Source organism: Ursus americanus, chromosome 21, assembly GCF_024610735.1.
Source record: "Ursus americanus isolate L20-20 chromosome 21, mUrsAme1.1.p, whole genome shotgun sequence".
In the NCBI taxonomy this organism is placed as follows: Eukaryota; Metazoa; Chordata; class Mammalia; order Carnivora; family Ursidae; genus Ursus; species Ursus americanus.
Genome location: NC_142147.1, coordinates 8,173,811 through 8,316,649, shown reverse-complemented (window position 1 = coordinate 8,316,649; position 142,839 = coordinate 8,173,811). Strand labels below are relative to the sequence as shown.

Genomic DNA, 142,839 nt, shown 5'->3' with positions numbered 1-142,839 from the left:
TGTCAATAAATAAATAAATCTTTAAAAACAAATCAGTAAGTAAGCTCTACGCCCAGTGTGGGGCTTGAACTCACGTCCCCGAGATCAAGAGCTGGATGCTCCACTGACTGATCCAGCCAGGCACCCTGAACCAACCGTCTTAATTTATCCAAAGAAAGGGTACATGCCACGGAATTCAAATAATTCAAATAATTCTACTTCTGGGAGTTTATCTGAAGGAAACTGCATGGGAGTGCATAAAAATGTTACTAATTCGGGCACCTGGATGGCTCAGTTGGTTAAGTGATCAAGTCTCGGTTTCGGCTCAGGTCATGATCTCATGGTCATAAGATCCAACCCTGCATAGGGCTCTCTGCTCAGCAGGGAGTCTGCTTGAAGATTCTCTCCCTCTGCCACTACCCCACTCATGCTCTCCTGTGCATACTCTCTCTCGAATAAATATGTAAATCTTTTTAAAAAATGTTACGAATTCTTCCATTCAACATTTACTGAGTGCCTGCTATGGGCTAAGCCTTGCAGGAGATGCTAGGGATCCAGGAAAGAACTAGACACACTCCCTTGCCCTCCTGGAGTTTAAGTTCTGGTGGAGAATATACGACATACGTAGCATGGAAACTGGAAACAACTATATGACCAACAGGGCATTGTATCATGATGCATCCATAAAATGGAACAATGTATAATTAGACAAAACAGAAGTCCCCCCCCCCTTTTAAATGGGACTCCGACATGGGGCCTGAACTCATGAGCCTGAGATCAAGACCTGAGCTAAAATCAAGATTCGGACACCCAACCGACTGTGCCCCCAACACAGACCTTAATTGAGACAGTACAGGTAAAAAGCCCAAGACCTTACACGCGGTTCATGTCCAATAAATGGTGGCTCTTAAAAGCCTAGTGTTGGGTCAAAGAAGCACGTTTGAAAACTCCTTAGAATCTTTTCTAAGAAGTAAATGAGTATGTGCAAGATAATATAAGACATCTTTGGCTGGTGAGACTCTAAATGGTTTCATTAATATTTTGTTACTGTTATTCTTGGGTCAAAAGTTCTGTCAAAATTTTGATCATAAGATTCTCACTTTAACTTCGTTTTTAGGCATTTAATTTTTTGTAATTCCTTGATATGTTGGTAGAACGTTAATGCTATTTTTTTCAGTGTTATTGAGGTATAATTTATATACAGTAAAATGCCCAAACCTTGTGTACAGTTTTATGAGTTTTAACAAATACATACGTCCACTGCCTGGGTGGCTTGGCTGGTCATGTGTCCAATTCTTGATTTTGGCTCAGGTCATAATTTCAGGGTCATGAGATTGAGCCCCACCTTGGGCTGTGTGTGGAGTCGGCTTGAGATTCGCCTCCCCCTGCTCGTGTACTAACTAAAAATCTTCACACACACACACACCCACATAGCAACCACCCACATCAGGCTACAGAACATCACCACCACCCACAAAGTTCCTCCACGCGCCTTTCTGGACAATGGCAGACCCACTCCTTACATAGATATAACCACTTCCCATAAATTCTGCCTGTCTCTGGTCTTTATTTTTTTCAAAGATTTTATTTATTCATTTGAGAGAGAGAGAGAGAGAGAGAGAGACATGGAGAGAGCGCACACAGGGCGAGTGAGAGGGAGAAGCAGACTCCTTGCTGAGCAGGCAGCCCAATGCAGGACTCGATCCCAAGACTCCAGGATCGTGACCTGAGCTTAAGGCAGAAGCTTAACCAACTGAGCCACCCAGGTGCCCCATCTGGTTTTTAAACGAATGGAATCATAGAGTACGTGTTCTTTTGCATCTACTTCTTTCACTCAATGTGTTTCTGAGATTCATCCATGTTACTATGTTCCAGTAGTTTGTACCATCTTATATTGTTATTACGATATAAAATATATAGCATTCCACGGTATGAACAGACCACTATTGGTTTTAATCTATTTTAAAATACATGAATAAGACATTAATCTCATTATTAAAAAATCAAATACGGGGTGCCTGGCTGGCTCAGTCGGTGAAGCATGACTCTTCACCTCGGGGTTGTGACTTTAAGCCCTATGTTGGGTATAGGATTACTGAAAAAATGAGCAAATAATTTAAATTTTTTTCAAGTATAGGTAAGCTAAAATCCTTCTTTCCATCTATCTCAAATTCTAGCCCTCTTACAGAAGAAACCAGTGTTAGCATGAATTCTTCCAGATTGTGTTCTACGGATTTACATTCACATATATAAATTAAAAAAAAATCTGATGTTTCTGAGCCATTTGGATCAGTCGGCTGAGTGTCCAACTCTTGGTTTTGGCTCGGATCATGATCTTGGGGTCGTGACATCAAGCCGTGTCAAGCTCTGTGCCCAGCAGGGGTCCGCTTGAGATTCTCTCTCCCTCTCTGGCCCTCCTCCCCATTCTCTCCCTAAAATAAATAAATAAATCTTAAAAAAATAGCTGGTGTTTCTAATGTGCTAAAATATCTGAAGGTAAAACATACCACTTAGGACTTGTTTCAAAATAATCTGATGGAGGAAGGTGGACAGGGGTACACATGAAATAAGAACGGCCGTGAGCCATTGTTGACACTGACCAATGGGTACACAGTTCATTATACTCTTCAGTTTTTGTGTGGAAATTGTAATAATTAAAACTTTTTTATGGATAAAGATGATGTGATACACACACACACACACACACACACACACACACGCTGGAATATTATTTAGCCACAAAATAGAATGAACTACATAGATGCAGCTAGACAGTATAATGCTAAATGAAACAGAGAAAGACAAATACCGTATAATTTCACTCATATGTGCAATTTAAGAAAAAACAAAAACGACCAAAGGAAAAAAAAAAAGACAAATCAAGAAACAGACTCTTAGGGGCGCCTGGGTGGCTCAGTTATTAAGCATCTGCCTGCGGCTCAGGGCGTGATCCCGGAGTTCTGGGATCGAGCCCCATGTCAGGCTCTTCCGCTGGGAGCCTGCTTCTTCCTCTCCCACTCCCCTTGCTTGTGTTCCCTCTCTCGCTGTCTCTCTCTCTCTCAAATGAATAAAATCTTTTAAAAAAAAATTAAAAAAAAAATAAAGACTCTTAATTATGGAGAACAAACTGATGGTTACCAGAGGGGAGGTGGAGGAGGGAGGTGAAATAGGTGATAGGGATTAAGGGGTACACTTGTCATGATGAGCACAGGGTGAGGTATGGAAGTGCTGAATCACTACATGGTATACCTGAAACTAACAGAACATTGTATATTAACAATACTGGAACTAAAGAGAAAAAAACTAGAGGGGAAAAAACTTAAAAAAAAAAAAAAAGATACCAAACTGAGTGTATTGTTTGGTAATTTACTTCTTGCACCTAACATGATGCCTCAGAGATCCCTCTATGTTCACAATTACAGACCTTCTCATGGTTTCCTATGAGGTGGCTGTACCACAGCCTATCTTACCATTCCGCTTGTTGAGAAACACAAAACTGGTTTCCATTTTTTCCCTACTGCAAAGGATGTTGCAATGAACGACCTCGTACCTGCCTCCTTGTGTGCATGTCATGGTCACCACCGAGGGTAGACGGAGAGAAGTAGAATGGTTAGGTCATGAGGCAGGCCAATTTTACATTTTATAGGACTGATGAAAACTGCCCTCCAACATGGCTATCCCAGCGTACATTCTCAACGAGCAGCGCACAGCTGCGTCTACTTCACAACACCGGACTTTTCATTTCTGCCAATGCGACAGGTAGGTAGGACAAATGAAAACTCAGTTTTAGGGGTGCCTGAGTGGCTCGGTCGGTTAAGCATTTGTGCTCAGGTCATGATCCCAGGCTCCCGGGGTCAAGCTCCCCTGGTCAGCAGGGAGTCTGCTTCTCCCTTTCCTCCCAGCTCACGCTCTCTTGCTATCTCTCTCTCTCGCGCAAATAAATAAATAAAATCTAAAAAAAAAAAAAAAAGAAAAAGAAAAAGAAAACTCAGTTTTACTGTGCATTTCCCCAATTACAAATGAGGCTATTGGTACTCCCACTTCTGTGATATGACTTAACTTTTCTCACATTTCAAATGTACTATTTACCTTTTTAATTGATTTTTAATAGGTATTTAAATATTTTGTATTCTACCCTCTATTAGATATCTTACAAATACTTTCTTCTTCTTTTTACTTTTTTCAGTAACCTCTACACCCAACATGGGGCTCAAACTCACAACCCAAGATCAAGAGTCATATGCTCTTCTTACCAAGCCAGCCAGGTGCCCCACAAATACTTTCTTTTTATCACTGCTCATTTTCTTGCCTTTTGCTGTATAAAATTTTCAAATGTTAGTGCAATTAAAGGTATCCAACCTCTTCCATGATGGCATTTTTGTTTTGGGTCTTAAAAAGGAGTTTTTCTACACAAGGTCATAAAGATATTCCTCTCTGGGGCATCTGGGTGGCACAGTGAGTTAAACATCCGACTCTTGATTTCGGCTCAAGTCATGATCTGGAGCCCTATGATGGGCTCCACACTGAGCAGCGAGTCCGCTTGGGTTTCTCTCTCCCTCTACCCTTCCCCCACCTCGTGTGTGTGTGTTTTATTATTTATTACTTATTATTCTAATTAATAAATCTTAAAAAAAACAAAAAACATTCACGTGTATTTTCTTCTAATGCTTTAATTATGGAATGGGTATGCCTTTTTAAATATATTTAAGACTTTATCTGGAATTTAGTCTTTTTAACTGATGCAAAGCGGAGATCTAAATTCATTCTTTTTCCAAATGAAAAGCCAATTGTCTCAACACGACTAGCCCATTTCTTCCCTTTTGACTTGAAATACTATTCTTATCCTCTAATTTTTAAAAAATCGAGGTGCTTGTCTTTATTCTCTTCACTGATCTAGGGGCTTTCCTGGCTTAATATCTTTTTTTTTTTTTTTGCTCTTTATTTTAATTTTCTATACTGGGCAAATATTATTTAATAGTATTTTTAACTTGAGAGTAAAAATACCTTTATAAATAAAATAAGCAAATTAAATCTGTGTCATACTTTACATCAATACATAATTAATTTTCAAAAATACAGTCGGTTTATATGTTCACAATCTGTCAACTAACTTGAGATCTAATTTAAAATCCTACATACAGGGCCCTGGGTGGCTCAGTCAGTTAAGCGTCTGCCTTCAGCTCAAGTCATGATCCCCGGGTCCTGGGATCAAGTCCTGCATGAGGCTCTCTGCTTAGCCGAGAATCTGCTTCTCCCTCTGCCCACTCCCCCCTCTGCTTGTGTTCTCTCTCTCAAAAATAAATAAATAGTAAAAAAAAAAAAAAAATCCCACATACAGAATATCATTAGATATATAATAGTTTAACTGTTTTACACCCAATAAGCCATTTTTGGCCAATAATGACCCCACTGTATATTAAATCTAACACGGCTTCAATCATAAAACACATCATGACTTTATGTCCTTAAGAAAGATTAAACTGGGGGCACCTGGCTGGCTCAGTGGTAGAGCATGTGACTCTTTATCTCAGGGTCATAAGTTCAACACCACATTACCATAGAGATTAAAAAAAAAAAAAAAGATGATACTGTCAACTCTTCCAGTTGAACTGTACAATACTACAGATTATTAGATGCACCTTAATTTCTGAGATGTAAACATGGGTCTTAGGATCAATACTATAAGGAATATTTCCACTATTAATCCATGTAGACAATATTTTTTTAAGACTTTTATTTACTTAAGGAAGAGCGAGCACAAGCAGAGTGAGGGGCAGAGGGAGCAGCAGACTCCCCGCTGAGCAGGGAGCCCGATGTGCTTGATCCCAGAACTCCGGGATCATGACCTGAGCCAAAGGCAGACGCTTAACTGACTGAGCCCCCCAGGCGCCCCATGCAGACAATTTATTAATATCTGATTTAAGTCAAAGCATTTCAATCCTTTCACGCACATTTATAATTTTCTTACGTAAACAATACTTACATCATCACAAGACATATTATATTCTGCTAATACAGTTCGACATCGAGCAGCTATACTGAAAAAGTGTGGTCAAAGGAAAATTTATATGAGAATAAGCTTTTAAAACAACACCTAGATGATAAAGAAGGTGCTTTAATTTCATTCAGAGAATAAAAGTCAATTCTGGTAAAGGATACATTGATGGTGCAACGACCCTCTTGTGTATTCCAGCAAAGAACAAGCCTATTAGAGTGATACAGCTAATGGTGAAAAATGGGTGATTCCATAATGATGTGAAGAAGGACACCTGGAAAAGAAGAGTTCGAAATATAAAAATGTTCAGAATCTCAGGACAATACTAATTCTAACCTCCCCACTTACGCATAAATATACGTTAACATTTTAATAATCTGAAATATGAGAATTTGAAGGATTTAAAATAACTATTTTTGTTTTACTGTGGCATAAAAATAAATGTATCTTTCATATCTTTAATGTAGCAAGATAATATAGCAATATTCCCTCCATTCATTCCAAAGACCTGAACCATTAAAAATTCATTCTGATAATCAAAAACCATCCTACCAAAATTTTTAATGAACCCTTCCTGCTAAGAAGCAATTTAAAAAGCACAAGATTGGGGGCGCCTGACTGGCTCAGTTGGTACAGCATGTCTCTTGATCTCAGGGTTGTGAGTTCAAGCCCCAAACTGGGCGTAAAAATTACATACGTACATACATAAAAGCACAAGACTGTAAGTTCCACACCAGTAGAGATACTGTCTTGTGCATACTGTTCACTTGGTATCTGAAATAGTGCTTGGCAAACAGAGGTGCTCAATCAATACTGCTGAATGAGTGAAGATAAGGTCTTGATCGGAAGTCAATGAGAACACAAGTCAAAAGTGATCTAGTTACTTTCCCTGTTAAAAAGCTTCCTTGTAAGAGTGGGGTAGACTCTGCCATTCATAGCCTGGTCCCAGTCTAGCCAGCTCCTGCTGCACCCGCACACACGCTACCGCATTCCTACTCTTCTCTTCTACGTGGTCTCATTAAGACGCAGCTCCAGTATCATACCGCCGCCCCCCCATGGAAGCAAAAAAAGTTGGGTTTTGAAGCTACTGAGATTTATAAATGGCCAGAGGACACTCAAGCAGGAAAAGATGATTAGTAGCTACCTATAAAGAACAAGAGTTTAGGGGCACCTGGCTGGCTCAGTCAGAAGAGTGTGTGAGTCTTGATCTTGGGGTTTTGAGTTTGAACCCCACATGGGGTATAAAGATTTAGATAAAAGTTAAAAAAAAAAAAAAGAGGGGGGAGAGCGCCTGGGTGGCTCAGTCAGCTGAGCGTCCGAGTCTTAGTTTCAGCTCAGGTCATATTCTCAGGGTTGTGAGATCAAGTCTCGTGTTGCACTCAGCTGGGAGTCTGTTTGAGATTCTCTCTCTTCCTCTCCTTCTGCCCCCTCCCCCACCCCGGTCGTGCTCACTTTCTCTAATAAAGAAATAAATCTTAAAAAAAAAAAAAGAAAAGAAAAAAAAGAATGAGTGTTTAGGAGAAACAAAGAGCTAATTTCATGTCTGGGCATAATCAGATGATAGCAGGAAACAAGACAATGTGAGTATGTAGAGACAAGAGTCCAGGATCCAGGATTGAACAACAGTGGGCACTTAAGCTAGACTACTGTGGAATAGCACTATAGACTGAACAAGGAAAGAAGATGTGTTTAGAGTCTGGAAAAAGAAATCAAATGGACTACGAACTAAATGGGAGAAACAGAATTAAGCCAAAGGCATCTACACTCCACTCTTATACCAACAGATGCATACATATTTCAAGACCAAGAACTAAACTTACAAAAAGCACCAGGTAGCTGGCCTAGCATGCTATTGGTTAAATAAATTTGTCAAATGAAGAAACGAGAGGCTGAAAACATTAGGAGGGAAGAAGCTTCCAGAAGGATGAAATTCTGAAAAAAGGTTAATATTCCAGAGGAGTGTCTTCTTAAAACCTTCAAGGACAATTTGCACAGGGCAGCTAGATTTCATGTGGCCTGTACATGTAAACTCATATAGTGTCTTACGTGTTAATTTTAATTATATCAGTCAACACCAGCCTTCTTTCCTCCGTGGCAATAATCAACAGCATCTAAATACCGGTTTCCCCCTTTAGATCAGGCATTCATGTACTTTCCAGCTTGCTCTATTCATTCTCTCCTTGGATTCTTCCAGATAGTCATAGACTGGCTTTTGAGCCTGCAACTCCTGCTAGAGACAACTGCTGTTTAAAAACCCCCTATCAGCTTTGAGGTTATTAAATACTGAAATATAAAGAGCTAACCCTTAGGCTAATAGTTACATTCTCACCTAATTTAGAAAATTATATTAACTACAGAGTTTTGGGCCTATTTCAAATTACATTTAATTCTGTGTTTTATTAAGATCTCAACTAGCTGAAATCAGCTTATATTTTTCCCAATTAGAAGTCAGATTCATTTCCCAAGACAGACCTTTTCAATCTTGCCAGCCTCCTTACTCTTCCCCTGAAAATGAGCACCAAGCACAGCCTTAAGATCAGACTTTTATAAGTGAACACACAAGAGAGTTTCCTATCTGCCATAAAAACCCCTCTATTAACATAAAATTCCATCACCCACCTTCCTTACCTCCTATTCTTTTATATCTCCACCCCAATGGACAAAGTCAGGGAGTGTACATGCTAAATAAATCCCTAGCTGCCAGAATTGCCATTTGGACTGCTGACAAAAGCTTTGCTATTCAGGTTTTCTTCTGTATAACCTAATAGGTTATAAATAAAGCTACTGGAAGTAGTGTACCTAATTACAGTTTAAAAAGGGATGTGAGTTTGAGATTTGAGAAAATTACAACACCGTTATTACCTAAATAAAGCTGCACTGAGGCAAAAAAACTTCACTGAAAAATTGGAGACTACTGCTTCTCTAATAAAAAACCCTGTTGGAAATTAAGGCACAAGTTAGCAGAAAGAAGTAGAATTTTGAGAAACATGCTATCAGATTTGATCAAAAAGATGCTTCGAGAAATAACATTATGAAATCTTTTATTGCATTTGGTATAGGGATGTTCTTGTACAGTGCCCAATGGGAGATCTCTCAGTGTTTCCTATATTAAATTTCAGGAAGAAAATTTTTTTTAAAGATAAATGTGGAGAACAAAATCTTTGCTAGCTTATGGAAACTCATACACGTGTTCTTTTCACAGGGAAGGAAAACCATGGAACTGTGACTTTATTGATTAGGTAACTCAGAGACTAATTTGTAACCCAGTTCTAGCCAAGTGTGATAGCCCACATGGCCTTGTCTGTGACCTGGTTTCCTTCCTGTTTTTGACTATCTAGTCTAATCTTTTTTCCCCCCAATTTCTACTTTTTAAATTATTAATTTATTAATTTTTATTAATTTTTATGCCTTTATTATTAATTTATTCATTTTTTTTGCCTTTTTATCATGTTTCCTGCAAAATCATTTCAAATGTTTTGTGGGATGACAGAAGGTACTACCAAAGATAAGTCACAGAAGAAAATGGTTATTTTATAATTTTTAAAAGCTGGCACAGATGATACTAAATGAACAAACAAGAGACAATTTTTACACTGAACTATGTACTAATTGTGAATATGAAACAAAGAGATATATAAGAAGTTCAGAAATGAATGAAAAGTAGTGTAAGTGGGATATTTCTTAGGCTTTTTTCCCTGTAAAAGATACTTAATCTACAACGGACAACCAAAGTTTTTCTTTAGCAAATTAATATAAGGCATAATGTTTAACGTAACGATCACTATCACTACTAGTAATAATAGATAGCATTTGATTAATACTTTACAATGAACAAAGCACTGCTACGTTATCTCATTTAATCCATTAAAGACTTTAAATCAAAACTTCTACCTTTTGTGTCTCGGGATCTATTAACCAGTTCCAGGCACCAGTAGCTGTACAGACAGATACCACTATAAGAAGCACTGATGAAAGATAAACACGAAATTAGTAAGGAAATAAGCTGTTAATAAATTTATACTAATACCACCAGTTCCTAATCAATGACAGCCTAAGGATACAGCACTATATTAAATGGAAAATGCACTTGACAGAGGAACTAAGAAATTTGCTGTATGACCTTGAGGAATTCCCTTAAGTACTATGAACCTTAGTAATTGAGGATGACATTGTCCCATCGTTACTTTAGACAGACCTTACCAAAATAAATGAAATTAAAAGCAGTAGGAACTTTCAATGTGCTCTGTGATTTTGCAGATCTTGTAAATTCAAATTAAAAAACAAAAAACACCTCTCATTTTCTACTGTAAACAAACCTGAACAATGACTCCTTTATGAATGCACTGAGAATCCTGACCAGAGGATTTTGCCTCACAGACAACTGCCTGCTTTTGAATTAAACGCTTTTGAATTAAACAACGGCTGGTGTCAGGAATATGGAGCACACCGATCAGTATTAGGTTTTCTTCAGAGTCTTAAGGGAAGACCAGGGCGGGAATTACTGATGGTAGAACTCAGAAAAGTTTTTCTCCCCACTAAGCTAGAATTATTTTAGGAATTCTAAATAGATCCTAAACAAACTGAAAGTTTTAAAACATAGTCTTAGTTTCATACTGAAACATATAGTTTCAGTTTTAAAACACAAAGATCAAGATTCACAGAGCAAAGAAACGTAAAACTTTATCAAAATTACGTTCTCAGCTCAGAACAGATTAAACTCAATTTCTCATAATCTATATCTTCAATAAGAAATACATCATACTACGTAGATTTTTCTTTTGAAAAATGAAGCAAAAGCAAAATCAAGCCCACTGGCAGGGACCTCATACCCATACTTTTGATTAGTACATTAACCAAGCTGATGTCATTTATATTTAAGCACTGAGACCATGAATCACAGAAAAAGTAAAGTACATGCACTGTATTATAAGATACCACAGCATCATATACATCTTAAAAGATTTTCAAGTAGCAGTGAAGTAAGTTTTTAGGGGTAATCTCTCCCTTAAACCAAAGAACCTGAGAATATCATTACTTGTAAATTCTGACCAACCAGAACTCTCACAGCATATAAGTAAACTTTGCAGACAGATCTAATAAAAGTATTATGAAAAATCTTGACACAGAAAAAGACTCCTAACTTCAACAGGGCTCTCTGCTCCCACAAACTGAATTACACCTTGAAATAAAACATGTTTTCAACATGTGCCATCATACCTCCCTCTTGGCAGGAATTAAATTTCAGCAATACACATCCAAGAAACTAAGACTGGTCCCAACAGAAGTTAGCAAAGCATTTTGCTTGCTGAGGTCATCACTTGTGTATTTATCTGCATTTCCTAAGTATTTTCACGGGGCAATCACCACCATTCTCTCAAATCGTATTTTGTAGTAGTCATGACATTTTGAAGAGACAGTTATAATGTGAATTTATTAGGATAGGCTGCAAAGCAACACAATCATACTCTGCTAAAATCGACCAAGGGTAATTTCAAAACCTTTGCACGTATATGTTAAATATGATTTTCCTCGACAAAACGTTATTTCTATAGTTTGTAGGCAAACTGTAAAACTGCTTAAAAAACCTCCTGAAATTATTTTGTGTTACCAACATTGTAATATTTAATAAAAAGGGCATGTATTTTAATGGAAAAATGAAAATCCATCCACATGAAATACTGTTCTTTTATCATGGCCAGTTCCTTTTCTGAAAGATTTCTTTGGTTGGGATGCCTAGCTGCCTCAGTCGGTACAGCCTGCGACTCTTGATCTCAGGGGTGTAAGTTCGAGCCCCACACTGGGTGCAGAGATTAAATTTTTTTTTTCTTTAGAATGCATTGTTTACAAAGTTAAATAAATTTAAAAACTGTCAAAACAAAAAGAAAGTTTACGGTTTAGGAAAGCATTTGTTAGTAAAAAATTTTACACAAAAGCAAACCATTGCCAGGCAGGGATGAAAGTACCAATTGTCAGTTTATTTTCCTTTAAAGAAACATTCAAGAACTTACTTCTCCAACGTCCAGTGGCAGGTTGCAAACAATGAATATATTCTGTAAGTCTCCTCTCAAAAGCCTTGAGATCTAGGTAAAAAGATTTCAATTTTCCAATTAGCCACTCTTACTAGTTTGCATCTGTTAAGATGAAATTTTAGATTCTCTAACTGCTTCAGGTCTTACACACAAACTTACATGTATCACTGCACTGTTTACTTCGTTTACTATGACAGCTTTAAGCACTTGACAAAAACATTAGGTTTCTTTAATTCCAATTTCACATATAAGGAAACTGGCTGGTTCACTTTTAGAAGCTTCGTAAAATGGTATGTGGAAAATCAGCAGCAGCCTCAGCCGGCGCCAAAAGCTAGAATTTTGGGGGTTGCAAATAAAAGGATCAAAATCAGGTCGAGTTTTAATTCTGTTGGAACCAAGAACTTTCTATTAGAACAACGTATTTCCTAACATCAGTCTTCCAGGTCTATTTGACCGCAGTGACCCGATTCCGATTTCTAGCCCTTATGTTTAATTAATGGCTACGCTATCCGTCTGGTATTGCTGGATTTCTGATTCGGCTAACGGGTGGGTGTGGAAAGACACTCCCCTTTCCTCCCACAGAATGGGTTACAGGTGATCTTCGGGGCACTCTCTGAGCTCAAGCTCGGAGACCTTTTATACGCGGCATCCAAGGTGCTCCCGACTGAGCAAGGTGGGCTATCATTCAACGGTCGCGTCTTTTAAACTTTAAAAGAAGCTCAAGAGGCACTCCCTTGCTGTGGCCGTTACCAGAAACCACAGCAGAAATTACGGATACAACTCCCGGGGTCATCAAAATAAAATTAAGTGAATTAGCATACACAAAGCGCAAAATGCAAAATGCTTCCTAATGAATAAAAAAACAAAAGTAGCCCAGGCGAGGGGCTCCTGGTCTGAGCTGGGGGGATGGGAGAGCTGACGCAACGTCCCCCAGCACCCGCGGAGACCACGCGCGCCAAAACCAGCGTCCGGCCGCCCCTCGGCCCAGCCCCCGCGGCCCCGGCGGTCCCAGCCCCTTCAGTCCATCCTTCGTGGCCTCCTCTCCCCGGGGCGGGGTCTCCGCGACTCCAGCCCTTCCAGAGCCCCGCCGGCTTCCGGGAGAAGCCCGGGACGTGCCCGGGCAACCCAGGAGGCCCACTCTACCTTCCGCCTGCTCCAGCGAGTTCATGTCGGGCGGCAGCTCCGGTCACCGCCGCGGCCCCGTCCGCATCGCAGCTCCGCGGCCCCCGCCCGGCCCGCAACGCCAACTCCCACCTCTAACCGCTTCCCTCCGCCCCTTCCCGTCGCACCGCCCCTTGCCTACACTCGCTACGTTCATTGGGCATCTCTGCCAGACCCCACAACTAAGACGGTTTTCTATTGGTTAGCTCCTGCACGGGCCTCGGGGGCCTAGCGTTGGACGGTCTGCCGGAGGGACCAAGAACTGCTATCGGCCGGGCTGGTGTAACGCTGGCGCCGCCTCCTGTCCCGGGGAGGAACTGCAGCCTCCCCGAGCCCGTTAACTCATAAGTATATTCTTAGTTTCCTGCCTGGTTCTTTCATTCCTCAAGTATTTATTGAACGTCCTTTCCTTCCGGGCAGTGTTCTGGTCGCTGACGAGGAGTACAGAAATGAAGGCGCTAACTCTCCCCTCTAGGACTCAACGGGGTACAGAACTAATTAGAACCCAAATAATGGATTTAGATTACAGTACCTCTTTCTTTGATAACCCAACTCCTTAAGTCGGCATTTCTCCTTTGGTTATTTTTTTTTCTCACGTTACTCAATTTCCCCCAAAGTTACCAACTTTCATGAATCATAAAGAAGGCAAACAAAGCATGCGCCCCAGGACCTAGAACTTAAAAAAAATCTGTAAGGTATTCACTACGTTTCTATTTAGTTAAAATGCTTCTTGCTCATTTCCTTATGGTCATTCATTCAAGAACTATTTATTGCATGATGTTCTAGGCACTGTATTTTATCAGGATACAGTTATGAGCAAGATAGAGGAGACCATGCAAATAAGTAATGCAACTTGGAACCTTGTGATCCTGAGTTGGGAGTCTGGTTCATGACACCTTTTATAGTTCAGAAGTGCTGTAGCTCTTTAAACCCCACAACAACAGCTCTGAGTCCAAGAATGTCTATCAAACCCATTTCAGAGATGAGTTTACAGATGAGGCAGGTGAATTGATCAACTCTAACCCTGTAGCTGGAGTTATTATTGACCTTTCTCTCTTCTTCCGCAAGGTACATCGGATCACTTAGCAAATCTTGTTGGCTCTGCCCTCAACGTATATTTAAATTTGAAGCACATCTCACTCACTACTTCCACTACAGACACTCTGCTCCAAACCATTATATAACCTGGGTTTGCTTCCATGATCTCCAGCTGTTCCCCTGCTTACACCCTTGTCCCAAGCAGTGGTTTATAAAATACTGAAACATCACATTATTCTTGTGTTCAGAACCTTCCCATGGCTCCATACCTTTTCCAGGGCTATACTTCTAAAATGATTTTGATAAGTTACATGTCTCCTCATACACTTTTATTTTTTTAAGATTTTATTTATTTATTTATTTTAAGTAGGCTCTACACCCAGTGTGGGGCTCAAAATCATGACCCCAAGCTCTACCGACTGAGCCAGCCAGACACCCCATCTTCATACACTTCTTTTTAAAGATTTTATTTATTTATTTGAGAGAGAAATGGAGAGAGCACAAGGTAGGCAGAGGGAGAGACAGAAACAAACTCCCCTGCTGAGCAGGGAGCCCAGACGTGGGGCTCAATCCCAGGACCCTGAGATTATGACCTGAGCGAAAGGCAGACGCTTAACCAACTGAGCCACCCAGGCGCCCCTCATACATTTTTATTTACTTAAAAAAAGTTGGGGTGCCTGGGTGTCTCAGTCTGTCTTTAATCCCCATCACCCATTGAACCCATTCCCCCGGTGCACCTTCCCTACATCAACCCTCAGTTTGGTCTCTACCATTAAGAGTCCCTCATGGATGGCTCCCCTCAGTTTTTTCCCCTTTCCCTCTGTTCGTCTGTTTTGTTTCTTAAATTCCACATATGAGTGAAATCACATGGTATTTATCTTTCTCCAACTGACTTACTTCGCTTAACATAATACTCTCTAGCTCCATCCATGTTGCAAATGGCAAGAGTTCATTCTTTTTGATGGCTGAGTTATATTCCATTATATAACTATATCACTTCTTTATTCATTCATCCGTGGTGCTTGAAAGTTTTTATAATTGGTTATTTTCTTATATTCCTTTGTAATAAAATTATGTATCTAAATTACAAGTTTTTTAACTTAAATTTCTTGTGACTGATGGACGATATTTTAAAAAGTACTCTGGGGCTCCTGGCTGGCTCAGTGGGTAAGAGCATGCAAGTCTTAATCTCGGGGTCATGAGTTTAAGCCCCACATTGGGTGTAGACCTTACTTTAAAAAACAGTATTCTGGGGGTACCTGGGTGGCTCAGTCAGTTAGGTGTCCAACTCTTGGTTTGGTTCAGGTCATGATCTCATGTGTTGTGAGATCAAGCCAGGTATGGGGCTCAGTGCTTAGCGAAGAGTCTGCTTAAAGATTCTCTCCTTCTGCCCTTCCCCCATCATGTGAACTCTCTCTCAAATAAATAAATAATTCTTTAAAAAAAAAGTATTCTGGATCAAGTTATGTTATAAATTATCATTTGTAAAAAACCGGCCAAGGAAACGTAAGTATATTACAGATATCAACAAATGTTAACAAATAGAATAAAATTTGATTGGAAGTGCATTATTTATTAAATTAATTAATTGATTAGTTAATTTCTTGAGAGAGAGAGCGAGCATGAGCACGGGGAAGGGGAGGGGAAGAGGGAAAGGAAGACAGAAAATCTTAATCAGGCTCCATGCTCAGCACAGAATCTGACACAGGGCTCAGTCTCATGACCTTGAGATCATGACCTGAGCCGAAGTCAAGAGTTTAATGCTTAACCAACTGCATCACCCAGGTGCCCCCCAAATGTATTTTTAATAAGTATAATTTTATAAAAATTAGGTCATGAACATTACGTAGTGCTAGAATGACAATGTCCTATAGCGATTCTGTTCTTTTTTTTCCTGCTTTGTTGAGGTACAGCTGACAAATAAATGCTGTCTGTATTTATGTATTTATTTATTGATGTATTTATTATTTATTTTTTAAAGATTTTATTTATTTGAGAGCAAGCTATCGCGAGAGAATATGAGCTGGGGGAGGGATAGAGGGAGCAGGGAGTCCAACACAGGGCTCAATCCCAGGACCCCGGGATCATGACCTGAGCCGAAGACAGGCAGTTAACTGGCTGAGCCACCCAGGTGCCCCTACTGTCTATATTTGAAGTGTGCAGTGTGATGATTCGATGTACCTGTACGTTGTGGTACCTTGTGAAGTGATTGCTCCAATCAAGCTAATTCACTCACTTAAAATCTCATATTGTGTGTGTGAGATACGTTGTGTGTGTGTGTGTGTGTGTGTGTGTGTGTGTGTGTGTGTGTGATAACACTTTAGATTTATTCTCTCAGGGGCACCTGGGTGGCTCAGTCAGTCATGCACCTAACTCTTGATTTCAGCTCAGGTCATGATCTCAGGGTCGTGAGATCGAGCCCTGCATGAGTCTCTGCACTGAGTGTGCGCCTGCTTAAGATTCTCTCTCTCACCCTCTCCCTCTGCCCTTCCCAACCTGCACCCCATAATCGCACTCTCTTTCTCTCTCTAACAACAACAAAAAAAGTATCCTCTCAGAAATTTCTAGTATACAATACAGTGTTATTATTATTATTTTTTTGAGTAATAACCCAGTGTAGGGCTTGAACTCAGACCCTGAAATCAAGAGTCCCATGGTCTACTAACTGAGTCAGCCAGGAGCCCCCAAGAAAGAATTATTATTTAGAGTTACCACGGTCTACATCTGATCCCCAGGACTCATGCGTCTTATAACTGGACATTTGCACCCTATCATCAACACTGCTCCATTCCCCCCCACCTCCAGCCCCTGCTACTATTTAAGCAAATAACTGTCACTGAGGATGTGGAGAAATTGGAACCGTTGTTGGTGGGAACAGAAAATGGTTCAGTTGCTGTGGAAAACAGTATGGCAATTCCTCAAAAAATGACCCACAATTGAGGAGCCTGGGGGACTCAGTCAGTTAAGCATCTGACTCTTGATTTTGACTCAGGTCATGACCTCAGGGTCGTGGGACTGATACCCAGGTTGGGCTCCGTGTTCAGTACGGAGTCTGCTTGTCTCTCTCCTTCTGCTCCTCCCTCGCTCTCTCTCAAATAAATAAATAAAATCTTAAAAAAAAAAAAAAGGTTCATAACAGCCAAAAGGTAGAAACAACCCAGATGTCCATTGACAAATGAAAGAGTGAGCAAAATGCCATGTGTCTATATACATGGAATATTATTCAGCGTTAAAAAGGAAGGAAATTCTGACTTGTGCTATAACATGGATGAACTTTGATGACCTTAGACTAACTGAAATAACCCAATCACAAAAAGACAAACATCGGATGATTCCACTTACATGAGGAACCTAGAGTAGTCCAATTTATAGAGGCAGAAAGTATCCGGAGATGGGTAGAGTTGGTCATGGCACAACAGTGTCAATGTTCTCCATGCCACTGAACTGTATACTTTCAAATGGTTAAGATGATAATTTTATGTGTATTTTACCAAGATTTCAAAAATAAAAGGAGTGCCTGGCTGGCTCAGTTGGAAGAGCATACAACTCGATCTCGGGGTCATGAGTTAGAGCACCACGTTAGGCACAGAGATTACTTAAATACATAAAACTTAAAGAAAAAGTATGATAACTGATGTGGGAAACAGAGGCAGAAGAAAAATGATTACATTTCCTTACCACCCCACAGCCCATTGACAAGTCCTTAGAACAGGCAGAGGGACATTTCCTCCAGGAGCTCAGCTGCCTCAATGCTAACACTTTGCTAAGAGCAAAAGGCAATCGTAGCCTGACCACCCTGCCCACCCCCTGCCCAGGATCTAAGTTTACTTTAACATCTAAAAATTCTTTTGGAAACTTCCTTTATCTCTAGCCCCCCCCCCCCCCCCCGCCCCAAGATATATGTTAGCAATCATCCCAGGAGCATACGGCCCACTGATATACATCTGAAGGGTCTCATGACTAAGGTTTTCTTAGACGGTAATAAATGACCTTTTCCCAACAATAGCTAGCCCCCTCAAGGTCCTGCAAACCTTGCTTCCAAAATTCCTTAGAGACTTACACTATCCCTAACCCCCTCCTAACTTGAAAGTATATAATGGGCCATTCCTCACGACCCGAAGGTGCGGATCTTTCTGCCCCCAGGTCCTGTCCCTGTACTTTAATAAAACCACCTTTTTGCACCAAAGATGTCTCAAGAATTCTTTCTTTGCCATTGGCTTCGAATCCTAAAGTCTTTCGTACATCAGAATAACCTATCATCAAAAAGTATTTTTATTGCTCTCTCACTAAATTAGGTCCTTCTTAGGACTGTAGCAACTTCCTCTTTTGCAAAAGGATTTCTTACTCTGGCCTTAGACCCTCTCACCCTCTTAGACACTTGTTTCTGGAAAATGTATCAAAAAGATTTTAGCAAGAGTTATCAAATGAGAGCTAATTTTATGCAATCCTCTTCCACTTAGAGAGACAACTTACTTAATCCAACACACTCAAAAACAAGTGGGAAACATTGTAATGTTAGTAAATTTAAATACACCTTTGCTAATTTTTTTTTCTTTTTTTGCTAATAGTTTTTGAAAAGTAAAAAAGCTTTTATCTTATAACACACCTTAAATATATTTTCATCAGAAGCTGGAAGGAACTGGTTGAACTTAATTATAGACCTTCTTCACCATCTACTCTAATTGCCAAAATTGGTCTTCATTGTAAAACCAATCAGCGAAATCACACTTTGTTTCTATCAGAAACGTTACTTCCTTTTTCAGTGCAAATCCCTGAGAAAATTAACAGGAGCCAAAATTGCGTGTATCCAAAACAGTACTTCACTCTTCACAGAAATCTGTACAACATAAGAAAGCACAGAGTGTAGGATGGATTTAATGTGCCGTTTCAGGAAGCTTCCGAGGTGCCCCATTTCGAATAAGGGGTCCTGGGGGGCACCCGGCTGGCCCAATCAGTAGAGCGTGCGACTTTTGATCTCAGGGTTCTAGAGATTACTTTAAAAATAAAATCTTTAATAAAAAAAGAATAAGGTGCCCTGATTGTGTCCCCCCCCCCTTCTTTTCCAAGGCAGGGCCCCATTGTAATTCAGAGTGGCTGGAGATGGGCTTTTCTTTTGCAAAGTGAGCTTTCCGCGCAGGGGGATTGCCGGAGAGGAGAACCACAGTCTGTGAGGGAATGGGCATCCACGTTTTTGGAGCCTCCCTTCCTCGCTGTCTCAGTCTGGGGGCTAGGGGACCTCTCAGAGGACATGCACTAACTTCGATTCTCCCCCAAACCTGCTGTTTAACCCATCATCACCATTTTATTTTAATTAATTAATTAATTAATTAATTTAAAATTTCATTTATTTGACGGAGAGCACAAGCAGGGGGAGCAGAAGGCAAAGGGAGAGGGAGAAGCAGGCTCCCCCACAGAGCAGGGAGCCTGATGTGCGGCTCGATCCTAGGACTCTGGGATCATGACCTGAGCCACCCAGGCGCCCCCTTCACCATTTCTGTAAAAGGCCCAGCATCCACCGGGCATTTAGCAGGGAACCTGTGGGTTTTTGATTGCCTTCCTTTCCCCTCCCCCGACACTCCTTAAGTCCATCCATCAAGTCCCATCACTTTTTTTCCAAACTGTACCCCAAATTTTCTCACTTCTCACCTCCACTTCTGCCACCAAAGTCTGGGCCACCGTCACCCTTGCCTGGAAGATTGGAAGAGCCTCTCAACTGTCCTCTTCGCTCCTGCCTCCTGTCCAGCTAGTCTTCCAACAGACTGTAGCCAGAGGAGTCTCGTCCTTCCCTTATGTAAAATTTTCCATCGCTTTCCTTTGCACTTAGCAGAAATTTGAATAATGTTACTTACTAGGGTGACCCACTTGTGCTGGGACAAACCAGGACAACTGATCACTCTCATGGCTGGGCTTGGTGGGCTCTGACCATGACTGCCTCCCTGACTGCTTCTCACCAGACTTTCCTGCCACCTCTGTCCCCTCTCCCACTCCCTCACGTCTTCTCTCTTTGGCTTATTTGGCTCCAATCACGTGGGCTCTTTGTTGCTCCTTGAGAGGAACACATGTCTCAGGACCTTTGCACTTGCTATTCCTGCTCTGTGGAACTCTTTTGGCTTTGGCTTGCTCTTGCATGTTGGCTTTGGCTCAATGTTCCCTCCTCTTTAAGAGGCCTTGGATCACTCCAGCTTTTACCATGATTGTCAGGCCCCCGCCTCTTCCTATTTACTCTTTGTGGAATGTGAAGCTGTCTGTGCTTCATGTTTTTTTCCCACAAAATGGAGACAGGTCTTATCCCCAAAGGGCTGGAGTGGGGGATACCATGAGATACCCCTTGCTGGGGCCTCAGATCACTGCTGAAATATAGAAACTGCTTCATAGCAACCCGTGATTATTGCCCTATCTTGTGTTCTTCCTAGCACCCGGCAATGCTTGATACAATTACTTTATATACTTATTAATTTCATGTTTATTGTCTATCTTTAACTAGAATGCGGGCTGCATCCAGGTGAAGATCAGGTTTATGTCCTTTGGGGCTAGAAGAGTTGCCTGGCACAGACCAAAAAGCTCAAGACGCATTAAACGTGGATGAAGCTTGATGTTTGCTCACAACGTGAGTGTACCTAATGCCATTCAAGCATACACTTAAAAATGGCTAAAATGGTGTATTTTACCACAAAAAGGAAATGTGCACTAACGCCACATACTACATATTCGATAGCTTTGTCAGTTACCAAAAAAGAAAATGGAATGAAGCTAAGTCAGAGCATTTAGGAATGGTTAGCCCCTGGGGGGGGGGGGACAGTGGTTTCGGGTTGCAGTTTTCAGGCCCCCCCCCTTTTTTTTTTAGCATAACACTCCTTTTCATTATGCTCATCGGTATGCATGCCCTCCTGGGGAGGTGAGCGGAGGAGGGGACAGGAAATCCCAGGAGTCCTGCCTCCGAGATTGAATGCCCTGAGAAGAATCTGGCTTCCTTCATATAGTGCTTTTGGGGACCCCTCAGCAGGCTGAGCTCTACACACCGGTTTTGTCACTCTTCGATGGACAGAGTTTTTGCCGCGGATCAGTACCGTGCCACTTACCCGCTGCTGGATCTCAGGTGAGCGACCTGAGCTTCCTCTGCTTCTGTTTTCCCCTTTTAAATGTTAATAACAGTAAGAAAAGCTCTCTTACAGGACTGGTGTGAGGGCTGAGCACCATAAAGCATGCAACATGCTTAGAGAAGTCCCACCCTGTTCATAGTAAGTGTTATAGCTGTTAATATTTTTATTATCCGTCCAGTTACTTAAGCCAAAACTCTAGGAGTTGTTCATGACCTTTCTTTCCCTCATTTCCGGTGTTCAGAATGGATCTTAGAGCCATTCACTTTTTCTAAGTTTTCTCAAGTTTTGCCTTTCCTACCCGTCTTTAGCCTGCGGAGACATATTCAATGTCTCTTCAGTTCCGTGTGGTCTACCAGTTGTTCCAGTGCCATTTACTCATAGTTCATCCTCTTTCCTGTTGATCTGCCTGGATAGTGCTGTGCTCTAACAAGTTTCTGTGTCTGCAAGGGTCTGATTTTGGAGTCTGTTCCATTGGCCAGTCGTTACTGATTTTCCTTCCTCCTCATTCCTTATGGGCACCCCTTCAGCAAGTCTATCCTACCTCCAAAATGTTAGGTTTTTTTTCTCGTCGCCAATGAAATCAAGACCGCAAGGCAAACGTGGTTCAAGGGATGAACTTTATTGCAAGCACCCTCGGGCGAGGTTCCACGACTCAGGAAAGAGCGGTGAGTCGGGGAAGTCGCACCCAGGGCAAGGCAGCGAGGGTTTTTATTGGGTACTGCTGGGGTTGGGAAAGTCTGTCTTGGAGAGTCGAGGCAGGTCTTTATTGGGTACTGCTAGGGGGTGAGGAAAGTCAGTAGGACGGGTTTCGGTTTCCCACTTACGTTTTGGTTTAAATCTTGGTGGAGAGTCGGCCATCTTGGGTGTCTTGGCCCCTTTTTCTAGGCCAGCCCAACATTCGGACCTTTTGTTTTAGATAATGGTATCGGGGGCGTCGACTCCATTCTGGGTACTTCCTGCTGACGGTCGGGTCTTGTCATAGGGGTAGTTGGAAGTGGGCAGGCGAGAATAGGGCTGTAGGAGCAGTTGGTTGACTGACACCTGAGTTACCTCCCGCAAGCGTTCCTGTATGTACCGAATAAGGCAGGGGGCAACCGAGATTAGCAGGAGGATTAAGCAGAGGGGTCCCGCTAAAGGGAGAAGCCATGTTACCCATGTATGGGGGTCTAGGCCCCATATGGAGGTGTCTTGGCGCCTTGCTCGGATCCCGTCCTTGAGTTCCCGGATCTTGGAGGTGACTATACCCGACTGGTTGACAAAATAACAGCACTCCTCGTTTAGGTAGAGGCAGGTTCCTCTCTTTTCGGCGGTCAGGAGGTCCAAGGTGCGTCGGTTTTGTAGGGCAATGGCAGCCAAACTGGTGACCTGGGTCTGTAAGGCAGTAAGGGAGTCGGCGATCCGTTCCATGTCATCGTTGAGTGCTTGGGAGAGTTTATAGTAGAAATTTATTGACGTCCCAAGCCCAGCCGCTCTGGTAGCCACCCTGGTGGTTAAGCCCGCCCCTATCAGCAGGGGAAGGAATACAGCCCTTTTTTCTCGGCGCTGGGGGAATAGTATGGACAGGAGTTGGGAATGGGAGTAGATGTTGGTAGACGGGGATAGTAGGATAAATATACAGTCTAGGGAGTCATTAGTAGTCAGGCAGCGATAGATTCCCTTGGGGCATGACAGGAACACCCCCGAGGGAGTGCAGTAAGGAAGGGAGGAGGTGATGTTGTCGGTGTGAGGGGTGAGGGTGTCGATGGTGGAGGAAAGATTAAGGATTGGTATGGTCCCTCCAATGGGTCCGATGTGGACTGTCTTATTGTTGATGGTGGAACTGGGGAGGGGCCACCGGGTTGGAATGGGTATCCCCACAATGTTAGAGAGAGTAGAGAAGGGGAAACAGATCCAGCAGTCGCGGTCCTGACAGACGTTCTGCCACAGGTTATAGCTGGAGTTTAAAAAGGCCACTGTCAGTTGCTCAGTGGTGGGAACCTTCCGGATGCTGTCGAGATTGATTCCCTTGTAGGTGGGATAGGCCTGGGCTTGTAGTTGCTCATGTAACCCCCTGACTATTTGCCGGGTTTGGTTACGGCCGGCCTGGTCCTGGACCCCTCCTCCGTCGGAGAGTCCTATCTGGGCCAGATATGTCCAAGACCTTCCCCGTCTTGGGGTAAGTGTCGCAAGGGTGACTGTACCTTTCAGTGAGGTCAGACATCCAGAAGGTTCTTCCTGGGGCGTGGACAGATGTGCAGGTATATGGGGACTTTCCTGCATAGCATTTACTAGGCATATGGGTGAATGACTGGAAGTACCTTGTGTGTCCGCTGCCACGCATGCATTCACATTCTGTCGCTTGGGTCAGGGGGCTCAGGAGAACCAGAGGGAGGAGCCCGTACAACTGAAGTTTGGTAGGGCCCACCATCTGAGAGGTCCAGTCATTACCTGCAGGCGCCCGTTTCAGGTTGTTGATGTGTACCCACGCCTGGTGCCCCAGCAGTTTTGCCGCGGTTGGGGTGGTAAGGATGACAGTATGAGGCCCTGTCCATCGTGTCTGCAAGGAGCCTGGGTGCAGATTTCTGAGGAGGACCTGGTCCCCTGGGAATAGCCCTTGAGGGGGGGCTTCCTTATGGTCATGGTCATTCGGGGCAGGGATGACAGCATCAGCATGGGCCCTCAGGAGAGCCCGCAGGAGGGTAAGGTAAGGCAGGTAGGACAGGAGAGGTGGGGGAATGGCTGGGAGGTTATGGCTTATAAGGAGGGGTCGGCCGTACAGCAGCTCAAATGGGCTCAACCCCGAGGGTCTGCGAGGGGTTGCCCTAAGCCTGGTGAGGGCCAGGGGCAAGAGTGTGGGCCACGAAAGACGGGTTTCCAAGGTCAGTTTGGTGAGCTGTGCCTTGAGGAGCCCGTTGGCTTTTTCTACCTTACCCGACGATTGAGGGTGGTAGGGGATGTGGAGTTTCCAGGTGATGTTGAGACTCTCTGCCACCTGTTGGGTTATACTGGAGATGAAAGCAAGTCTGTTGTCTGACTGCAGAGTTCAAGGTAGTCCGAATCTCGGAATGATGTGCTCAGTGAGAATTGTGGCCACTGTATCCGCTGTCTCTTGGGCCGTGGGATATGCCTCGATCCAGCCTGTGAATGTATCGACCAGAGTTAACAGGTATCGGAAGGTTTTGTGGCGGGGCATTTGAGTGAAGTCCAGTTGCCAGTCTTCTCCTGGCTGACGGCCACAGAGTTGATGGTTGGGCCCTGGTCTGTGGATTCTGCCCTGTGCATTTACGGCCGAACAGGTTTTACAGGCTCTGTGAACTGTCTCAATTACCCGAGGTAGGGAAGGGTGGTGAAAAGAGGTTGCAGGACCTGGTGGAGGGCTTTTGGGCCAATGTGGAGAGACTGGTGAATGTCTGTGATTAGGGTGTGAGCTATGTTTTCCGGCAGGGCAATTTTATTCTGGATGTAGGTCCATCCCTTGTCTCCGGGTTTTCCCCCTAGGCCTTAGAGGGTTTGCACCTCCTTTTCAGAGTAAGAAGGCTGGTGGGGGGTGTTGAGGAAGAGGATCGGAGCCAAAGAGGTGTTCAGGGCCGTTTGCCGGGCCACTAAGTCCGCCCTGTTATTGCCTTGGGAGACGGGGTCCTTGGAGGTCTGGTGGCCGCGGCAGTGGACTACTGCTACCTCGGTGGGCAAGCTAAGGGCCTCGAGTAATTTGGCAATGAGAGGCCCGTTAACTATAGGAGTGCCCTTGGAGGTCAGGAACCCCCGCTTCTGCCAAAGGACGGGTGTGAGTTATCAGATAGGCGTACTTGGAGTCCGTGTATATAGTGACTCTCTGTCCCTTAGACAGGTGTAGCGCCCAGGTGAGAGCTATAAGCTCAGCCTTCTGGGAGGTGGTCCCGAAAGGAAGGGGAGCTGTTTCTATTACTGCCTCCGAGGTGACTTCAGCATAGGCGGCGCGTCTTTGGCCGTCCGAGGCCAGGAGGGAGCTGCCATCCATGAAGAGCACGCGGTCAGGGTTAGGCAACGGCTGATCAGAGAGCCCTGGGTGAGAGGGAGTGAGGTCCTCCAGGAGTTGCAGGTAGGAATGAATGGGTTTAGGGGTGAGCGAGGGTGCAGGCAACAAAGTAGCAGGATTTAAGCAAGGGGAGGCAGAGAGGGAAATTTGCGGATTTTCGACGAATAGCAGATGGTACAGTTGCAGGCGGGAGGGGGTTAACTGGGCCAGGGATCGGTGGCTGAGGAGATCCATGGTGGCTGAGGAGATCCATGAGTCGGTGGGGAGAGTAGACTACGAGGGGCTGTCCCAGAGTAAGTTTAAGGGCCTCCTTGGTCAGAGAGGCGGCGGCCGCCAGTGGTTGGAGGCAGGGCTGCCATCCTTGGGTGGTGGTGTCTAACTGTTTAGATAGGTAGGCCACGGCCCTGTATGTGGGCCCCGCTGGTTGGGCTAGGAGGCCAGTGGCTGGGCCGGAGCGCTCATCGATGAACAGGTGGAAGGGTTTAGAGTGGTCAGGTAGCTCCAGGACTGGTCCAGCGGTGAGGTAGTCCCCGCAGCTTGGAGAACAAGTGCCGGACTGAAGTGGGGTCAGTGAGAGGACCCTGGGGGGTCTCCTTGGCCGCTTGGTATAAAGGTCAGGCCAGGATCGAGAAATTTGGAATCCAATGTCTGAAAAAGCCTACAAGCCCAAGAAAGGAGAGAATTTCCTCCGCGGTTTGAGGAGGCTGGAGTTCCCAGAGAAGGTGGATGCAGTCCCCAGTAAGGGACTTAGAGGTGGGAGTCAGGAAGATACCCAGGTACGTGACTGAGGGGGTACACAGTTGGGCCTTTGAAGAGGTGACCCGGTACCCTTTGCCCCCCAGGAAATTGAGTAGGGTAGAGGTGTCTTCCTGGGATAAGGAGAGAGAGGGGCTGCAGAGGAGCAGATCATCCACATATTGTAGCAGGGTACTGGCCTTAAGGGCGCACTGCTGCAGGTCAGTGGCCAACGCCTGACCAAAAATATGGGGACTGTCTCGGAATCCCTGAGGCAGGACTGTCCAGGTCAGCTGCCCGGGGACATGTGTGTCCGGGTCCTCCCAGGTAAAGGCAAAGAGGAAGTCAGGAGTGCAGGAGGATAGTAAAGAAGGCATCCTTTAAGTCTAATACAGTAAAGTGAGAAGTGTTAGATGGGACATGAGACAATAGGGTATACGGGTTGGGGACCACTGGATGGAGCGGGACTACAGCCGTATTAATGAGCCCCAGGTCCTGCACCAGTCGGTAGGCCCCCGAGGATTTACGGACTGGCAGGATAGGGGTGTTACAGGGGGAGCTGATGGGGATCAGGAGCCCCTGCCGTCTCAGCTGGTCTATGATAGGCTTGAGACCCTGACGGTGAGTCAGGGAAATGGGAAACTGTGCTCGGGAGGGGAACTTGGAGTTATCTTTTAGCTGTATTTTAACAGGGGTATGGTGGGATGCAATGATGGGTTTAGATGTGTCCCAGACCTGGGGATCCACTGCAGGAAGGTTATCTGGGGTGGGGGTTGGATGGGCAGGAAGGAGGGGTAAGACGAGGTATTCTGAGGTCGAGGGGGAGGGAGAGAGACGAATGGTGGCCTGCAGTTTTTGGAGGATATCCCTTCCCAGTAGGGGGACCGGACAAGAGGGAATTACGAGGAACGAGTGGGAGAAGGGGAAACCATCCAGGCTGCAAGTAAGGGGAAGGGTCACCCTGGGAGAGGAGGAGGTCCCATCGATCCCCGTGACAGTGACCGGTGAGGTTCGCGTAGGTCCCGAGTAGGATGGCAGAACTGAGTAGGTAGCCCCCGTGTCCAGCAGAAAGGAGATGGACTTACCCGCTACCTGGAGCGTGACCCTGGGCTCGGCCTGAGTGAGAGGGGTGTCCGAGTCTGGGCTCCGTCAGTCGTCCTCCAACCCGAGTAGCTGGAAGGCCGGACTTACGGTCTCGGGGTTGCCCCCACGTAGAGGCACCGAGGATCCCCGGAGGTTAGGGCAGTCCGATTTCCAATGCCCCATCATGTGGCATTGAGGACACGGTCGGGTGGGCATCTTTGGGTTGGGACATTGATGAGCCCGGTGTCCCTCGGCTCCGCATTAGAAGCATGCCCCTGGTGGGGTACGGTTGGCTGCCCCCCTCTGCTGGCTCCCGGAGCCGGCCGGCCGCAGGGCCGCTACCAAGGCCTGGGTCTGCAGCTGAACCTTCTGCTGGAGCCTGGCCTGCCGTTTAAGCTCAGCCGCCTCCTCTCGGGAATTAAAGACCTTAAATGCCATTTTCACCAGGTCGGAAATGGGGGTCTGGGGGCCCTCCTCGGCCTTTTTAAATTTTTTCCGAATATCTGGTGCCGACTGGGAGATAAAGTGAGTGGCTAGGACCGTGGCCCCCGCCGGAGAGGCCGGGTCTAGACGGGTGAATTGGGTCAAGGCCTCGGTTAGCCGGCTAAGGAATACAGCGGGGTTCTCGTCAGGGGTCTGAAGGATTTCCCTGATCTTATCATAATTTACAGCTTTATTGGAGGCCGCCCTCATCCGGCGCTGAGGCACTGGATCATGCGGTCGCGGCGCCGGCGGCCATCTTGTCCGTTCTGATAGTCCAGCCTGGTTCCACGGCTGGGACCGCCTGAGCGCCGACCCGCATGGTGGCGTCAGCAAGATGAACCTGGTCGGCATGCTCTCGGGCGGCAGCCTGGATACGTTCCCTCCCCTCGGTAGTGAGGGTGGTGGTCTGGACAACATGTAAGTCGTGCCGGGTAAGGTCGTAGGCCTGGGCCAGATACTGGAATTCTTTGATGAAATTATCTGGGTTGGCGGAGAAAGAGCCCAGGCGCTTTTCGATTTGGGAGAGATCCTGCAGGGAGAAGGGAGCATGGACTCAGACGACCCCTTCGGCCCCGGGGACCTCCCTCAGGGGACAAACCAGGTCGGGGGAAGGATTCCAGAACCGGGTACGAGCGGAGATGGGAGGGGAAGAGAGAGTCAGGGGGTGAGCGGGGCTCAATGGCGGTGCCGAGGGGTAGAACTTCAGAAGCCGTTGGAGTAGCCAGAGCTGGGGACGGCTCTGGGGTCTGCGGGGGATTAGGGGATACAGGCGGCTGAGGAACGGGATGGTAAGGGGGAGGTGGAGGTACGAGGGGGGTCCTTACGGGGGGCCCCGAGAGGTTCTCAGGAGGTTCAGAGAGAGGAGAGAGAGAGGGTGGATCAGGGTCCTTGGGAGCAGTAGGCGGAAGGGTTGGAGGGGGAGAGCGGGCGAGGAGGACCTGAGAGGTCGAGCAGCGGGAGCATAGTGAAGGCTGAGAGCGTAAGGCCCAGAAAGCCTGGACACAGGGGACCTCGGACCATTTGCCTTGGCGTCTACAGAGGTTGTCAAGATCCTTGAGCACCTGATAATGGAAGGTGCCTTCGGGGGGCCATTGTGATTGGTTGTCCAATTGATATTGGGGCCAAGCGACAGTACAGTAATGTATGAGGCGTCGCCTTCGTAGGTCCTGATCCAATTTTAGGGTTCGAAGATTGGCCAGGAGACAGCCCAGGGGCATTTTAGGGTCGAATTTGGACTGGGAGGTTCCCATGGCCCCTTCGCCTATCAACCCAGGGCACGGAGGAAGGCGTCCCTTTGTCCCTGTGCTGAGTCGCGGTTCGGAGGGGAGGGTAGTTGCTGCGGAATGGGGACGTCTCCCGATTCCTCGGAGCTACGGGGGCCACCAGGTGGCCGGAGGGCGGGGGGACTCGTCCTGACGCGGCCGCGATTAGGACAGGGCGTCCCGGAGGAGGATCGGGACCAGGGAACACTCACCACAGCAAGTTCCAAGAGATGTTTGCAGAGGGAGAGAGGGGTCCCAGTCCGCTTGTGAGGAGGAGAGAGCCTCCGTGCCGAAGCAGGGGCTCGATCTCCTCCCGGGTTTCGGCACCAAATGTTAGGTTTTTCTCGTTGCCAATGAAATCAAGACCGCAAGGCAAATGTGGTTCAAGGGATGAACTTTATTGCAAGCACCCTCGGGCGAGGTTCCACGACTCAGGAAAGAGCGGTGAGTCGGGGAAGTCGCGCCCAGGGCAAGGCAGCGAGGGTTTTTATCGGGTACTGCTGGGGGGTGAGGAAAGTCGGTAGGACGGGTTTCGGTTTCCCGCCTAGGTTTTGGTTTAAATCTTGGCGGAGAGTCGGCCATCTTGGGTGTCTTGGCCCCCTTTTCCCGGCCAGCCCAACACAGAGTTTTTGCCGCGGATCAGTACCGTGCCACTTACCCGCTGCTGGATCTCAGGTAAGCGACCTGAGCTTCCTCTGCTTCTGTTTTCCCCTTTTAAATGTTAATAACAGTAAGAAAAGCTCTCTTACAGGACTGGTGTGAGGGCTGAGCACCATAAAGCATGCAACATGCTTAGAGAAGTCCCACCCTGTTCATAGTAAGTGTTATAGCTGTTAATATTTTTATTATCCGTCCAGTTACTTAAGCCAAAACTCTAGGAGTTGTTCATGCCCTTTCTTTCCCTCATTTCCGGTGTTCAGAATGGATCTTAGAGCCATTCACTTTTTCTGAGTTTTCTCAAGTTTTGCCTTTCCTACCCGTCTTTAGCCTGCAGAGACATAGTCAATGTCTCTTCAGTTCCGTGTGGTCTACCAGTTGTTCCAGTGCCATTTACTCATAGTTCATCCTCTTTCCTGTTGATCTGCCTGGATAGTGCTGTGCTCTAACAAGTTTCTGTGTCTGCAAGGGTCTGATTTTGGAGTCTGTCCATTGGCCAGTCGTTACTGATTTTCCTTCCTCCTCATTCCTTATGGGCACCCCATCAGCAAGTCCATCCTACCTCCAAAACACCTTTCAAATCTCTCTTCTCTGTGCATTGCCACACCGCCAACATTCCTCAGAGAGACAATCGCATTGGCTCGGATCTGCTTCCTACCCTCCCCCTTTCCCCGTGGAACTCCCCTACCTCTGGCCATTCTCCTTAGTGATGTAGTAGGAAAGATGTGAGGATTCGAAGCCGATGGCCAAGAGAGAATTCTTGAGACATCTTTGGTGCAAAAAGGTGGTTTTATTAAAGTACGGGGACAGGACCCGAGGGCAAAACGAGCTGCACTGGGGTCTTTGTGGAGTGGCCCATTATATACTTTCAAGTCGGGAGGGGGTTAGGGATAGCCTAAGTCTCTAAGGAACTTTGGAAGCAAGGTTTGCAGGACCTTGAGGGGGCTAGCTATTGTTAGGAAAAGATCATTTATTACCGTCTAATAAAACCTGAGTCACGAGACCCTTCAGCTGTATATCGGTGGGTCCTATGCTTGGGTGATGGTTGCCAACATATATCTTGGGGGGAGTAGAGATAAAGGAAGTTTCCAAAGGAATTTTTAGATGTTAAAGTAGACTTACAGGGTCTTGGGGGTAGGGCTAAGATTTCCTTTTGCCCTTAGCAGACTATCGATATCGAGGCAGTTGAGTCTAGAGGAATATCACTCTGCCCATTTCAAGGACTTGTCAATGGGCTGTGAGCAGTAAGGAAATTTAATAATTTTTCATCTGGCTTTGTTTCCCACATGACTTAGTGCAATGCAAGAGACCACTTTCCTCTTTTCAAATGACGTAATGTTTGATATGTACAAAAACATAGAAGGACTGCATGTGGAGGTTAAAAAGCATGACCACGGAACAATCTCTGTGAGCCCACCTCACTACCTAGGAAATGGAACAGTAGTAAATCCTTTGATGTCCTGAGTGTCCTCAACACTACTGGGAACTTGGTCTTTTTTAAAAAAATTGTTCTTTTAAAACTATTCCTTTGCTTTATTTTATCTATCTATCTATCCATCTATCCATCTATCTATCTATCTAATCTCTACACCCAACGTTGGGCTTGAACTCACAATTCTGAGATCAAGAGTTGCATGGTCTTCTGACTGACCCAGCCAGGCACTCCACCCATGCTTCCTTTTATAGTTTTGCCGTATATATGTTTATTACTAAGCAATTTATTGTTTGTTTTTGTTTGTAAATTTTACAAAAATAGTGTCATGTTGTGAATACTCCTCTGAGCATTGGTTGGCTTATTTACCAGTACTAATTCTAAGATCCATTTGTGTTGATGAATGTAGCTACTGGACAGTCATTTCTGTTGCTACTTAGTAATCCAATGTAGGATCCATTATTTATTTATTCCTATTACTACCGATAGACACTTTGGTTGCTACTCTGTCCTTTCTCTCTTATTCCTGTTATGAACAATGGTTGTACATGTCTCCCGATGCATTCCTATAGGGGTTTCTTCTGAGTAGTGGCCATCGTTTCCCCCCTTCTATTCTTCTCCATGTTTGTCGTGACCCAGTACACATAGACACATATATTTCTCCCGCTTTTGGTGATGCATCTTGGCATTTTCTATACTATCCTATTTCATTTTTTTTTTTTAAAGATTTTATTTATTTATTCGACAGAGATAGAGACAGCCAGTGAGAGAGGGAACACAAGCAGGGGGAGTGGGAGAGGAAGAAGCAGGCTCATAGCAGAGGAGCCTGATGTGGGGCTTGATCCCAGAACACCGGGATCACGCCCTGAGCCGAAGGCAGACGCTTAACCGCTGTGCCACCCAGGCGCCCCCTATTTCATTTTTTTAAAGATTTTATTTATTTATTTGAGAGAGAGAGAGAACAAGCAGGGGGAACGGCATATGGAGAGGGAGAAGCAGACTCCCCACTGAGCAGGGAGCCCAATGCTGGGCTCTATCCCAGGACCCTGGGATCATGACTTGTGCCTAAGGGAGATGCTTAACCCACTGAGCCACCCAGGCGGCCCAGAACCTGTGACTCTTGATCTCCAGGTTGTGAGTTGGATCATGAATTTGAGCCCCATGTTGGGCATAGAGCTTACTTTAAATCAGTCAGTCAGTCAAGCAAGCAAGCAAGCTAGCAAACAAGCCAGCAAGCAGGCAGATGAAGAGCATTTCCTTCTGAATGCTTAAAATTTTTTTAAAAAAAATTTAAAAAGCTGTTGATCCACAAAATGATTTACTGACCAACCAATCCAAAGTGTGGCAAATCTTCTAGTCTAGGAGACTCTGGCTGGCTCAGCCAGGAGAGCATACAACCCTTGATCTCAGAGTTTCGAGTTCAAGTACCACGTCCGGAGTACCGCTCACTTTAAAAAAAAAAAAAAAAGAAAAAGAAAAACCTATAGTCTATTTTGTTTTGTTTTTTTTTTTTTTTTTTTAGATTTTTATTTATTTATTAGACAGAGATAGAGACAGCCAGCGAGAGAGGGAACACAAGCAGGGGGAGTGGGAGAGGAAGAAGCAGGCTCATAGCAGAGGAGCCTGATGTGGGGCTCGATCCCATAACGCCGGGATCACGCCCTGAGCCGAAGGCAGACGCTTAACCGCTGTGCCACCCAGGCGCCCCAGGAAAAAGAAAAACCTATAGTCTATTTTGGATATGTAACTAGGAGAGAGATTGCTGGGTTATGGGGTGTGAGCATAGTCAACTTTATCAGATAGAACAAATTGCTCTCCAAAGTAGTTATAGTAATTGACCCCTCCCCAGCCCCATATTAGAATTGGTGTGTGTTCCACATCTTTACTTTGTATGTAAGACTTCCTAATTATGGCCAATCCAGTGGGTGTAAAATGATACCTTATTATGATTCATCTTTAGTGATATGCCTGTCCATATGTTTTGCCCTTTTACTTTTGGATTTTTTGTCTTTTTCTTAGTGACTTCTTAGAGTTGTTTATATGTTATTGATACTAATAGTGTGTTGGTAATATTTATTGTAAGTATCATCTCTCAGTTTATCTCTTTTTTTAAAAAAGATTTTTAAAAAATTTGTTAGAGAGCACGTGCGCTCAAGTGGGGGGGAGGGGCAGAGGGAGATGGAGAGAGAGAATCTTTTTTTTTTTTTAATAAAGATTTTATTTATTTATTTGACAGAGATAGAGACAGCCAGCGAGAGAGGGAACACAAGCAGGGGGAGTGGGAGAGGAAGAAGCAGGCTCATAGCGGAGGAGCCTGATGTGGGTCTTGATCCCTTACTGCCGGGATCACGTCCTGAGCTAAAGGCAGACGCTTAATGACTGCGCCACCCAGGCGCCCCAGAGAGAGAAAATCTTAAGCAGGCTCCATGCTCAGTGCAAAGCCTGCTGTAGGGCTGGATCTCATGACCCTGAGATCAAGACCGGAGCCTAAATCAAAAGTCAGAGGCTTAACCAGCTGAGTCACCCAGGCTCCCTGAATTAGTGTTTTTGTATTCTTTGGGTAAATACCCAGTAGAGTGATTGCTGGATTGTAGGTAGTTCTATATTTACCTTTTTTTTTTTTTTTTTTTTTTGAGGAACCTCCATATGTTTTCCACAGTGGCCACACCAAGGAATTACTAATTTTTAAAAAAAATTCTTCTCTTTTCTGAGCTCATAAAGATAGTCTCCAAAATTTTCTGCTAACCAAAATTTTGAAAATTTTAATCTTTAGCCTCCAGGAACTTATGAAATTTTTCTTTATTTCTGTACGGACTACCAGTTGTCCCAGCACCTTGTGGTAAATAACCTGTCCTTTCCCCGTTGATCTGCTCAGGTAAGGCTGTCATTTATCAGCCTCTAAATGTGTGGGTCCATTTCTGTGCTCTCCTCACTTCCCTTCATCAGGGGAAGACTGTTCCTGTCCAATACCTATTATACTATTGTAATAATGGAGTGTTTTGAGTAGTATTTCTTTTTTAAAGATTTCACTCATTTGAGAGAGAGAGAGAGCGAATGCGCCAGGGGAGGGGCAGAGGAAGAGGGAGAAGCCGATTTCCCACTGAGAGTAGAGCCCAACGCAGGGCTCAGTCCTAGGACCCTGAGATCATGACCAGAGCCAAAGTCAGGTGCTTAAGCGACTGAGTCACCCAGATGCCCTTGCTTTGAGTCTTCTTCATCCTTTGATCTTCCGTATCCACGTTAGACTCAGTTGGACAGGTTTTATGACACACTCTGTTGAGACTTTGGAATTGCACTGACTCTAGAAATCTTTTTTTTTTTAAGATTTTATTTATTCATTTGACAGAGAGAGAGAGCACAGCAGGGGGAGCAGCAGGCAGAGGGAGAGGGAGAAGCAGTCTTACGCTTAGCAGGGAGCCCAATTCAGGGCTTGATCCCAGGACCCTGAGACCATGACCCGAGCTAGGGCAGATGCTCAATGACTGAGCTACCCAGGCGCCCCCAGAAATCGTTCTGAAGACAGTTGCTACCGTAATGAGATTGACTATCCCATCAGTAGCACCATCTACCTCTCCAGTTTTTGATTGAAATATAATTGACATAGGGGCACCTGGGTGGCTCAGTCGGTTAAGCGTCTGCCTTCAGCTCAGGTCATGATCCCAGCATCCGGGGATCAAGCCCTGCATCGGGCTCCTTGCTCAGCAGGGACCCTGCTTCTCCCTCTCCCTCAGCCTGCTGCTCCCCCTGCTTGTGCTCTCTCCCTCCCTCTCTTGTTATTTCTGTCAAATAAATAAATAAAATCTTTAAAAAAAAAAGAAATATAATTGACATATAACACTATTAATTTTAGGAGTACAGCATCATGAATTTGATACATGTACATACTGTGAATGATTGCTACAATAACTTCAGTTAACATCTATTACACGTAGAGTTAACAAGTTCCGTTTTTCTTGTGATAAGAATTTTAAGGTTCATTCTCTCAGCAACTTTCAAATACACAAAACAGTATTATTAACTATAGTCACTATGCCATACATTCCATCCCCCGACTTATTTATCTTACAAGTACAAAAGCTTGTACTTTTTTGCTCTTCCTCTACTCCCTGTCTCTGGCAACCACCAAATCTGTTCTTTGGATGAATTTTTCACCAGGGGCAGAATTTCCTTCTTTTTTTGTGGCTGGATAATATTCCATTGTGTGTGTGTGTACAGTTGACCCTTTGAACAACATAGGTTTGAACTGCGTGCGTCTACTTACATGCAGATTTTTTTCAGTAAATATATTGGAAATTTTTTTGTAGATTTGTGACAGTTTGAAAAAACTCACAGACAAATCTCATAATCAAGAAATACCAAAAAAATTAAGAAAAAGTTAGGTATTATTGTAAGAATACAGACTGTTGTATACATGACACACGATATGTGTTAATTGACTGTTTATGTTATCGGTATAGTTTCTGGTCAACAGTAGGCTACCAGTAGTTAAGTTTTTGGGGTGTCAAAAGTTATACATGGATTTTGTTTAAGTTTATTTACTTAAGTAATCTCTACACCAACATGGGGCTCAAACTTTTTTAAGCTTATTTATTTATTTATTTACGGAAGTAATCTACACACAATCTATATAAAAGGCTTGAACTCATGACCCTGAGATCAAGATTCATATGCTCCTGGGATTGAGCCAGCCAGGCATTCCTGTATGTGAATGTTGGACTGTGTGGGGGATCAGTGTTCCTAACTCCCATGTTGTTCAGAAGTCAACTGCATACATTTTCTTTATCCGTTCATCCATCAGTGGACACTTACATTGTTGTCTGACTATTGTAAATGTTTTGCCTAGCGTAAATAATGCTGCAAGGAGCATGAGGTGCCGATATCTTCAAGACAGTGATTTCATTTCCTTCGGATAAATACCCAGAAGTGGAACTGCTAGATCACATGGTCGTTCTATTTATTTTTTAAAGATTTTAAAATTTATTTGAGTGAGGGAGAATGAAGGGGGATGGGGCACAGGGAGAGAGATAATCCCAAGCAGATTCCCTGCTGAGCACAGAGCCCCGTGTGGGGCTTGGTCCCATGACCCCAAGGTCATGAATAGAGCTGAAATCAAGAGTTGGATGCTCAACAGACTGAGCCACTAGGTGCCCCTGCTAGTTCTATTTCCAGTGTTTTTTTTATTTTTAAAGTAAGCTCTACACACTATGTAAGGCATGAACTCATGATCCCAAGAGTTGCATGGTCTACCAACTGAGCCAGCCAGGTCCCCCCACCCCCTTTTCTTAAGATTTTATTTATTTGAGAGAGAGACAGACATAGATAGAGCACGAGCAAGGAGGAGAGGGAGAAGCAGGCTCGGTGCCGAGCTGTGAGCCTGATGTAGGGCTTGATCCCAGGACCCCAGGATAGTGACCGGAACCAAAAGCAAATGCTTAACCAACTGAGCCACCCAGGTGCCCCTAGGTCCCCTATTTTTAATTTAAAAAATGTGTATATATTTTATTTATTTATTTTAGAGAGAAAGAATAGGAGTGGGGAGAAGGTAAGTGGCAGAGAGGGAGCGAGAGGGAAAGGGACAGAATCCCAAGCAGACTCCCTGCAAAGCTCAGAGTCCAACTTTCTCTCAGGGCTTGATCCCAATACCCTGAGATCATGACCTGAGTGGAAGCCCATAGTTGGAAGCCCGACTGAGACATCCAGATACCCCTCTGGGTTTTTTATTTTTATTTTTAATTTTTTAAAAAATTTATTCATTTGAGAGAGGGAGAGAGAGAGAGAAGGAGAGAGACAGAGCACCAGCAGGGGGAAGAGGCAGAAGGAGAGGGAGAAGCAGACTCCCCACTGAGCTGGGAGCCTGACACTGGGCTCGATTCCAGAACCTGGAGACCATGTCCCAAGCTGAAGGCAGACACTTAACCATCTGAGCCACCCAGGTGCCCCTTATTTTTAATATTTGAGGAACCTCCATGTCATCTTCCATAGGGGCTTCACCAATTTACATTCCCACCAGTAGTGCATATAGTTCCATTTTCCCCACATCTTTACTTGCTGTTTCCTGCCTTTTGATACTAGCCATTCTCACAGATGTGAGATGATATTTCATTGTGGTTTTGATTTGTATTACCCGGATGAGTGATGTGAAGCATCTTCTCATATACCTGTTGGCCATCTGTATGTCTCTTTGGAAAAATGTGTATTCAGATCCTCTATTTTTATTCTTATTTTCAATTTTTTAAAAGATTTTATTCATTTCTTTGAGAGAGAGAACACAAGCTGGGAGGAGAGGCAGAGGGAGAGAGAGAAGCAGACACTCCCCCCACCCCCATTGAGCAGGGAGCCTGATGACTTGGGGGCTGATTACAGGACCCTGGGATCACGACCTGAGCTGAAGGCAGATGCCCAACCAACTGAGCCACCCAGGCACCCCCCTTTACCTATTTTAAAAAAAATATTTATTTAAGCAATTTTTACACCCAGCATGGGGCCCTAACTCACGATCCTGAGATCGAGTTGCAGTCACATGCCCTGCATGCTCTTCCGACTGAGCCGGCCAGGTGCCCTGCTCTGCTTGCTTTTTTTTTTTTTTTTTAATGAAGTTGTTTCCATGCCCATCATGGAGCCCAACGTGGGGTTTGAACTCACGACCCTGAAATCATGACCTGAGCTGAGATCAAGAGTTGGATGTTTAACTGACTGAGCCACCCAGGCACCCCTCTATCTACTTTTTAACCAGTTTTTTTTCCCATTGAGTATTGTGAGTTCTTTATATATTTTGAATATTAACTCCTTATCAGATATATGATTTGCAAATATTTTCTCCCACTCCATAGGTTGCCTTTCCATTTTGTTGATGTTTTTCTTTGCCATACAGAAGCTTTTTAGTTTGATGTAGCCCCACTTGTTTCTTTTGGCTTTTGTTGCCTTTGCTTTTGGGACCAACTCCCAAAAAATCATTGCCAAGACTGAGGTCAAGGACCTTACTCCTTATGTTTTCTTCTAGGATTTTTATGGTTTCAATCTTAACATTCAAACCTTTAATCCATTTTGAGTTGATTTTTGCATGGTGTAAAATAGTGGTCTAGTTTCATTCTTTCGCGTGTGGCTGTCCAGTTTCCCCAACACCATTTCACGAAGAGGCTCTTCTTTCCCCATTGTACATTCTTGGTTCCTTTGTCATAAATTAATTGACCATATATGCATGGGTTTATTTCTGGGCTGTATTCTGCTAGCTCTTCATTTATTTAGATCTTCCTTAGAAGATCCTTCAATAATGATTTGTCTTTTCTCTGTAAGGTAGATTTAAGAGAGGGTTTTAAAAAATGTAAATTAGATCTTCTGCCTTCCCTGGTTGTAACTTGATTATGGCTTTCTGTTGCCCTTGAAATAAAGCCCAAGTATTTTACCTAAATACATACAACCTGGCCCCGTCTCTTTCTTCAGTTTTATCTTATAAAACTGTCACCCTCACCCAGAACTGGCCAGTGTCACAGGCTTCTGTTCTGTTCCTCTTGCTTACCTCAAGGAAGTTGCAGTAGTCAATGTTTCCCCTCTGCTTGGAAGGCTGCTCATTGCCCCTACTCTCCACCTGCTGCCTGGCTAGGATCCAGCTCAAATCTCTACTTCATACAGACCTTTTTTGAACATTGTACTCAAAATCATTCAGTTATGCCCTTTCATGGCCAGAGAGCGTGCCCTGTTGTTTTTCTTTCCAACTCTGTCGTCTTTAGCAGTTGCTTGGTTCATTTGTCTGTCTGTCTGTCTGATGTCTGGTTTCTTGAACAGCCTGCAAGCTCCCTGAGAGACCTGGGCTCCTCGGCTCACCGCGGCACCTGGTACACTGTTTACGACATAATACACATTCAGTAAATGTTTGTCAAAGGACCAAAGGACAGAAGAAAGGAAAGGAGAGAGGGTCTTCTATCCTCTAGCTTGGAAAGCCGAAACAAGGCCAAATAAGGGGCGCCAGGGGTAAAAGTGGGCTGGGTTTCAAGAAGGTGGTAGAGAGGGTGCCTGACCCACTCAGGGCGTGGCACATGTGACTCTCGATTGTGGGGTCCTGAGTTCGAGCTCCACGTTGGGTGTAGAGTTTACTTAAAAATAAGGTAGTGGAGTATAGGCCTTGATGGTTATAGGTTTTATTTATTTATTCATTTTTAAAGATTTTATTTATTCATTTGAGAGAGAGACAGAGAGAGCACACAAGCAGGGGGAGAGGCAGAGGGAGAGGGGGAAGCAGGCTCCCTGCTGAGCCAGCCAGGAGCCTGATGTGGGGCTCGATCCCAGGACCTGGAGATCATGACCCGAGCTGAAGGCAGATGCACACCATGTGAGCCACCCAGGTGCCCCTGGTTATAGGTTTTATTTTTTTTTTATTATTTTTTTTTAAGAAAAGGCTTTTTCTTCTTCTTCTTCTTCTTTTTTTTTTTAAGATTTTATTCATTTATTCGACAGAGATAGAGACAGCCAGCGAGAGAGGGAACACAAGCAGGGGGAGTGGGAGAGGAAGAAGCAGGCTCATAGAGGAAGAGCCTGATGTGGGGCTCGATCCCATAACGCCGGGATCACGCCCTGAGCCGAAGGCAGACGCTTAACCGCTGTGCCACCCAGGCGCCCCTATAGGTTTTATTTTTTATTTAAAGATTTTATTTATTTATTTGACAGAGAGAGAGCACGCACAAGTAGGGGGAGCAGCAGGCAGAGGGAGAGGGAGAAGCAGGCTCCCTGCTGAGCAAGGAGCCCAATGTGGGGCTCGATCCCAGGACCCTGAGATCATGACCTGAGCTGAAGGCAGAGCTTAACCGACTGAGCTGAAGGCAGAGCTTAACCGACTGAGCGACCCAAATCCCTTGGTATAGGTTTTAAAAATCACGTCATTTATGCAATACAGAATACATTATAGTTGTTAAAGCTTCAAATGATACAGAAATATAAGGAATATACATTTAAGTTTCTTTTCACCACCCCCTCTTCAAACCCACGCCCCATCTCCAGGGTAACCACTGTTTATTGCTAGTTTGGTAAATATCTTTATAGATCTTTTCTATCTACTTGTACATTTTTGCATATATACCAAATACATTTATACACATACAGATTTATTTTTCTTTTTTACAATCAGGGATAGAATCATCCTTCACTAGTTGTTGGGTGAAATGCTTTCTTCATTTAAAAATATGATATGGAAATCTTTCCATTTCAGTTCAGATAGATGTTTAACCAGCTCCCAATTGGTGGACATTTCGTCTGTTGAAATAGCTCGCTATTATAAACAGGGCTCAAGTGAATGTGCATTGTATTAGTCAGGGTTCCCTAGTCAGGGTTCCCCAGAGAAACAGAACCAATGAAATATGCATACAGACAGAGATTTCTTTTAGGGAATTGGCTCACGTGATTGTGGAGGCTGGCAAGTCCAAATTCTGCAGGGCAGGCGGTCAGGCAGGAGATCCAGGGAAGATGTGGCAGTAAGTCTGAAGGCCACCTGCTAGCGTTACTCCCTCCTGCTCAGGGAAAGCCAGGCTTTTTGTTTTATTCTGACCTTCCGCTGTAGGTATGGTGGAGGCCCCTCACATTGTGGAGGGCGTTTTGCTTTACTCAAAGCCCGCCAATTTTATTTATTTATTTTTAAAAGATTTTATTTATTTATTTCAGACAGAGAGAGAGCATGAGCGGGTGGGCAGGGAGGGGCAGAGGGAGAGGGAGAAGCAGACTCCCCACTGAGCAGGGAGCCTGACATGGGGCCCGATCCCAGGACCCTGGGATCACCACCCGAGCCGTAGGCAGACGCTTAACCGACTGAGCCACCCAGGTGCCCCAAAAAGCCCACCAATTTTTTTTTTTTTTTTAAAGATTTTATTTATTTATTTGACACAGAGCAGGAGTAGGGGGAGCAGCAAGCAGAGGGAGAGGGAGAGGGAGAAGCACGCTCCTTGCTGAACGGGGAGCCCATCGTGGGGCTCGATCCCAGGACTCTGGGATCATGACCTGAGCCAAAGGCAGACACTTAACTGACTGAGCCACCCAGGTGCCCCAAAAGCCCACCAATTTAAATGTTAATCTCATGTTTGATCAAGTATTTGGGTACCTTGGTCCAGTCAAGTTGACACGGAATATTAACTGTCACATTCATGAACATATATCATATATGTGTGTATATTTATACATATAAATATACATATATATCTTTATATATATCTCATAAATTTTTAAGAGGGGGGAGGGGCAGAGGGAGAGGGAAAGAGACAACCTTAAGCGGCCTCCATGCCCAGCGCATGAGCCCCGCGTGGGGCTCAGTTTCATGACCCCGAGATCATGACCTGAGCTGAAATCAAGAGTTGGGTGCATAACCAACTAAGCCACCCAGGCGCCCTGCCCCTTTTTCTTTTTTTTTTCTTTTAAAGATTTTATTTATTTACTTGAGAGAAAGAGAGAGACGGCCAGCGAGAGAGGGAACACAAGCAGGGGGAGTGGGAGAGGAAGAAGCAGGCTGCCAGCGGAGGAGCCTGATGTGAGGCTCGATCCCAGGACTCCAGGATCACGCCCTGAGCCGAAGGCAGACGCCCAATGACTGAGCCACCCAGGTGCCCCCCTTTTTCTTTTTTGTCAAAGATTTTAAGTAATCCTGACACCCCACGTGGGGCTGGAACTCAGAACCCCCAGATCAAGAGTCACACGTTCTAGAGCCTGAACCAGCCAGGTGCCCTCATACAAACTTCTACATGAATTAGATTCCTAGCAACGTAATTGCTGTTTCAAGGAATACGAACCAATCTAATGCTGATAGGTAGGTACTTCCTGCCACGTTAAGCTCCTAAGAAGTTACGGACTAAGCGATTGAAAGGAATCCCTTTGAAGTGCCCCCCATTCCCCCCTGCCCCTCCATACTCACAGGCAAAACTCCCAGGTATCTGCACTGGGCCCTAACTCTTTGTTTTTCTAGGTGGCGGTGCCCTACATTCTCGGGGAAGTAGGCCCCACTACAAAACATATTCTCTAGCCTGACCGCAACCCACATCCTGGACAGAGCCCCTTGAAAACCTGCCACCTCCCGGTCTCCCCTGCCAGGAATTGAGCTCCCTCCCCACACCCCCCACTGAGGGTGCAGCTGCAACCCTCTCACACCTTAAAAACCCAGCCTGACGGGAATTGGGGCTGACATTTCTCTCCACATCTGGCCGTCTCCTCCCTTGGAGAGTGAATAAACTGTCCTGCTTGTCGCTCTCTCTGCAGTTCTTTGCCACCCGCGTCACCAGCCAACCTAACAGATGCAGGCCCTCTCCAGTAGTATTGGAGGGTGAGTTCGGGCATGTGTGAGTCTGGTCCAGGGAAAATCACCTGGAGTATGTGTTCCTCCAAATCTCTGCCTTTTCTGCTTTGTCTGCTCTTCAGCTGAGCCAGCCAGGTGCCCTGATTACTATCTCTTATCACTTTTTACTGTGAGAGTCTAAAAAAGAAAGTTCGTAGTAAAGAGGATGGACATGGGTCTGATTAGTCTGCTCTTATTATGCTCCAGACAATTTTATTCCTGGTGAGAACTCTCTTCCTGGCTTGCAGACAGTTGCTTTATCTCTATGTCCTCACATGGCCTTTCTCTGGTGTGTGTGTGTGTGTGTGTGCGCGCGTGTGTGTGTGCACGCGTGCACGTGTGCAGCACTAAGCAGAAGATGGGTGGGTGGGGGCTAGGAGAGAGAGGGCGAGCTCTCTGATATCTCTTCTTATAAGGACACTAATCCTATAGGATCAGGGCCTCACCCTATGACCTCATTTAACGTAGTTACCTTCTTTCATGCCCCATCTCCAAATACAGCTACAATGGGGATTAGGCTTCACATATGAATTGGCCAGGACAAAGGGAGCACATTCAGCCCCCAGCACACATTGGAATATCATTCAGCCTTAAAATCGAAGAAAATTCTGACACATGCTACAATATGGATGAGTCTTAAAGATATTATTCTAAGTGAAATCAGCCAGTGATGAAAAGATAAATACTGTATGATTGCACTTAAATGAAATGCTTGGAGTATCAAATCCATACAGACAGAAAGTGGAATGGTGGTTGTCAGATGCTGCAGGGACAGGGGGAAATGGGGTCTTAGTGTTTAATGGGTACAGAGTTTCAGCTTTAGGAGAAGAAAAGTGTTCCGGGTGGTGGTGATGGTTGCACAACGGTGTGAATGGGCTTCACGGGCCAGAACTGTATACTTAAAATCTGTCGTACATTTTACATTATGTGTACTTTACTGTAATTAAAAATAATAATTAAAAAACCCATACTAAAAGCGTATAGATTCCCTTGTATTCAAAGTGCTGGAGGAATAGAAGGTTAAACTTATAAAAAGAAAAAAAAAAAAGCCTTTCAGATGAATTTGAAATAGTTCTACGAACATTTAGTTCAAGACTTTGAGATGTGTATCAATTTTTTTTAAAAGATTTTCTATTTTATTTATTATTATTTTTTAGAGATTTATTTATTTATTTTAGGGGGTGGTAGAAGGAGAGTCCTAAGCAGACTCTGCGCTGAGCACGGAGCCCAACGCGGGGCTCAATCTTAGGACCCCGAGATCACTACCAGAGCCAAAACCAAGAGTTGGACTCCTGTGCCACTCAGGTGCCCCTTTCAGATTTTATTTTATTTTTTAAAAGATTTTATTTATTTATTTGACAGAGAGAGAGCACAAGCAGGGGGAGCAGCAGGCAGAGGGAGAGGGAGAAGTAGACTCCCCATAGGGAGCCCGATGCGGGGCTCGATCCCAGGACCCCAGGATCATGATCTGAGCTGACGGCAGATACTTAACCCACTGAGCCACCCAGGCATCCCAAGATTTTATTTTTAAATGATCTCTGTATCCAACGTGGGACTCGAACTTGAAACCCAGAGATCAAGAGTCACAAGCTCAAACTGACTGAGCCAGCCAGGCACCCCTAGATCTGTATCATTTGGTTCATATGTTGGTTAGGTGCTTGGCTGCAAATATTGGATGGAAAAGTTACAGTAAAAAAGCCCTGTTGTCTTAAAAAATGAAATGGTCAGTGATTTTAGTAGCCAGAATGGGTTTATTTGGGGAATAAGTAAGGGAACTGTGATTCAGGACAAACAAAGCAGAAACCATAAGCTAGCCCAATAAATAAAGGAGAGATATGTTATTTTATGGAGAAGAAGGGGGAAGTTGGGAAGAGTATTTTGAGTGAAATTCATTGGAGAAACCCAAAAGTTCAGGGGAATGACGGTTCCTCATTGGTTGAATTGCTGGGGGAGTCCATTTCCTGTGGGAGAGGCAGTGCACATCTTTTTCCTTTGGTGGTTGATGATTCTTTCCTATAATTGACACTGAGTGTATGACTCCACCTTCTGACCTCCTGAATTTATTTTGGGGGAGGGGGAGGTCCCTTTTTTTTTTTTTTTAAGATTTTTTATTTATTTATTTGATGGAGAGAGAGACAGCCAGTGAGAGAGGGAACACAAGCAGGGGGAGTGGGAGAGGAAGAAGCAGGCTCCCAGCGGAGGAGCCTGATGTGGGGCCTGATTCCAGCACGCCGGGACCACGCCCTGAGCTGAAGGTAGACGCCTAATGACTGCGCCATCTAGGCGCCCCGGGAGGGGAGTCCCTTTATTAATTTTCACATTTCCTCCTTTTGATCCAGATCTTTCTCTGAAAGCATCACCGATCAAGAGTCATGTGTTCTTAATTCACTGGCCTTTTGTCTTTGGTGCCAGGAAGGGCCTTTTTGGGTGTTATGTCCCATGCTGGAGGGCAGTCGTGCAGGTTAGAAACTTACTGTCACCCAGGACGCCTGTGTGGCTCGGTTGTTGAGCGGCTGCCTTGGGCTCAGGGTATGATCCCAGCGTCCTGGGATCAAGACCCGCTTTGGGCTCCTTGCTCAGTGGGGAGCCTGTTGCTCCCCCTGCTTGTGTGCTCACTCGCTCGCTCTCTCTCAAATAAATAAATAAAATCCTTAAAAAAAAAAAAAAAGAAACCTGTTACCTTTGTGCAACAAGGAGGGATAGGAGGGAGAAGTCAGGCACTTACCATGTATTGTCCGTATTTATCAAGACCGTAAGCATTGGAGATAATCTTCTCGGGCACATCATTTTTACAAAAGTTTGACAGACAATAAGCACAGAATTAAACGTAACATGACAATTCCAAATCCTGTGATGGTTCTAAGCCAGGACCCAGTGGCTGAAGGTAACCAACTGAAAATCTTTCAGACACTTTCCCTGACTTAGAGGAGAAAAGTTTTCCCTCTGAGTCTGGGCAAACCCTAAGTCATCTGTGCCTCCTGGAAGTCCCTGTTGAAAGCAGCCACGGAGGCGGAACAGTGGGCACTGTAGGAGCACATCAAGAGGAGAGCGTGTAGCAAGCTACAGTGCAGGCATAAACAAGCAAGAGCTGACGAACTTTTTGCAAAACATCAGCGCTTCAAAGACATTTTAACAGTATTGTTAGCTCAAAACAACTGGAATCAAAGGTCTTATCAATAATCCAGCCAGGAAAGTTGTAAATTTAGAAATCGTGAATTTGGATAAGAACCTGGAATCAGGAAGCGCCTGGGTTGTTCAGGCAGTTAAGCGTCTTGCCTTTGGCTCAGGTCATGATCTCGAGGTCCTGGAATCAAGCCCTGTGTCTGGCTCCATGCTTAGTGGGGAGTCTGCTTCTCTCCTTCTCCCTCTGCCCCTCACCCTCCCCTCCTGCTCTCTCTGTTTCCATCAAATGAATAAATAAAATCTTAAAAAAAAAAAAAAGAACCCAGAATCAGCTGATAGTCCAGTTGAAAAAGCAGACTTTTTTGAATCCTGAACCTCGTAACCAGCCTGGTCTGGACGTTTTGGGAAAACTTACTGTCAGATGTCATCTCACCAGAGGTCTTTTTTTGGGGGGGGGGGGCGAGATTTTATTTTTTTCAAGTAATCTCTACACTCCACATGGGGCTCAAACCCAAAAACCCGAGATTAAGAGTTGCACAGTCCACTGACTGAGCCAGCTGGGGCCCATCATCAGATGTCTTTAATTCTGGGAAATCTTGACTTTTAGGTCACCAGATGGTGTGCAGGTCCAGTCAGGATCTGGTGCTTGCTTTAAATGTGTCATGCAAATCCCAGAGTCTAGTTCCTGGAATTTGGTGACATAGGATTGGTTAGCAGTACCTGATGGGGCCTTTCCAGTGAGGTTGAAGAGAGTCTTTTGGAGATGTCTTTTTAATAGATAAAAATCTTCAGGTTGCAAGGTCTGATGCTTTAAGATCTCCATCTTCTGAGCACGCACTGTAAAAAGATTGCTCTACCAAAGCTTTTTTTTTTAAAGTGGGCTCCATGACCCTGAGATCAAAAGTTGCATGCTCTAGGGGTGCCTGGGTGGCTCAGTTGGTTAAGCATCCGACTCTTGATCTCTGCTCAGGTCTTGATCTCAGGGGCATGAGTTCAAGCCCTGCATTGGGCTCCATGCCGGGCGTGAAGCCTACTAAAAAAAAAAAAAGTTTCATGCTCTACCAACTGAGCCAGCCAGGCACCCCAGCATGGTTATTTTTAATAGAAGCAATTAGGCCTTCACGCTATTGAAGTCTATTATATCAGCTGTGGCTCAAAGGAGGCAGGGACCAAATGCTTTGGGTGTCCTATGACTATCTCAAAGGATGAGACTCAGTGAGTTCCAAAAAAGGTGGATTTGAGATTTAGAAGGACCAACAGCAGTGCTTTTGGCCAAAGGTTTTTTTTTTTTTTTTTAAGATTTTGTGTATTTATTTGAGAGAGAGAGCACGCATGAGTTAGGGGAGGGGCAGAGGGAGAAGCAGACTCCCACTGAGCGGGGAGCTGAAGATGGGACTTGCTTGATCCTGGGACTCCGGGACCATGACCAGAGCCAAAGGCTGATGCTTAACCGACTGAGCCACGCAGGTGCCCCAAAAAGTATTTGGAGGATTTCTACAAATTTTGCCAATTGAATCTTAGTGGTGCCATTAGTGCATTCAAGTGGACTGGAGGATTAAGGGTGGCATGCACAATGAAAGAGTTGTAAAACTGGCCGAATAGCCCAGATTTATTGGAGCACCTGATGGATAAAATGGGTTTGCTGATAACGATGAAGTGCAAGAAGGGTTCCCCAGGTAAGGAATCTTCTTTAACAGGATTTTAGCCACAGAAGAAGCAGTTGCCCATTTACAGGTGAAAGCTTTAGACCAGTGAGAAAACATACAAACCATGACTGAAACATACTTATATCCATGAGATGGGAGGAGCTGTATGAAATTGATTCGCCAGACCTCGAATGGGCCATTGGCAGTTCAAAGTGTCTGGGTGCAACTGAGCAGGTTTCCTTGGATTGGACTTCGGACAGGTGGGATAAGAGAGGGAGGCACTTTTTGCAGCCTTATTAATATTTCTCCACCATTATGGGTTCAGGAATGCTATCATATTTTCAGTAGACCAGTGGTTTAATGAGCATACAGCAGTAAGTAGTGGGAATTTTAGAAACTCTGGAAGGGCTAGAACAGTATTTGGTCCAAAACCAGAGTCCTCTCTTTTTATTGAACCAATATTTATTAGATTTCCAATATTGTTTTTCCTTTTCTGGGGCCAATTGTTGAGTGTCTTTTGTCAATTTTTTCAAATTGTCATTTGAGAGACCATCCCTCTGGACCATGACAGAGGTTTGACTATTGGTTTCCTTGAGAGCAGAATTTTGGCTGGAAATAATCAGTGAGGTGGTTTCCTCTGGCCTCCAGGGAGTTGAGTCTGGAACACCACGGACAGTTAATAGCCGGGGCAGCTGTCGAAATTATGGCATCTAATAAATTTTGGATCTAGGAACCATTTTTTTTTTAAAGATTTTATTTCTTTATTTGACAGAGAGAGACAGCCAGGGAGAGAGGGAACACAAGCAGGGGGAGTGGGAGAGGAAGCAGCAGGCTCCCAGCGGAGGAGCCCCATGTGGGGCTCGATCCCAGGACCCTGGGATCACACCCTGAGCTGAAGGCAGACGCTTAACGACTGAGCCTCTCAGGCACCCCTAGGAACCATTTTAAATTTCATTCCCATTAGAGGTAAGGAAACCTCACTGTTTCCATGCCATTCCCAGGTCATGAGCTACCCCAAAGGGATATCAACTATCGGTATAAATGTCTGCGGTTTTACTTTTGTCTGAGGTACAAGCCTGAGTAAAGGCGTATCGCAGTCCATTGGGTGAAGTAGCCAAAGGCAAATGTATTGCCTCAGTGACATCAGACAGAGTTGCAATAGTATGCCCAGCACAAGAGTTAGCATTTTCATCCTTTAAGTAAGACCCATCAGGGGGCACCTGGCTGGCTCAGTCAGTGAAGCATGCAACTCTTGATCCCAGGGTTGTGAGTTCGAGCCCCATGTTGGGTGTAGGGATTAATTAAAAAAAAAAAAATCTTAAACAAAAAAGACCCATCAGTAACCCATGAAAAATCTGCAGTGACTAGAGGAGTTTTCTATAAATTGTCATGGGGAGGCAAAAGGTGATCAGTCAGTGTTAAGCAGTCATGAGGGGTCTCCTCTGTGAGGGCCGGGAGTAGAATAGAATAGCAGGGTGAAGGGTATTGCTGCAAGAAGAGTTATAGGAGGAGGAGTTAGTGAGAAGATGTCATGGGAGGTGAGGTGATTGGCTGCAAAGTGTTGAGTGACAAGAATTCAAGAGGGCTGGGGGCGCCTGGGTTGCACAGAGGTTAAGCGTCTGCCTTCGGCTCAGGGCGTGATCCCGGCGTTATGGGATCGAGCCCCACATCAGGCTCCTCCGCTATGAGCCTGCTTCTTCCTCTCCCACTCCCCCTGCTTGTGTTCCCCCTCTCGCTGGCTGTCTCTATCTCTGTCAGATACATAAATAAAATCTTAAAAAAAAAAAAAAGAATTCAAGAGGGCTTCTGCTGCAGGAGGCACAAGGATGGTTAAGAAGGTCCTGTGGCAATTTCTTCAGTCACCTTAACTAATAGGGCAGTGGCAGGAATGGTTCTAAGGCAAGGGAGATGTTCCTAAGCCCCAGGGTCCAGTTGTTTGGCCATAATGCCTTATGGATTGATGATGGTCTCCGCGTTTTGGGGTGAGCACTCCAAGGGCATGACCTTCCCTCTCACATATAAAAAGAAAATAGGAGCTAATAGGATGGCCAAGGGCAGGGGGCTTTATTTAGGCTTTTCTTTAAAGTCCCAAAAGCTATGTCATCCCGATCTTTCTAAATAATAGGGTCAGGTTTATTGTTTCTTAGTAAAGCACATAGAAGTTGAACCATAAGAAAAGTTTGGAATCCAGTTTTGACAGTAGCCAGCTGGTCCAAGAGAACCTAATTAGCCCTCAGTTTTAGGTTTGAGGAAGTTCGGGATGCCGTGAAATCTACCTGGTTCCAAATGTAACCCTTTGTCTGAGATCAGGTGCCCTAAGTATCAAACCTGAGTTTGAGCAAACTGCAATTTTTCTTTGGAGTCTTGATGTACTTTTAAGGCCATTTTTTTTTAATATATTATTTTTTAAAGATTTGTTTATTTATTTATTTATTTTTTTAAAGATTTTATTTATTTATTTGACAGAGATAGAGACAGCCAGCGAGAGAGGGAACACAAGCAAGGGGAGTGGGAGAGGAAGAAGCAGGCTCATAGCGGAGGAGCCTGATGGGGGGCTCGATCCCACAACGCCGGGATCACGCACTGAGCCGAAGGCAGACGCCTAACCACTGTGCCACCCAGGCGCCCCTAAAGATTTGTTTATTTTAGAGAGAGAGAGTGAGAACATGAGCAGGGGGAGGAGCAGAGGGAGAGGGAGAGAAGCAGACTCCCCACTGAGCGTGGAGCCCTTTGCAGGGCTCGATCCCAGCACCCTGAGATCATGACCTGAGCTGAAATCAAGAGTCGGATGCTTAACCAACTGAGCCTCCCGGGCACCCTAAAGCCAAAAGTTTTAACAGGTGGACTGTCCTCCTGTGAAGAGGTTTGAAAAGTGGAGCAGAGAAGCAGTCTATGCATTGTACAAAGTAGAGGCTGCAGAAAACTTTATATCATGCAAATTAGCTTGAAAGGTTTGTGAAAAGGAAGGGCTCTGAAACCTTGAGCCATCACTGTGCAGATGTATTGCTGTTCTTCCCAGCTGAAAACAAAAAGAGATCGACTATACTTATCAACTGGAATACTAAAAAAATGCCCCGTGTCATGTGATCAACGACAGCAGAAATTTTGCTTTTGTGGCAGTGGATATCAGTAGCAGATGGGAGGTGCCAAGGGATAACAATGTTATTTATTATTCGGAAGTCTTGGACAAAACATCATTCTCAGTTATTGGGTTTTCTCACGGGTAAAACGGGTGTTACAAGGGATGGTCGCGGGGAATAATGAGGCCCTGAATCTTGTAATCCTCTATTATGGGAATGATACCTTGAAGAACTTCTTTATTTATAGAGTATTGACTAGTTCTGGGGAGAGGTTTTGAGTGATCTATGGGAGATGCGCTGGGGATTCTGCCAATATCCATTGAAGATGTTGCCCGTCGAGAGGATCGTAGCTTATCCAGTTAAGGGCACAGGATCAGTGTCCCCCACTCAAGTATAGTGCTGTCAGAGATAGAGCAAATAAAAGATGTCGAAGCGTCCTTTAATTCATCTAGTTGGCTATTTTGATCACCACTGTCAATTTCTAGAATTATTTCCCCCTTTCGGGAGAAATTCCAGCATGATATTTTTCTAAGAAATCTCTGTCCAATAAAAATAGGGGGAGAGGAACTTAAGGAGAAAAGGGTGGGTATCTTAAGGGGCCTAAACAAAAGGGAATAAGTTCAGAAACAGGAACCTGTTGCGGATTATTAGAGACCCCCACTATTTGAGCCATTTTAGTACTCAGAGGCAGGGCCTGCTTTATAGCAGTGGGGTTGAGCACTGCCTGTGTAGCTCTGGTGTCAGTAAGGACAGAGAGAGATTCATTCCCAATCTGGAGAGTGTTTCCTTCAAGCTGAGTAGGAGGGAGGATTGGGAAGATCCTCGATAGTTCCTCGGAACCCCATCATCGGGAATTAGGAGGCCATTGGAAAGGCTGGCTGGAGGGCTGAAGGTGCCCTAAGTTGGTAACAATCTTTTTTCCAATGTTCTGGCTCCTTGCAGTAACAGCAGAGACCATGAGGTTTTGGGTTTTGTTTAGGGGCCTTCATTTGTCGGTGTTCAAAATTTAAGAATTTTAGTGGTCTTTCTTTTTGGTGACTCACCTAGCATGCAGGTGAGCTGGTTTGCCAAATTAATTCACTCTGGAGCAGACGCAGTTTCCCATTCAATCTTGTCCTTTCTTATTATTTTTTAAAGGTTTGATTTATTTATTTGAGACAGAGAGAAAGCACAAGCAAGAGGAGGAAGAGGGAGAAGCAGATTTCCCGCTGAGCAGGGAGCCTGATGTGGGGCTCATCCCCAGGACTCTGGGATCATGACCCAGGGTCATAAACCGGTTCCTCAGATTTTTGTGTGCAAGCCTGAATTTTGTTCTAGTCAACAGGCTTAGAGAAAGCTGCTGCAATTGCTCGGGGGAGGATTTCAGCATGTGTTTTTAGTATTTTGCCAAAAGTTAGGGGTTTGTTTTTCTAAATCCTGTTCGGCATGCTGCCATGGGCAACTTTCATTCAGTGTTTGGCTTGCTGTCACCAGCAAGCATGTGGGCTAAGTGATAGAAATCTGAGAAACCAGGTTGGTAAGTTTGAATAACTATGTTAAATTCTTCAGCAAACCTATGGGGGTCCTCAGTCACTTTAGGAAACTCTTTCTATGGCTCACAATCCGGCTTTAGTCCAGGGAACATAAGAAATTCGGGATTTATTTGGTCCCCTGGAAACCTTTTTGTCTTTTTCTAATTGTTTGTTTGCCTCACTTCGTCTAGAAATTGTATTCTGCAGAGAGGCGATTTTAGCTTCCTGATAACGTTTGGAAGCTTCAAAATACCAATCGAAATAGGCATCCCATTCAGCTTTGACAACTGTAAAGCCATGCCTGTCCAATTAGGTTTTGAGAAAAGTAAGTCCGGGGAGATTGAAAGTTTCCTATAATGGGCATTGGTGTTTGAAATTATTTTTGGTTAAGTCGGTCCATTTAGTTAGAAAATAGTTTCTATTTATTTATTTTTTAAAAGATTTTATTTATTTGAGAGAGAGAGAGCAAGCAGTGGGGAGGGGCAGAGAGAGAGGGAAGCAGACTCCCTGCTGAGCATGGAGTGGGATGCGGGGCTCGGTCCCAGGACCCTGGGATCATGACCTGAGCTGAAGGTAGATGCTTAACTGACTGAGCCACCCAGGCGCCCCAAAGATTTTATTTCTTAACTTGAGAGAGAGAGAGAGCACGAGCGCAGGGTGGGAGGAGCTAGAAGGACAAGCAGACTCCCTGCTGAGCAGAGTCTTGATCCGGGACCCTGGGATCATGACCCGAGCCAAAGGCAGACACCCAACTGACCTAGCCCCCCAGGCATCCCTTGTTTTAACTATTTTTAAGTGTACAATTCTGATGAATTAAGTACATTCACATAGTTGTGTAACCATGACCACCACCATCTCCAAAATACTTTCATCTTGCGAAACTAAAACTGTACCCATTCAACACTAACTTCCCCTCCCTCCAGTTCCTGGTGACCACCATTCTACTTTCTGTCTCCATGATTTTGACTTTTAAGTACCTCATGTCAGTGGCATCAAATGGTATTTTGCCCTTCTGTGAATACCTGATTTCACTTAACATTTGGTTCTCAGGGCTCATCCAGGTTGTCATGGGTGTGTCAGAATGTGTCAGCATTTCCTTCCCTTTGAAGGCTGAAAAATATTCCATGGTATGTATCTATCACATTTTGTTACCCATTCATTACCTTTTGACAATTGGACTGCCATCTGAAGATTCTTAGCTTCCTCTAGAAGCAAACAGCATGAGAAGAAAAACAGCTACTCCAAGGACATCAGACCGAGCAGATGAAATGAAGAGTACTTTCCAAATTCTGAATCAAACTCTCACCATATCTTTCTGGTTTTGCTCTTTAGATCTTCTTAGGCTTATTCTGGTCATGCTGCTCTTCACTCTCTGCCCATTTACCTTTATGTGAAGATGGAAAGAATTGCTTTCACATTAACCTTTTTTTTAGGTTTATCATTTTTTTTCTGGGTATATTATAGCTGGTTACAAATGGCTCATTCAATATCCAGTCCTTAGAGAAAACTGATCACTATGCATATTTCCATTTTGCTTTGTATGCTGGTCACTTTCCAATATTCCCCATTTCCTAGCCAAAACAGGTAAAACACCTTTTTGGAGACAAAAACAGGGGGGAATATGACTTTTTTGAAAGTTGATACAGTCATAGACCTAAAGAACACCAGCCTAATTCATTTTATGATGTGGTTTGTTGAAAAGGAAAATGTATTTGGGAAGACGGGACCCAACCTTGAGACCCAAGGTTGGCACTAGAGAGTGCAAGAGAAGTTATATTTAGGTTTCCCTGACAGGAAGAAAGTTCATTTATTTCATTTTTTAATTTTTAAAAAAGACTTTGCTTATTTATTTGAGAGAGGACACAAGCAAGGGGAGGGGGAGAAGGAGAGGGAGAAGCAGACTCCTTGCTGAACAGGTAGACAGCCCAACATGAAGCTCGATTCCATGACCCTTGCATGACCTGAGCCGAAGGCAGATGCTTAACTGACTGAGCCACACAGGTGCCCCCAGAAGGAAAGTTTAATTGGCAATGATCAGCCAATCCATGTGCCCTGCCTCTCCTATATCCCTGTTCTCTCTTTAGCTCAGAAGAAGGAACTCCTTATTTTCTAAATAATCCAAATGTGGAGGAATTTTTTTTTTTAAGATTTTATTTTTTCAGTAATCTCTTCATCTAGCATGGGGCTTGAACTCACAACCCCAAGATCAAGCGTCACATATTCTACCCACTGAGCCAGGCAGGCGCCCTCAAATGTGGAGGATTTAAGTTGGTCACATTCTTTGATATTCCTTACATCAAGAGATGGGGTCTGTTCCCCTTTCCTTGATTCTGGGTGCTCTTTGCTATTGCTTTGACCTGTAGAGTACAGGAGAAATGATTAAGATAAAGCTATAAACCAATAAATAATTGTTTGGCTTAGGAATTTGTTCAAACCTATTTTTCTGGACAGTTTGCAGAATGGGCTCTCACACTGGGAATCCCATTGGGATTGCTCATCCGGGATAACAAGTTGCCTGTCAAATAGCAGTTTACTTACTGAGACTTGCTTTAAGATCCTTGCCTTGCTGTGTTCACTAATCCTAAAATTTATGTCAAGACATTTGCCCAATCTCAAACAATCCCTGTTTTTAAGAATAATTCAAAATTTATAATTTATTTAGTACATAAATATAAAGGAAATTACATTTAACATTTCTTTAAAACTAGGAGAATGGGGGGCACCTGGGTGGCGCAGTCGTTAAGCGTCTGCCTTCGGCTCACGGTGTGATCCCAGCGTTCTGGGATCGAGTCCCACATCGGGCTCCTCCGCTGGGAGCCTGCTTCTTCCTCTCCCACTCCCCCTGCTGTGTTCCCTCTCTCGCTGGCTGTCTCTCTGTCAAATAAATAAATAAAATCTTAAAAAAAAAAAAAACAAAAAACCTAGGAGAATGGGGTGCCTGGGTGGCTCAGTCAGTTATGCGTCTGCTTTCGGCTCAGGTCCTGATCCCCGGGTCTTGGGGATCAAGTCGCACGTCTGGCTCCCTGCTCGGCGGAGAGTCTGCTTCTCCCTCTCCCTCTGCCCCTCCTCCCTGCTCATGTTCTCTCTCTCTCTCAAATAAATAAATAAAAATTAAAAAAATTAAATTAGGAGGTTGATTTTCATTAAAGCTGTATTATTATGGGGCGCCTGCATGGCCCGTTGGTTGGGCGACCAACTCTTGGTCTCTGCTCAGGTCTTGATCTCAGAGTTGTGGGTTTGAGTCCCACATTGGGCTCTGTGCTGGGTGTGGAACCTACTTTAAAAAAAAAGGCGGTGCGTCTGAGTGGCTCAGTTGGTTAAGCACCCGACTGCAGCTCAGGTCATGATCCCAGGGTCCTGGCATCCAGCCCCATATTGGGCTCCTTGCTCAGTGGGGAGCATGCTTCTCCCTCTCCCTCTGCCTGCAGCTCCCCCTGCTTGTGCTCTTTCTCTCTCTCTCTCTGAAATAAATAAATACAATCTTTTTTTTTTTTAAAAAAAAAGCCTATCTGACTAAAGAGGAAGTTCTATAGCCTTTTAAACTCAATCATTGCTAGCCAATAAACTAAAGGAAATAAAAATGTCCTTCTAAAATTCAGTCTTTCCACCTACTTTGTAACATCTTTCTTGCTTGTTAGGTCTTAGGGACTCCCAGGCACTTCTTGTCTTGAAAGACCTGCTTGAGCTACCCGAGCCCAGACCCCAACCCTACACATTTCCTTTCCTTGTCCCCCTATTCTGAAATACTACTGAGATTGTCAAGGTAGCATTCTTCATTACTGCAGGAAGTCTAACAAAGTTAGTTGTGCTTGGTCACAAGTTTTCCGGTTGTCATTTGAGGAGCTGCCAAACTACAAGGTAAGTGTTGCTTTGTGAAACTAGAGTTTTAGTTTAATGGGTGTGTGTATGTGCGTAGGTGTACTGGAAAGGGATTTAAATGTGTTGCATCTGTGGGTGGGGGTAACAGAGTTGGAAAGCCACTCATTTGTTGTCCTCTTCTAGAACGTAAGCTGATGGGCACAGGAATTTTGTCTTCGCTGCTTTATTCCCAGTGAGCCGTTTCTGGCACACATTTAAGTGTTTTGCTTGCTTTTTGTTTTTTTGTTTTGTTTTGTTTTTTGTTTTTTTAAAAGATTTTATTTATTTATGTGACAGAGAGACAGCCAGCAAGAGAGGGAACACCGCAGGGGAGTGGGAGAGGAAGAAGCAGGCTCCTAGCCGAGGAGCCTGATGTGGGACTCGATTCCGGGATGCCGGGATCACGTCCTGAGCCGAAGGCAGACGCTTAACAACTGAGCCACCCAGGCGCCCCTGCTTTTTGTGTTTTTGCACACATACTGGTTAAATGTAAGAATGAGTTAAAGAACGACGGTGTGATTGAAAACATGAAAGGCAAAGGAAAGGCGAGGGAGGGAAGGGCAAGGAGTGACGCGCAAGGAAGGGGAAGAGGAAAAGGAACGAAAAAGAAAACAGTCGGTTAAGAAGACAGGGTGTGCGCCTGCGCCTCCCAGCCCGCAGGGGCGCTGTGGGCGGCCCACGGGTGTGGTGGGCGGGGCCTGCTGGGGGCGGGGGTGCAGGCGCGCGGGGCTACTTGGGAGTGGAGAGGCTTGAGGAAAGGCCCGGGACGCTGCCTGAGAGAACCCTGGAAGAACGCCTTGGTCAGGCCAGGTAAGTGTCCTGGCCTCGCCTCCCTGCAGCCCCTGCACCCCTCACCACCTCACGGCTGGAGAGCTTGGGGAGGCTGAGGCTGGCCGGCGCCTGAGAACCTGCGTTCTGGCTCCTTGGGGGCCTCAGTTTCCCCATTTGAGAAGTGGGCAGGTGGGCCGGACGTGCTACCTTGGGATGAACCGGGAAGCCCCAGCAGCCTCTCCTGCCTCCTTTACAGCCTTCCTGGCCATCCTCTTGCCTTCCCGCCATGGCGTGTCCTCGTCACCTGCAGGTCGGTGCTCTGTGGCTCAGCTCTGCCCCGGCCTCCCTTTACCTCCTCGGGAGAGTCTTGCTAATGTGCCTTGGCCGTCTCCAGTTCCTTCTTTCCTCCAGTATTTACCGAGGCAGCGGATTTGGTGATGACACCAGGCTTCTGGAGTCAGACCCGTGTGTGAATGTGGGTGGACTGCTGACGAGCTGTGTGTCCCTGGGCAAGGTACCTTACCTCTCTATGCCCACTTTTCTCATCCCCCCCAAATGGGGTAATAATAGAACTTACCTTACAGAATCTTTTGATGGCTAAATGAGTTAATATGGATAAAGGTTTAGAACAGATATATTCTCCTGTTGGACCATTGCCAAAGTGCCTCCGCTTCCCTGCCTGTTAACCACACGGTTGTAATTTTGCTTCAGTGATTATTTAATAACTGTTTTGACTGTTTAATGTTTGATTAATTATCCCCAGGAGGGCAAGACCGTGCTCTTATCTGCTCACCCTGTATCCCGTGCGCCAAGCTCCATGCCTGAGTCGGGGAGTCTGAGGCCAGGGTTGGCTAGGCTTGGGAGTATAGGGGTGATCAAGAGGGTTGTGCCCTGTGATTGAAAGAGGCTTTTGAGCGAGTATGGCATGGTTGGGCCTTCTCTGGGGAGTTCAGTGACTGGGAAAAAATCAGTTAACGTCAGTATTACTCTTGAAAGAAGGGTGCCTGGCTGGCTCAGTGGGAGAAGTATGAGACTCTTGACCTTGGGGGTCTTGAGTTGGAGTTCCTCTTTGGGTGTAGAGATTAGTTAAATAAATAAACTAAAAAATATATATACAGCTCTTGAAGGAATTGAATCTTGAAAGTTCCAAACTGAGATTTATGGTTTTGTTTTGCTTTTGGTCATCTTTGTATTTCAGCTTTGCCCCAGTCCCAGGGGCAGTGGGGGCCAAGAGGCTCTCTGTTTTGCCATGGCTCTGCCATGATGGAGAAATGAGAGCAGACAAGAGGCTGATTGCAATTCAGTGTTGGCTTTCTAATTCTGCCCTTAGTTAAGTGTTGAGAATGCTTTTGCATTTGGGTGGGTAACCACTAGTTTCTAGGGTGAGGTTTTATTTTGCTAGTTTCCATGACAGGCTGACCTGTGGGGTGACCCTGTTCTCAAGCTCGTGGTGGAAAAATTTATTTTCTCCTTACACATTTGTAAATTGACAACTAAAATATATATTTTTAAAATTATACTTCTAAGGAGTTGCAAAGGATATCATGACCATCCTATCCTGTGGTTTTCATATGCATATTTTAATCCTATTTTGAGTAAAATCCAGGAATTGTAGATTTCACTGATTTAGTTTATGGAAGTTGTGTGGCAAAGCACCTATCTGGCCAAATTGACCCTCACTGTCCAACCCAGAAGTCTGAGTTCACTTTTTAAAAACAGCTTATTAAGTTATATAATTTATATACCACATAATTCACTTGTTTTAAATTTAATGATTTTTAGTAAATTTACATAATACCATTACCACAGTCAATTTTAGAGCATTTTTGTGACACCAGAAAGATGCCCCACACACCTTTTTAGTCACTTCACATTCTGCCCTGGGCAACCGGTGATCTTTCTGTTTCTATGAATTCACATTTTCTGGATATTTCATATAAATGGAATCATAATTATATTTGTTGGTTTGTAAGCTCCTTCGGAGCTTCTGGGTGTAATCTGAAACTGGTGGAGGGCAGAGAGAGACCAAAGAAAGAAGCAAGCCACTCCAGATTGGTAGGTGTCAGGTATAATAAGTAAAGGAACTTAAATAGAAGATGTGTCTTGGGTGGCTGCAAGATAAGTAGACTCTGCACCCTCCTGCCCAATCTGAACAGTTTCTATAGAGATCTTACTTAACCTGCGTTCAGTCATGTGTACTGTCCAGATGGTCTCAACGCCACATCACTGTCTCAAAGCTTTGTCCTTAGGTCAGCCTCTGGGAGTGGGAATGGCAAGCTGGATGCACAGTCCAAGGACAGGGAATGGGGAGGTAAGGAGCCTCCAATTTCTGGGAGCCTGCTCATAGGTCAGGTGGTGGTCATGTCCTCTCAGTGACCTCCTCCACCCATAATATGTAGCCTTTGTGTGACCGGCTTTCACTTGAGCGTACTGGTTTTGAGATTCATCCATGTTCTAGCATATCTGAGTACTTAATTCTTTTTTATTGCTGAATAGTATTTCATGGTATGGATATCCCACATTTTTTTTCTTTTTACCTGTTCACCAGTTGATGGACTTTTGAATTGTTTTCATCTTTTGGTTATTGTGAATAATGCTTCTATGAACATTCACACACAAGTCTGTGTGTGGACATGTGTTTCATTTTTCTTGGGTAGGTGGGTTGAATTGCTGTTTATGTTTAACTTTTTAAGAACCTGCTAAACTACTTTCCAAAGTGGCTGTGCCATTTTACATTCCCACCAGCAATGTATGAGGGTTCCAGTTTCTTCACATCTCACCAACACTTGTCCTTTTGATTATACCCATCCCAGTAAGTATGAAGTGCTATCTCATTGTGGTTTAAAAAACAAAACAAAACAAAACCAAGAATATAGTCAGTGGTGTTGCAATACGGCTGTATGGTGACAGACGGTAGCTACACTTGTGCTGAGCCCAGCAGAATGTATAGACCTGTGAGTCACTAGTCACTGTGTGGCTTACCTGAAACTAATGTAGTGTGTCATCTATACGTCAATTAAAAAAACTGTGGTAAAACACACATGACAAAATTGCTATCTTAACCATTTTTTAAAAAAGACATTCGTTTATTTTTAGAGAGAGAGAGAAAGAGTGCATGCATGGGGGGAGGGAGAGAGAATCTCAAACAGACTCCCTGCCGAGCATGGAGCCCCACACGGCGCTCTGAACCAAAATCAAGAGGCAGACACTCAACTGACTGAGCCACCCAGTTGCTTCCATCTTAACTGCTTTTGTGTATCCAGTTAAGTGGTGTTAAGTATATTCACCTTATTATGCAACCAATCTCCAGGACTTTTTGCAAAACTGAAACTCCTTGTACATTGAACAACTTCCTATTCTCCCTCCTCCTAACCTCAGGCAACCACCATTCTGCTTTCTGTTTCTATGTATTTGACTACTCTAGATACCTCATGTAAGTGGATTCATACAGTATTTGCCCTTTTGTAACTGGGTTTTTCCATCTAGTATAATGTCCTCAAGATTCATACGTGGTGTAGCATGTGTCAGAATTTCCTACCTTTTTAAGACTGAATAATATTCCACTGTGTGTATATACCACATTTTGTTTATTCACTCTTCCACTGATGGACGCTTGGATTGCTTGCACCTTTTGGCTATTGTGTGTGAATATGGGTGTACAAACATCTCTGGAGACCTTGCTTTCAGTTCTTTTGGGTATATACCCAGAAGTGGAATTACTGAATGATATGGTAATTCTGTTTTTAATTGTTTGAGGAACTGCCATTCTGTTTTCTATAGTGGCTGCACCATTTTACATGCCTACCAGTGTGCAATTCCTCCACACCTTTACCAGCATTTCTTATTTTCTGTTTTTTGATGGTGGTCATCCTTACGGATGTGATATCATTGTAGCTTTGATTTGCACTTTCCTGATGACTGATGTTGAGTACCTTTTCATGTATTTTGTGCCATGTGTACATCTTCTTTGAAGAAATGTCTACTCCAATCCTTTGCCCATTTTAGGGGCACCTGGGTAGTTCAGTTGGTTGAGTGTCCAACTCTTGGTTTTGGCTCAGGTCATGATCTCAGGATCTTGGGATTGACCCCCTAGTCGGGCTCCATGCTCAGGGTGGAGTCTGCTTGTCTCTTTCCCTCTGCTCCTCCCCCTTCTTGTTCTCTCTCTCTCTCTCAAACAAATAAATAAATAAAATAAAATAAAATTTAAAAAAAAAAACAAGAACAAATTTGCCCATTTTAAAATTGGGTTATTTTTCTTTTTATGATTGAATTGTAAGAGTGCAAGTACAAGTTCTTTATCAGATATAAGATTTACAAGTATTTTTTTAATGGTGTCTTTTCAAGTACAAAATTTTAAAGTTTTGATAAAATTAGCTTGTCAATGTTTTTAAGCTTTTTTTTTTTTTTTTTTTTTAAGACAGCAAAAGTCGAAGGGCAGAGGCAGAGGTCAAGGGAGAGAGAGAATCAAGCAGGCTCCACGCTGAGCACAGAGCCTGACATGGGACTTGATCTCACAACCCTGAAATCATGACCTGAGCTGAAATCTAAAGTCGGACGCTTAACCAACTAAGCCACCCAGGCCCACCTCCCCCCAACTTGTCAATTTTTTAATGCTTGTGCTTTTGGTGCAATATCCCAAGAAATCTTTCTCTAACCCAAGTAAGAGTTTAATACTTTTGACTCTTTCATTTAGGTCAGCAATCCATTTTTAGTTGATTATTGGTTATGGTGTAATCAAATATGATTAAAAAAATCAACCATCTCTAGGTTGAACATTCCACTCTTCCAGGATGGGCAGTGCTTAGAGCCATGCTGGGAATTGAATGAAATAAGTCTCTTTTCCCTTCAGTATCTCTTATTGAAATTGTTTGCATTCTTCTGCCTTCTACACTTAATCTCATTCTGAAGTTTTTACACTGGGGTAATACACTGGATCAAGTGAGATTCTGGGTGTTGGGCAGTTGGTCTTTCTTTTGTGCAGTGGGATATGGTGATTGAGTGAGAAGAGAAGGACGTTACAGGCCTTTCCTCAGCCTGTTAAATCAAGTCCATGTGGGAAGGAGCACTTATGGAATCAGGGGGCCTGAAATTATGTTCGGAGTATCCATCATGCTCATGCTCACGGTCCCCACAGAATGTCTTCCTATCCCCAGGTCCATGTACCCAATTTGAAGACTGCTGTTTAAAATTCATGTCAAGTGTTGGCACGGTTGGGGAGAAATTGAAACCCTCATGTATTGCTGGTGAAAATGTAAAATAATACAGCATATGTGGCAAACAGTCTGGCAGTTCCTCAAAAAGTTAAACATAATTACTGTTATCACCTAGCAATTCCACTCCTAAGTGTGTACCCAAGAGAACTGAATATGTGTTCACACAAAAATCTGTTACATAAATGTTCATAGCAGCATTGTTCATGATAACCAACAAGTGGAAATAACCTGAATGACCATCGACTGGTTAATGGATGAACATGTGGTCTATCCATACAGTGGAATAGTATTTAGCCATAAAGAGGAACAAATACTGATGCATCCCACAACATCCCAAAGCATGCTAAATGAAAGAAGCCATAGACATAAAAGAGGACATTCCATTTATATAATCAGATGTCTGAAATACGTAATTCCAAAGAGACTGGAAGTACATGATTGGTTGCCAGAGGCTGGGAGGAGGAGAGCATAGAGAGTGACTGCTGCTGGAATTCTTTTTGGTGGAGGGGCAGTGATGAGGATGTTCTGGAATTACGTAAGTGGCGATGGTTGTACAACTTTGTGAATGTACTAAAAAACACCATAAAATTTAACTTTAAAAGGGTGAATTTTATGGTGTGTGAATTGTCATTTAAAATAATGGAGGGGTGTCTGGGTGGCATAGTCATTTGAGCAGCTGATTCTTAATCTCAGCATTGTGGGGTCAAGCCCCATGTCAGGCTCCATGCTCCACGTGGAGTCTGCTTGAAATTCTCTCGCTGCCCCTCCCCCCCCACCTCTCAAATAAATAAATCTTTAAAAAAAATAATGGAAAAGTTCCTTATTTTGGTGCTTCTTTTTCCTCCTTATTTTAATGCTTTGTTCTCCCTTTTAGTCATAGACATCTCAGCATCTTTTCAGAGGTAGGCAATACACAAATCAATTCGTTAAGGAAAAGAAAACTATCCTTGCTGGCCCCAAATCCGGCCTTGGACAGTGTGTTTTGTGGTGGTTTGCCTTTGCCATGTCTCCTTATCAAGCATCACATGATTATAAAGGAAGACAGGACACCAAAGTGGAACTGAAATCAGTGAAATAAAGTTTGTTTCATTACAGCTTGCCACTGTACATTTTAGTTCATATTTACCTCTTTTCCTTTTCTCTAATCCGTGAGCCTTTTTGCCAGTGCTCCCTGCATCTTCCCTAGATGTTGTGTTGACTTAGACTTTTTCTTTAGCAGAGAAATAGAGTTGGGAGGGTATCTCAGGGTTGTGATTAGCTGGTCTTCATCGTTGTGTTTGATTGAAAAATTGATATGACTGGAGGTTGGAAGCAAGCATTGCTGCTCATAAATGTTTCACAGTGCTATTGATATTGTAAAATGGTTTTCTTGTTTAATCGTAACAAAAACACAATTTACTTTCCTAGGACTTAAGATGTCTTCAACGGCTAGGCTTCGCAAAAGACAATATGGAAGATCTTCAGTAGCTAAAAGGTAAAGTGAAATATTCTTTAAATATGTGTATTGGTTTTTAGATGTTCCCAGGTTAAAATAGCAAAATTAGATGAAGACATAAATGCAGATATCAGGATTTAATTTTAGCAGTTTTGCTGATCTTACTTTAATTTTAGTTTACATAATTTACAAAATGACATTTTTTCAGTCTTTTAAGAGCTAAAGAAATGCTTTCTTTAAACTTTTTATTTTGGAATATAGACGTATAGGAAGTACAGTAAATACTTTTTTTAAATATTCACACAACACTGAAATGCATAACACAAAAAAGTGCAAATCTTCTATAAGCCCACTCCTGAGCATTTGCCACTGTTAAGAGCTTAGTATGTACTCTTCATGCTTTTTGTTATATTGCTAGAGAAACTTGTGAACAAACTAACTTCTTAATTTTTGCATGTTTGTGGGTAGTCTGCAAACTTAATGGTATACTCAGCATTTTACCTCTGCAATCATCAAAACAGTTACCATCAGATGTTTGTACTTTTTTTCCCCCTGCACTGTTGTTTTTAGACATTACTTATAGACTTTGTGGCCTTTGCTCAGAGCCTTGTTACTCCCAGAGAGCTGGGGTTGGGCCCCTGGGACCCCACTGTGGCTTGCTTCTCAAACTTAGGGATGCCTAAGAATCAACTGAAGAGCCTGTTAAAATGCAGATTCCCATGCCCCAAACCTGCTGGATTTTGAAGTCTTGGGCCCAGGGGAATGCACACTTAACTACGCAGCTCAGATGACTCCTGCTCTAGGTGTTGGAACCACTTTAAGAATCTTGCATCTGCAAATTGTTGGTCCCAGTTATCTGAGAAACTTTGCAACCTGCTAAGCCTAGCTACACCTGGCACCCATAGCTGGTTGTGTTTGGTTGGAGTCAGGGTGCCTGTAGGTAAAGCCAGTGTGCGTACTACTGTAGGTCTGTGTACACACACCAGTCTCTTAGTATGGTCCCCATTATAGCCCTAGTGGCCAGCTTAACTGCCTGCCTGATAGAGAGCAGGCACTCCTCGCATAGCTGCTAGTTGGTGTTGAGTGATTGAATGAACGTGTATTTGCTTTCCACTCCCATAGCACATTTGAAGTGGTGAATAAGTAGCAGTCATAGACTATAGCCTTATACCAAAGGAAAGTAGGGGGAAAATGTAAAAGGCAGACAGAAACATTAAAAGTCATAGATGTTTTAGACCATGTATTAGTTTTCCACTTCTGCCATGTCAGATTATGATACCTTTAGCAGTTTAAAAGATTACATTTGTTACCTTACAGTTCTGTAGGTCAGAATTGCCACCTGAGTCTCACCAGCCTAAAATCAGGGTGTCAGCAGGCTGTGTTCCTTTCTGGAGAGGTTATAAGAGAGCACACATGACCTTGCTTGCTCAGAATGTTGGTAGAATTCAGTTCCTTGCAGTTGTAGGACTGAGGTCTCCATCTCCTTGCTGGCTGTCAGCTGAGGGCCATTTGCAGCTTCCAGAGGCCACTGGCATTCCTGGCTTGAGACCCCTTCCTCTGTCTTCAGAGCCAGTCCCTGTGAAGCTTCAGATCTCTCCTCCAACTCATCTCTAACTGCAGCCCAGAAAGGTTCTCTGCTTTTGAGGACTCTTGTGATTACATTGGACCCATCCAGATATTTAATGTGGTACCCTCATCTCAAAGTCTATGTCCTTAATCACGTCTCTAAAGCCTGTTTGGCACATAAGCTAAACTGTTCACAAGCTCTAGCAATTTTGATGTGGATGTGTCTGTAGGCCATTCTGCCTGCCATAGACCATTAGGACCAGTGGTCTCAGCAGTACCTGAGAGCATTGCTCCGTGATAGGATAGCATCATTTCTCTATTTCTTTAATTCTAAGATGTCATTCATTAAAAACAACCAAAAAAACCCTTTTTTTCAAACATAAGGAGAAGTAGAGAAACAGTGTAATATAATTATCTGTACCCATTGCTTTATTCCAGTATTACCGACTCCTGGCTAGTCTTGGGTCTAGTCTTGCTCCTCACCCTGGCTTGAAATTATTTTGAAGCAAATCTCAGAGAAAATATTTATATATTTATATTTCAGTATGTAATTCTAGGAGCCAAGAACTCTGTTTTTATTACATAGTCAATGTTTACTAATATAACTCCCCCAAATCAATAATTTAGTATCATTAGATATCTAGGCACTATTTATATTTTCTTGATTATCTTATTTAATTTGAATTGAGATCTAAATAAAGCCTGCATTACATTTAGTTGACATCTTTCTTATTGGATTAAATATATATAACATAAAAATTACTGTTTTAATCTTTTTTTTTTTTTGAAGATTTTATTTATTTATTTGAAAGAGAGCTGTAGAGTACGAACGGGGAGGGGCAGGGGGACAGGGAGAGGGAGAAGCAGGCTTCCCACTGAGCAGGGAGGCTGACATGGGACTTGATCCCAGGAACCTGGGATCATGACCTGAGCCAAAGGCAGATGCTTAACCGACTGAGCCACCCAGGTGCCCTGGAACTCTGTACCTATTAAACAACAAGTCCCCTTGCCCCCTTCCCAGCTTCTAATAACCATCAGTCTACTTCCTATTTCTCTAAATCTGACTACTTTAGTGTTGTGTTCCACCCCACCTATTGATGGTGATGCTCTCAGCTAGGAATGCCTGAGGCACTCGCTTGGCCTCTCGTAACAGCAAGCTCCACTGATATTTCCCCCACGGTGGCCCGAGCTGTGATTGGACTGACCCTTTTGGTTCTTAATGTTTGCAGGATGCACCTCAGCAAAAACAATCGGAATTTTGAGGAACAGGATTTATTACCTGCAGGTCCTGGAGGGTATATGGTACAAGTAAGGTCCCAGGTAGAGAGACAGGGATAGAGGGAGGAGCTGGGGCTCTGACTTTATCAGGGTTTGCAGGTGGAATGTCTGGAGTTTTGAGGGGTCACTCATTATTGGCTAATTTGAAGCATAAGAGCAGAAATGAGGGCATGGGAGAGTGGAAGCAGGGTCACTCAAGTGGTCAGTTATCTAAGTCACTCAGCATTTTTCTGTAAGGGGAAATTCATAGGTGATATAGGTCCTAATCTGGTTGTTTTACCTAGTGGCTGTCATATACCTGGCAATATGTTTATTCAGGATGATATCTTTGAAATGGATGTCTTGGCAATCAGAAGCTTAATGTCAGGCACTTACCCTACATTTAGTTACCTCATATAAGTGAAATCATATAATTGTACTTTTGTGACTGACTCATTTCACTTAGCATAATGTCCTTAAGGTTCATACATGGTGTAGCATGTGACAGGATTTCCTTCCTTTTAAGACAGCATAATATTTCATTGTATGTATGATGGTTAATTTTATGTATTAACTTGGCTGGATCATGCGGTGCCCAGGTATTTGGTCAAACATTGTTCTGGGTATTTCTGTGAGGGTATTTTTGGAGGAGAGTAATATTTAAATTGGTGGGCTTTGAATAAAAGAGATTGCCTTCCAAAATATGAATGGGCCTCATCCAATCAGTTAAAGGCCTGAAGAGAACAAAAAACTTCCACCTCCTTCAGCAATTGAGAATTCTCCAGTAGACTGCCTTTGGACTTCATCTGCCACCTCAGCTCTTGATAGTTCTTCAGCAGACTACCTTCAGACTCATAGCGGAACATTGGCTCTCTTGGGTCTCCAGCCTGCCACTTTACCCTGCAGATTTTACACGTGCCAGCCTCTGTAGTCAAATGAACCAATTACTTATGATAAATCTCTGTGCATACATCCTATTGGTTGTGTTTCTCTGGAGAACTAACAGATACAGTATGTATAAACCACATTTTGTTTCTCCATTCTTCCATCGACGGACGTTTGGATTGCTTCCACTTCTTGGCAGTTATGAATAATGCTCCTATGCACATGGGTGTGCAAATATCTCATAGATATTGCAGTTCGTTTGGATATATACCCAGAAGTGGGATTGCTGGATCATATGGAAGTTCTAATTTTCAATTTTTGAGGAGCTGCCAGACTATTTTCCGTAGCCGTTGCTCCATTTTATAATCCTGCCAACAGTGCACCAAGGTTCCAACTGCTCTACAACCCCATCAATGCTTGTTTCTGTTTTTTTGATAGTAGCCATCCTAATGGGTGTGAAGTGATATTTTATTGTGTTTTTTTTTGTTTTCTGTTTTTTTTTTTTTTTAAGTGATCTCTACGCCCAGTGTGGGACTTACAATGTAGGATTTATAATCCCAAGATCAAGGGTTGCATGCTCTACTGACTGAGCTCGCCTGGTGTGCCTTATTGTGGCTTTGATTTGCATTTCTTTGATGATTAGTGAAATTGAGCATCTTTTTAGGTGCTGATTGTCTGTATATCTTGTTGGAGAAATGTCTATTCAAGTCCTTTGCCCATTTTTGGATTGGGTTGTTTGTTTTTTTGTTGTTGTTGTAGGAATTCTTTGTATAATTTTGGCATATAAGACTGTTATCAGATATATGATTTGTAGATATTTTCTCCCATTTTATGAGCTGCCTTTTCACCCTGTAATAGTGACTTTTATTTGCAGAAGTTTTTAATTTTGATATAGTCCAATTTGTCTGTTTTTTTCTTTTGTTGTCTTTGCTTTTAGTGTCACGTCCAAGAAATCATTGCCAAATCCAGTGTCATAAAGCTTTCCCCCATCTTTTCTTCTAAGACCTTAATAGCTTCAGGTCTTATATTTATATCTTTGATATACTTTGAGTTAATTTTAGTATATGGTGTAGGATAAAAGGGTCCAACTTCATTCATTTGCATGTGGATGCTAGTTTTCCCAGCACAGTTTGTTGAAAAGACTGTCCTTTTCCCATTGAATTGTCTGGGCACTTTCTAAAAAATTATTTAACCCTTATACGTGAAGGTATATTTCTGGGCTTTCTGTTCTGTTCTTTCCGTCTGTGTATCTGTTTTAATGACAGTACCACACTGTTTTCATTACTGTGCTTTGTAATAAGTTTTGAAATGAGGAAGTGTGAAACTTCCAACTTCATTCTTTTTTTTCAAGATTATTTTGGTTATTTTGGGTCCCTTGAAATTCCATATGAATTTTAGGATGGAGTTTTCAACTTCTGCAAAAAAGTCATTGGGATTTTGATAGGAATTGCATTGACTCTGTAGATTGTTTCAGGTAGTATTGACATCTTAATAATACTAAATAATCCAAATCATGAAGATGGGATATCTTTCCACTCATTGGTGTCTTCTTTAACTTCTTTCAACAACACTTCATAGTTTTCAGTGTACATAGTCTTTGATTCCTTATTTTAAGTTTTTTTTTTTTAAAGATTTTCTTTATTTATTTGACAGAGACAGCCAGCGAGAGAGGGAACACAAGCAGGGGGAGTGGGAGAGGAAGAAGCAGGCTCATAGCGGAGGAGCCTGATGTGGGGCTCGATCCCATAACGCCGGGATCACGCCCTGAGCTGAAGGCAGGCGCTTAACCGCTGTGCCACCCAGGTGCCCCTCCTTATTTTAAGTTTATTCCTAAGTATTTTATTGCTTTTGGTGCAATAGTAAATGGAATTGTTTTCTTAATTTCCTTTCATATTGTTCATTGGTAGTGTATAGAATTGGAACTAGTTTTTGCAAGTTGATTTTGTGTCCTATAATTTAGCTTAATTTGTTTATTGTTCTAATAGGTTTTTTTAAGTTGTTTTTGGTGCAGTGCTTTATAGGGTTTTCCCTACGTATATAACATCATGCCATCAACAGAGCTAATTTTACTTCTTTTCCAATTTGGATGCCTTTTCTTTCTTTCTCTTGCTTAATTGCTGTGACTAGGACTTCCAGTCTTATGTTGGAAAGAAGTAGTGAAAGTGGGCCTCTTTGTCTTGTTCCAGATCTTGGAGTTTTGAAAAGCATTCTCATCATTGAGCATGATGTTAGCTTTGGACTTTTCATATATAGCTTTTATTATGTTGAGGTAGTTTACTTGTATTTTTAGTTTGTAGAGTGGTTGTAGAGTACTTTTTTTTTTTTAAATCATGAAAGGACATTGAATTTTGTCAGATGCTTCCTGTATCAACTGAGATCATGTAAATTTTTCCTTCATCCTGTTAGTGCGTAGTATCACATTGATTGATTTTCATGTGTTGAATCATCCTTGCATTAAAGGAATAAATTGTGCTTAGTTATGGTGTATAATCATTTAAATGTACTGTTAATCCTGTTTGTTAGTATTTTTTGGAAGATTTTTGCAGCAGTGTTTATAAAGGACATTGATTTATAGTTTTCTTGCAGTATCTTTGGCTTTGGTATCAGGGTAATGCTGGCTTCATAGAATGAGTGGGAAAGTGTTCCCTTCTCTTCAGATTTTTGGAAGTTTGAGAAAGATCTGTGTTAACTTCCTTATTTTTTTTTTTATTTTTTTAGATTTTATTTGTTTATTTGACAGAGAGAGAGAGGGAACACAAGCAGGGGGGGTGGGAGAGGGAGAAGCAGGCTTCCCACTGAGCAGGGAGCCCGACGTGGAGCTGGATCCCAGGATCCCGGGATTGTGACCTGAGCTGAAGGCAGATGCCCAATGACTGAGCCACCCAGGTGCACCTGTGTTACTTCTTTAAATGTTTGGTGGAGTTTACCAGTAAAGCCATCTGGTTTTGACTGTTCTTTATGGAGATTGTTTGCTTTTGTTTGTTTTCCCTCTTGCTCTCCCAAAGGAAGAGAACAGTCAACAATGGCAAAAGGGAGCTGCAGAAGCAACAGTCAGAGCTGGCTTCATGCTCAGGAGAGAATGCAACGCCCCCTCCTCGTGGTTTTGGGTATTCTACACATTCAGAGAAACTTCTCTAGTAACAAACTATAGAAATGGTCCCTGAAAGTATAGTCTTTCATGGAGTTTTTAAATTAATGACTCAGTCTTCTTATTAGTTACAGATCTAGTCAGATTTTTTATTTGTTCATGATTCAGTCTTGGTAGGTGGTGTATTTCCAGGAATTTGTGCATTTCTTCTAGGTTATCCAATTTGTCGTGTACAATTGCACATAGTACTCTCTTTTCTTTAAAATTTATTTTTGAGAGGGAGAGAGCACCTATGAGTTGGAGGTGCAGAGGGAGAATCCCAAGCAGACTCCGTGCTGAGCCCCCCGTGGGGCTCGATCCCACAGCTCTGAGGTCATGTCTCTGAGATCACAACCTGAGCTGAAACCAAGAGTCGGACGCTCAACCAGCTGTGCCACACAGGCTCCCGCATAGTACTCTCTTATAATCCTTTTTATTTATGTAAAACTGGTAGTAATGCCCTCTCTTTTATATCTGATTTTAGTTACTTGTGTGTTCTTTCTTTTTTCTTTTTTAATCCAGCAAAAGGTTTATTGATTTTGTTGATCTTTTCAAAGAACCAACTCTTCATTTCATTGATTTTTTTTCTCTATTGTTTTTCTAGTCTTTATTTTATTTATCTCTTGTCTAATCTTCATTATTTCCTTCCTGCTAGCTTTGGGTTATTTGTTCTTTTTCTAGTTCCTTAAGTGGTAAAGTTGGGTTGTTGATTTGAGATCTTTTTTAATGTGAATGTTTACAGCTATTCATTTTTCTCTTAGCATTACTTTCACTGCATCTCAGAAGTTTTGCTATGTTGTATTTTCATTTTCATTGTCTCAAGTATTTTGATTTTCAGTTTTTCTTCAGGTGTTGATGTCTAATTTCATTCTACTGTGTTCAGAAAAAGATGCTTTTTATGATCTCAATGTTTTTTAATTTTTTTTTTAAATTAAGCAGGCTCTGCGCTGAGCTGGGAGCCCAACACGGGGCTCGATCCTGAGCCGAAGGCAGATGCTTAACGACTGAGCCACCCACGCGCCCCAGTGTTTTTAAATTTATTAAGACTTGTTTTGTGACCTAACATGGTCTGTCCTTGGGAATGTTCAATGTGCACTTGAAAAATGTGTATTCTGCTATTGTTGGGTGGAATGTTCTGTAATGGTTGATATCTCTTACGTCTTCTTAAATCTATGGTTCCCTCTTTTTTTTTTAATATTTTGTTATTGTTGAAGAAGCAGGTCCTTTGTCTTCTAGAGTTTCCCACATTCTATGCCAATTGCATCTTGTGGTGTCAGTTATTTTTTTAATTTATTTTTAAAGATTTTATTTATTTGAGAGAGAGAGAGAGCAAGCGAGAGAAAACACCACCGGGGGAGGGGCAGAGGAAGAGGGAGAAGCAGACTCCCCACTGAGTAGGGAGCCTGATGTGGGACTCGGTCCAAGGACTCTGGGATTATGACCTGAAGCTGAAGGCAGATGCTTCACCGACTGAGCCACCCAGATATGCCTTGTGGTGTCATTTAACTTGTCTTTCTGCCTCTTGTATTTCCTGTAAATTAGAGGCAGATCTAGAGCTGTGACAGTATTCAGGTTCTTTGTTTTTGGCAACATAATTCATTCCATAGGTGATGTACACTTCTGGTGAAAAGAACCTGATGCCTAGGGGCGCCTGGGTGGCACAGCGGTTAAGCATCTGCCTTCGGCTCAGGGCGTGATCCCGGCGTTCTGGGATCGAGCCCCACATCAGGCTCCTCCGCTATGAGCCTGCTTCTTCCTCTCCCACTCCCCCTGCTTGTGTTCCCTCTCTCGCTGGCTGTCTCTGTCGAATAAATAAATAAAATCTTAAAAAAAAAAGAACCTGATGCCTAGTTGTCTTTCTGTATTTGTCGTTAGCAGCCATTGATTTTTGTCTAGGTCCTTTCATTTACTGGTTGTTGCAGGATGTTTGATAATTTTTTATTCCATTATTCTCTCATTATTTATTAGTTGGACTACTTCTATAATATCTCCTTGTAAACGGTTTGGTTATTCTGAGATATAGTTCCAATTGGAAAGAAAAATCATTCATCTTAAAAGTAGCTTTTTTTTTTTTAAGATTTTTTATTTATTCATTTGAGAGAGAGAGATCAAGTGAGAGCACGAGTGGGAGGGGGCGGTCAGAGGGAGAGGGACGAGCAGACTCCTCGCTGAGCAGGAAAGCCTAATGTGGGGCTTGATCCCAGGACCCCAGGATCATGACCTGAACTGAAAGCAGCCACTTAACCAACTGAGCCACCCAGGCGCCCCTTAATAGTAGCTTTAAAAGGAAAATACACAACATCAATTGTATATATTATTGTAAGAAGGATCCCTAATTTCATATGTGAAAAAGAAAAAGTACAGGTTGTATATTTGAGAAAATACGGTAGTGATGGTCATAACTGACCTGGAGTAACCAACAAACAGACAAACGATGAAAGACTATTTCAGTTGTTAAAGAAGGACAAGATGGGTTTAGTACATTTTAGAAAGGCCCATTAAAAAAAGCTTAAAGACAGGGCACCTGGGTGGCTCTGTAGGTTGGGGGTCTGCCTTCAGCTCAGATCATGATCCCAGAGTCCTAGAATCAAGTCCCAAGTGGGGCTCCCTGCTCAGTGGGGAGTCTGCTTCTCCCTCTGCCCCTCCCCCCTGCTCATGCTCTCGTGCACTTGTGCTCGCTTGCTCTCTCATAAATAAATAAAATCTGAAGAAAGATTAAAAAGAAGAAAAAGCTTCAAGTGAAAAGCTTTGACACAACATTTGTGTGTATGAGCTATCTTATATCCCAGTCATGCTGCTTAATGAGATGTTAACGTGTATGAATCAACTTTCTTAGGTAGCACCGCTAAGGTTTTTGGAAGAAGATAGAGTAAAAAACACATAAGTAAAATTTTCCTAAGTCTATCTGTTTGATATGCTTGAAGTTTATAAATTTTCCCAGATTACAGGTTTGGCAAAGAACACTGTGTATCTAAAGAGTATTTGCTTTAATATCTGGTTATTTGCATGGAATATATAGAAGAGTAGAAGCACTAGCAATAATTTTTCCATGTTTATTCAGCCTGTCTCTTTCTTTCTTTCTTTCTTTCTTTCTTTCTTTCTTTCTTTCTTTCTTTCTTTCTTCCTTCCTTCCTTCCTTCCTTCCTTCCTTCCTTCCTTTCTTTCTTTCTTTCTTTCTTTCTTTCTTTCTTTCTTTCTTTCTTTCTTTCTTTCTTTCTTTCAGAGAGTGGGGGCAAAGGGCAGGGGCAGAGGGAGAGGGAGAGAGAATCTTAAGCGAATTCCATGCCCAATACGGAGCCCGACACCGGGCATGATCTCATGTTGCTGAGATCATGACCTGAGCCGAAATCAGCAGTCGGATGCTTAACTGACTGAGCCATCCAGGCGCCCCCCATATTGCTCATTTCTAATAAAGTTTTGAATCACTTCATCTTCATGTGTTCTGTAAGTATTTATTTAGAGCATGCTATGTATTGGGCTCTGGGTGAGTTGAGAAAGTATTATACATTTGAAGTTCATGTTTAGTGGATTTTGTCCAACAATTATTGGATCCCCATTTGGTTTTCACTAAAGCGCATGTTGAAAGGTTGCCAAACAGGTGTAATGAGTGGGGGGGAATCCCTGATATCTTTTCCTGAAAAGATACTAAAGAGGAAGAAATGAGTAAAAAATAGAACTATCTATCGTGGCAGGGTATTCATGTCTCTCCACTTAGACACTGTCATTCATAGCGTTTTCTAGCACTTGGTGCTGGTTTCAGGTGAACAGCCAAGGCCTACGAAGAACCTGATTTGACCTAAAAGATCTCACTCCTGTTTGTCACCTGCTAGATGACTTCTAATTACTGGTGTCGGCATTTTTTTCCCTTTTATTTTTTCACTTATGTTTATAAAATAATAAGGGCAGAAATGGAATAAAATATTCAAGTCATTGAGCCAAATAAACATCGTTATGCAGAAAAAGCTGTTGAGGTTGCTGAGAATGAGTATCAGCTCCCAAGTTCCCTGTGGGCAATTTGAAGTGTTGGACCGACTGTGTTTGAGGGGTTCTTGTGTACAGTGAAATATGGGTTCTGTGGGTGTGGCAGTCACAGAAGGTTGAGGAGGTTCTAGTTCTGGTTCATGTAACTAGAAAGTTACCTGACCTGGGGTGCCTAGATGGTTCAGTCCATTGAGCGTCCACCTCTTGATTTCGGCTCAGGTCACGATCCTCAGGGTGGTGGGATTGAGCCTGTGTCAGGCTCGCACTTGGTAAGGAGTAGGCTTGAGGATTCTCTCCCTCTTCCTCTACCCCTCCCTGCTCGCATGCTCACTCGCTCACTCTCTCAAATAAATAAATCTTAAAAACCAAAAGAAAGTTACCTAACTCCTCAAGACCTAATTGTCTTCATGTGCGAAATGAGAAGGGCTGGGCTCTATGAAACCTGAAGTAGGTCTAGGGAGTTTTAGAGTTAAAAAAAAAATCATTCATTTTAGCAAATTAATTCATTCTGCAGTTATTCATTGAACACTTAACGTTTTGGCAAGCCCTGTTGCAGTTGCTGGGGAAACTAAACAGACAGACAAAAATCCCTGTTTTCTAGAAGCTTACCTCCCTGCTTGGAATGAGATAATACACAAATAAGTAAAAATATGTAGTATGTGACCAGTGCTCCTCCACACTGTTTGAGGTCATGAAAAACAAGGAAAGTTTGAGAAACTGCTTCAGCCAGCAGGAGCCTAGGGAGACATGACCAAAAAATGAAATGTGGTATCCTGGACCAGAAAGAAAGACAGTAGGTAGAAACTGAGGAAATCAGGATAAAGTATGGACTTCTTTAATAATAGTGTATCGGTATTGGTTCACTAGTTGTAACAAATGTAGTCCAAAATATAAGATGTTAATAATAGGGGAAACTAAGTGTGGGTTATATGGGAACGTTCTTATATAGTACCGTCTTTACAATTTTTCTGAAAATCAGAACTGTTAAAAAAGTAGTTTATTTTTTAAAACGTGTGTGTGCGTGTGTGTGTGTGATGAGTGACATGGAGAAAAGTAAAGCAGGGTCAGAGGGCAGGGAGCACAGGTGGTGGAGAAGGTGAGTGAGGGCCCGACAGAGAAGGTGACATTTGGGCAGAGCCCTGGATGGAAGCAGGGGAGCTGGCCATGTGGGTATTTGTGTGTGTGTGTGTGTGTGTGTGTGTGTGGCCGGGGGGGGGGTATTTAAGACAGAGGGACCCCGCGAGGGGCAAGGCCCTCCTGGAGGGAGCAACTAGAAGGCATGCCAGTTGCCATGAGGGGAGTCCCCCAGGAGTGCAGGTGGAAGTAGAGAATTAGGTCAGACCGGTGGGGGGGCTATAGAAGGGTGGGGGCTGGGCAATAGGTATCTTTTAAGTCCGGATCAGGACTTTGGCATCGACTCTGGACCAGATGCGGGCAAAGCCGTGGGTCTGGCCTTCTTCCCTGTGGCACGGATCCCACATCACATGGCCCTCCTTTCACAGGCTTATGAAAGTTACCACTTGAGGGCCTCGTTAGGCTTTAGAGCAAGGGTTGAAAAACTACAGCCGTGGGCCAAATCCTATCCCACCGGGTTCTCTGCAAAGCTGTACAAAGGTGAGCTCCTACCTTTTTCCCTCCCTCCCTTCTGTGAGGTTGTTTCATACATTCATAGATAATTTGTAATTGTTTTGTCACATTCTGTATTCCATCCTGGGATTCTCTCGACTTCCTAAATGATTTGTTAAAATCTGCATACATTAAGGTTCACTCTTTATGCTGTGAAGTTCAGTGGGTTTTGACAAATGCATAGTGTCATGTATCCACCATCACTGCTTCATGCAGAATAATTTCACTGCCTGGAAAAAAACCCCTGTGCTTCACCTATTCAATTCCATCGTGTAAAACCTCTGGCAACCACTGATCTTTTCACCCATCTCTATAGTTTTGCCTTTTCCAGAATGTCATCTAATTGGAACCAGATAGTAGGTAGGCTGTTTAGACTGGCTTCTTTCACTTAGCAATATGCATTTAAGATTTAGCCAAGCCTTTTATTGGCTTTGATAGCTCTTTTCTTTTGATCACTTAATGATATTCATTGTCTGGATGTGCCAGCTTCTTTATCTGTGTCACCTATTGAAGGGCATCTTGTCACCTATTGAAGGGCATCTTGGTTGCTTCCAGTTTTGGGCCATTATGAATAAAGCTGCCATAAACATTCATGTGGAGGTTTTTGTGTGGACATACGTTTTCAAATCAGTTGGGTGTGATTGCTGAATCACATGGTGACACTGTTTAGCTGTGTATTCACCCCGTTGTTTTTTTTTTTTTTAGAATATCATAGAGGAAACCTATGAATGTTTTTGGTTTGTGTCCTTTGACAGTGCCATGGTACTACTCTTTTCCTATTTCTGGAGGCTTGATTGAAATTTCTCCAGAGGAGTGTTAAAATTCAAATTGTTTTCAGTGAAATTTGAAATTATGATGGAACTTCTAAGAGTAGATTCTTAAAAGTCTTTTTAATTTTAAAATTTATCCCCAGTGGGTCCTACCCTGAGAACTTAATAGATCAGCTGTCTAATAAGTTGAAGTAATTGAGATACAATAGTAACAAGTTAAAAATAATCATACTAGCATTCCTGGAGGCTTTGGGAGTGACATGTACATTTAATTTGAAATAGTGAGGAAGTGTTTCAACAGACTGTCTTTCCATAGATGTGTAAGGTTCTCTCCACGTAAAGACACCAGAATCTGCATGATTTCTGACCAGTGCTAAAACTTAAAACACATTGAAAACACATTAATGTTGGGGCACGTGGCTGGTTCAGTTGGAAGACCGTGTGACTCTTGATCTTGGGGTTGTGTGTTTGAGCCCCACATTGGGTATAGAGATTACTTAAAAATAAACAAGGAAGGGGGCGCCTAGGTGGCACAGCCGTTAAGCGTCTGCCTTCGGCTCAGGGCGTGATCCCGGCGTTGTGGGATCGAGCCCTACATCAGGCTCCTCCACTATGAGCCTGCTTCTTTCTCTCCCACTCCCCCTGCTTGTGTTCCCTCTCTCGCTGGCTGTCTCTATCTCTGTCGAATAAATAAATAAAATCTTTAAAAAAAAAAAAAAACAAGGAAGGAAATTTTTTTAAAAAGAGGAAAAGAAAGAAAACACACTGATGTTACAGAGGGAAAAAATGGGAAAAAGGCTTGGATTTTTTCAGCTTTATCGATGTATGATTATTGATGTGTACTATTGATATATAATAAATACAGTGCACATATTTAAAGTGTACAACCTCAGTTTTGACATGTGGATGACCGGCACTACCATCAAGGTAATCAACACAGCTGTCATCCCCCAGAGTTTCCTTATTCGTCATCATTCCCCCTTCTTTCGGCAACAACTGGTCTATCACTTTTATCACAGTGGATTAGATTGCATTTTCTTTTTTTCTTTTTTTTTTCTTTCTTAAAAGATTTTACTTATTTGACAGAGAGAGTGAGAAAGCACAAGCAGAGGGAGAGGGAGAAGCAGGCTCCCCACTGAGCAGGGAGCCTGATGCGGGGCTTGATCCCAGGAACCTGAACTGAAGGCGGACACTTAACCGACTGAGCCAGCCAGGCTCGCCTGGCTTGCGTTTTCTATAAGTTTCTGTATATTGTATATATAATTTATGTGAATTAGTTAAATGGAATCATACAGTTATATTTTTATGGAGAAGTTTCTGGTTTCCTTCAGAATAATTATTTTGAGATTCATCCATATTGTTGGGTGGATCAGTACTTCCATTTCTTTGTTGCTGAGTAGTATTCCATTTTCTGGTGCCATGGACTGACTTGTGTTCCCTATAAACATATGTTGGAGCCCTAACCCCAACAGGACTGTATTTGCAACAAGGCTTTTAGGAGCTGAATAAGGTTAAATGAGGTCAAAATGGTGAGGTCCTAATCCTGTAGGATTAGTGGCCTTATAAAAAGAGGAAAAGTCCTTTCTCTCTCCTTGTGCATGTGGTGTCGAAGGGCTGTGTGAGGGCACAGCAAGGAGGTGGCCTTTGCAAGCCAGGAAGAGAGCTCTCACTAGGACTGGACTGTGCTGACATCCTGATCCTGGACTTCCTGCCTCCAGGACTCTGATACAGTAAATTTCTGTTGTTTTAGCCATCCAGCCTATGATGTTTTGTTATGGTGGTCTGGGCAGCCTAAGACCTATGGATACACCATAGTTTGTTTTCCCATCTTTCTGTGGCTAGACATTTCTAGTTTTTGGCTATTGCGAATAAAGCTGCTGTGAACGTTCATGCACAAGTTTTTGAGTAGACCTGTGCTTTCATTTTTATCGGGTAAATATCTAGGAGTGGACTGGCTGGATTCTGTGTCTCACTTTTTAAGAAACTGCCAGAGGATTTTCCGAAGTGATTGTACCATTTTACTTGTGTACGAGTAGCACATGAGAATTCTGGTTCCTCCACATCAGGCTGGAGGCTTGAATTTTGAATTGCTCTTCCTTAGGTGGTCCACTCAGATGTGCGGAGGAGGCTCTTCGCCTGCTGGAGTGTGGCCGGGAGAGGCTGGGCAGGCAGACGTTTCACTGTGGAGCCCTCTGCCATACTTACTCTGTGTTCTCAAATGAGAATTTTTTATGCCCACATGAATTTACCTTCCATAAAAATACAGAATGACTTAATGTCTTTATTCCTTATATTTGTCCTTCTTTCATTGCTTTTCCTATTTTTCTTTTACTTGCAGACCTCCGGGGTTAAGACCAGAGTTTCTGGGCTATGAGGTATGGGGGGAGTCTGGGTTTGAGAGTCAGAAACACCTGGATTTGAATTTGGGCTTTATAGCTTAACTGTGTAGCAGCTGACTGCTGCTGTGTGTGACCTGACTCTCCGTTTCCTCATCTGTTTCTAAAAAATGTGGGGAGGTTGGTAACACCCAGCTTGATTGGTTGTTATAAGGCTTAAGGATAATGCATTGAAAACATTTTCATTGAACATTTTGGAAACTGTATTCATTTCCCAAGATATATTGTAATTATAAGTCCCATTTTCTATTTGACAGTGGCTAACCTGATACCCACGGAGTAGGAGAGGAACTGAAGTTTTAATGGGTGCCACCACTTAGAGAGGGAGACCCAGAATATATGACAAAGTATTGCCAGGGCTTAGGGTAACCTTGCAACGTTTAATAACATCAGGCCTTCCTTTGGCCATTTGCGGATGTATTTCATGTGCCTATTTATGTACTTACACAAAGACAATTCCTGCCTGAGTGTGACTCCTTTAAGCAGCCCATTTGGGAACCCCCTGCCTCCATGGTACTTAGGGAATGTTTTTAAGGAGGAGAAAAGGGGTCTGGGAGGGATGTTTCTCAGGCCTCTGGGATCCCAGCCAGTGTACACGTCTGTCTGCCTTTCTCAGAGCTCGGGCTACAGTGGTTGAGCGCGGGCCTTTTGGCCTGCGGAATCCTTTGTCCAGCTGGCTGAGGTGCGTTGAGTGCTTTGGGCCTTCCCTCCCGTGGAGAAGTGGGAAGTTATTCTTTGATGGCTGGGCCAGACTGCTCATCTGATGTTGCTAGAATCTGAAAGGTTGTCCTGGTAGTCAAGCGGTTGGCATTCATGTGGCCTGGGTTGGCTGGAGTGGGACCTGCAAGGGAAAGGGAAGGTCCCGGTGAGGTGGGAAGTGTGGGTGTCAGGCGGCACTGGACTTGTTTTGCCAGGTGAGGGTGTCTGGGGGCCTCTTCTCCCCTGCCCGACTGCTGGGTTCCAAGTGTCCTGCAGCGTTTCTCCTTAGAGCCGGCTGGCTTTCTTGGCATCATTCAGTCTAGTTGCTAGGAAGCCGAATAAGGCAAATGCAACTTCCTTTTGACTTACTCACATTGAACCATCTGCTTCTTCCTTCTCATGGCCTTCAAACTTGGCTAGGATCATTGAGAAGAGGGTCGAGTGGAGCAGCTGTGCTCCTGATCCTTTTTGGAAAAGGAAAGCTTTCTAATAACTCTTTAACCCTCTCAGTCCAAATTCATAATAGTTAATCTTGTTTAGCCCCTTGTTTCTTTCAGCTAACAATTTGGAGCAGGCATTTTCTTCCTAGGTTTTGCCCCTTATTTTTGTCTTAATTTAGATCTCTGTTATTCATTAACCACACAACCTTTAAATGAGGAAGACGGTGTCGACGTGTATCAAATGCATTTGGCATGTAAACATAACAGTGGTCTTAATCGAAGACCTTGAGTGCTTAGAATTGATGCGCACAAATGATTCAGGAACATTCTTTCGTAAGTGCCATTGTGGAGTTAGTGTCAGATACATTAAAGGTGGCAGATCATTCATTAAAATTTCTGGTGATGTTGGTGGGGCATCTACCAAAGAGAAGCTTTTGCTTTTTTTTTTTTTTTTTTTTAAAGGATTTTTTAAAATTACCAAACACTACCAGCATTACATTCTTACTTTTTTGGGGGCGGGTTAATTCAGTTCATTTGGGTAAATCTGATTCATTATGTTGAAGCCCCTTTCTGTTGGTGAATTTCTAATGGTCTTTTCTTGTGACAGAGCTGTGCCTTCAGTTGTCAGCTCTGGAAAAGCAGTTGAGCAAACAAAGTAGACAAAAATAGAAATAGGCATTACAAAATAGAATAGAGATTCTGGGGAAAAAAAGAAGTCTTGAGAAAAGCATTGTTCGAGTTTTAAAAATCCAGTTTAACTGAAGATTTAATCACCTTTGAGTGTACCAGAACTGTGGAAACAAACGTGTGGGCTATGGGAAATAATTTCTTCTTAAGTGTAATTTTGTCTTTGTTGGTTTTTTAGCAGCAAGCCATATAAACCTTTTCTGCCGACTTCTTATTCTCCCCAAGAGGGCTACTTAAAGGAGGGTGAAGACATGCTAAGGTAAAGTTTTATTGTTGTGGCTCAATTTGCTAAAAGCTTTAGTAGTAATTTAGATGTGTTCTTACTGTGCAGACTTATGTGTTTGTTAAAATTGATGCTATTAATATTTGCTTTTTGGGAAGTCCCTCTGGTCAGCTTGATCATATTAAGCCATTCTGCTTTAACTTCTCCGTTTCCATAGTCATTTGGACTCTAGTAACTAAAAGAGACCTACAGACTGAAGGGACTCGACCACCTGAGCCCCTCTGTGGGCTCTGCCTGGGTGAGCCGCTACAGCAGGCCCTCGACTCCCTTCTTCCACACCTCCCCACCTTTTTTGTGCTACCATTTGACCATGGGTATATGCTCTGAAAATCCAAAGTTATTTTAGTTATGAGGTGAATCAGTATTAGAGTATAAATAAAGTCACTTTAAAATGGTTTGGGGCACCTGGGTGGCTGTCAGTTAAGTGTCTGACTGTTGATTTCGGCTCAGGTCATGATATCAGGGCCGTGAGATTATGTCCGGCTTGTGCTTAGTGTGGAGTCTGTTTGAGATTCTCTCTCTCTCTGCCCCCAAATTCTCTCTCTCTCTGCCCCTTCCCCTGCCCGTTCTCTCTCTCTCTCTCTCAGGAATGGATAAACAGATATAAAAGTGTTTGACATTAAAAAGTAAAAATCCCTTTCAGAGTCCTCCCCAGTTTCCCTCCTTATTTTTAGCTGAAATGGCTCACATTGGTTTATTGTTCTGGAACTTGCTACTTTCATGTAACAGTATGTCATGGAGGATTATTGATCCTCATTGGTTTTGACCATCGTGTAGGATTCCAAAGTCTGTAAACCAGTTTCGAAGGTGGTCTTACTTAGTTTGGTCTGTCTCTCACATTCTGCAGCGGAATTCTTCTGAGTAACTAAGTAGGTAAATCACCATGGCACTTCAGGGTTCTTGTTTGGATCTACCTCTGTAGTTTTGGTAAAAGCAGTTTTCCTTGAACTGTATCCGAATTGATTTTTATGTGTATGAACCTTGACAGGACCTCTCTCTTGCCTGCATTAAAGATGAGATTTGTGTCAGATTAGATTAATAATTCAAAATTGAAAAATGCCTTCCTCGACTGCGGAAGCACTTGGAAGTATAGAATTCAGGAGTGACTGTTAGCGGGGGTTAGTCTCTCTCAGGTAACATTTCCTGACAGTGAGACTCAGAATACTTGCACCGGTAGGCGATCTTCTGAAGGAGGGATTTTCTTAGCTCTGGTGTGAAGGCAGCCTGAAGGCAGAGATGGATGGTAATGGCTTACATCTGTTGAAGGCCTGTCCTGCATCAGACACTGTTCTAAGGGCTTTCCCTGCATTAACTCATTTAATCCTCATAGCAGCACTTCCACGTAGGTTTCCATAGCCCCATTTCACAGGTGGGGAAACTGAGGCATAGCAGTGTTAAGTAGCTCATTCAGGCTTACCCAGTTAGTAAGTGACGGCTCTGAGATTCATACCCAGGTAGTTGCAGTTTCAGCATCACGCTGTCTTTCCTGGATGACCATGTACCAGCTTCTGGGGTGCCCCCCCAGACCCTGTCTAATTACTTAAGAGTGGTGGTGGGCAGTTTACAGACCACTTTGTTAAAAGACTGTGCATAAAGCATGAGGGAAAGCCAGCAAGAACACAGTCTAGCAAGGGCTAGAGAAAGCAGGCAGCTTGAGGAATGGCCTCTGGAGTCAATGGCTAGTGTTTGTCAGAGCCACAAGACAAAGGTAGAGTCTGCCTGGGGTAAGGAAACATTCTCGTGTAGCTCAGGATTCTCAGGCAGTAGGGGAGGCGTGGATTCAGGCAAAAGCTTTGCCTCTCAAAAGTCTGGAGCTTCGTCTTTGCTGTGTCAGGGAATTGGCTGTGGACAAGAACCCAAATGAAAATCATACGGGGGAAGAGCAAAGGGATCGACATTGGCTGGCAGCTTGCTGAATAGTCATGGTTTGAGCGTGTTCCGCGGCTGCCTTGCCATGCAGCGTGATGCCTCTGGTGGGAAAGGAACTAATTGCTGCCCGCCGAGGTGGTTCTCTCCCTGGCAGGACACTCCTTGTGGACACACACATTGGTGTCTGGATGCTGGAGAGCCGCAGTAAAAATGCCTGATTTAGGGTACAGAGTGCATCGAATTCCCCCTTTCTTCTGTTAAATCACAGCAAAGGGGACTACTTTAGATGGCTAATAGATTACCCAGCATCTGTGCACTATTTTGCATGCCTTTAGCAAGGGAAAATAGCTGGCTCACAGGAGCCGTAGAGTGTTTAGGAGTAAAGTGAGCAGACCTCATTGACTCATTTTTTACCCGTATCCAATGGGAATCTTCAAAAGATATACACGTCTGATAAAATTATCTTCTCTTCTTTAAAATAAACACCTTCAAGTATGAGTTTCTGTCTGTATCAGTCTGACTTGACAAAGATCAGTGGCTCCCTGTGGTACTTTTCATCATAACAGGCAAGAGAAAATGAATGGCAGAGGACAGAAAACTCCCAGAAACTCAGAATATTCTAAAACGAGAACAGATTATTGAACTTCTATCTGTGTGTAGACATGGCCTTTCTTTTGGTGCATATATGTATTGCGCCAGGTGACCTGGTATTTATTTCTTGGCTTTTGGGGACACATTTAGAGGGAAACTGCGTTTGCACAAACTGTTATATTTTCATGCATCCAATAGCATTAAAGAATTACGGCGGAATGTGGCTGATTATTCAAAAAGGCACGAAGAGAACCACGAGCGACCCCAGTCCACTCAGTTAGGTAAGAGTCTTGCTGAGATTCTCCTTCTGTTTTCCTCATCTATTCTTTATAGAGGTGTTGCCATTCATTTACACTTTTGTAAAAAACCCTGAAAACCTTCAGTGATTGCTTTTGCCCTTGCAAGAGCATGAACATGTCAATATTTTTCAGGTGATGCCAGTGGCAGGGACAGTCGGAAAGAAGGGCTTTTCCAGCACTTTTATCAAGTGGTTCAGAAAGAACGTGATCGAGAGAGGCCTTCAGATTGCGTTATTGTTTGTATCAACAACGAACAGAGGTATATTTATTTCTTTTTAGCCTGTCAAACGAGAAAGTGTACAAATGGAATAATTAAGTATTCAGCCTTACATACATTAGTCAACGAGAGTGGAAAGATCTGGAAATGCTGTTAGAACACTGCTCTAGGAATTACAAGAATGGGCTTTTGGGTTTACCATCCTGGGGCTGGGGAGGTTTCTGATGATTACTCTCTTATTCAGTTTTCTGTATTGCTCGAGTTTTCTACAGTGAGTATCCATCGATTTCATAATCAGGGGGAAAAACCAAGGCTATTTTCAGGCTGGATTCCGTGTTCTAGGCTCTGGGCATACTTGAGTGAACATAACAGACGAACCTTTGCCTTGGGGCACTGACAGTCTAGTGTAGGATGCCACAAGTTGGCCTCACTGATAATTTCAGAGACGGGTTCCTCTCATTTCTTAACTGCTTGTTGAATTCCTTTCAGCCTTTATCCTGCTATTTTTCCTTCAGTGTAGGATGCCCGTTCCCTCTTCTCCATCTGTAACTTGTGCAGGCCAACTAACACTTGTAACTTGTATAGGCCACTTAACATCTGTAACTCATGCAGGCCTCTTAAGCGCAGTTGTGGCCTGGTCTCCTACCCTGTTGGCTGTCTCCGGCTCATCCTTTGGGTCCGCATGGTGCCTTGATCTTGCGCACCATTGGCTGGCACTTGAAGGCAGACAGGGGACTTAATGTGTGATGATAATTGTGTCTCTGGATTATGTCGGGTTTCGTAGTGCTTGGCAAAGAGCATGTAGACAAATGGTTGGTTGGAGGCAGGCACACTTACTCCAGGCTAGGTGCTGAGTGAGTGATACTGCAGACTCACACATGAGAACTAATCATTCCTGAGCAGGAGACCAGGCATGCACAAAGCATAACTCAGCATGAAGGCAGCATTGGTGTTCCCACTCTGTGCAAATAGGCAACCTTCAAATGACTCTGAATTCTTATTCTGTGATATCTGCTTTACAGAAATCTAACATATTTGTAGATAGCATCTTTACTGTAAGAGTTTGTGAAATCAAAATTATAGCTTCATCTCATTTGGAGGGTATTTGGGTTGGATCTTGGGAGACAGCGTACTGGAAGAAATGAGGTCAGTCACAGCATGGGGAGGGTGGGAGAGGCCAATTCCTTTTACATTAGAAAATTATGGGATTTCCCTTTAATAATTGAAAGACAAGCAGACATGCCCTGGATTAATTTGATCATGTGGTAATTTAAACCAATTTTGAACCAGAGGCAGTAAAGACTCAGCATGCATAGTGGCTTGGTTTTCCCTCAACATTTAGCAACTTTGCTACAATCATTTGCATCAACCAGGGAAACTACATTAATCTTTGACTAAACCGCTTTCTTGGAACTTGTAGCAAGCGTCACAGCAGACCTGTAGCACCTTGTAGCTCTTTTTTTTTTTTTTTTAAGATTTTATTTATTTGACAGAGAGACAGCCAGCGAGAGAGGGAACACAAGCAGGGGGAGTGGGAGAGGAAGAAGCAGGCTCATAGCGGAAGAGCCCGATGTGGGGCTCGATCCCATAACGCCAGGATCACGCCCTGAGCCGAAGGCAGACGCTTAACCGCTGTGCCACCCAGGCGCCCCCTTGTAGCTCTTTTAGAATTGTGATGAGCTCCAGTGGTCGTTTGACTCCTGCACCCTTGTGCCCTTGCCAGTCTCCCAACTCCAGAGTCAGACTGGCTAGTGTTGACTGGAGTGCAGTGCTGTGTGGTGGAGAGGAGTCCTCGAGATTGCTTTTCTGCTCCCCCTCCTTCTAGGGTGGTATTCAGAAACTGCTGCTCTGCCTGGTGTTCTGCAGTTCTGGTACTTAGCCATGGATTAGGGACTCCTCAGCTGAGCGCAGGCTGCGTCTGCCAGAGTCCAAGGAACTAGGTCTTGCTGCCTGCTCTGTTGCCACTTTGATGTTGGAAAGATTTGTAGTGATATATTAGTTGGCTAATTCATTCCTTTATGCCCCAAAACAGTAATTAATTTTCAAATCATGTCCTCCAACATGAATGATTATTGTGATAACTTTGACTCACGGGCTGTCATTCTGTAAATATGAACCATATCTTGTTTTTCTTGTTTTCCTCTTGAATTTGTTTTCTGAAGTCATCATTTACTCTCCCAAATTGCCTGGAAAGCATTTTTCCAGCCATCATTTTAATTTTTAATTCACAGAACATGCGTTTAGTGTGTGCCTGTTAGGTGTGCTGAGCACAGTGAGCAACGTACCGATAATTACATGACAGTTCCTCTTTTGTACCACATGCAGCCTGGTAAGATAAAACAGGTGCGTAAATAACAAGTGGAAGATGAGATATGCTAAGAGTTGTTTCTGCTCTAAGCAGAGGAAACGTAAGAGGAAGAGCAGACTACCGTTGGAGGGTCCAAGGAGGTAAATCAAGGAGGTTTCAGGGAATCATATCATTTCAGGTTTCTAAGTTCCTGTGCAGGTTTCTGAGCAAGTATTGGGGAGGAAGGGAAGCATAAACCCAAAGGAGAGGTCTGAGATAGATTCTCAAGGACTCGAAGACTCAGTCTGAGAAAATGGGAGAGGAGAGGACTCTGGGGTTTGATCCAAGGTTGGTCATGGGATGGTTGATACTGATTGAGATGGCTAACTCCAGTATCCATTTACTCTTTTTTGTTTATTTGTTTGGCTATACAATTATTTATTTGTTTGTTTATTTAAGTAAACTCTACCCCCAACGTGGGGCTTGAACTCACAACCCCGTGATCAAGAGTCTCACACTCCACTGTCTGAGCCAGCCAATCCCCCTCATCCATTTACTTGTCAGCAAGGAGTTGTTGCAGTGGTAGTGACCTCAACAAATATTCGTCTGTCCCAGGAACTAATTGTAGATGAGCATTCTCTTATTTTTCTGAAGAGAATAGTCTTATCTGTTCTTTCAAACAATCTTACATTTTCTTTCATGGTCTTTAAATTGAAATGATTTCATCAAATAACATCTGAATGATTCCATCTTGAAAAACGCTGGCCACGTTTATGGTACTTATCTAGTGTATCATGCCACATGAAAACACGGCTTTGGCATACTCTGCTTTCTTTACAAAATTCTGTTCATGGTCGACCGTATGAGGACACCGTATTTTCAAAAAAGTAAGTTTCCTTTGGTTAGAGTTGCCTCCGGTTCTCTTAACTGATTCCGGCAAATGGATAATGTACTGTTGAATCTTTTCAGTGTGTCTAAGAATGAAAACAAGTTGCAGGGCATGATGATTTTTGAAAAAATACAGCATCTTCCACTTTGCTTACCCAAGTACAGTAAAAATATAGTATCTTACACCTCACTTACTTAAATTTGTCATCAGAATATGTATGAAACAACTGCTTGGTGATGTAGGGGTTTTTTTTTGTTTGTTTGATTGAAAATAACCTACCTTTTTCTTGTGTGTGTGTGTGGTATGTGTTTTTTCTCTTTTAAGGGACTATGCAACAGGCATAGGTCACCGGTTGCAGGATCATGGCCTTGTGGTAGAAATGATTCACCTCTCCTCCGCGTCGAGTCTTACGCGAGCGCTCCAGGAAGTAAAGGACGATGGGTCCCCATTTTGCATTCTTGTTGAACAGTCTAATGTAAAACTTTCCTCTTGCACCGTAATTATGCTTCATGAGTCTATCAAAAGTAAGTTGAGCTCAATCTAGAACTATCACTTAAAATGGATCCTGCTTTAAAAATATAATGATAGTTTTTCTTTGTACGCCAGTGTACTTTGAAGGTTCCTGTTTGTCAGTAACCAAACTGGATCTAGTTGAGGAAAAAGTGACTTGAATAGTACTTGAAAGTACTCTCCTGTGCATTAGGGTAATTGAAACTTAAATCATCTTTATTGCTTTTTACTTAAGAATCCAGAATATTTTGTCCAAAATATTATGTAACAAGTTAGTTCTCTTATGTAGAAGAACTTTTGGCCAAATCTCACTGCCATCTTTTCTGCCCTCAGTGGTAAGTCTAGAGGATGTTATGTTCATGCATTCTCTTAGACTACCCTTCCTGCTAACTTTGCCTTTCCTGTGATATCGCAAACATTTCATTATTTTTAGGTTTATGACAGTGCACAAAAATGAACCTTTTTCTTCCCTAAAACACACAGACTTGGGCAGATGCACACATCCTAGACCACCCTCATATTTCCCTCCTGGTCAGAGCTGCTGCTTCCAGAGAGGAGGGTCTGCCTTGTGGATGGCCCCCCAGCAGCTCCCCTAGAGTCATACCCAGACACGAGCCTGAGTTCTGTAGTCCTTTTGTCTTTGTGGAAGCTCTTGGTGCTGTTCTGTGTAGTCCACACTTCCTGAGTTCCTCATGTGCACCAGGCACTGTACAAGATGCAGGCCAGCATGGCTTCCTTCTTCTGCCCAGGTAGGCAGCAGCCAGGCAGGCTTCTCCAACAGGCACATCTCAGCCAAGTCTCCATAGCAATGTAGCATTTTCACTGTGAAGCCAGGAGACCTTTCCCCTGGGCAGATACCTAGTGGAGCATTAGTAGCTGAATTTATGTCCTGCCTGTGGCTTCTGGGGCCTTCAGAGAAGTCGGTGTCAGACTGATGTCCTATAATCCAGCTATAATGTTGGGTCTGAAAAGACAATACTGAGGAACACTGGGCTTCCGATAATTTGGGGGATGCCAGGACACCTTTTCTTCTGACCATTCCATTTGTTTTGCCTCTGTGTAGCCATCTATACCCACCTAGGCAGCTCTTGTTCAGTACTGTTCCCGAGAGTTGTGAAACCATGGTTTTTCTAAACATAGAAAATGTCTGATTTATTTTAAACAAATAATAAGACTAAACCACATTTATGTGACATGTAAGTTCTGAAAATGTAAAAGAAAAGGCATACTTTCAAAAATTATAAATCCCAACTTCCTGGGGATGGGGATGGGGAACAGATTAATTTAACAGGTTGTACAGAGGTCTAATCTCATCTGTTTACATTCATGTGAGATCATTTAGGAAATTACCACTAAAGTAAGTAGGTCTCTCTTTCACATTGCTTTATTGCTGACAGTTTGTTTTGTATCTTGCATGCAGCCATTAATCAGAAGCCCATGGAGCTGCTTCTGTGCCAAGACAAACATTTAAGACAAACAATGAAACTTTAGCACCTATAGGCAAATATGCATTCATATTTCTTCCTAGATGTAACCTTAATAAACAGTTTAAGATTTAACCAAATACCATCATCTCCACTGTAGCTCCGTAGTACCCCTTGGATCAGAAATTTGTTCAGAAGTCGGTGATAGGTGGCAAGACAGGCTAGGGGCCTCTCGTCTAAAACTAAACTTTTATGAAGTCTTATTCTCAGTAGGTAAAGCTAGGAGAGATTAGAAGACACCCATGCATTGACTACAGCCATTAAGTTACATAAAAACCATTCCTAGTGTCTAGAATTTATTTTATATGTAGTATTGAGGGCCTGGAATACTCCTGACCTGACCTGGAAAGCTTTTTAACACGATTTAAGATCCATAGGCCTGAGCTAAAGACTGCAGAGCTACGTAGAGGATTGGGGGTTACTCCTTGGCCTAAGCGACGGAACCTAGAAGCCCTGCACCACATGTCTGTCTGTCTGCCTTTTATCTAAGTATTACATATACAGAGTGAGGAGATGAGCACTAAAAGGTGTGTAATGAAAACCAGCAGCCCCATGTTCCACCTGCTCACCTCTCTGAAGGCTCTGTTCTCTGCTTCCACTTGTTTCCTCTGTGAATCACGCTCATCTCAAGCGGTTCACCTGAATTGCTGGAACCAAATTAAACACCTTCCCTTTAAGGGGTTTTTTCCCCCCCTTAAACATTTTTAGTTAGTAGCCAGCGATGGTTGAAGTTGCATCCTGTCTTTTTTAGGCTAGATTTGTTTAGCATTAAAAATTCCCATTGATACACATGGCACCTGTTTCCTCTCCCTCTCCTCCCCCCCCCATTTTATCAGTGTAGCGTGAAGCTGTCCATTTATGAAAAGCAAAGCTGTCCAATTGTGAAAAGTGGGTCTGTATGGAAAAGGTAAACAAGCTGCACATATTATAATTTTGAAACAATGTAATGTGTGATTTTGAAGTCGACAGGGCACCTGCTTTGGAGGGTCCCAGTCCCCTTGGAGCAGTAGACAATCACATCTGTACTGAAAGCTGACACAGCCTAAACAACATGTAGTTGGATTAACTACATTATTTTCTGATTTTAAAAGGAATCAGGGCCCCCATTTGATATAAAGCAGGCTCTTTCTTGTCCCTAGTACATCGGCATATGCCCCTGGAAGACGCCCTGGAGCTGGTGGCTAAAGAATACAGGAGATTTTTCTCGAAACGGGAGCAGCAGGAATGTGCTGGAATTGCTCTGCAGGCTGGAGATCTGGTGGATGACTTCTTGGCTCGGGAGCGCCTGACCAGCTACTCTGTCCCTTCGGGCATTCAGCACCTTCTCTTTCTGTTGAGTGAGGGAATGTATTTGTATGGGAATGAGTTGAATCTGCTCATTGACTACCTGAAGACCAGGAAAGGGCAACTGGAAGGTATTTGGTACTGTCCATTTTCCCTCCGCATTTTAAACCCCAGGAAATCTTATTCTGCAAATCCATATGTGAAAGAAAACTAAGAATTTTTTATTTAATTGAGAGACTATACTTCTGTAATATAAAGGTGTCTGATAGGAGCATGTTTGACATATGAATTACACTATTGTGTAATCTTTATAGACTCAAATGCTTCTTTTGAAGCTAAAGTTCCTTTTGAATCAGATATTTTAATGTATAGCTGGATGACTTCTCTACATAGATGGACACGTGGGAAACAGTTTCTGTTCCCTATCAGTTTACTTTTGTGATTCAGAGTTTCAGCTTGTTAATTGATATATTTGTAGGTTATTTTAAGGTGTATGGTAAACATAAAGAAGTAGCCCCTTATCTTAAAGATTGTAAAGAGCATTCCAGTTTTGAGCTAAACTCGTTAAAACGGTGACTTTTCAGTTTACTTATTTTGAGTTGAGTAGGTGACAAGAAAATAATAATCACTTGTCCCTGTGGGGAAACATAGCTGAAGTTACTAGGGCCATATTAAAGCTTTAAAGAAATCATTCATCTTATAAAATGTAGAATGTATTTTATTTTATTTAAGATTTTTATTTATTTATTTGAGAGAGAGAGAGAGAGCAGGGAGAGGGAGAAGCAGACTCCCCGATGAGCAGAGCTCGATCCCAGGACCCTGAGATCATGTCCTGAACCAAAGACAGACACTTAACGGACTAAGCCACCCAGGGCGCCCCGAATGTATTTTATTTTTGTACTTACTTTCTCAGGGTTGGGGGGGGGCTCATAAACTTTAAATGCAATAGGTTTTTTTTTTTTCCTGAGTGCTTATGTAATTTATTAACTGATTAATTGACTGATTGAAGTATAATTGACATTTTCTATTACTTTCATCAATACAGCATAATGATCTAATATTTGTATGTATCATGTAATGATGACCGCAACAAGTCTAATTAACATCCCGTTACTCTTTGATCATAGAAACCTCTAAGTCAGAAAAATAATGGTCTTCCTTGAATTCTGAGTTGTTCCTTGCGCAGCTCGCTGGCCTCTGCAGCAGACTTCTGGTGAACATTCATTTTCTTCATTTTTCCAGGCTTTGAGGCACTCGAGTCTTTGGTTAGCAGTGATCATCCCTCATTTCAAGGCAGGAATACCCCTGTTGTGGGCAAGCCGCCTCCACTTCTTCCAACCCCTGGAAAGCCGTCCTTCTCTGGCCCGCATCCCCCACTTCCTGCCAAGTCCCCATTGTTAGGGGACAGACCAGGAGGGGCTCTCCTTCCACCACCAGGTCAGTGCTTCCCTCCAGGAATAAGAGCTCGCTGTGCCTCTGTTGTCTCTATGAGCATTGCTCTGAGAGAACAGGACAGTTTAGAGCAATTGCAGTGTTCGTTGGCATATTCTCAGTGAATGCTAAGATTTCAGAAGACCAGGAGAGACGCCTGGAGTTTCAGTGGGTGCCGTTTATCTTGAATGAGTTGTCTAAGTTTTAACACGGGGAAGTGTAGAGGAGCTCTCGTATCAAGGTTGTTGGCCACATTTAGGATGGCTTACACAGAGTTCCCTTAATATGCACTCTGAATTCTGTAGTGTTTTCCAGGCTTTTCTGAGTAGTTGGTGTAAATAGTATCTGACATCTGCCTAAAATGAGGTTGTACTACTGTGAACTCCTTCCATTATAAGTGACAGGGACCTAACTCAGCTTAAAACAAGGAGACCTAACTGGCTTACATAACTGAAAATCCCCAGAGTTGACTCACTTCCAGCCGAACTGGATCCTGCTGCTCGAGTGTGTTCATCAGACATCCATCTCTTCCCTCTGGGAGGAGACCTGGGTATTGGGCTGACCACTTGAGGTTCAGAGTTCCAGTCAAGCCCCGTGTCCATTATGCCTCTGGTTCCTGGGGTGTCTGGTGTCTGAGCCTTTCTTGCCTCTTGAGGATAAAGAGGATTTTTGTTTGTTTTGTTTTAAGACTTATTTATTTGAGAGAGGGAAGCGTGCATGCATGAGCTGGGCAAAGAGTAGAGGGAGAGGGAGAGAAGCAGACTCCCTGCTGAGTGCAGACAGGGCTCCACCCCACGACTCTGAGATCATGACCTAAGCTGAAATCAAGAGTCGGCCACTTAACCGACGGAGCCACCCAAGTGCCCCAAGGGTGAAGAGTTTTAGCTCCTCTGTAGGCACCTGGAATGCAGCTTCCTCTGCATAGTCCCTACTCCCTCTGTTCCTCATCTTCCAAATACTTGTTCATACACTCTTGTCTCCTCTCCTGTTCTCCTTGTGTAATAACAATGGGAGCAGAGAAGAAACTGGATGAAAGCATGTTTTCCATCTGCCATGTTAAAGACAGAGTTGGCAGTGAGGTCTTTGTGGAAAGGTGGCTTTTCTCCTGGGCCTTAAATAAAATTTGGACCTCGGATGTATTTGTGCCTAAGAGTCAAATGTTGCTTCGGTCTTTTATATGAGCAGAGATCATTTTAGCCAAAAATCTTCCTTACAACACAATATTTCCACCTTGACTATTATTGTGGATCAAAATAGAGGGAGTGTGTCCTCCTGCTTTGGTAGCCGTGCATGTGTATGTCTTTTATTGGGAACTTCAGTCTGTGTTGAAGATCCACAGCCCTAGGGGTGAACATTTCTGTGCCCCCTCCCTTTCTGACCTGGTGACCTTCGGGATGATTGAGAATATAGCTTTATGTCTTCTCTGTTCCCATCATAGCCTGGGCTTTCTTGCTACCCTTCCTTTCCTTCCGCTGCACTCACCACGCTCCGCTATGCCTCAGCCCAGCCCCTTGGTCCACCCCTGGGCATTCTTACCATCTTGTTCCTGTGAGAAGCGAGTGAATTAAGAAGAGAAGAACTCAGGAGGAGATCTTTTTGCTCTGAATTGCTTCTCATTCTTACTGAAAGTTAAAAACAAAATTCTTTCAGACCCTCAGAAAGGGCTAGGTGCTTGCTTCAGGGCCTTGGCATGAATGGTGAAAAAAAAATGCCCTGTTCAACAGGGTGAGGATAGCAGGGCAGACTGACTGCCCAGGGGAGAGTGACAGGGCACTAGACCATGTGTCAGACCCCCATCACTGTGTCCAGGCCAGTGTTCTAGGTGGACGGGTGTTAGATTCTCAGGAATAGAGTGCTTCAGGTATGTCATGGACCTGCCTTTATGACCTGTCTGGGAACCTCGCGGCTTGTGGATATTCGAGAAAACAGATTCCAAGTGTCAAATAGAACATTTGGAACAGAACCCACTTGTGAAAAGGTGAGCAGGGAGAACCAGGATGTCAAGACATGCACGCATGCATGGACTAGACAAAGGGTTTGCAAACTTCTTAAAGGGCTGGATAGTAAATATGTCATTTTTAGTGTTTACAAGCCAAAAAGCAAAGTTAAGGATATTATGTACATACTTACGTAACCATTTAAAACATAACCACTTAAAAATGAGAAAACCTTCTCAGCTCACAGGTCGTACCAAAACAGACAGCAGGCTGGATTTGGCCCCCAGACTTGTTTGCTGCCCCCTGGAGAAGCACGGAGGCCCAGTCTGGGCCCAGGGAGGACTTGGTAGAGCTCGGAGGAGCTGAGATGTGTGTGTGGCAGGTGCTCCCCGCTCAGCCCCTTTCTAAAGATTAAGGAAAAGTCTCTTTGGGTAGAGCAGCTGGAACCAGGTTCATCACTTATCTTCCTGTTTGTGTTTTGGTTTTTGTTCTCTGCAGGATCGGGCAACCCCAAAGGTCTGTTTGCCCCTCCCCTGCTTCCAGCAGCCCCCTCCAAGAGACCTCCTTTGGGATGCCCCCAGCCCAGGCGTGCCAAGCGTCCACTGCTTGGGGAGAAACCAGGCCTTCTAGCACCACTTCCAGGTGAGTAGCCAGGCGAGCTGGGAGTGGCATTCTAGACTCGTGCTATCCAGTGCAACTTTCTGCAACAGAGGAAGGGTTCTGCAGCTGTGTGGTTTAATACGATAGCTGTGGGCCACATGTGGCTATTGAAACGTGGCTGGTAAGACTGAGGAACTGAATTTTTAATTGCGTTTGATTGTAATTGATTCAAATGAGTATCCTCACGTAGTAATTACATAGTAGTCACGTGGCTAGTGGCTGCCTAAATGTTTGGCGTAGTTCTAGGCTACTGGACGTGACAAGAGGCTATAGCAGTAGATAAGAAAGTGTGCTGTGTTTTTACCATGTAGAAATCTATTGTTTCCTAGTCTTTTTCTCCGCCCGCCCTTTTTAAAGCTGCAAATGTACTTAAAAAGGGAAATACATCTCTAGCATAAATGGACGTTATTGTCAGTCGCTGTAAAATAGAAGGTAACCCTGGTGAAGAGAACACAAACGAGTATTCCTGTTAGAAACTATCACCTGTCTTCAGTCTCTAAGCTTAAGGCTTGCTCTCCCTCTGGTTAAGAAAGATTACTAAGGGTCAGGGAGGTGTTAATGGGACACCGGCCCTACTAGAAACTCTCTCCTTGACTGTGACTCTTCTTAAGGATTGCAAGAAGTTGGCAAAGGGAGTGTCTTCTCACGAGGTTGAATATCATGTAATTATGTGTTTGTGCATCGCTGACGTCATTCGGAGGTGTGCACTTTGTTTCTGCTTGGCTCAGGAGAATGCACGGCTTTCCCGCTGCCTGGCAGGATGGAACCTGACCTGTCATACTTAAGGTACTGACTGATTGATACGCAGCCCTAGCTCCAAGGCTGCACAGGAAGAGAGGCTTTTCCTCTCCCTTCCTTCCCAGTGCAGGCCTGGCCAGCTCTTCTCTGATGCTGCCTTTCCTCCCGTATGGCTGGGAGAGATGAGGCCAGAGGCCCCAAGCTGCCCCCAACCCCACCAAGGCATAAAGGTGGTGGTGAGAGCTGAGATGCACTCTGGCTTAGGTGGAAGGCCACCAAGCAGGCATTTTGCTGACTTCATTTCTCGTCATTCAGGCTTACCGAGCCTAAGTAAAGGTGCTGCCCAGAGTTCCTCTTAGTTCACCGTTAGTTGGAGTTCTCTCCTGAGATTTGGTACCAAAGCCCCAGCTCCTGGGAAGGTGAGCCTTTGTCCCTCTCTGCTCTTCATGCAAGACCTGTTTTTCATGATACTTACTGCTATTTTAAAGTTTTGATCCTCAGAGCACCTGGCTGGTTCTGTTGGTTGATCTCGGGGTCATGGATTCAAGCCCCATGTTAGAGGTAGTGTTTACTTTAAAAAGATAAGTGAAGTTTCATCTTCTGTGTTTTAGTCAAACATACTTCTGCAAGATATACATGCTGTGGTTGTGGTATAAAGCATGTGTGTTTATAAAATGGTGCCAAGACGTGGAACAGACATAGATTAATGATTCCTACCCTCCTGGGAACCTCAACAGCCTGTCTCATTCTGAAGATCCTCATCTGACAGACCTCGTTTTGGGGAAATTTCAAGAATTTTCCTTACCCCTAAGGTGGTTCTCTGTGGCTTCTGAGCGCCCTCTCAGCTCCAAATTCCAGGAGTAATAGTTGGAGAAAGCATTGAGTGAAAACGTGAAGCATGCCTATACAAGGTTTAACAGTAGTAGTTACCATGCACTGAGTTCTCGTCGTGTGGCAGGCATTGAGGTAATTTCATTCAGTCTTCAGAAAACCCTGTGAGCTACGTAGTTAGATCATCTCCCTTTTCCACAGGAGTCACCTAAGGCTCAGAGGGTGAAGAGCCTGGCCAGGGTCACACAGTGGTACCTGATGGGGTGGAGATTGCACACCAGCCATGGGACTCCACACTCTGTGCTCTTACCCACCACACAGTCCAAAATGTTGTCGAGTTTTGCTTGGAATTCAGCCCCATCCTTCCATTCACAGTGGAAGGACTGCAGACATTTTGAGGAAGGGAGTGGTTGTAGTTACTGCGGGGCTGCCATGAAGCTGAGAGCTGGCGTTGGAGGAAGTCAGGTGGGGGAGAGGCTCCAGGATCTCCTGTGAATAGAGAGGAGCCTTTGGGTGAAGTGTTTATAACTCAGCAAAGGTGGGGATGGGGGCAGGTGTCCCCTAGTCCTTTGTAAGATGAGGCTTCGCGCCAGGCACCAGGATTAAGTGAAATCGTACGCATGGACAGCTTGTAGGACGGCTCAAGCATGGCACAGATGTCCGTCTGCCGAAGCTGGAGCTGGGTCAGCGTGCTTCTGCCTGCAAAGGTGGGTGCGGCTGCAGGCCTGTGGGCCAGCCGGGCCCTCTGCAGACCCTGCAGGGCGCGTACATTGATGCTGCTGCTTCCTCCTCTTTGCAGTTCTTCCATCAGTGCTGCCCAAGCAGACGGTGCAGCTCACATCTCTGCTGAAATAAGGAAAGCTCCCGGAGCCAGGAAAACAGAGTGGCTGCTGCCCACATGGCGGCTTCACCCTCCTTCAAGGACTGAGGCCCCTGTCTGACCCGCAGCACTGGTGTCCGGGCAGTGGGTACGAACGTACTTCCCTTCTCCCTGATACAGGGTCCCGTGGAGACATGTTTGCTGTTTGGAGTTTCTGTGCCAAACTAGAGATGTGTGGAAGGTCATTGTTGTAGAAATTGGATCTTGAAGTTGTTCAATTATATACATATTAAAATAAAATAAAACTTTTAGCTTTTACATACTGGTTGCAGCTTTCTAAGGACTTGTCATTTTGGAATGATTTTAGATTTATAGTAAATTCCCAGAGATAGTACAGGGAGTTCCCTTTATCCTGCTTCCTCTGAAGTTGACATCTTGTAAAACCATGGTACCTTTACTGGGAAATTCGCATTAGTACAGTAATATCCACTATATTATAGACTTGATTTTCTGCTAATGCTTACTTTTCTGTTGACCAGCTTTTCTGCTAATGTCATTTTTCTGTTTCAGGAAGGTACCACATTGCATTTAGACTCCTTTGACTTCATTATATTCCAGTTTTTTTATGATGAAACATTTTAAGTATACAGAAAATTTGAATGATGTGTACAGTGAACCCTCATATATTCTGTATCAACAATTGTTAACATTCTACCATTTCTTTAAAAAATTTTTTTTTGCATTTCTTTTTAATTTAAATTCAATTGATTAATATATAATGTATTATTATTTTCAGAGGTAGAGGTCAGTGATTCATCAGTCTTACATAATACCCAGTGCTCATTCCATCACGTGCCCTCCTTAATGTCCATCACCCAGTTACCCAATCTTTCCACCCACCTCCCCTCCAGCAACACTCTGTTTCCTATGATTAAGAGTCTCTTATGGTTTGTCTCTCTCTCTGATTTCGTCCTGTTTTATTTTTTTCCTCTCTTCCCCTACGCTCCTCTGTTTTGTTTCTTAAATTCCACATATGAATGAGATCATATGATAATTGTCTTTCTGTGATTGACTTATTTCACTTAGCATAATACCCTCTAGTTCTACCCACATCGTTGCAAATGGCAAGATTTCAGTTTTTTTATGGCTAAGTAATATTCCATTGTATATATATATACATTACATCTACTTTATCGATTGATCTGTTGATGGACATCTGGGCTCTTTCCATAGTTTGGCTATTGTGGGCATTGCTGCTATAAACATTGGGGTGCAGGTGCCCCTTCTGATTACTACATTTGTTTCTTTAGCGTAAATCCCTAGTAGTGCAATTGCGAGGACATAGGGTAGCTTTATTTTCAACTTTTTGATGAACCTCCATATTGGTTTCCAGAGTGGCTGCACCAGCCTGCATTCCCACCAACAGTGTAAGAGGGTTCCCCTTTCGCTAAATCCTCACCAACATCTGTCATTTCCTGACTTGTTAATTTTAGCCATTCTGACTGATGTGAGATGGTATCTCATTGTGTTTTTTTTTTTTTTAAAGATTTTATTTATTCATTCGACAGAGATAGAGACAGCCAGCGAGAGAGGGAACACAAGCAGGGGGAGTGGGAGAGGAAGAAGTAGGCTCATAGCGGAAGAGCCTGATGTGGGGCTCGATCCCATAATGCCGGGATCACGTCCTGAGCTGAAGGCAGGCGCTTAACCGCTGTGCCACCAGGCGCCCCCTCATTGTGGTTTTGATTTTTAGATCCCTGATGCTGAGCACTCTGCCATTTCTTAAGGGGTACATAGGTCTGTGTAAATAAAATTTTTTTCTATAACATGAAAGTAAGTTGCAGAGTTCATGACATCCCACCTTTAAATACTTAAGCCTGCACCATGCACCTCCTAGGAATGGGAACATTCTCCTATATAATTATGATATTGTTATCACACCTTAAAAATTAATAATAATTCTGTAGTATCTAATACCTGGTTCCTTGATTTGAATTTTCCCATTTGTCCCCAAAGAGCTTTTATGGCCTTTAAAAAAAAGGAAAGATTTTATTTTTAAGTAATCCCTACACCCAATGTGGGGCTCAGACCTCAAGATTAAGAGTCTCGAGCTCTACTGACTTAGCCAGCCGATGCCCATTTTATGGCTTTTCTTTAAAAACCAGGATTTGATTAAAGTTTTTGCATTACATTTTTTTGGTTTTTTGTTTTTAAATAATATACCCCCATTTTTATTAATTAGGTAGGCTCAACACCCAACGTGAGGCTTGAACTCATGATCCTGAGATCAAGACCCTGCTCTGCTCACACGAGCCAGCCAGATGCCCACTTTTGGGGTTTTTTTGTGTTTCTTTTTCTTTTTTTAAAAGATTTTATTTATTTATTTGACAGAGAGAGTGAGCACAATCAGGGGGAGCTGCAGAGGGAGAGGGAGCAGCAGGCTCCCCACCAAACAGGGAGCTGGACATTAGGCCTGATCCCAGGACCCTGGGATCATGACCTGAGCCGAAGGCAGACGTTCAACCAACTGAGCCACCCAGACGCCCCCCCCCCCACGTTTGGTTTTTATGTGTGTTTAGTTTCTTTTAATCTAGAGCAGTCTGTTCTTAGACCTCCCCCACCCCACCCTCCAGTAATACTGACTGTGAGTCCAAAACACTTGTCTTGTAGAATATCCTGCATTCTGGATTTGTCTGATTTTCTTCATGGTGTCACTTGACTGTTCTTCTGTTCCTTGTATTTTCTGTATCCTGGAAGTTTGGACTAGAGGCTTGACTAGATTTAAGTCCTACATTTTGGCAAGGATATTTCATAGCTGGTGCTAATTGCTATTGCATTGTATAGAAAGACACAGAACAGTTGTCCTGCTGGTAGTGCTGCTGTGCCTGGTCCCTTGGGTGAGCTGGTAATTACCATGGAGCAGGTAGGTTTTTCCCTTGAAGCATGATGCTTTGGCATCAAGCAAATGTCCTGTTCCCCCAACAACTTTTACCTTATTGTGTTAGTGTCCATTGATGATTCTTGCCTGATTCAATTATTATAGTAGACCTTCCCTTTTAACTGAAGTACAACATCTTAAATATAAGTTTACTGAGTTTTAAAAATTGTACAGACCCAGGTAACCAGCACCCAAAACAAGGTATAAACATGCCCATTACTTTAGAACATTCCAGGCATTCCCTTGTCTTTCCCCAGCCCCTTCTGACTTCTGTCATCCCAGTTTTGTCTGTTCTTTTAGTTTATGTAAACGGAATCACATAGACTTATTATTTCGCAATGATCAGTATACAAATACTGAATTGTGTTGTACACCTGAAACAAATATAATGTTGTATGCCAATTATACCTCAACAACAAAAAATAAACTAGAAATACTTTTTACAGATATTCAAGTAAACTATTTCCAGTGGAGGTTTTATCGACTTCCCTTCTCCAGTGTAGAAGGATCTAGTTTTGCTTTGATTTATACATTCATTTCAATACTTCTGATTTAAAAGCGTGACTGTAGAGGCAACTGGCTGGCTCAGTGAGTGGAGTTCCTGACTCTTGATCTCAGGGTTGTGAGTTTGAGCCCCATGTTGGGTGGAGAGATTACTTAAAAAATAAAATCTTAAGGGGCACCAGTCGGTTAAGCGTCCAACTCTTGATTTCGGCTCAGGTCTCGATCTCAGGGTCATGGGATCAAGCCACACATCAGGCTCTATGCTCAGCTCGGAGTCTGCTTGAGATGCTCTCTCTCTCCCTCTGTCCACTTCCTGCTCGCGTGCGTGCACACGTGCGTGCTCACGTGCATGCTCTCTCTCTATAAAAATTAAAGAAATAAAAATGTGGCTTCGTTTGGATTGTTCTTTTAACTGGTTGCAACACCTTACTGGTTTCCTCTTTAATAGTGATTTAAATAAAATCTTTAACATATGTTTATTTTAAAAAAGCAAAATCTGGCTGTCTTTATTTTATTGAAACTATCTTCTTTTGCTTAATAGAATGCTGTAGAAGTTCACCCTTACTGTTGCATGAGCCCATAAATTGTTCCCTTTTGTTGCTGAGCAGGAGGTCATTGTATGGATATGCCACAGACTGTCCATTCCCCTGATGATGACTTTTAGGTTGTTTCCAGTATTTGGCTATAAGATTGCTTGTAGAAGTCCTTTTGTAGACATAGATTTTCGTTTCTCTTGGGTAAGTACTTAGGAGTGGAATTGCCGGGCCATAGGGTAGATGTATATTTAGTTTAGTAAGAATTGTCGAAGGGGCGCTACGATTTTATGTGGCCACTGGTAGGGCCTGAGAACTCGTTGTTCCACACCTTCCCTCACTCTGAGTGTTGTGTCTTTCGGATGAGTATGAAATGTATGTCATTACTGTTTTAGTTTGCAGTTCTTTGATGACTAATGATATTGAGCACCTTTTTCTTTTTCAGTATTTATATTTAGGGAATGGGCTAGTGAAGACTCACAAAGGCTTTTGTGTCAGTGTATTTGTTTCGGAGGGCTGCTGTTTAGTAGTAACAAAGTGCCACACGCTGGGTGGCTTAAGATAACAGAAATTGTCCCACAGTTCTGGAGGCTAGAGGTCTGTAATCAAGCTGAGCCATGCTTCTTTCTAAAACATAGGAGGGAGAATCCTTTCTTTTTTCTTTTTCTTTTTTTAAATTTTCTTTTTGAGGGGAGAATCCTTTCTTGATTCTTCTACCTTCTGGCATGTGCCAGGAATCTTTGGTGTTTCCTGGTTTGTAGAAGTATTGCTCCCATATCTGCAGCTGTTGTTAATGTGGCCGTCATTCCTCGTGCCTCTCCAATGCTGTGTCCCCTGTGCATGGTTTTTCCTTCCACAGCTTTAAAAAGAAACTTTTTTTTCCTTCGTCTCAACATCTCCTTAGCATCTCCTTAGATGATATGAACTCGTAAGTCTTGTGCTACCTAGCGTGAAGGCTTACAGCTGGCTGGGAGTTTTGGCGTGCTTGTTGACATTTAGTATCGTGCCCTACCAAGTGGGTGACACGGGGCAAGGGGAAGCCCTAGTCAGTGGCCACATACCACGTTGTAGGAGGTGGAGAAACTCATCTGTCTGGAGCCCTTGTGTCCTGTCCTGTGAGTCAGCCGGCATTCAGGTGCTGCCGGTTTTAGTCACCAGGCCCTCATCCCATCTTCCCGAGACTTCCGTAGGGGCGCCTGAGCCCTCCCTTGCACGTAAATATACATAAACTTTCTGGAGACATCAGAGTTGTTAGATGAATCACTAGCATCTACAGGGGAAAGACTTCATTTTCTTATAGTGACGTAAATAATTTAATAGAACAAGATTAGAACAGTAACTTGTGTTAAGGTTTTGAAGACAGTCTGTATATTTCTTAAAAGCACAGATTTTTCTGAACTTGTTTTATTCTTTTTAAAAAAATCGGTATTTTAAAAAATAGATGATACACACAATGCAACGTTCAAAAGAAACAGAAAGTAAACAGTAAAAAATAGTGCTCCCACTTCGGTTTCTTAATTTAGTATCAGGTTCTCACAGATACTTATATAGATATTTATCCACATGTACGCAAGTCTATGCAGACTTACACTCAAATGGTAACATCCTGTCAACATTGTCTTACCTATTTGGGTTTTCCATTATATCTTTTTTTTTTTTAAAGATTTTTATTTATTTGACAGAGAGAGAGACAGGCAGCTAGAGAGGAAACACAAGCAGGGGGAGTGGGAGAGGAAGAAGCAGGCTCCCAGCGGAGGAGCCCGATGTGGGGCTTGATCCCAGAACGCCAGGATCATGCCGTGAGCCGAAGGTAGATGCTTAACGACTGAGCCACCCAGGCGCCCCTTTCCATTATATCTTGAAAATGATTGTAAAATCAGATGTATTACTGCCTCTTTTTAATGGTGACATATCGTTCTGGAGTATAAATTTGCCTTAATTTACTTAAGTGGATAGTTTACACCATTTCTAATCTTGTGTTACTTAAGCAACAAGTTTTAGGGATAATTTAAAATATTCCCATTAGGAAATGACAAAAGTAGGTTTCTTTTGTTAGGATTGTAAAGAAAACTCATGTTGTGAATCTTACAAATAAAAGTATATCACTTTGGCAGACACTTATGCTTATCTTCAGGCTGTAATTTAGAAGGATAGGAAAACATTTGGAAAGAAGGTGCAATGAGGTGTACTTTCTGGCATTACAGTAGGAGAAATTTGGGGTATAATGATAGATGCTGATTTATCCCCATTGGATTTTGGATAAAAAAACGTTTACTAGATTGAAACTTCTAATGCTATTTTTTTTTCCAGTCTGCTAAATATATTTTTATTTTCCACTTTGGTCTGTGATTTTTATTTTAAATCCCTTGGGAACAAAGCAGGTCTGTCTGAGCTTTTGTGTGAGCCAAGACAAGAACCTAGCTGAAGGCTTTGCCCAGATTTTTCAGGGTCTCTTGATATACGGGTATATTAGTTTCCTCTTGCTGTGTAACGAATTACCACCAACTTAGCAGCTTGAAATAATTCACATTTATTGTCTTGCAGTGTCCATGGGGCAGGAGTCTGGGTACAGGTTAGCTGGGTCCTGTCACCAGACTGAAGAACGGATGGGTCAAGTTGGATCTCATCTGAGCCTCAGGGTCCTCTTCCAAGTTCACTGGTTGTTTCTTATTTTTGTTTTTTGTTTTGTTTTTTAAAGATGTATTTATTTGAGAGAGTGGAGGGGGGTAGGGGGAGAGGAAGAGGGAGAGAGAGAATCTCGAGCAGACTCCCCACTGAGGGAGGAGCCCGACGTGGGGTTCAGTCCCACAACCCTGAGATCATGACCTGAGCTGAAATCAAAGAGTCAGCCTCTTTTTTTTTTTTTTTTTTAAGATTTTATTTATTTGAGAGAGAGACCAGAGTGAGAAAAAGAGCACAAGGGTGGAGGGGCAGAGGGAGAGGGAGAAGTAGGTTCCCCACTGAGCAGAGAGCCCAACACTGGGCTCGATCCCAGGACCCTGGGGTCATGGTCTGAGCCGAAGGCAGATGCTTAACCGACTGAGCCACCCAGGCGCCCCTCAAGCTCGCTGGTTGTTGACAGAATTAATTACCTTGTGACTGTATGACTGAGGGCCCCATTTTCTTACTGGTTGTTAGCTAGAGGCAGCCAGCTGGAGACCCTTCTTAGCTCCTGGGGATTCTTAGGAATCCCTTGCCATGTGGCCCCTCCTCAGAGAACTTGGCTTTTTGCTTTCTTCAGGCCACCAGGAAGCTCTGAGGCTTCTGAGGCTCCACCTGTTTTATTTTACATTAAGGAGATTTTATTTTAAGGGGATATTTATTTTATTTTATCGAATACACTGCAGTGGAGCAGAGGGCAGGACAGCAAAGGAGAGACTTTCCTAAGAGGTACTTGTGGGGGAAGGTGAGGAAGTATGGGAACGTATAGAATTTTCCTTTTTTGGTACCTGTGCCTAGTTGTAAGTAGCCTCTTAGTCAGCTAGGGCTTATGGGTATTTTGAGGTGGGTCCCTGATGGGCCTGTTTGCATTCAACCCAGTGTTCACTGTGGGCCCTTTTGCCTTACTCAGGCTTCCATTGCTCAAGCCAGTGGCCTCTGCATCCACCCTGACAGATGGACAATGACAAATCTTTGGCATTTGAGTGGAGGTCTAGTCTTCAGTAGCTGCCTTGTACTGATTGGGGCCATGCCATCCCTACCTAAACTTGGGGGTCCATCAGGGGTTTTGTGCAGTTAGAGACCAGAGCGTGGTAGTAGATTAACACGCTAATGGGTGGTGATTTGAGTGAAACTCTTTGGTGGCCAGGTCCATGGGAAGGGGGGTGGGGGACTCAATCTTAGAACCCTGAGATCCTGACCCGAGCTGAAGGCAGATGCTTAATGGACTGAGCCACCCAGGCACCCCTGAGGGTTCCTTTTAATGTGCTTGGCTGATTAGGTCAGGCCCACCCACCTCGGGTAATCTCCCATTTGGTGAACTCAGTGATCTTCCATAATATTAACTGGTTCCACCTACACCCAAAGAGAGGGATTTATGCAAGGCATGTATACCAGGGGGCAGGAATCTTGGGGGTCATCTTAGATTTCTGTCTAGCACGGGGTGGATGTGAGTTATGCATGCTGTAGTCATAAGGGAGGTGAGCTAGAATTGTTACATTTTTTTCCTATACAAAGAGTTAGTAATTGGGCAATAATGAATCTTCCTGTTTATGTGAGATAGTCCCTAAACCCCAGTGAATATGTGAGCAATTCTGCTCATCCCCACCTTGGTTGCGTCCATTTTATTCACAACCATTGGCTTTTCAGAAGGGATCTCTCCTGTTAGAGTCTTCTCTATTTCTTTCCTTCAACCATAAAACATCATGTGTTTTCCTTACAAGCCAACTATCTGGGCTGCTAATGGTTCTCAACTATGTTGTCAACAGCGGGGAGGAGTTCTCTCACTACAAAATCTGTACGGCAAGAAGAATCAAAATGCTGGAAACTGGTTTCCCTTCACCGCCATCTGCATGTACCCTCTGGAATTCTTTAAACACTTAACTCCACCCCTTTCATAGGTCTTAGAGAATCTAGCTTTGGGGGCTGGTGTGGGGAAAGCCCTTTCCATCAGTCTATATGAACCTCTGAACTTGTGGTTGGGACTCAGATCTGACCAGGGCTGCCAAAGGGAGGAAAATGCGGCACATAGTTAGGATGCCCTCAAGGAAGGATGCTGGTCAGTGAAGTTCAGTTGCAGGTGAGAAAGTGCAAGTGGAAAAAGCCTGCTATCTCCAGCAAAAGAGAAAGCAGACGTCTATAGACTAAAAGTTGAGGGTGGTTTCATAAGGGAAATATTTATTATACAGGATCCAGCCAGAGGAACGTAATCAACCTTTAAATGCGGTTGAAGAGTTTGCTTTTCTGAATGGAGAGAAAGTCTGCATGCTAGAACCATCTTCTGGTCTCACGGCGCCAAACTTCATCCTGATTTCTGCATTCAGAGGAGTAGGGGCAGCTTCTCTGGGATTAGAAGCTGGTCCCCGGGGAGGGTGGTGACAAACTGCACTGGGATTTCCTTGAGTCTGTCTGGGTGCCTGGTGGAATGCACTGTGCTGCTCTGTGAGCACTCAGGAGGACAAGTAGAGCAGGACCTGCTCCTTAGATTTCCAGCATGTTCCGTGGGTGCTGTTTTCCTGTTTCCATGGATGGTGTTTTCTTGCCTCAGTTTTCCAAGCTTTAACATCTTAAGTTCACACTCGCCTTGAAGTCTTTCCTATGGGGGGTGGGCTCGTCTGAAGGACAGTCTGCCCTTCGTAGAATCCTATTTTTTCTATTTTTTCTTTGTTTGTTTTTAGTAGGCTCCACGCCCAGCATGGATCCCAGTGCAGGGCTTGAATTCACAACCCTGAGATCAAGACCTGAGCCGAGGGGCGCCTGGGTGCTCAGTCAGTTAAGCATTTGCCTTCAGCTCAGGTCATGATCCCAGGGTCCTGGGATCAGCCCCGTGTCCAGCTCTCTGCTCAGTGGGAGCCTACTTCTCCCTCTCCCTGCTGCTCCCCCTGCTTGTACTCTCTCTCTCTGCCAAATAAATAAATAAATAAAATCTTTAAAAATAAATAAATAAAAAGACCTGAGCTGAGATTAAGAGTTGGACACTTTACCGACTGAGCTACCCAGGCACCCCTGAATCCCACTTTTTCTGATGGACTTTTTACTTTTTGGTTTTGTTTTTGTATGTATGTGTGTATATGTGTATTTATATTAAGGTGTGATTGACAAAAAAGGCTGTGCATATTTATGTGCAGGTCTTAGTGGGTCTGAAGATGGGACACCTGGGTGGTTCAGTCTGTTTAGCATCTGCCTTTGGCTCAGGTCATGATCCCAGGGTCCTGGGATTGAGCCCCACATCGGGCTCCTTGTTCGGCAGGGAGCCTGCTTCTCCCTCTGCCTGCCACTCTCTTTCTCTCTCTCTCTCTGACAAATAAATAAATAAAATCTTAAAAAAAAAAAAAAAGAGTCAGTTTCTTAACTGACTGAGCTACCCAGTGCCCTAGGATTTCCTTTTTTAAGGAAAAAATCAATACGTATACACCGCATTTTCTTTACCCATTTGTCTGTTGATGGATGTTTAAGTATTGGTTGTTTTTTTGTTTTTTTTGTTTTTCTTAATGATTTATTAGTTCTTTTCTTTGGTGAGGCTCCTGTCTTAGATCTCCATCCAGGCTCCCCACATTCCAGGAGTCTGGCATCCACTCTCTGCAGTCTCCACATGTGGAGTTCCCGGCCTTGAACATTAAAGATGTCCAGGACACATAGTCTCCCTTCTCTATCCTTGTTGCCTCTGGGGCTGCAGGCGCCCTCACTCCAGCCTTCCTGCCTGCTGTCAGTGGCAGTGTTCTGTATCACTGAGTCAGTGTTAGGGAAGTGGTAGAAATCTAACCCAGACCCCACCCCAGATATAGGCTTAGAATCTTTCATTGCCCATAGGAGTGTTTTTTAAATTAGGGACACAGACCCCTGGGGGGGTCTTTATGATTGTACTAAGATGACTGTGAGTTCTGGGGATATTTTGATTTTGTGTTTCAGTTTTCATGATAATCTTCAAGACATTTTTAATATAAGCTTACACTAGATTATCTGGATCACTACTTTATAACTGATCCTGTTGTGTGATTTAAGTGCCTGAATTTCTATTTGGTTTGCTTTGATGCCAAGAGAACATCCAGAGTGATAGGGGTTTAACTGTTCATGAAGTTTTTTTCTCAGAGTGTGTGTGTGTGCGTGGCGCGAGCTTTGTAAAGCACTAGGTCATGAGCTGAAGCCAGACTCCTATGCCCAGCTTACAGGGACCTCCACACACGGGCTCACATTCACCTCCCATCTCTGTCCCTGTGAATCCTGTGCTGTGGCTTCCACCCTAACTCCCTCCACCCTAATTTAATGTACCCACTGAATTCCTTTCTCCCTTCTGGACTCACCCTGATGATCCATCCTCTCAGAATCCTCCTCAGACATCCCAGAGGTGACATTTCCTCCCTAGTTTCTGTTGTCCCAGGAATGCCTTTGGTGACAACCTTTATCTCATTGATGCCATCAAGGGTCCACCTGTCTGTCTCTGCAGCAGACTATGAGCCCCCAGGAGACGGACCAAGCTCTCTGCCTTTCTGTGCCTGGAACCCAACAGGTGCATACTACATACTGTGTTGTGATTTTATCTTTGCCCAGGAGCTTGTGGTCACACCAGATACCTTTCAGTTCTGTTCTAGGTTAGATTGGATCATGAGCCCTAAGGAGCTGGGAGGTTTGCTGTTGTCTAGCATCCTGTCCTGTATATAGTAGATGTTCAATTAACATTCCGTGATTTCTCTGCTCAAGATGGATTGAGGGTAATTTTCTTTCCCTATGAGCGAATGGTTTGCAAAAGAAAAAAAGAAATCAGATCTGTCGAATAAGATTCCAGAGAAGCATTGCTCGCATATTATTTTGCAGTTATCCTTAAACTCTGCATCACTTGGCTGTACATCAGAGTGTTTGCTGAAATACATTGCATGAGCCGCTTATGGACTATTCTGGACACACTGACGTTTTCCTTGAATTATGTTCCCAGTACAGACTACTCTCATGCTCACTTGGCATCTTACTCTTTCTGGTGACGACTCTGGTTATCCTTAGTATACAGTATTTTTCGTAGCCAGCCACCAAATCTGAGTTTGTCCTGCCAGCCAAGCTCTTCGGCCGCCAAGAGGAACCACCCCCGCGGCCCTTCATGGTCGACTCACTATATGATGCTTGTGTTCCCTGGGGCTGCTGGGCAAATGAATTGGCTTGAACTTGAACCCTCTTCTCTCTCTCATGCTTGTTTGTGTATGATAAACTTTCTGAAGATGTTTGAAAAGTAAATGTTTGAATTGCGCAGCCTTATTTGATCGACCTTTTGCACTCCCCAGCACTGTTGGACCAGAGAGGGGCCGCTGGCTGGCTCGCCACCGGGGGAGACGTGGAAAGTACTCAGGAAGGCACCGCAGCATCGTCTGCCTCTTGACTGTTTCCTGACATTCGGGCAGAAGCCGGCTGTTTAGGTAGAAATTAATTTAATTTATTATTATTTTTTTTTGCGAGTAGAACCCTGCGTCATCTCTCCTGAGAGTCACAGCGAAGGCACTGCAACCCCTGGGGATTCTGTTGTCTCAGATCTGATACTTCAGCAGGGTAATAGTGACAACCGTTTTATAAAAATAACATTTTTTACTATTACAGGGGTAATACACACGCAAGGCATGAAAGTTGGAAGATTCAGAAATATCGCAAATAAAAAAGGCACAGTTTCAACACCCCGAGGTGGCTGCTGGCGCTTTTTCCCTGCATTTCCTCCCACACATCTCCTCTGTACATTTATGGCTGTATCTCACCAATGTAGCTTACTGTTCCCTGCACTCCTCAGTAGAGCATAAACATCTCACTATGTCAATATTTATTCTTTTACCATATGTAGATAGCACATTTTACTTCACCGATCCCTTGTTGGACATTTGGTTTGGTTCTAATTTTCCGTTATTATAGTTATCTTGTGATATGCATCTTTATTCATGCGTCTTAGCTGGCATTTCTTTTATCCTGTCCTGAGGATAAATTCTGAGAAATGGAGTTCTTGAATCAAAGGGAATATACACTTTTTGACACCAAAATAAGAATATATTGACTTGGAGCGCCTGGCTGTCTCAGTCAGTGGAGTGTGTGACTCTTGATCTTGGGTCTGAGTTTGAGCCCCATATTGGGTGAGGAGATTACTTAAAAATAAAATCTTAAAAAAAAAAAAAAAGAAGAGAGAGACTTAACAAATGTCATTCATGTAGGGAATGAAATACTAATCTACAATTGCACAGTTACTAGCAGAGCGACTCTCTTTAAAATTCCTTTCTCCTTTGCTGTGGATGGCATGTTGCACGGGGTGGGAAGCAGTCACTAAGAACACAAACTTTGGGGAGTGCCTGGGTTAAGTCGGTTAAGCGTCTGACTCTTGATTTTGGCTCAGGTCATGATCCCAGAGTTGTGGGATTGAGCCCCACACTGGACTCCATGTGGAGTCCCGCTTGAGATTCTCTCCCTCTGCCCCCCCCCCAGCTTGTGAGCGTGTGTGTTCTCGCTCTCTCTTTTACCTCTCTCTCTCTCTCTCAAATAAATAAGTAAAATCTTTAAAATAAAGAAACACAAACTTTGGGTCCACATGGCCTAGGTCCTGATCCCTGTTCCACCACTTACCAGTTATGTGACTTTGGCAAGTCACTTTAGCTCTTTGCCTTGGTTCCCTTATCTACACAATGGGGACAATAAAAGTACCCATCTCAAAGTCGTAATAAAAAATGAAGTACTGTACGTAAAGTGCTTAGAATAGCCCTGGCACATGGCAAGTGCCATATTAATATTTGCTGTTTCATTTATATCTAGTTTTTTTAACAAGTGATTCTGCATATCAGTGAATATAAATCCTGTTATTCTTTTTGGCTATACAGTATTCCATCATAAGAATGCGCCTGTGTGTTTAACCGGTCTTGTGTTCTTGCTAGTTATTGCTGCCTTTTTTTTTTCTTTTTTTTTTTTTTTTTTAAGATTTTATTTTTAGGGCGCCTGGGTAGCGCAGTCGTTAGGCATCTGCCTTTGGCTCAGGGCGTGATCCTGGCGTTCTGGGATCGAGCCCCGCATCAGGGTCCTCTGCTGGGAGCCTGCTTCTTCCTCTCCCACTCTCCCTGCTTGTGTTCCCTCTCTCGCTGGCTGTCTATCTCTGTCAAATAAATAAATAAATAAATAAATAAATAAATAAATAAATCTTAAAAAAAAATAAAGATTTTATTTTTAAGTAATCTCTAAACCCAACACAGGGCTCGAACCCACAACCCCAAGACAGGAGTCTCATGTTCCACCAACTGAGCCGGCCAGGTGCCCCGCGAGTTACCTCCTTGTGATAAATTCGTAGAGCTGGGGTTGATGGGGGCTCACTTTTGAAGGCTTTTAGGTATACGTGTACATATTTCCAAATTGCGTCTTCCGAAAGAGGAGCCAGCACGCCCACCTGGCAGTGAAGGCTCTGTTTACTGGGACTGTGTCTAAAAGAATGTTGTGCTTTGCTGCACAGCTTCATCTTGTCACCTGGGCATAAACAGAATTCGGAGAACAATGGAGACCATAGACTTTGTTGTTAAACTTGAAGGGCTGAGACCAGCACAGCTGTTGTGACGAGCAGCCCCTTTAGAGGCCAAAATGCATGTCAACAGCCAGGGATTCCCAAACAGCCTTGTCACTGTCACCACCTTGGTCTCTCTCTTATAGTCAAATTCAGAGGAGTTGTTCTGTTTATTGCTTTTGCTTGTTTCTGTCCTAATTCTCCCTGTTTTAACTGGAAGTGTAATTCATAGAAAAATTTGCACCTGGTGAAACACAGTTCAGAATGAAAAGTACATCTCCCTCCTTCCCCAGACCCTAGTCTCCCAGAGGCAGCCGATGTTAACAGTTTTGTGTATGTGTATGTGTGCTTCTAGAAATATTCTATGGCTGTGCAAACATATAGCTGTGTCCTCACTGTTTTTCTAGGAACAGAGTGTCCTAGAGCACTGTTATGTGCCTTGCTTTCTTCACATAACAGCCTAAAAGATTTTCATTTGTCTCCACTTGCTATCTAAAGGATATTTGGCATTCATACCCTTTCAGTGTTGAAAGAACAGGTGACTATAAGATTGGACAGGATGCTTCTAATGTTTAGGGGGCAATTATTTTCTGACCAGCTGCCAAACCTCTCTAACAGTGTCCTACAAAAGTTCATTGAAACAGGGGCACTTGGGTGGCTCAGTTGGTTGAGTGTCCGACTCTTGATTTCGGCTCAGGTCGTGATCTCAGGGCCCTGGGATCAAGACCCATTTCAGGCTCTGCACTCAGCGGGGAGTCTGTTTGAGATTCTGTCTCTCTCTCCCTCTCCTGCTCATGCTCTCCCTCTCTCTCTAAAACAAATAAATCTTTAAAAAAAAAAAAGTTCTCTTTCTTTCTCTGCCTCTGCCTTTCCGCACTGCATGCACGCTCATGCTCTCTCTCTTTAAAAAAAAAAAGAAATGAACCAGTTACCTGTACCTCCTGTCCATCATTGACTGCAGACCAAACCCAAAGCAGAACATGGCAGGACATGGCATTTCAAGATCAACGGCTTGACTGACTAGCTGGGGGTCACTGAAGGGAGGCAGTCCCTTTTCTGGGCCCCAGTTTCCTCATTGTTAAAATGCAGAATTAGGATCTCAGGTGAGCCTTACAAGGCCAATGCCTTGTCTCATTCCCCACTGTATCCTCTACTCCTAGAAGGCCCAGGAATGCAGAGGGCTGCTGAATATGCGCTCCCTTCCAGGTCCAACACCCCACCCTTCTCTCTATCACTCCACCATATGCAAGAGTCCTTCAGCAAGGACACCTGGGCTCCTCCGGGATAGCGGTCCCTAACCTCACGGAGTTCACGGTCACTGACAGATCCAGGAAAGGCGATCCAGAAACTTCCCAGAGTTTCTGTTCCTCCACAGCAGCAAGCCAGCTAGTTTATGTATCTTCATTATTTGTTGTTTGTTAAGTGGCCCATTTTAATGCCAGGGGAGGTGTCTCAGGCTGGTCATTCTCACCCTGCAACTGTCGGACCTCACTACCAAACTCTTGAGAGGCAGTGACAGCTACAAGTTATGTGTATAAATTGCATTAAGTGCTTAGGCGTATCATTTCATTTAATCCCCACACGTACTTTCTGAACATCTCAGAGAAGCTAGGTCACTTGGGCAAGGTCACACAGCTAAGTAGCAGAACTGCAAACCCACTGTGTCACTCCTGTGCCATGAGCCGGGGGGATTTTTTGAGGGGGTGGGTTCACTTCTCACGTTGGCTTTACCTATAAATTATACTGCCTGACCAGGGGCCAGTCCTTTCTCTGGTCTGCAGTTTTCCCATTTTAACAGTGAGAAAAGATATCCTCTCGAAGACTTGCAGAGCTCTGCATGTTAGGATTCTGGGGTGTTCGAGCTATTTTGATGTCAGGACACACATGCATGGCATATTGAAAGTGTTTTAACTGAAGAGCAGCTAATGAGGGGACTAGTTACCGAGATGTGGGGACCTGGTAAAGCATAGTGAGGGCTCCGGGACTAGGAGCACACAAAGCCATTACTGCCGCATGGCATGGAGGGTCCAGGAGAGGCAATGTAGTTAATGGAGCTCAGCCAAAGCTGGAGCAGTGGGAGAGAAATGGCTGGGAGCTGTGGCCTTCAGGGGAGAGAGGCAGCCACTGCCAGAACCCAGACATGGCCCCTGGCCATCCCCCCCCAAGCCTCACGTGTCTGTTCCACCCTGCACACCTAGGATTGGTGACTGGGCAGTTGAACATCCGGGAGAGGGGTGCCATGTGTTCACTCCTAGGGCACAGAGCAGGCTGGTATGTGTAGGAGGCAAGCAGAGAATTACCAACTCAGGGATTTTGCTGGACTTGCAGCCCGTCCTTCGAGGAAGGAATGCGGTTACAATGGACAGGCACCTGCTGAATGGGGCGAGAGCAGTAAAAACCCTCCTGGTGCCTGCCACAGGACTGAGGGAGCAGCAGGCACCCCACATCCCAGGCTTTTCTTTTCAGAACAGGCAGCGAAGCGAGCAGGCTCAGTCCTCCTCTGATTCATGTGGGTAGTTCTGATGTTTCTGAATCACAGTCAGCGTTTCCCGGTACCTTTTCCTTCATGATGCATTTGGCTGAATGACTACTGCATCTAGAATTTCCCTAGAAATATATGTCCTTGCTCATTGGGAATTTGTCTTAGGCTCTTGATTCTAGGGAGAAGAGGATTCTGGGTCACTTCAAACACTGAGCAAGAGGGGTCAGTAGAGGAAGAGAAATAACCATTTGGGGGGGGGGTTGGGAAACACAATTTGTGACTGTTAGCCTAGAGTGACTTGCTGAATGGTTTCTGGGAGCTGTCACCTTCTGGTACAGACCCTGCTTGCCGGCCTTTGTGTCTCTCTTACTGTACTGTGACCCAGGCTTGCTTCAGGGTCCAGGGCTGCCGGGTCCCTTCACACCCAGCCCCGCGTGTCTGCTCCACAGTCATCCCCTGCATGCTGGGCAGTTGGAGGCTGAGTGTTGGGCCCAGGCGTCTCTCGGCAACAGCATTCCAGCGTGGTTGTTTCCAAACATGCAGAGGGCACGCTGGGAGCACAGTGCGGCATCTCTCCCTACTTGGGAAGGGAGGATCAATCGTCAGACTGCCTGGAAAACAATCTGTCAGTACGTATTAGGAGCTTTGTTTATTTATTTTTTTAAAGATTTTATTTATTTGTCAGAGAAGGCACAAACGGGGAGCAGCAAAGGGAGAAGCAGAGCAGGGAGCCCAATCGGGGCTCAATCCCAGGGCCCTGAGCCAAAGGCAGACACTTAACTGACAGAGTCACCCAAGCACCCCTATATTAGGAGCTTTAAAAACACTCTGCTTTGATCCACAATTTCCATTCTTGGGTCCATCTCTTAAGGAAATGAAGGATGGGCACCGTGGACAAATACATGTCTGACAAATCTGCGGTAGGACGTAAGGCCAGGAACCCCACTCAGACTGACCGAATGGGAATTTACTAGCGAGAGAGAGAGAGAGAGAGAGAGAGAGCGAGCGAGAGAGAGTGGGGGGGAGGGAGGGAGGGAGGGAAGAAAGAAAAGAAAAGAAAGAAAGAAAGAAAGAAAGAAAGAAAGAAAGAAAGAAAGAAAGAAAGAAAGAAAGAAAAAAGGAGCACCAGCATTAGGCACAGCTGGATGCAGGGGCTCACGTGCTTTGCTCTTCTCTTGGTGGCAAAATGCACACCAGCATCCCGACCTTCACCTTAACCTACCAGGAACAGCAGTGCACGAGCAGGCCTGTCTTCGCAAGAATTGACAGCAGTGCAGATTTGAGTCTCAGGCTCTGACTGGGCTCTGTGCTCCTGCTGGAGCCCGGGCATCAGGCCATCCACCCCTGCACCACACTGGAAGGGGGAGGGGCTTCAGGGGATTTGGGTGGTGTGTGTGGTTTTTTGTTGTTGTTGTTGTTGTTTTTGCCAAAAGAAGGATGGATGTTGGGTGGGCTGACTGCAAAGCCCAGGACTTGCTTACAGCCTCACATGAAAAAGTGAGGTGCCAAACAAATGACCGGCTCCGGAGGGATGGCTTAAATTGTGGCTTATTCATTAGGTGGAATATTAGGCAGCCATTAAAACATATGTTAGAATTAAATTTATGGAGACAATGTAATGATAGTATTTATGCTAGAATGCTTTGGAAAAATAGGTTACAACACATGCAGAATGCTTTCAACTGTGCAAAATGTTTATGCTTTGAAAAATGCTGAAAGAAAATATATAGAAATATTCATAGTAGTTGTGTCATGGCGATATGGGTGAATTTCACTCTGTAATCTCTTTTCTTTTCTTTCCTTCCTTCCTTCCTTCCTTCCTTCCTTCCTTCCTCCCTCCCTCCCTCCCTCCCTCCCTCCCTCCCTCCCTCCCTCCCTTCCTTCCCCTCCCTTCCTTCCCTTCCTCCTTTCCTTTCCCCTTTCCTTTCCTTTCCTTTCCTTTCCTTTCCTTTCCTTTCCTTTCCTTTCCTTTCATTCCATTCCATTCCATTCCATTCCATTCCATTCCATTCCATTCCATTCATTTATTTTAAAGTGTCCATTATATGTGTGCCTAAGAAGCAAAATTGACTTTTAAAATCTGAGCTGCAAGATGACTTCTGCTTGACCAGCATGTGGCTGTGCTGTGGCCAGGTGGGGATGACAATGGGGGGGAAGGGGAGACGGGGGTGGCAAGGAGGGAAGAGGAGGGAGGCAGCCCTGCCAAGTCCTCCGTGTTAAACCTCAAAGAAGGCTGCAAGCAGGTTTCAGCCCAGTCGGAAGCGACCTGTGGGAGGTGTGGTTGGGGTTGGGGGTAACTCAGTTCCCTTAACAGGCAGACCAAGGCTCAAGTCTTAAGACCTTTCCATTCATTTGTTCATTTATTTAGTCGCTCATTCATTGAGCAGGTGAGTGCCCATATGTGCCGGGAGCTGCGGTGGGTAACAAAGCAAGTCCTTGTCCCCCTGAAGCGCACAGCCCTGCCTGAGGACAAGCACACAGACAGCTTACCGCTGCCTCACCATGTATTGCGGGCCTGGCTGATATGTAGTCATGGGCAGAAGAGCTTTTGAGAGGAAGCCAACACATGGTGAGGACCCAGCAGCTCCTGTGGAGGGCGGGGCAGCAGGGCCTCTGTGCGTGAGCATAGCAGGGCCGGGATCACACTTGGCAGGAGAGGGGGTGCTGGGCAATGTGCCTGGGCGCTGGCTCCCCGGCTTTGAGCACGAGGCTGTGGCTCCCAAGTCCTAGATGGAAAATGAGCGCTGCGGGGTGGGCAGATAGTGTGGGGTGGGATATGGGGGAGCCCAAGCAAAGCTGAAGAGGGCACAGGGACCAAGGGAGGCGGCTGGCTCTGGTTCAGAGCAGGTGAGGCAGAGAGTAACCCCGCAGTTAGAGGGGAGGGGCCTCATGCTCAGGGGGCCAGTTTTCCTAGTGAAAGCATCTCGAAGCCCTGAGCTCTGAGGCCTGGCAAGCTCCAATGTTGTCATCTGGAAAAGAGGAGGTACTCCTTAGGGAGTACCATGGGATCAGGGCCGATGAACTGAAGTGCCTGGGCCAGAGGCAGGTGGACAGTACGTGTACAGTTCTCAGGACCAGGGCGGGAAGTACGCCTGTGACCAGTTCCCAACTGCCCTTGGCCTTAGTCATACCAGAAGGGAGGTCAGTGCGGCAGGGTTTTTTTGTTTTCAATGATTTTATTTATTTATTTGAGACAGGGAGAGAACGAGAACATGTGATCGGGAGGAGGGACAGAGGGCGAGGGACAAACAGACGCCACACTGAGCACAGAGGCTATCTTGGGACTCGACCCCACGACCCTGAGATCAGGACCTGAGCTGAAATCAGGGGTTGGATGCTCAACCGACTGAGCCATCCAGGTGCCCCAATGTGACAGATTTTATTTTCTAAAGAGAGCCATGACAGTCTCCCATCCCATGTGTGCTCTCGTAATATGACCTTGCCACTCTGCTTGCCTTTGAGTGGTAACTTCTGCCAGCTCCCCTCTGGTCCCTCTTCCTCCCTCCCTCCTTGTCTGGGGGTGCTCACTCTCAAAACTGGGCCACCATATTTCAAGGAAGTCTAGGGCCTATGGAGAGGCCACAGGAAGCGGTATGGCCCGATAGCCTCTGCTGAGGTCCAGCTAACCTAAGGTGTCAAGCTCAAGGAAGCCTGGAGATGACTCCAGCCCATTGCCATCTGACCCTGACCACGCACAAGACCCTGAGAGATAGCTGTTTGGCTGAGCCCAGCTGAGTGCAGGACTAGATAACACAAATGCTTGCTGTTGTTTTTTTAATAGACTTTATTTTTAAGAGCAGTGTTAGGTTCATAGCAAAATTGAACAGAAGGTACATTTCCCATATACCCCTTGCCCCTACATATATTTGGCCTCCCCAACTATCAAAATCCTGGACCAGAGTGGTACATTTGTTAAAATGGATGAGCCTATGTTGGCACCTAATTATCACCCAAAGTCCATAGCTTACATTAGGGTTCACTCTTAATATACCTTCTATGGGTTTGGATAAATATATAATGAAATGTATCCACCATTACAGTATCGTACAGAATAGTTTCACTGTCCTAAAAATCACCTGTGCTCTGCCCATTCATCCCTCCCTCCATCCCCCCAACCCCTAACCACCATGGATCTTTTTACTGTCTCCATAACTTTGCCATTTTCCAGAATGTCATATAGATGGAATCATACACTATATAGCCTTTCAGATTGGCTTCTTTCACTTGATAATATGCATTAAGTTTCCTCCATGTCTTTTCATGGCTTGATAGCTCAGTTCTTTGTAGTGCTGAACAGTATTCCTCTGGCTGTTGACTTACCCACTCACCTTCTAAAGGTCATCTTGGTTGTGCTCAAGTTTTCATAATTCTGCACAAAGTTGCTATGAACATCTGTGTGAGGGTTTTTGTGTGGACAAGAGTTTTCAACTCCTTTGGGTAAATACCAAGTATCATGATTGCTAGATGTTATGGTAAGAGTATGTTTAGTTTTTTAAGAACCTGCCAAACTGCCTTGCAAAGGGCTTTACCATTTTAAATTCCCGCCAACAGTGAATGAGAGTTCCTCTTGCTCCACAGTGCTCCGTCATTCTTACAAATGTGTAGTGGTAGCTCATGGTTTTAATTTGCATTTCTGATGATGGATGGTGTAGAGTGTCTTTTCTTTTCCCCCAGCTTTACTGAGATATAATTGATATATAACACTGTGTAAGTTTAAGGTGTATAACATGGTGATTTGGTACATTCATATATCATGAAATGTTTACCATTGTAAGGTTAGTTGACACATCCATTACCTCACACAGTTACCTTTGTGTGTGTGTGTGTGTGTGTGTGTGGTGAGAACATTTACAATCTGCTCTCTTAGCAACTTTCAATACAGTATTGTTAATTAGAGTTGCCATGCTATATACATCATATCTCCAAAACTTACTCATCTTAGAAGTGGAAGTTTGGGGGCACCTGGGTGACTCAGTTGGTTAAGCATCCGACTCTTGATTTCAGCTCAGGTCATGATCTCAGGGTCATGAAATCGAGCCCCACATTGGGCTCCATGCTCAGCACGGAGTCAGCTTGAGGTTCTCTCTCCCTCTGCCTCTCCCCCCACCTTAAAAAACAAAGAAAGAGTGGAAGTTTACCCTTTGACCAACATCTCCCATTTCCCTGCCAGACCCTGGCAACCACCAATCTACTGTCTCGTCCTAAATTTGGCATTTTTAGATTTCATGTTATAAGTGAGATTGTACAGTATTTGTCTTTGTCTGACTTATTTCACTTAGCATAACACCCTCAAATTTCATCCATATTGTTGCAAATTGCAGGGTTTTCCTTCTTTTTATGGCAGACTAGGATTCCATTATCTATATGGACTATTTCAGTGTATATGGAATATGGAATATTACATTATATATATTATATATCACATTTTCTTTATCTGGTAATTCGTCAGTGGACACTTGGGTTGTTTTCATGTCTTGGCTCTTGAGTACTGTGAATAACACTGCAGTGAACCTGGGGGCACAGATGTCTCTTGGAGATGAGTGATTTCATTTCCTTCAGCTAGATGCCCAGAAGTGGGCTTGCTGCATTGCGTGGTGGTTCTATTCTTAATGTTTTAGGGAACCTCTATACTGTTTTCCATAGTGGCTGCACCAGTTCACATTCCCACTAACGGTGCACGAGGGGTCCCTTTTCTCCACATCCTGTCAACATTTGTTATTTCTTTACTTTTTTTTTTTTTTTTAAGATTTTATTTATTTGACAGAGAGACAGGCAGCGAGAGAGGGAACACGAGCAGGGGCAGAGGAAGAGGGAGAAGCAGGCCTCCCATTGAGCAGGGAACCCGATGCGGGGCTCAATCCCAGGACCCTGGGATCATGACCTGAGCCAAAGGCAGTCGCTTAATGACTGAGCCACCCAGGTCCCCCATATTTCTTTACATTTTTGATAATAGCAATTCTCACAGGTGTGAGGTGATATCTCGTTGTGGTTTTGATTTGCGTTTCCCTGATGATGGTGATGTTGAGCACCTTTCATGTACCTGTTGGCCATCTATGTGTCTTTTTGGAAAAGTGCCTATTCTGATTCTTTGCCTATTTTTAAATTGAGTTTTTGTTTTTGTTTTTGTGTTTCAGTTGTATGAGTTCCTTATATTTTTTGACTATTATTCCCTTATCAGATACATGGTTTGCCAATAGTTTCTCTCATTCTGTAGATTGTCATTTCATTTTGTTGATTATTTCCTTTGCTCTGCAGCTTTTCAGTTTGATGTAGTCCCACTTGTTTATTTCTGCTTTTGTTGCTTGTGCTTTTGATGTCCTGTCCAAAAAACTTGTTGCCAAGACCAATGGCAAGGAGTTTCCCACCATGTTTCCTTCTAGGGGTTTGATAATTTCAGGTCTTACATTTAAGTCTTTCATCCATCTTGAGTTACTTTTTGTGAGTAGTCCAATTTCATTCTTTTGCATGTGAATATCCAGTTTTCCCAGTACCATTTATTGAAGAGACTTTCCTTTCCTTATTGAATATTCTTGGCCCCTTTGTCAAATTGACCGTATACACAGGTGTTTATTTGGGGGGCTCTTTATTCTGTTCCATTGGTCTATGTGTCAGTCTTTATGCCAGTACCGTACTATTTTGATGACTACAGCTTTCTAATATAGTCTGCAATCAAGAAGTGTGATAGAGCATCTTTTCCTGTGTTATTTCCCATTTGCTTCTTTGGTGAGGTGTCTGGAAAGTTTTTGGCCCACTTTTTAATGGGGTTGTTCATTTTCTTGTTGTTGACTTTTAAGAGTTCTTTGTATATTTTGGATAACGGTCCTTATCAGATGTGTTTTTTGCAAAGATTTTCTCCCAGCCTGTGGCTTGTTTTTTCATTCTCTTTAATGAAATCCAGCTTAGAAATTATTTCTTTTGGGATGCCTGGATGGCTCAGTTGGTTAAGTGCCTGACTTTGGCTCAGGTCATGATCCCTGGGTCCTGGAATAGAGCCCCACTCAGTGGGGAGCCTGCTTCTCCCTCTGCCTGCCACTCCCCCTGCTTTTGTGCATGTGCTCTCTCTCTCACTGACAATAAATACAATCTCAAAAAAAAAAAAAAAGAAAGAAATTATTTCTTTCAAGGATTGTACCTTCGATGTTGTATCTAAAAAGTCATCGCCATACCTGTGGTCCTCTAGGTTTTCCCTTATGTTACCTTCTAGGAGTTTTATAATTTTGGATTTTACATTTAAGTTGCTGATCCATTTTGAGTTAATTTTTGTGAATGGTTAAGGTCTGTGTCGCATTTTTCTGTGTGTGAACATGTGGTTGTTCCAGAACCATTTGTTGAAAAGACTATCTTTTCTTCATTGTATTGTTCCTTTGTCAAAGATCAGTTGACTGTATTTACGCGGTTCTGTTCCTGGGCTCTCTCTTCCATTCCATGCATCTGTTTGTCCATTCTTTCACCAGTACCACCGTGTCTTGATCCCTGGTGCTTCATGGTTTGTCTTGAAGTTGAGTAGTGCCAGTCCTCCAATTTCGTTCTTCTTCTTCAGTATTGAGTTGGCTTTTCTGGATCTTCTGCCTCTCCACATAAACTTTAGAATCCGTTTGTTGATATCCAGGAAAATGCTTATTGTGATTATATTGAATATATAGATCAAGTTGGGAAGAACTGACATCTGGACAATATTGCATCTTTCTGGTTACAAACATGGACTGTCTCTCCATATATTTAGACCTTCTTTGATTTCTTTTATCAGAATGTTGTAGTTTTCCTCATATAGATCTTGTCTGTATTTTGTTAGGTTTATATTGAAGTATTTCTTTTTTGGGAGTTGCCAACAAATTGTTTTTGTGTTTTTAATTTTTCCTTTTTTTAATTTAAGTAGGCTCCACACGCAGTGTGGAGCCCAATGCAGGCCCTGACCTCACAACCCCGAGACCAAGTCCTGAGCTGAGATCAGGAGTCAGATACTCAACCAGCTGAGCCACCCAGGCGCTCCTTTGTGTTTTTAATTTTAAATTCCACTTGTTTATTGCTGATATGGAGGAAAACAATTGACTTGTATATTAACCTTGTACCCTACAACCTTGCTATAATGGTTCATTAGTTCTAGGAGCTTTTCTGTTGATTCTTTTGGATTTCCACATAGACAATCAGAACAATCAGTTTAAAAAAAGTATACCCTACTTTGCTCATCTACCTCATGAACGATTTGGGGAGAGGAGGATCTGGAAGGTGCAGGATAATGTAAAGCACATCCTAGTCTCATACACTTAATGTGTCTTGTGAGAAAGCATGTATCTTCGATCATTCTTTTTCCTAGAAGCACAGTGTACTCTGAACTGCTTCTTGGAGTAGAAGACGAATCCATGTTGGGGGCTGGTGGTCGCAGGTTGCCAAGGGTGGTGGGTACTGGGAGCTAAGGCCTCCTCTGTCTGGGGAGCTGGGGGTGTCGTGGCTGCCTCAGATCTGTGCAAGGCAAAAGCCTGGTGTTCTAGGACTGGAGACTGAGCAGTGGCAGCTTCTCTCCACTCTGGGGCCTTTTCCAAGCAGCCAGTATATACAGGGGCCTTGGGTAGCGTCAGTCCACGTCACCAGACTGCTGCTGGTAACTTTTCTTTGTGTTTGGCATAAAATAGCAGCTTTTGGGCATGAAAGTGAGAGAGGGGAAAAAAAATAAACCCTGAGATAACAAAAACCGTCACCTTTGCAGTAGACAACTGTTGGTTTCACCTGGGGACTCTGCCTTGATAGCCCTTTGGAGAACCACCCCTCCCCAACTCCCAGCCCAAGGAACTGACTCCTCGAGGGCCCCAGCCACATGTGGGGGTCATGTGACCTGATCCTGGCCAATCAGCATATCCCACTGGCGTGGCCTCTGTGATTGGTTCAAAGGCAGGCCGGGACTCCAGCTGGCCCAGTGAGAGTCCTCCCCAGGACTTCGCTAGAACTCACTGAGACCCAGTGCGGGAGGCCTTTCTGGTGGGGTTGCCCAGTATAGGCTGTTGTTCTGGAGCAGGGATTGGGAAGTAGCACCTGACGGCGGGCGTGGGATGCTTGAGAATGAGCCGCTACAGAGAGCGCAGGCAAGAGGTGGCAGAGAACCTGGGGTCTGACGCGATTGTCAGGCCCTGGGCGGTACCTGGAAGGCAGCCATGCCTTGGCATTTTCAGTTCCGTGAGCCCAGAAATCCCCTTTTATACTTGAGCCAGTTTGAGTGGTGTCACCTAAAAGTGAAAGAGGCCAAACTGGCATCCTCTTAAGAACTGCAGAGGGCTGTATGCGCAGACCTGGTTCTGGAAAGACCAACTCCAGACTCTCAGGAAAGAAGCCTTTCTCTCTCTTTCCTAAAACCTGAGCCTTTCCCATTACTCCCTCCTAACTCCCAACACTCATCCCTGGGGCTGACCTTAAAGCCCTCTGAGCCCCATTACCCACCTGTATCCCTGCCTTGTGGTGTTACTGGAGCAGTGTATCGTGGAGCAGTGCTTCCCGGGCCCGCGGCTGCTTGGGCGACGTCTGTCGGTCTGTCTCCTTCAGGAGAATGGGGTCCGGGGAGAGCTAGAGGCCAGTTGCCCGCCCTGACAAGCTCTGGTACCCTGCCTGCTACTTGCCAGCTGCTCAGTGAGCTGAATGAAAAAAGGAAAGCAGGCCAGCAGGAGACAGGATCACCTGGAAATCTGGACATGGGAAGAGCACTGGACTTGGAGTCCAGAAATAAAGGAAGGCACTGTGGCCCTGCAACGATCCAGTGATTTGCTTGGGCCTCTTTGAGCTCCAGCGGCCTCACCCATGGCAAGAAGATCACAAGCCTGGCCCTTGGTGTGCCAGGGAAAGCACTGGTGGGTTAGCATGCGGAGCTAACACAGGCCCTGCTCACTGGACAATCGCCTTGGGCTACACACTTTATGTGTGCGGTTTCATCTAATCTGCTCTGCTACTGGATCGACACGGCTGCTTTATTAGCCCCATTTACAGATGAAGAAACTGAGGCACAGTGCGGTTAAGTCACTTGCCGAATGCTACACGGCAAGAAGATTGCTCTTGAGATGTGCTGACCCCAGAGCTCTGGTCCCTCTGAGGGTGCAGAGGCAATGCGGATCCTGCCCCAGGCTCCAGACCTCACTGAGACGCAAGCCCTCCAGTTGGTATTTGGTCCCGCACAGTGTGCAACCATATGTTTTGTGGCTTCCATATGTTACAGAGTGAGAAAGCATTGAAACAAATCTCTACCATTGTAGTCTGCTTAATAGGAACAGATTTAACCAACGAATGCTCCTCACACACACGATTGTGAAATTGAACTGTAATTAGCATTTTTCTTCTTAAAAATTAATTTATAGGTCACCAAAGGCAGCCTGGCCTTGTAATGGGACACAAGTTTCAAGATGGAGAATATCGCTCCTTTCCATGCTGTTCCTATGGCCCATGCATAACAACAGCTGGAGGGAAGGTCAAAGGCTTACATTTCAGGCCTTTGTCATGGGTTCCAGCCCCTGTCCCCTCAGTCAGACCTTGGGAGGGGCACCCAGGAGGCAGTGCCAAGGCGGGTTCAGCCCAGCACCTTCACCCCATCATCTGTGCTGGGTGGAGTTCCTGCCAGCCAGCGGCTTGCTGAGAATTCCCAGCCACCAGAAGGGGGCAGACTGTGACTTCTGAAGCCTGGGACACAATGGGTGTATGAGGATGCTGGTGGGAGGGGACGGAGGTGCCAGGCTGCCTCCAAGACCATGACCACCTCAGGACAAGCTGGAAACCCGTGGGCTGAGCCTGACTCCCCAGAACTTCACCTGTGGTCTGGTTCAGAGGAGCCCAGCCAACCCCATGTTTGTGTCAGGTCATCCAGCAGGGGCAGGCTTGGAGGTTGGCAGTCTGGCTGTGAGTGGGGCCTGGGGGCCGGTCCCGAAGCTGAAGAACAGGGACACTATCTGGGTTATGTATTTACTTGAGGTGGCTGGAGGAGCTGTTGATTTGGGATAGGTTTAAGTTGCTCCAAGCCACTCCTAAGCCTAGCCACTGCCCAGGGAAACCCTTCAGACCTGAGAAACCTTTGGAGCCACCACACGGCTCTGTGTGGAAGGCACAGAGGCAGATCTCTGAGACGTTCCAGCAGAGGCGGTGCTGGGAGACTCAGTGCCTCCCGCCCGCTCCCTAACAGCCGGCTCCCAGCTCCACAGCCGCCACCACCAGTGCTGGTGGGCAGCAGGATGCCGAGGGCCGGGGGGATGCTGGGTGTTCCTTGTGGACCGGCCTTTCAGCAGTAGGTTCTCCTTGGGCCCAGCATCCAGCTTCCCAGACCCCAGTCCCTGCCTACATTGAGTCTTTTGTGGATTCCCTGACCCCAGCAGCCCAGGCTCTCAGATGGCTAAAACAAAGAGAATTTTAAAGTGACACAAGCTGGACATGCAGCCGCGAGAGGGTGTCTGCCCAGATTAACGTGAGCTCCAGCTTGGGCCTTTGAAGGGCCCTTGATTTCCCAGGGTGATGATGGATTTTCACAACAGAATTAGGAAAAGCCTCACCAACCCAGACTCATCCGCTGGGACAGACCTCATGATGTCACCTGGGGCTCCAGGGGACCCCTGATATTTCTTACATTCCCCCCTGCACACACTGCCCCAGGTCGTGGCACACATGTTGGAGTCCCTGCATGGGGGTTCCTGACTCCCTGCTGGCCCCCTCCAGCCTGTCCTCCACCTGCAGTGCCAGGGCCTTTTCCCAGTCCCCAAGCCGGCCCCCGGCTGGAAAGCTTTCCATGACTCCCACCGTCTCAGGACAGAGTCCAGGCCTTTACCTGCCTCTGTGAGGCCCTGCCCACCTTCTTCACATGTGGTCACCTGCTTCCCCCTCTTCCCTCCCCTTCACTTCCAGCCCCCTGGACTGCCTCCGGGTCTCCCGAACCCTTGCCTTGCCTTTGGACCGTCATGCTCTGCCTCTGCCTGACCCTCCTCTACTCTGCGCAGCCAACGCCTCTTCATCCTTTGTGTCAGCTTCAGTGTGACTTCTGTGAGGCCTTCCCTGACCACCAGGACCCTCAGTCATGTTTCCCAGGTCTGTTCTGTTCTAAATCTCATGGCTGTTGCTGTCGCCAGTGGCCATGGGCAACTCTGAGTCCTGCAAGCCAGGTCAGTGCCAACTGCATAGTAGGCGCTCAACAAATGTTCCCTGAAGGCAGGCAGGCAGGAACGAGGGGCACAGAGGAGCCCTCAAGCGTCTGTCTGCTCCCTCAAGGAGAGGCTTGCTGAGTGGAGAGCTTGGTTCTAAACGCAAGGGTGCACAGGCAGGCATCTGAGCAGTACCTGAGGCCACACCAGTGGCTTGCTCCTCCCTTCCCCTGGAAATTCACCTTGCTCCTTTACTACAGATCTATGGCCTCCTGCAGGAACCAAGCTGATCTGGCTGCCTGCGACTTCCCGGGCAGGGAGCCCCCATGGTCATAGTCTGGAGCCAGTCTGAAGACTGAAGCCATCCCACCCTCCTCAACCCCTGCCCTAAGCCCACCTGCCTGGGAAAGTGGAGGCCCCAGCCCCACTGTTCCCCTGAACTCCACCTCTAGCCCTTTGCTGGAGGGAAAGGTGTTCATTCTGGGTTCCTCGGTGAGGTCTCTGGACTTGCGTGCAGCAGTGGCCCATTCCTCAGTCACCGTTCAGGCTGGGCCTTTGAGCCGGGCACAGTGCTCAGACTTGGGGGACACCAAGAGGAGAGATAATCATAGCCCTGCTCCCCAGATCCTAAGCTTATCCCAAGGGTTCTTAGGCTTTCTGCTCAGAAAAACTACTGAAGAAATAAGTTTTAGTAGCTCAGGGGGAAGGGATTAGAGGACTCAAAACAGCTCTAAGCCAGCAAGAATGACATGTCACCAGCAGAAGTAGGGGGGAGCCCACTGGGAGCCTGCCCTTTTGCTGTCAGTTCAGGGCATCCTTTGGTGGCAGGATGGAGTCAGGGCACCGTGGAACAACTGCCAAGGCTGATGGGGGACAGTGGCAGGACGCACAACCAAACAGCATCCCGGGAGATCGGAGGCCCTGTCCTGGCTCCCAGCAGCTCCTCTATGATCCTGGACAAACCACTGGATCAACTTTGCCCATCATAGGGTCACAGGGTTTAGGCGGCAGCAGAAGAGTCCCTTGGGTAGCACAGACGGAGCCCCAGCTGAACCCTACCGGAAGGGTTCGTTACTTTAGCCTCCTGGTACCCGGCAGAAAAAATGAGTGGCCAGAGTTGTCAGATCTGATGATTATTTTCAGGAGAATTTTTAAAAACCATAGGAGATTTCCCATGTTAAGTGTTGGCTCAATTAAAACAACACACCGGCAAGGCAAAGAAAATGTTTCCGTGGGCCATATTTGATGGCGCAGCCTCTGATGTAAGCCCTCTGAGGGTCTGTTTGTAGAAGGAAGTGCTCTTTCCTGGCGGCGGGGCTACCCACAGCCCCCCCACTGAATCAGCTCTGCCCCTGAGGAACATGCCCCTGGCCACTGCTGATTGGACCACGGGCAGGCTCCTGACGCAGGGCAGCCAGTCACAGGCTGGCCACCGTTGATGCTGTGGCTTGGGACCAATACCGCCTTGGCCAGGCTGTCTCCACTCTTTATACTCCAGGTCCTCCTCTGCCTGGCTCCTGCTGTCCTTCAGATCTGATGGTGCCTCCTTGCTAGAGCCTTCTGTGATCAACCTGCTGAAACTGCCCACCGCTCGAAATGCAAAGGAGAACCACAGAAAGATATCAGAATGGCTGAGATCAAAAACACAAGAAATAACAAGTGTTGGTGAGGAGGTGGAGAAAGGGGAACCCTCCTGCACTGTTGGTGGGAATGGAGCCAGTGCAGCCACAGTGGAAAACACATGGAGGTTCCTCAAAAAATTAAAATTCAATGACCAAATGACCCAGTACTTGCACTACTGGGTATTTACGCAAAGAAAATGAAAACACTAACTGGAAAAGATACATGTACCCTGATGTTTATTGCAGTATTATTTACAATAGCCAAGATATAGAAGCAGCCCACATGTCCATTGATAGACAAATGAATAAAGAAGATGTGATATATACATGTACACACACACACACAATGGAATATTTCTCAGCTATAAAAAGAAATGAAATCTTGCCATTTGTGACCTGGATGGACCTAGAGGGTATTATGCTAAGTGAAATAAGTCAGACAAAAACAAATACCATATGATTTCACTCACATGTGGAATTTAAGAAACAAAACAAATGAAGAAAAAAGACAAGACTCTTTAAAAAAAAAAAAAGATTTTATCTGTTTGACGGAGGGAGAGAGAACACAAGTAGGCAGAATGGGAGGGAAAGGGAGAAGCAGGCTCCCAGCTGAGCAGGGACCCCGATGCAGGACTCCATCCCAGGACCCTGGGATCATGACCTGACCTGAAGGCAGATGCTTAACCAACTGAGCCACCCAGGCGCCCCCAAAATAGACTCTTAAACAGAACAAACTGGTGGGGAGAGGCAGTGCGGGGGGGATAGGTGAAGAGGATTAAGAGGACACTTACCACAATAAGCACTGGGTAATGTATTGAATTGTTGAATCACTATACTGTACACCAGAAACTAATATAACACTGTTAATTACACTTCAATTAAAACAATAAAATTCAACTTTGATATTAAAAAAGTAAAGTGCCTACCACTCCAGGGTGGATTTTTTTTTTTTTCCACTTTGTTTTCCGTTGTAACCACAGCACCCAGAGTGGTGCCTGACTCGTCACAGACCTTCACCAGATATTTGTTGAAGAAACCAGGGAGTTCCCACGAGAGTCTGTCTTCCTTGTCACTCTGGGACGCCCCCCTCATCCTCCCCCCTGCAACGTGACTTGTGCTAGCTTCAAGGAGACTCATTCTAGAAATCAAAAGAAGTTATTCAAGCCTTACTGGCTGTTATATAGAGTAAAGGGAGTGACAGGCCGATAGTGCCAAGAGCAGACCCTGGTTCTTAGTAGCTGCTCAATACACATTTGGATTCGGTGGGTGTTTGGGGGCTCTGAGCTGCCTTTCTTGCACGAATATTGCAATAAGAACATTTCAGCAGCCTCAGCAAGCAGATAGGAGCCCTGTTTGTCACTGGAAAACCCTCTGGGCAGTTCCCCTGGCCCACGCTCACACCAGGTTCAAAGCCTTCCCGGAACCCCGCGTCTGGGCCAGTTCCAGGCCTGCTCCCAGCGTCCAGACATGTCTGATGAGCATCATGCTGGAGTCTATGGTTGATAAAGAGATCATTGAGCAGCCGGTTCATATTGTGTGTCATCCAAAAAGAAAATCAATTTTAAACATCAGATAAAATGTGACAGGCGTTTTAAGAATGTATTTTATAAGCAATGCACTATGATGGGAACAGGGTTGGCGGGCTAGTGGAGGCCTTGCCACTGAGCTGGGTCAGTCTGGTCTGATGTGGACCCTCTTAGGGGCTCAACGGTCCCTGGCTCAGCATCCCAGCCCCCCAGTGCCCAGACTGGAGGGCGCCTGCAAGCCAGGCTGCTGGCAGCTGGGAAAGCTGGCCAGAGAGGGTCTCACGCCGGAGGTAGCTGCCATGCCGACGCTGGGAAGCCTTCCCGAAGGAGAGCGAGGAGGCTGGTGCTGGTCCAGGCCTGACTCCTGGAGTCTTCCTGGGGTCCATGGGCCAGTCACTCGGTCTTGGGGACTCAGGCTTCTTTTCTTTTAAATAGGGATAACCATACCTACCCACAGGGAGGGTTTGATGAGATGAAGAGAGGAGTGGTTGGGGTGCGTGGGTGGCTCAGCTGGTTAAGTGTCTGCCTTCAGCTCAGGTCACAATCTCTGGTCCTGGGATGGAGCTCAGTGAGGAGTCTTCTCTCTCTCCCTCTGCTTCTCCCCCTGCCTGTGCTCTCTGTCTCTCCCTCTCTCAGATGAATAAATAAAATCTTGGGGGAAAAAAAAAAGAGAGAGGGGCACCTGGGTGGCTCAGTCGTTAAGCGTCTGCCTTCAGCTCAGGGCGTGATCCTGGAGTCCTGGGATCGAGCCCCACATCAGGCTCCTCCGCTAGGAGCCTGGTTCTTCCTCTCCCACTCCCCCTGCTTGTGTTCCCTCTCTCGCTGGCTGTGTCTGTCAAATGAATAAATAAAATCTTAAAAAAAAAAAAAAGGAGTGGTTAAAACACTTTGGAAAATAAGACTATTTTAAACAGGGAAAATCCTCACATGACATTTTCAAATAATGGTTTTTGAAAAACAGGCTCTCAGATATAGAATAGGTTTCCTTCCTGCCCTTGGACCCCTGCTCCTTGCTCCCCCAAGAGGCAGCCTCTTAGCAGCTTCTTGGGTGTATCCCTCCAGAGAGGTTCGTGGCTTGCACTCGCATTTGCGCACACACGTTCTGGACTTGTTTTTTTGCTCCGTTAGGCCTACACCTTGGAGCTCTTCGATGTCCATTCCTAGAGCGGGGCCTCTTCCGTTTCGGTGCCTACCCGCAAACACGCGGGTTTCGTTGCCATTCCACAAAACTACGCCAAAAGCGAGGGCTGCCCCACTGCAGGTCTGATGGGTGGGGCTAAGGGAGGGGTCAGGGGGCGGGGCTAAGGAAAGGGGGGCGGTGCGGGGGGGGGAAAGAAAGGGGCGAGGTGGGTAGGAGAGAAAAACAGAAGGGGTTCTTGTGTGTCCGTTTGGTAGATCCTTCAGAGTTGGGATGACAGGAAGGGGAGACTTACGCTATACTGTGAATAATAATAACAAAGCTATTATTTATTAACAAAAAAAGCCACTGTGCAGACGGTCTGTGCTCTGCTAGCCAGTCCCCTACCAGCAGACATACAAGTGCCCGCACAGTGCCGTAGCCAATAGCCTGGTTCCAGTGTGCGCTTGCTCGCCAAGTGGAAAGCACCCCACAAGCTCATGTGTTATGTCAGGGACCTGCAGTAACAACACTCTCACCCTGAAAAGTCTATGCCTTTGTCCCCGACTGAGCGGTAATGGGGGAAGGGGGGTCAGGACTGAGACCTGTAGCAATGGTTTCAGGGCTTGGCTTTGCTGACTTTATTCACGAATCATCTTCCTCAGCCCTAACCTTACTTTGCACCTGTTTATGGTGTGAGCTGAAGCACATACGAAAATGAATTTTATAGACATCCAGCCCTTGCCATCACCCTGGTGAAGAAACTTCTGGATTCCCAGGGGTCCACACCAGAAGGACAGTGGGTTGGGGCGGCTGGTCCCTAGAGAACCTCTCATGCCTGGGGTTCCCTCTCCTTTGAAACCTGTTGATGGCATGGATGCCTGAGGAGGGTGCCTGCTTCATAAGGGCTCCCTCAGGGGCTCTGCCCCACCACTCCCTCTTCTGGAAAGGGCACCACCCTGCCCCCGGTACCCCACAAGGTACTGTCCCTGCGGACCTGTCCCTACCAGCAAAGGCCAGCCTGTGTCTGGTTCCTCCCTGGTCACCACCCCCTCCCCTTTCTGCAGATGATGGCAGTGAGGTGCTGTGCCCAAAGGAGAACAGGTCCTGTTGGACAAACTGCAACATAAGCAACTCAACCAGACTGTCACCAATGGGGTGGGGGAAAGGCTAGGGAAAGAGTCTAGTATGGTTTCTAGTCCCCATTAGAAACTCTTTCAAGGGATGGAACTAATATCTGATGGACGTTTGGGCTGTCTCTATTATAGTCATATAATCCTAATATCTGCTATGCTGTTTGCACATGTATGCTCTCATTTTACTTCGAGAAGTGGGTGGAGCAGGTATTATTTCCATTTGACAGATGGGAAAACTGAGTCTCCAAGACACTGTGTGTGGGAGATGCTGTTGGTTGCCTGACCTACAGCCATCCGTTCCCCTTGTACCAACACATACCCTTCTTCACCCCCACTTTGTTTGTCTTTCCTCCCAATGGAAGTGGGTCACTCCATAGCCTGGGGAGTGATTTTTGACTGACCAAGGCATGTTGATCTCCTCCCCTTGCCCAGCCTTGAGCATGGACAGGAGATGCAGGCTAATTGAGAAGCCCATTGGGGGCTGGTAGGGAGGTTTTCCTTGCTTTGATAAAAAGACCTATGTTAGGGTGACTCCCTTTTATCTTTTGCCTCAGGTCATTGTTGGCTACATGTGATTTCTGGAACTGTGGTAGCCATTAGAGCCGTGAAGAGAGTCAGCTTAAGGTGCAAGTCAATATGTTGAGGATGTGTATCAGTTATCTGTGGCCCCAATAACACTGCGTAACAAACAACCTCAAACCGTGAGAAGAATTTAGCAAGAAGCATTTGTTGCTCATGTGGCTGGAGTCAGCTGATCTAGGCTGGCTCAGATCTGCCCCACATCTCTTATCCTCCGGCAGGTTCTCAGGGCCACGGCAGAGGTGCAAAGGACAAACCCCCGTGTGCTTGCCCATTTCAAGCCTCTGCCTACATCTGGGTACTATTATAAAGCAAGCCACCTGGCTGAGCCCAGTGTCAAAGGGGGCAGAGCTGGTGACTCCTCTGGGAACGTAGCCACTGCCAGGTCACAGGGCAGAGGGCATGGATGAGGGGGTATGGGGCCATTGTTCCAGTTTACCATAACAAGCAGAGCAGAAAGAGAAAAGGAATGTGCCCCCTGATGACGTGGTCAAGTTGCTGAATTAGCCAAGCCTGGAGCCTTCTACCTTGGAGCTTTTGGTTATTCAAGACAAAAAAAGTTTGGGGTGTCTGGGTGGCTCAGTTAATTAAGCTCTGACTCATGATCTCAGCTCAAGTCTTGATCTCAGGGTCGTGAGTTCAAGCACTGCATTGGGCTCCACGCTGGGAATGGAGCCTACTTAAAAAAAATAAGTTCTCATTGCTTAAGCCGTTTTGAGTTGGGTCTTCTGTTACTTGTGGCCAAAATCACTAACAAGCCCAAGATCACCCACCTAGAAAATGGTGGAGCTGAGATCCGGGTGGGACCCTAGGCTCTAGGTCTGAGCTGCTTTTTTTTTTTTTCTTTTTTAAAAGATTTTATTATTTGACAGAGAGGGAGAGCACAAGCAGGCGGAGTAGCAGGCAGAGGGAGAGGGAGAAGTAAGCAGACACCCCGCTGAGCAGGGAGCCTGACTCGACTCGGGGTTGGATTCCAGGACCCTGGGATCATGACCTGAGCCGAAGGCAGATGCTTAACCGACTGAGCCACCCAGGCGCCCCTAGGTCTGAGCTCCTTGCAGTGCCTTTGTGCTGTGGGCCTTTGCTGTTTCTGAACATGGGATATGAGCTTCCTACTCTCCTGTCCCAGGCCATACAGAGTGTGGTCATGCACAGGGCCCAGCAGGGATGGAGAAACAGGCTCTGTGCTGTACTCTGGAGAGGCTCTGCCAAAGCACTGCCCACAGCCCTGCGTATGGGGGGAAGCCTCAGGCCTCAGAAACCTGGGCCAGTTTCTTTTGGGGACACTGATTACCCCGCTGGGGAAGGGGGCCCAGGCAATGGATCTGTCCTAAGCTTAGGAGGATACCACATAGGAAAGCAGTCTTCCCCAGTAATTGTCTCTCCATTCTCATCAAATCTGGACCATCCAGAGCCGTTTGGTCCATCTGCTTGCCCCCGTGTAGACACATACCTAAACCACACCAGGCAGATCACTAGTGAGTTAAGGTCACCATAATGTTCCCACCAAAGATGGTGGTTTCCCTGGGCCTCCTGTGAATAGAGAACCCAGAAGGATCCCAGAGGGTCTACAGACTGTCTTGAGTCTCCCTGTCTTTAGCCCATCCCATGGGATTTACTTGGAAAGGGTAAAGCTAATGAGTTAGATTCTCCCCTTCTTTCCCCAGGTGGAGAATTGTGGATGTGGTACTGAGCAGTCAGTCATACCTTGGAAACAGGTACATAAGCTAGGATTTGGTTTAGCTGCATATAAAAGAAAACCTCAAAATGATCGTGGCTTAAAGATGATAAAGTTAGTTTCTCTCTTGTAAAACAAGTCCAAACATGAACAGCCCATGGTGGGAGGACAGCTCTACCATCAGTGACCCAGGCTCCTTCTTTTCTGCTCCACCAACCTTGGTATTGGTTTCCATCCTCCTGTCACTGCATGGTCCAATATGGCTGCCAGAGCTCCAGCCATCATGACCAGGATCATAGAAAGGTGAAAACGCAGAAGACCAAACAGGGGCTCCTCTCAGCTCTGTCAGTTCTTTTTCAACATCTTTCCCAGAAGTCCCGCTCAACAGTAATGCTCCCTTCTCACTGGCTGGAACATAGTCCCTGGCTGCAAGGGAGGCTGAGAAATGTGTCTTTTAAGCCATAATTTTTATGGCCAGCTAAAAACGAAGGTTTGATAACTTCAAAGAGTACAGGAAGAATGACTGGGGGGAAAGTAAAGAGCAGCTTCTGCCACGAGGAGTTTGACCTCCATTGACACTTATTTTCTGGGTACCTGGTGTATACCAGGTACAGGGCTAGGCCGTGCCACGCAGATAAATAGGACATGCTCTTTAATCTCAAGTCTAGTGTGGATGGCGGGTCGCAGCAGAAATGACTGTCATAGTTATGAGTTGTTTTGGTGACAGGATGTTTAACAAGAAAAAACCTGCCATCCTTGAAACCTAGACAAATTCACATATGATCTGGACTTCTGGAGTCTCTGGAAACACTTGAAGCTCTGGCAGGAGCAGGCCTTCATCATTTCCTCATGGCAACAGTCGGCTGGACAGGGGGCTACCCTTCTCGAAAGGCTCCTCCCCTGTTTGCCACAATCCCCACCAAGCCCTGTCACCTTAAGCCACTCCTACCTGCACGGCCCTGGAGGGCATTCGAGTTTGCAACCTCTGCTTCCAGAAGTCGGCCTGCGGGAGGGGGTTGTCGCTGGACGGGTGTCAAACTTGTGCCTCTCAGAGAGGAAGACAGCTCTGAATAAAAAGGTAAACCCAACCCATGTGTCTTCCAGAAATCTGCTTTTCTCTAAAGGAGACGCTGAAGATGTGAAAATATCCTTTTTCAACTTCTTTCTTTGAGAAGGCGTCTCAGCATGTGAAGACAGGCCAGGCTGTCAGAGGCAGGCATTTCTCTCCCCAGCAGATGCCCCCTGTGTCAGGCCAAAGGTGGGCCTCCCTCCCTGAGGCCCCAGCAGCTGCTGGAATCTCCTCCAGAGTCAGCAGAGACCCAGGCTCCCAGCTCAGCTCACCCTGGAGCAGAGGCCCTCCTCATTAGTGCTCAGAGCCGTCTTTACGGGCTGCCCCCGGAAACCTTTCTCCTGAGCCCAGGGCTGGCGAGATCTTGCTGGAACCACCTTCCGTCTCGCTTCAGAGCGCCGGTGGCAGAGACAACCCAGAGCAGCGGCCGCCGGAGCGGGAGAGCTGCGGCCCATTCTGGGTGGCCTCCCCTCCTGCCCAGCCCAAGGGCGTCTTGCAGCTATAAATTGAGTAAATTGAAAATGTTACTGAGAGTTGGAGATAAAAGAGAGAGCTGGGTGTCTACATGAATAAAACATGGGAGGGAGGCCATTTCTTGGAAAAATAGAGAGAATAAATTGTGGCGGATCAATTTTATCTAATTTCTTGGCGGAGCTTCTGACATGCAAATGAACATGCTCATAATTTATGAGTGAGCTATGGAGATTACCAGAGGGAAGGGGTGCCTAGATTTCTGGTGGAGGAAGGAGGGGCACGGCTAAGGATTTAGCAAAAGTCCACTAGGCTTTTTCTCCTTAAAACCTAAAGATTTAGAAACCCTCCCAGGAAGGCAAAAGCCAGACAGGATAAATTCTGGATTCCTTGGCCTGTCTTTGGGGCCAGTTCCTCCAGGCGCGCTCTGGCTATTACAGCCATACTGATGGCCAGCTGGCCAGCCGTGGCCACAGCAGACGTGGTCTGGCCACCAGGCCTTTGCTCCGTCGCTCCCCATCTCTGACACCCCATCTCACCAGCCAGAGACCCTCCCTCGACCTTGGGTTTCCAGCCTGACTCATCCCTGGTAGGTCGGAACGAACTCACCCTTCCTTCTGTGCTCTGGAAACAATCTGGCTTACAGACATGTTTTCTTTGGCCTGAGCCATGACTGTACGGTGTCCGAGTCGGTTGCTCAGCTTAAGAAATGAGATTTCCCACGCACTTCAGGATGTCTGGCTTTTACTGTATGATCGGAACCCGGGTTACAGAGGCTGATGTTTTCACTGCAAGTCGGCTGGAAACAAGAAGCAGCCCCCCGGCCCTACAAGATAGAGCCCGTGCATACTCCAGTTCGCTGCAGACCCTACTGCTCTCTATTGCCTGTCTGGCCCCGAAGCTGAACACCCTGAGCTGTTGGTTATTGGGTTTGCACTATTGCTTTGCTTATAGTGGAGTTGGTGGGAAAGCGAAATATGGGTTCTGTGGCTCTGACAAAATGGGCAAGTCAGAGGGACAGAGAGAGCAAGTTTCAACAGGGAGAGGACACGCTTTTATTTTGGTAAGAGCGATGGGTGAGCCCAGAGGTAAATGTGTAAAGAGGGAAGGGGTGCCCTGGGGGCTGTGTCCTCACTGAGTTCCCTGGGAAGCTCTGTGGGGGCTCCAGACGGCAGCCTCTGTTGTACGAGTCCTGGGCGCTTTGTCTCACCATTTGGGTTCTCTGTTCTGGAACCACAGAGCGCGGAGCTTGGAGAAGGAGTAGAAACAGCCCAGCCCTCTGGAGGCCACTCAGCTCCCCCCGTGAGGCACACTTGCAGAAAGAGCCTAAAGGCCTGCTGCACAGGAGCAAACTGGGGCTCAGAGGGTTTGGTAACGTGCAGCAAAGCTGGTTAGTTAGGAGAGCCTGGCCGTGAAGCCACGTCTAGCTGGCTCCACAGCCCAGTTTGCCGGTGGCCTTTGGCCCTCTGTGACTGCCCTGCCTTGGTCTGCCGGGATGGTGAGCCTTGTGGACAAAACAACTGACCACTGGGGTGCCTGGCTGCCTCGGTCGGTAGAGAAGGCAACTCTTGATCGTGGGGTTGTGCCTTCAAGCTCCACATTGGGTGTAGAGCTTACTTAACAAAAAAAAAAAATTTAAACCCCATAACTTACCACCTTAGATGGGCAACGGCTGTGTAGGCGGCCCCAGATGACCCCTGCAATGCCTCCCGAGAGCTTAGTGACGCTGCCCCTGGGCCTTTGCACTGCCTTTTCCTCTCGATCTTCATAGTTCTGCGTCCTTATCCTGGAGTCTTAGTTTTCTGCTCCGAGTGGCCTCCCTGGTCACTCTTGACCCTGTTTTCATAGCACCCAGGTTCCTCTAAAGTCATCTTATTGATGTGCTTTTGTATGTATCATCTCTCTCACCCCCCAGGAATTGAGCGCCAGGAGGGCAGAGACCTAATCTGTTAGCTGCTGAGCACTCTGTACACAATAGGTGCTCAATAATTATTTAAAGAATGAGTGAAAAGTGTCTGACCCAGAGGAGCCTTCAGAGAGGAGGGCGCTGGCCGGGAAGGAAGTTCTGTGAGCATGAGGCAGAGGGGAAGGGGGCGGGCACAACTGCCCTCTAAAGTGGGGGTGGGGACGAGGTGGGCTATCAGAAGTCCTGGTGGGTACAGCCCAACTTCAGAGCTCAGCGGGGGCCCAAAGTGCATACATAGAGGGACTGCAAGTCCTGCTGAGACCCTGTGAGGACAGGCTGCTGGGGCACAGTGTCGTCAGCTGGGTGGGCTCAAGGTGAGCCTTGGGGTGGTCCCCTTCCATCCCTCCTGGGGCTTCCTCATGGCAGCAGTGAGAATCCGAGCGTACTGGAGTGTCAGTACTGTGAGGGAAACTGAGGCTCGGAGTGGGGGACACTTGGCCCAGGTCACGGCAGGTCTCTGTGGACACAGAAGTCTGCTTGGGGTCAGTCCGCACCTGGGTCCTTTGTGAGTCCAGAGAGATGCGGGCATTGTTGTTTTTGAGTCTCTAGATAAAGGAAAACAAGTAGAGAAATGCCCAAATAGGATTTAGAAAATTCTGGTGCTTTTTAAATTTTTGCATTGAGCGAAGTAACACTTTAATACACTCAAAAGATACTGTGCAATGTACTTTTCAGACAATAATTGTGGTGTTGAGGAGCAGTGATCAATCCCTATGTCTGGCAGGGGTGGTCTGGGGGCGAATGGACACCTTTATATGACAGATGTGGGCTAGGCCTCTGTGACTCTGTGTGTCTCCGCTCAGGAGACCTTACAGAGCCTAAAGTTGGGGCCTTTCGTGGGTGGGAGGCAAAAGCCATGTGGTTTCCCTGAGACGGGCCTCGGTCAGAATCCTTCTGAACCTCAGTTTTCAAATCTAACAAATGGGCACACTCCTTTGTCCACCGCTGGGCTGAGTCGCAGATGACTGTGTGGGAAGTGCTTAGCACGGATTTAGCGACGGCTGTGGGGTTCATCCACACAGCTGGGACGCAGCCCCACTGCTCCTGCGCTTGCTTTCTGCTGCTTCCCTCTGCCCCCGTCAGCTCATCTCTTGGGAAGATTTCAGACTCTGCTAAGAGGACCTATCCCTTGAAAGCAGAAATGGGATTTTTCTTCCCAAATCTGCTCCTTCGGGGAAGTCTTCAAAGAGAATTCTCGTAATTTCCCGTTATAAAATTTTATGTGCAATTCTAAACAATGAACTGTGAACATTAATTGAGCAGACCGGGAGATTTTCTGTTTTTAAGTCACAGACTATTTTAAAACCTCCCAGACCACAAGAAACTGGCCTGAGGAAATACACTTCCAGAGGGGTGGCCCAGACCGCACCCCCCCCCCACAGTTGTCCTTGCTATGTCTGCATTCACCGGGAAGGTGGTCACCCTGGAGCCTTCCCAGCTCTGCCGCTTGCTTGTGTGTGTGACTAATGGCTCTCTGCCCGCTCGGCTGGCCTGGCACATGGCAGGTCTGTGTCCATCTGCTGTCCATCCGTCTGTCCATCCGTCCATCCCTCCATCCCTCCATCCATCCATCCATCCATCCACCCGCCTGTCCAACCTTCTGTCCATCCATCCATCCATCCATCCATCCATCCATCCATCCATCCATCCGTCTGTCCATCCATCTGTCCATCTGTGAATCCATCCAACCAAATAATATTTGTTGAGTAGCTACTATGTGCCAAGCTGTGGGCATAGAGCCGTGAACAAAACAGACAAAAAAATCCCTCCCCTCCTGGAGCTGACGTGTCACAAGGGAGACAAAGAGAGCAAACACAATAAATAAGAACATTATACAGTATATTAGGAGATAATAAGTGCTTTGGAAAAAAACTAATTAGGGATGAAGGATGAGATAGGAAGGAGAGGGTGGGGGTGGGGCCTCAAGTTGAGCGCGGCGGGGGGGGGGGGCGGGGGGGGCAGGCCTCCTTGAGAATGTGACATTTGAGCAAAGAATTGGAGGAAGCTGGGAAGCAAGCCATGGGGATATCGCGGTTGGAAGTGTTATAGGTACAAGGAGAGAGCGAGTGCAAAGGCCCTGAGGGACTCCGGTGTGTTCCTCCAGCGAGGACTTTGAAATGACCCTGAGAGAAGCTAGGAACCACTGCCAGGCTCCAAACAGAGGAGGCATATGCGCCGGCCTGCATTTCAAAAGGACCACCAATCAACACAACTAAAAGGCAACCTATGGGAATGTGGAGGGCCTGGCTCAGTCCCAGGAGCATGGGACTCTTGATCTCGATCTCAGGGCTGTGAGTTTGAGCCCCACGCTGGGTGTAAAGTTTACTTAAAAATAAAACTTAAAGAAAAGGCAACCTATGGAATAGAGGAAGATATTTGCAAATCACATATCAGATAAAGGGGCGATATCCAAAATATAGAGAGCTTATGAAAGTCAGCCCTCAGGAAACAAATAATCCAGTTAAAAAAATAGGCAGAAGACATGAACAGACATTTCTCCAAAGAAGACATCCAGATGGCCAACAGACACTTGAAAAGATGCTCAACATCACTCATCATCAGGAAAATGCAAATCAAAGCTACAAGGAGATATCACCTCACACCTGTCAGAATGGCTAAAATCAACAACACAAGAAACAACAGATGTTGGTGAGGATGTGGAGAAAGGGGAACCCTCTTGCACTGTTGGAGGGAATGCAAACTGGTGCAGCCACGCTGGAAAACTGTGCAAGTTCCTCAGCAAGTTAAAAGTAGAACTACGATATAACCCTGCAATCACACACACTATCTATCCGAAGAATACGAGAACCCTAATCAAAGGGCCACATGCACCCCTGTGTTAATAGCAGCATTATTTACAACAGCCAAGATACGGAAGCAGCCCAAGTGTCCATCGACAGATGAATGGATACAGAAGATGTGGTGTGTATCCACAATGGAATATTACTCAGCCATATCATTCAAAAAGAATGAAACTTTGCCATTTGCAAGGACGTGGATGGAACTAGAGAGAATGACGCTAAGTAAATAAGCCAGAGAAAGACAAACACCGTGTGATTTCATTCATATGTGGAATTTCAGAAACGAAACAGATGAGCAAAGGGAACAAAAAAAAGAGAGAGAGACAAACCAAGAAAAAGACTCTTAACTCTGGAGAACAAACTGATGGTTACCAGAGGGGAGGTGGGCGGGGAGATGGGTTATAATGATGGGGATAAAGGAGGACACTTGCTGTGGTGAGCCCTGGGTGACGTACGGAAGTGTTGAATCACTATGTTGTACACCCGAAACTAATACAACACTGCATGTTAACTAACGAATTAAAATAAACCAAAAAAAAAAAAAAAAAAGGACTTCCTGGCTGCTGTGTTGACAATAGAGCTGCTCTATCACTGAAGCCACTGGCCGGCCACGTGCTGCCACGGAGGGCTTGAAATGTGGCCAGTCTCCACTGAGATTCACCGTGTGTAAATGTATACATTGGATGCCAAAGATGTACTCTGGGGGCGCCTGGGTGGCTCAGTCAGTTAAGCGTCTGCTTTCGACTCAGGTCATGATCCCGGGGTCCTGGGATCGAGCCTCACTTTGGGCTCCCTGCTCAAATGTATTTTGACAGAGAGAGAGAGCAGAAGCAGGGGGAGCAGCAGGCAGAGCGAGAGGGAGAAGCAGACTCCCTGCTGAGCAAGGAGCCCAAAGTGAGGCTCAATCCCAGGACCCCGGGATCACGACCTGAGTCGAAAGCAGACGCTTAACCGACTGAGCCACCCAGGCGCCCCAATAAATAAAGTCTTAAAAAAAATCCATTAAAAAAATTACTCTGAAAGAAAGAAGGTAAACTACCTCATCAACTATTTTAAAGATTTATTTATTTGAGAGAGAGCATGAGTCAGGGGGGCAGAGGGAGAGGGAGAGAGACTCTCCAGCAGACTCCGTGCTAAGTGTGGAGCCTGGCATAGGGCTCCATCCCACGACCCCGAGATCACAACCTGAGCCGTAACCAAGAGTCACACGCTTACCTGACTGAGCCACCCAGGCGCCGCACGTCTGGGATATTCTCGTGGGAGCCTTCATCTCCTGCCCCACCGTACTTGCTCTTGTATTATAAACACACGTGCATATGTAATGCTCTCTTTTATTTCCCTTCCTCATTTAGGTGGGGATTTATGAATTTCATTTGAGGACGGTGAAAACGGTGTGACAAAATATGCTATAAAAGGGGGCCTTCTGTCGTGGGTGGTGACAGAGTCGGAACTGGGGCCTGGGACATGAGGTATGGACTGGGTGCAGGCACGCGGGGCTGCTGGCGGCTGGGGTCCTATACCTACACCGAGAGGTAGTCACGCAGGTGTCCATGTGCAAAGAATTCACAGAGCTGTACACAAAAGTGGGGGTCACTTGACTCTGTGTAAGCCACACCAGTTTAAAAAATAAAGGGAGAGACGCCTGGGTGGGTCAGTCGGTTGGGCGTCTGCCACATCCGGTTCCTTGCTCAACAGGGAGGCTGCTCCCTCTCCCTCCGCCCCCCCCCCCAGCTTGTGCTCACTCTCTCTCAAATAAATAAATAAAATCTTTAAAAAAAAAAAAAAAAAAGGAAAAATAAATACAGGGAGACAATATATGTGAAATAAATAAAAGGCACGAAACGCGGGGCCCTGAGATAGGAGGCAGCCTCTCTGTGGGCAGCCCGCGAGTCTCCTTGGCCTGCCTGGCTCCTGACATTGTCAGCTCCAGCACCTCCTCTGCCCTGCCCCCACCTCACCAGGCTCCTGCTCATCCCCGACTCAGGACTCCCTCCTTGGCATGTCTCACGCGGCGTGTTTCTCCTGGCCCGGGCGCCTGGGACGCAGGCTGGCCTGTAGTGGGAGGAGGCGTAAGGGCTGAGGCTCATCCTTGCCCGGGCTGCGTGCCTTCCACTCTCGCCGGGAGAACGTGCACATTCAGGGTTGGCAAGTCCAGAGGAGGGAGAGGCGGAAGGGCAGTGTCCCCAGCACACTACGTGCTAACCGCACCGTCAGCCGCGGCCGCTCCTGGGCTCCTGCTTGCAGCTCGGGTCGTCCTACCCCTGAGGCTGGTACCTGGATTGCACCCGTTAGAGGTGTGGACCTGTGGGTTCTGGAGGCAACGAGGGTGGGGTGCAGAGCCAGAGGCACCCACGTCTGCCTGCTTCCAGAGCCCAAGCGCTTGGCCCTCACTTTCCCTGCTGCGTCTTGCTCAAGGAGAAAGTTGAGAAAAGAGAAAACAGCTCCTCCCCAGTGTCCTGACACTTCCTTACTCTCCTATGCCGGGCCCTCAAATGTCTAGTCTTTAAATCTGATTTCCTTATCATCCAAGATATAGATAGGATGTGACCTTTGGATGCCACATCTCAAAATATGCTTTTCCATAAAAGCAGGAGAGACTACAGTCAGACCCAAGAAAGCACTTCCTGACTATATGATAATACACTGTTCCGGGTAGGTTAGATGTGGGTGAGAGGAAAGCAGAGCCTGGATCCAGTGAGATCTGTGGTCTCGTGGGCCCAGAGTATGATTCTCCAGGAGCTCCTGGCTCTTAGGACCCACCTCGGAAAGAGTGAGGCCAGCCAGGCATCAGGCCTCCTGGGATCCACGTCCCTGTGCTCCCTGGACAGCAGGAGCCCAGGAGACCCGGAGGGTACCTGTCGGGGAGAGAGAGAGAGCATTGGTAAACTTTTACAAGCAACTTTCCAGTGGCCTGAGCTTCCTCTGAGGACGTGGCCTCCTGCTTCTCTGGGTTCTGTCTCCCATGGGTGCTGGGCCCTGGGGAGGGGGCTGTGGGTGATTGGAGCCTGGCAACTTCCAAGCAAACTACGTGCCCCTTAGGGCTCCTTCCCAGGAGGACCTCTGACCCTGGAGCCACACTTTCCAGTCCTTTCCCTCAGGGACTTGTCCCCTCCCCAGGCCGGGGCCCAGGTTGCTGAGCAGAGGCCACCAAAGACCCTGGGGACCAAGAGAAGCTTGGAGAAAGCCCCAAGGTCTCCTGCTCCCAGGGCCTGGTTGCCAGGCCCTCCCACTCCAGGACCAGAACTGAACTCCCCGAGCTCCTGGAGGGTGGGGGCTCCCCCGGGCCCACGAGCGGCCTGGGTGGAAGATAAATATGGCGGAGTTAAAGCTGGAGAGGGATCTTACAGGAGCAGCTTACAGGAGCCTCCTGAACATGGCTGGTGGTTTGGATTTCCAAGCGGAAGGAGGCAGCCTGCCCTCCCTGAGAGACGCTGGTGCAAGGAAGCAACGGTTTCCTCCACTTCATCCACCTCGTCTAGGTTGTCACATGACATGGGGGGCATCCCTTCAGCACACACGTCCTGAGCACCAGCCGTGTGCCAGGCCCGTGCCAGGTGAGGGGGAACACAGTGCTGAACAAGGGGAGCAAAGTCCCCGACTTCAGCAAACCGATGGCCAGGAAGTGGGCAAATGACAAACAAAACGTCCTCCAAAAGCTATAGGAGCTGTGGTGCCAGTCATCACAATGGCTTGGCAGAAAGCGATGAGGTGG

The 142,839-nt window shown here is 45.1% G+C and overlaps 3 protein-coding genes and 1 pseudogene across 6 annotated transcripts in view; 1 reads left to right on the top strand and 3 right to left on the bottom strand.

Moving 5' to 3' along the window:
• Positions 1–13,286, bottom strand: part of CNEP1R1 (CTD nuclear envelope phosphatase 1 regulatory subunit 1) — a 16,918-nt gene extending 3,632 nt beyond the window's left edge. The window contains exons 1-5 of one of the 2 annotated variants that reach the window (XM_045806737.2): positions 13,147–13,286; positions 11,983–12,054; positions 9,866–9,939; positions 6,139–6,248; positions 5,963–6,017 (exon numbers count right to left, since the gene is read on the bottom strand). In XM_045806737.2, coding sequence (XP_045662693.1) covers positions 5,963–6,017; positions 6,139–6,248; positions 9,866–9,939; positions 11,983–12,054; positions 13,147–13,171 — 336 coding nt within the window. In that variant the 5' untranslated portion in view covers positions 13,172–13,286. The remainder of the gene's footprint in view (positions 1–5,962; positions 6,018–6,138; positions 6,249–9,865; positions 9,940–11,982; positions 12,055–13,146) is intronic. The other variant, XM_045806738.2, reaches the window with a different exon arrangement.
• Positions 13,287–22,214: 8,928 nt separating this feature from the next.
• LOC148108213 (natural cytotoxicity triggering receptor 3 ligand 1-like) lies at positions 22,215–28,847 on the bottom strand. The gene is made up of 2 exons (XM_087853346.1): positions 28,536–28,847; positions 22,215–22,367 (listed from the first exon to the last, which is right to left on the bottom strand). The coding sequence occupies exons 1-2, from the start codon at positions 28,845–28,847 to the stop codon at positions 22,215–22,217; spliced, it is 465 nt and encodes a 154-aa protein (XP_087709472.1).
• A 13,264-nt stretch (positions 28,848–42,111) lies between these two features.
• On the top strand, positions 42,112–96,696 carry LOC123798478 (uncharacterized). 3 transcript variants are annotated; one of them, XM_087870410.1, is made up of 10 exons: positions 42,112–42,238; positions 62,860–62,926; positions 80,503–80,580; positions 83,263–83,345; positions 83,496–83,622; positions 87,081–87,280; positions 89,890–90,165; positions 91,277–91,471; positions 93,901–94,044; positions 96,431–96,696. In XM_087870410.1, exons 2-10 carry the CDS (start codon positions 62,868–62,870, stop codon positions 96,484–96,486), a joined length of 1,218 nt encoding a protein of 405 aa, XP_087726536.1. In that variant the 5' UTR covers positions 42,112–42,238; positions 62,860–62,867; the 3' UTR covers positions 96,487–96,696. The 3 variants fall into 3 exon arrangements, with proteins under 3 accessions (XP_087726536.1, XP_045662887.1, XP_087726535.1); XM_045806931.2 differs by having other exon boundaries at positions 80,500–80,580; XM_087870409.1 differs by lacking the exon at positions 42,112–42,238 and adding an exon at positions 55,215–56,278 and having other exon boundaries at positions 80,500–80,580.
• Positions 69,570–69,771, bottom strand: LOC123798480 (small nucleolar RNA U3; annotated as a pseudogene).
• Positions 96,697–142,839: the final 46,143 nt, after the last annotated feature.

Coding starts and splice junctions, on each gene's coding strand:
- LOC123798478 (XM_045806931.2), top strand. CDS start 62,868: ATGTCTTCAACGGCTAGGCTTCGCAAAAGACAATATGGAAGATCTTCA. Junction 80,581..83,262: donor GAGGGTGAAGACATGCTAAG/GTAAAGTTTTAT, acceptor TGCATCCAATAG/CATTAAAGAATTACGGCGGA. Junction 91,472..93,900: donor GGCTCTCCTTCCACCACCAG/GTCAGTGCTTCC, acceptor TGTTCTCTGCAG/GATCGGGCAACCCCAAAGGT.
- LOC148108213 (XM_087853346.1), bottom strand. CDS start 28,847: ATGGGAACCTCCCAGTCCAAATTCGACCCTAAAATGCCCCTGGGCTGT. Junction 22,368..28,535: donor CCCGCTGCTCGACCTCTCAG/GTCCTCCTCGCC, acceptor CGGTACATACAG/GAACGCTTGCGGGAGGTAAC.